The sequence below is a fragment of the Rattus norvegicus genome, chromosome 4 (assembly GCF_036323735.1).
Source record: "Rattus norvegicus strain BN/NHsdMcwi chromosome 4, GRCr8, whole genome shotgun sequence".
In the NCBI taxonomy this organism is placed as follows: Eukaryota; Metazoa; Chordata; class Mammalia; order Rodentia; family Muridae; genus Rattus; species Rattus norvegicus.
In genome coordinates this window covers 95,628,048-95,772,226 of record NC_086022.1, presented here as the reverse complement: position 1 = coordinate 95,772,226, position 144,179 = coordinate 95,628,048, and the positions used below count along the sequence as shown (strand labels likewise).

At 39.4% G+C, this 144,179-nt stretch overlaps 2 protein-coding genes and 1 pseudogene across 10 annotated transcripts; 1 reads left to right on the top strand and 2 right to left on the bottom strand.

Annotated features, from left to right (window-relative positions):
- The first annotated feature begins 44,493 nt into the window (after nt 1-44,493).
- Nucleotides 44,494-73,962, top strand: Hpgds (hematopoietic prostaglandin D synthase). Of its 5 annotated transcripts, none has more exons than XM_039108297.2 (6): nt 44,505-44,857; nt 51,344-51,485; nt 54,453-54,545; nt 57,867-57,976; nt 65,439-65,537; nt 66,555-67,415. In XM_039108297.2, exons 2-6 carry the CDS (start codon nt 51,353-51,355, stop codon nt 66,597-66,599), a joined length of 480 nt encoding a protein of 159 aa, XP_038964225.1. In that variant the 5' UTR covers nt 44,505-44,857; nt 51,344-51,352; the 3' UTR covers nt 66,600-67,415. The 5 variants fall into 5 exon arrangements, with proteins under 5 accessions (XP_006236665.1, XP_038964225.1, XP_006236664.1 ...); XM_006236602.5 differs by lacking the exon at nt 66,555-67,415 and adding an exon at nt 68,667-73,962 and having other exon boundaries at nt 44,506-44,857; NM_031644.2 differs by lacking the exon at nt 66,555-67,415 and adding an exon at nt 68,670-69,048 and having other exon boundaries at nt 44,506-44,857.
- LOC134486776 (oxidized purine nucleoside triphosphate hydrolase-like) lies at nt 54,000-60,720 on the bottom strand (annotated as a pseudogene).
- Nucleotides 63,172-132,505, bottom strand: Smarcad1 (SWI/SNF-related, matrix-associated actin-dependent regulator of chromatin, subfamily a, containing DEAD/H box 1`). Of its 5 annotated transcripts, none has more exons than XM_039107564.2 (24): nt 130,559-132,505; nt 130,088-130,327; nt 122,396-122,573; nt 120,105-120,270; nt 118,695-118,761; nt 110,839-110,939; nt 106,093-106,194; nt 104,978-105,059; nt 102,284-102,672; nt 93,130-93,329; nt 87,317-87,407; nt 84,917-85,016; nt 83,888-83,947; nt 83,716-83,791; nt 81,653-81,788; nt 81,023-81,160; nt 79,257-79,352; nt 79,027-79,144; nt 78,708-78,829; nt 77,350-77,538; nt 76,558-76,676; nt 74,986-75,168; nt 73,968-74,077; nt 63,172-63,452 (listed from the first exon to the last, which is right to left on the bottom strand). In XM_039107564.2, the coding sequence occupies exons 2-24, from the start codon at nt 130,275-130,277 to the stop codon at nt 63,364-63,366; spliced, it is 3,102 nt and encodes a 1,033-aa protein (XP_038963492.1). In that variant the 5' UTR covers nt 130,278-130,327; nt 130,559-132,505; the 3' UTR covers nt 63,172-63,363. The 5 variants fall into 5 exon arrangements, with proteins under 5 accessions (XP_038963492.1, XP_038963493.1, NP_001101334.2 ...); XM_039107565.2 differs by having other exon boundaries at nt 130,785-131,607; XM_006236600.5 differs by lacking the exon at nt 63,172-63,452 and adding an exon at nt 70,275-71,554.
- Nucleotides 132,506-144,179: the final 11,674 nt, after the last annotated feature.

Here is a 144,179-nt window from a genome sequence, read left to right as displayed (position 1 = left end):
TATGGAAATTGAGATGCAGCCCTTACTCGCCATCCACCAAGCTCAAGAATAGCTTCTGAGTAGCCATTGGAAGTGACTCTCTGGGGACTCTAATTGGCTTGAGTTCGTTCTTGGCTGTCCTGATAAGCATTTCTAATTTAACTGATCAACATTGTTCCCACCTTCTTTAAAAGGGGAACAAGAATACCCTTGGGAGGGAATAGGGAGGCAAAGTTTAGAACAGAGGCTGAAGGAACGCCCATTCAGAGCCTGCCCCACATGTGGCCCATACTTATACAGCCTCCAAACTAGATAAGATGGATGAAGCAAAGAAGTGCAGGCCGACAGGAACCGGATGTAGATCTCTCCTGAGAGACACAGCCAGAATATGGCAAATACATAGGCGAATGCTAGCAGCAAACCACTGAACTGAGAACGGGACCCCCGTTGAAGGAATCAGAGAAAGGACTGAAAGAACTTGAAAGGGCTTGAGACCCCATATGAACAACAATGCCAAGCAACCAGAGCTTCCAGGGACTAAGCCACTACCCAAAGACTATACATGGACTGACCTTGGGCTCCAACTGCATAGGTAGCAATTAATAGCCTAGTAAGAGCACCAGTGGAAGGGGATGCCCTTGGTCCTGCCAAGACTGAACCCCCAGTAAACGTGCTTGTTGTGGGGAGGGCAGTAATGGGGGGAGGATGGGGAGTGAAACACCCATATAGAAGCAGAGGGGTAGGGGTTAGGGGGATGTTGACCTGGAAACCGGGAAATGGAATAACAATTGAAATTTAAATAAGAAACACCCAATTTAATAAAGATGGAGAGAAAAAAATACACTGTTTCCAGAAGGCAGTCACATCCATACATATATATACACACAGAGAGAGTAGAAGAAATTGCCTTAGTATAGATATTTTTGCCTTCATACATACTTTGATGATAATCATTCATTTAAATTTTTAATAAAATATTTATTAGCTGCTATTACTTTTTCCTCTGAGATGCTTAAGCTAATTAAGAACACAGACTAAAAAATAAATAAATTTAATAGTATAGTATCTTAAATAGACCACAGGAGCAAAGCCTCAAAGCTTAATTTCCTTATGGAAAACATGCATTCATGGGAAGTTATACATCATGGAGGCTGTAAAACAATATTGTTTCCTATCACTGAATGCAGAAACAAGAACATGGTCCCATGTGAAAATGTCCCTGGTGGGACCTAAACCCTAGTTCTAGCTTAGCCTTATCATTGCAATCCATTCCACAAAGCCCTGCTTATTGAAGCCATTAAGAACTAAGCAATACCACAACTCCAACAGAATTCCATTGTTCTGGTGCAGGGCACACCAGTCAAAAGAACAAGTGAGTGACTGTGCCCCACCCACCAGCTGAACTGCTTCACTCCATAGATTTGGTTCCCAAAGACCCATTCTACCACCCTCCTTCATCATACTATTCTGTTGGGCCCCTGCCTCAACTCCAGAAGATTTAAAGTGATCAGGTGCTAGCCACAGCATTCAGAACAACAGGTGCAGGCCACAGCATTCAGAAGAAGAGAGAACCCCTTGCTGTACCAAAAGCCAAGCTGACAACTGAAAGTCCATCCCACAACCTATAAAGACTCTCTACTAGATCAGAGGTCATGCCAGCTGACCGAAATCCAGGCCACAAAGCTAGAAGACCAAAGAGGAAATAGATACAAAGGAACAAAACTCCCACATAACAAAGACAAATTCATAAACTGGTACCTAGACCTATAATCATTCCAAACCTATATGCCTAAACATCAGTATAAGAACACAATCAACAGCAGCCAGCACAATATGGCAGCACCAGAACCCAGCTATCCTATAACAGCAAAATCTGAATATTCCAATGCAGCTAAAGCACAAGAAAATGATCTTAAAACCAAATTTCTCCAAGATGGAGGTCCTTAAAGAGGAAATAAAAAACTCTTAAAGAAACTGAGAAAAATACAAACAAAAAATTGGAAAAAAAAAAAAACAATAAATCACTTGAAGAATGCCAAGAAAGCCAAGAAGAAACAAATAGGTGAAAGAAACTATTCTAGACCTGAAAATGGAAATAGATGCAATAATTGAGGGAATTCTGAAAACGGAAAAACTAGATAAGCAAACAGGAAATGTAGACAAAATCATCACAATCAGAATGCAAGCGTTAGAAGAGAGAATCTCAGGCTTTGAAGGCATGATAGAAAAATGGATACATTGGTCAAAGAAAATATTAAACTTAAAAATTTCCTAACACATCCAGGAAATCTGGGACACTGTGAAAAGATCAAATCTAAAAATAATAGTAAGAGAAAAAGAAGAAGAATCCCAGCCTAAAAATCTAGGAAACAGGTTAACAAAATAACAGAAGAAACGTCTCCTAAGCTGAAGAAGGATATGCATATGAAGACAGAAGCTTACAGAACAACAAATAGACTGGACCAGAAAAGAAAGTTCCTGTGCTACATAATAATGAAAACACTAAAAATACACACACACACACACACACACACACACACACACACACACACACACACAGAATATTAAAGGCTAAAATAGAATATGGCCAAGCAAATGGTTGGAACTGGAAAATATCATCCTGAGTGAGCTAACCCACTCACAGAAAGACATACATGGTATGCACTCATTGATAAGTGGCTATTAGCCCAAATGCTTGAATTACCCTAGATCCCTAGAACAAAGGAAACTCAAGACAGATGATCAAAATGTGAATGCTTCACTCCTTCTTTAAATGAGGAAAAAGAATACCCTTGGCAGGGAAGGGAGAGGCAAAGATTAAAACAGAGACTGAAGGAACACCCATTCAGAGCTTGCCCCACAGGTGGCCCATACATATACAGCCACCCAATTAGACAAGATGGATGAAGCAAAGAAGTGCAGACCGACAGGAGCCGGATGTAGATCGCTCCTGAGAGACACAGCCAGAATACAGCAAATACAGAGGCGAATGCCAGCAGCAAACCACTGAACTGAGAATAGGTCCCCCGTTGAAGGAATCAGAGAAAGAACTGGAAGAGCTTGAAGGTGCTCGAGACCCCAAAAGTACAACAATGTCAAGCAACCAGAGCTTCCAGGGACTAAGCCACTACCAAAAGACTATACATGGACTGACCCTGGACTCTGTCCCCATAGGTAGCAATGAATATCCTAGTAAGAGCACCAGTGGAAGGGGAAGCCCTGGGTCCTGCTAAGACTGAACCCCCAGTGAACTAGACTATGCGGGGAGGGTGGCAATGGGGGGAGGTTTGGGAGGGGAACACCCACAAGGAAGGGGAGGGGGGAGGGTGATGTCTGTCCGGAAACCGGGAAAGGGAATAACACTTGAAATGTATATAAGAAATACTCAAGATAAAAAAAAAAAAAAAAAAAAGAATATGGCCAAGCAACATATAAAGACAGAACTACTAGAGTCACACCCAACTTCTCAACAGAGATTTTCAAAGCCAAAAGGGGCTAGACAGATGTCTTATAGACTCTAAGAGACCATGGATGTCAGTCCAGACTACTATACCCAGCAAGACTTTCTATCACTATAGATGGAGAATACAACATATTTCATGGCAAAAACAAATTTAACTAATATCTACCCAGAAATCTAGTCCTACAGAAAGTACTAGAAGAAAAACTCCAAACTCCAACCCAGGGAGGTTAACTACACTCATAAAAAGAAAGACAATAAATAAACATACTCCAGCAAAACCCAAAGAAGGAAAACATACACACACACACACACACACACACACACACACACACACACAAAGGACCACCCTTAACAACAACAATGACATAGCAGGAATTAACTGTCATTGGGCATTAATATCTCTTAATATCAATAAACTTAATTAACCAATAAAAAATCACAGGCTAACCGAATGAATATGAAAATAGGATCCATCTTTCTACTGCACACAAAAAACACACCTCCAGAGAACCAAGTACCTTCCAGTTTCCACCTGTGCCTGGAGCAGAGCCTGTGTTCTGGATCCCCACCCACTCAGCCCACACCTCAGTTGCAGCTCAATGCCCCAGGGGTTCTGATACATCCAGGATCACAGGATTGCAAGATTATAGGCTCACGGGATGGACAGGCTCCAGCCAGAGACAGGGAGTTCAGATAACACCAGAGATAACCAGATGGTGAGAGGCAAGCAAAAGAACTTAAGCAAGAGAAACCAATTTAACTTGGCAACATCGGAATTCAGTTCTTCCAATACAGCAAATCCTAAATACTCCAACACACCTATAAAGCAAGATTCAGATCTAAATTCTCATTTCATAAAGATGATAGAGGACTTTAAGGAGGACATAAATGACTCACTTGAGGAAACACAGGAGAACACAAGTAAATAAGAAGAAGGCCTTAAAGAGGAAACAAATAAATCCCTTAAAGAAGTACAGGAAAACAAAATTAAACAGGTGAAGGAATTGAACAAAACCATCCAGTATCTACAAATGGAAATAGAAACATTTCAAAAAACAAAACAAAACAAACAAATAAAAAACACACAAAGAGAGACAACCCTGCAGATCAAAAACCTAGGAAAACAAACAGGAGTCACAGAGACAAGCATCACCAACAGAATACAAGATCGAAGAGAAAATCTCAATGGCAGAAGATACCATTGAAGAAATAAACACAACAGTCAAGGAAAATACAAAATGCAAAAAGCTCCTATCTAAAGTCATTCAAGATATCCAAGACACAATGAAAAGACCAAAACTAAGAAAAATAAGTATGGAAGAGAATGAAGATTACAATTCAAAGGGGCAGCAAACATCTTCAACAAAATTATAGAAGAAAACTTCCCTAAGTTAATTAAAGAGATACCCATAAACATACAAAAAGCCTAAAGAACACCAAGCAGATGGGACCAGAAAAAATTTCTCCTGACACACGACAATGAAAATATCAAATGCACAGAAAAAAGAAAGAATATTAAAAACAGTAATGGACAAAGGTCAAGTAACATATAAAGGCAGACCTATCAGAATAACTCAAGACTTGCAATGGAGACTCCAAAAGCCAGAAGATCCCAGGCAGATGTCATATAGACCCTAAGAGAACATAAATGCCAGCTCAGGCTACTATATCCAGCAAAACTCTCAATTACCATAGATGGAGAAACCAAGGTATTCAAGACAAAACCAAATTTAAACAATATCTTTCCACTCATCCAGCACTATAGAGGATAATAGAAGGAAAAGTCAAACACAAGGAGGGAAACTACATCCAGGAAAAAGCAAAAAATTAATCTTTTCACATCAAAACCAGAAGAAGAGAAACAGACAAACATCATTCCACCTTTATCAACAAAAATAACCAGAAGCAACACCCACTGGTCCATAATGCCTCTCGATATCAATGGACTCAATTCTCCAATAAAAAGACATAGACTAACAGACTGGATATGTAAACAAGATCTAATGTTTTGCTGCATAGAAGAAACACACCTCAGTGACAAAGACAGAGACCGCCTCAAACTAAAAGGCTAGGGGGAAAGCTTCCAAGCAAATACTCCAAAGACACAAGCTGGAGTAGTTATTCTAACATCCAGTAAAATAGACTTTCAAGCAAAAATTATCAAAAAAGGTGGAGAAGGACACTACATACTCATCAAAGGGAAAATCCACGAAGATGAACTCTCAATTCTGAACATTTATGCCCCAAATGCAAGAGCACCCACATTTGTAAAAGAAACATTACTGAAGCTCAAAGCACTTCACACAATAATAGTAGATTTCAAAACCCCACTCTCACCAATGGACAAATCATGAAAACAGAAACTAAACAGGGACACAGTAAATCTAAAAAAAGTTATGAATCAAATGGATTTAACAGATGTCTACAGAACATTTCACCCTAAAACAAGAAAATATACCTTCTTCTCTGCACCTCATGGTACATTCTCATACTTTAACAAAAAACAAACCTCAACAGATACAAAAACATTGTATTAATCTCATGTATTCTATTGGACCACCACAAACTAAGGCTGTTCTTCAATAGCAACAAAACAAGAGAAGTCCACATACATGTGGAAACTAAACAACTATCTACTCAATATCTTGGTCAGGAAACAAATAAATAAAGAAATTAAAAGACATTTTCGAATTCAGTGAAAATGAAGGCATGACGTATCCAAACTTGTAGGAAACAATAAAAGCTGTGCTAACAGGAAAATTTATAGCTATGAGTGCCGTCATAAAGAAATTGGAGAGACTATACACTGGCATCTTAACAGCTCATCTGAAAGCTCCAGAATAAAAAGAAGTAAATACACCCAAGAGGAGTAAGCAACAGGAAATAATCAAACTCAGGGCTGAAATCAACCAAGTAGAACTAAACAGAATTATACCAAGTATCAACAGAACCAGGATATGGTTTTTTTGAGAAAATAAACAAGAAAGATAACCAAACTAACCAGAGGGTACCAAGACAATATCCAAATTAACAAAATCAGAAATGAAAAGGAAGACAGATCAATAGAAACTGAGGAAATTTAAAAAACAATCAAATGCTACTCCAAAAGTCTATACTCAACAAAAATGGAAAATCTAGATGAAATGTATGATTTTCCAGACAGATACCAAGTACCAAAGTTAAATCAGGATCAGATAAATGATCTAAATAGTCTCAATATTTTCCCGAGGAAATAGAAGCAGTCATTAGAAGAGTCTTACATCCAAAAAAAAGCCCAGGGCCAGATGGTTTTAGTGCAGAATTCTATCAGACCTTCAAAGAAGATCTAATACCAATACTTCTCAAACTATTCCATAAAATAGAAAAAGAAGGAACACTACCCAAGTTTTTCTATGAAGCCACAGTTACACAGATACCTAACAAAAAGAAGACCAAACAAAGAGAACTACGCATCACAAACCAAATCCAACAACACAAATGGGACCTCATAAAATTGCAAAGCTTCTGTAAAGCAAAAGCCACTGTAAATAGACTACAATGACAGCCCACAAAATTTGAGAAGATATTTACCAACCCTACATCCAATAAAGGGCTAATATCCAAAATATATCTCAAGAAGTTATACTCCAGAGAACCAAATAACCCTATTAACAAGTAGAGTGCAGAGCTAAATAGAAGATTCTCAACTGAGGAATCGCAAATGGCTGAGAAGCTCTTAAAGTAATGTTCAACATCCTTAGTCATCAGGGAAATGCAAATCAAAACAACTCTGAGATTCCACCTCACACCAATCAGAATGGTTAAGAACAAAAATGCAGGAAACAGCAGATGTTGGAGAGGATGTAGAGAAAGAGGAACACTCCTTCATTTTTGGTAGGACTGCAAGCTGGTACAACCACTCTGGAAAGCAGTCTGGCAGCTCCTGAGAAATTTGGAAATAGTTCTACCTACAGACCCAACTACACCATTCCTGGGGATATATACCCAAAAAATGTTCCACCATATAACAAGGACACATACTCCACTATGTTCACAGCAGCCTTATGTATAATAGGCAGAAGCTGGAAAGAACCCAGATGTCCCTCAACAGAGGAATAGAGACAGAAACTGTGGTATATTTACACAATGGAGTACTTCTCAGCTATTAAAAACAATGATTTCATGAAATTCTCAGGCAAACATGAAAATATCATCCTGACTGAAGCAACCCAGTCACAAAAAACACACATGGTATATATTCACTGATAAGTGGATATTAGCCCCAAATCTCACAATGCCCATGATACAACACACTGACCATATAGAGCTTAGAAGAAGGAAGCCCCGACTCCTGCTCTGGGTTCCCATAGAGGAGGGCCCAGGAGCACCAGGACCGCTGCTTCTGAGACACCGCCAGAACTTGAAGGGACCTACCAGATAAACAGTTCTCTGCACCCAAATCCCGTGGGAGGGAGAGCTAAACCTTCAGAGAGGCAGACACGCCTGGGAAACCAGAAGAGACTGCACTCTGAACACATCTCTGACGCCAGAGGAAAACACCAAACGCCACCTGGAACCCTGGTGCACTGAAGCTCCCAGAAAGGGTGGCGCAGATCTTCCTGGTTGCTGCCGCCGCGGAGAGTTCGTAGGCAGCACCTCACGAGCAAACTTGAGCCTCGGGACCACAGGTAAGACCAATTTTTCGGCTGCAAGTGACCTGCCTGGTAAACTCAAGACACAGGCCCACAGGAACAGCTGAAGACCTGTAGATAGGAAAAACTACACGCCCGAAAGCAGAACACTCTGTCCCCATAACTGGCTGAAAGAAAACAGGAAAACAGGTCTACAGCACTCCTGACACACAGGCTTATACGACAGTCTAGCCACTGTCAGAAATAGCAGAACAAAGTAACACTAGAGATAATCTGATGGCGAGAGGCAAGCGCAGGAACCCAAGCAAGAGAAACCAAGACTACATGGCATCATCGGAGCCCAATTCTCCCACCAAAGCAAACATGGAATATCCAAACACACCAGAAAAGCAAGATCTAGTTTCAAAATCATATTTGATCATGATGCTGGAGGACTTCAAGAAAGACGTGAAGAGCCCCACAGGTGGCCCACACATATACAGCCACCCAATTGGACAAGATGGATGAAGCAAAGAAGTGCAGACCGACAGGAGCCGGATGTAGATCGCTCCTGAGAGACACAGCCAGAATACAGCAAATACAGAGGCGAATGCCAGCAGCAAACCACTGAACTGAGAATAGGTCCCCCGTTGAAGGAATCAGAGAAAGAACTGGAAGAGCTTGAAGGGGCTCGAGACCCCAAAAGTACAACAATGTCAAGAAACCAGAGCTTCCAGGGACTAAGCCACTACCTAAATACTATACATGGACTGAACCTGGACTCTGACCCCATAGGTAGCAATGAATATCCTAGTAAGAGCACCAGTGGAAGGGGAAGCCCTGGGTCCTGCTAAGACTGAACCCCCAGTGAACTAGACTATGGGGGGAGGGCGGCAATGGGGGGAGGGCTGGGAGGGGGACACCCATAAGGAAGGGGAGGGGGGAGGGGGATGTTTGCCCGGAAACCGGGAAAGGGAATAACACTTGAAATGTATATAAGAAATATTCAGTTAATAAAAAAAAATAATAATAAAAAAATTTAAAAAAAAAAGAAAGACGTGAAGAACTCCCTTAGAGAAACACAGGAAAATATTAATACACAAGTAGAAGCCTACAGACAGGAAACACAAAAATCCCTGAAAGAATTCCAGGAAAACATGAATAAACAAGTAGAAGCCCATAGAGAGGAGTGAAAAAATCCCTGAAAGAATTCCAGGAAAACACAATCAAACAGTTGAAGGAATTAAAAATGGAAATAGAAGCAATCAAGAAAGAACACATGGAAACAACCCTGGATATAGAAAACCAAAAGAAGAGACAAGGAGCTGTAGATATGAGCTTCACCAACAGAATACAAGAGATAGAAGAGAGAATCTCAGGACCAGAAGATTCCATAGAAATCATTGACTCAACTGTCAAAGATAATGTAAAGCAGAAAAAGCTACTGGTCCAAAACATACAGGAAATCCAGGACTCAATGAGAAGATCAAACCTAAGGATAATAGGTATAGAAGAGAGTGAAGACTCCCAGCTCAAAGGACCAGTAAATATCTTCAACAAAATCATAGAAGAAAACTTCCCTAACCTAAAAAAAGAGATACCCATAGGCATACAAGAAGCCTACAGACCTCCAAATAGATTGGACCAGAAAAGAAACACCTCCCGTCACATAAGAGTCAAAACACCAAACACACAAAATAAAGAAAGAATATTAAAAGCAGTAAGGGAAAAAGGTCAAGTAACATATAAAGGCAGACCTATCAGAATCACACCAGACTTTTCGCCAGAAACTATGAAGGCCAGAAGATCCTGGACAGATGTCATACAGACCCTAAGAGAACACAAATGCCAGCCCAGGTTACTGTATCCAGCAAAACTCTCAATTAACATTGATGGAGAAACCAAGATATTCCATGACAAAACCAAATTTACACAATATCTTTCTACAAATCCAGCACTACAAAGGATAATAAATGGTAAAGCCCAACATAAGGAGGCAAGCTATACCCTAGAAGAAGCAAGAAACTAACCGTCTTGGGAACAAAACAAAGAGAAGAAAAGCACACAAACATAACCTCACATCCAAATATGAATATGACAGGAAGCAATAATCACTATTCCTTAATATCTCTCAACATCAATGGCCTCAACTCCCCAATAAAGAGACATAGATTAACAAACTGGATACGCAACGAGGACCCTGCATTCTGCTGCCTACAGGAAACACACCTCAGAGACAAAGACAGACACTACCTCAGAGTGAAAGGCTGGAAAACAACTTTCCAAGCAAATGGTCGGAAGAAGCAAGCTGGAGTAGCCATTCTAATATCAGATAAAATCAATTTTCAACTAAAAGTCATCAAAAAAGATAAGGAAGGACACTTTATATTCATCAAAGGAAAAATCCACCAAGATGAACTCTCAATCCTAAATATCTATGCCCCAAATACAAGGGCACCTACATACGTAAAAGAAACCTTACTAAAGCTCAAAACACACATTGCACCTCATACAATAATAGTGGGAGATTTCAAGAACCCACTCTCATCAATGGACAGATCATGGAAACAGAAATTAAACAGAGACATAGACAGACTAAAAGAAGTCATGAGCCAAATGGACTTAACGGATATTTATAGAACATTCTATCCTAAAGCAAAAGGATATACCTTCTTCTCAGCTCCTCATGGTACTTTCTCCAAAATTGACCATATAATTGGTCAAAAAACGGGCCTCAACAGGTACAGAAAGATAGAAATAATCCCATGAGTGTTATCGGACACTCTGAAAACTGGGCTTCAATAACAATAAGGGAAGAATGCCCACATATACGTGGAAATTGAACAATGCTCTACTCAATGATAACCTGGTCAAGGAAGAAATAAAGAAAGAAATTAAAGACTTTTTAGAATTTAATGAAAATGAAGGTACAACATACCCAAACTTATGGGACACAATGAAAGGTGTGCTAAGAGGAAAATTCATAGTGCTGTCTGCCTGCAGAAAGAAACAGGAAAGAGCATATGTCAGCATCTTGACAGCACACCTAAAACCTCTAGAACAAAAAGAAGAAGATACACCCAGGAGGAGTAGAAGGCAGGAAATAATCAAACTCAGAGCTGAAATCAACCAAGTAGAAACAAAAAGGACCATAGAAAGAATCAACAGAACCAAAAGTTGGTTCTTTGAGAAAATCAACAAGATAGATAAACCCTTAGCCAGACTAACAAGAGGACACAGAGAGTGCGTCCAAATTAATAAAATCAGAAATGAAAAGGGAGACATAACTACAGATTCAGAGGAAATTCAAAAAATCATCAGATCCTACTATAAAAGCCTATATTCAACAAAACTTGAAAATCTTCAGGAAATGGACAATTTCCTAGACAGATACCAGGTACCGAAGTTGAATCAGGAACAGATAAACCAGTTAAACAACCCCATAACTCCTAAGGAAATAGAAGCAGTCATTAAAGGTCTCCCAACCAAAAAGAGCCCAGGTCCAGACGGGTTTAGTGCAGAATTCTATCACACCTTCATAAAAGACCTCATACCAATATTATCCAAACTATTCCACAAAATTGAAACAGATGGAGCACTACCGAATTCCTTCTATGAAGCCACAATTACTCTTATACCTAAACCACACAAAGACCCAACAAAGAAAGAGAACTTCAGACCAATTTCCCTTATGAATATCGACGCAAAAATACTCAATAAAATTCTGGCAAACCGAATTCAAGAGCACATCAAAACAATCATGCACCATGATCAAGTAGGCTTCATCCCAGGCATGCAGGGATGGTTTAATATATGGAAAACCATAAATGCGATCCATTATATACACAAACAGAAAGAACAAAACCACATGATCATTTCATTAGATGCTGAGAAAACATTTGACTAAATTCAACACCCCTTCATGATAAAAGTCCTGGAAAGAATAGGAATTCAAGGCCCATACCTAAACATAGTAAAAGCCATATACAGCAAACCAGTTGCTAACATTAAACTAAATGGAGAGAAACTTGAAGCAATCCCACTAAAATCAGGGACAAGACAAGGCTGCCCACTCTCTCCCTACTTATTCAATATAGTTCTTGAAGTTCTAGCCAGAGCAATCAGACAACAAAAGGAGGTCAAGGGGAAACAGATCGGAAAAGAGGAAGTCAAAATATCACTATTTGCAGATGATATGATAGTATATTTAAGTGATCCCAAAAGTTCCACCAGAGAACTACTAAAGCTGATAAACAACTTCAGCAAAGTGGCTGGGTATAAAATTAACTCAAATAAATCAGTAGCCTTCCTCTACACAAAAGAGAAACAAGCCGAGAAAGAAATTAGGGAAACGACACCCTTCATAATAGACGCAAATAATATAAAGTACCTCGGTGTGACTTTAACCAAGCAAGTAAAAGATTTGTACAATAAGAACTTCAAGACTCTGAAGAAAGAAATTGAAGAAGACCTCAGAAGATGGAAAGATCTCCCATGCTCATGGATTGGCAGGATCAATATAGTAAAAATGGCCATTTTACCAAAAGCGATCTACAGATTCAATGCAATCCCCATCAAAATTCCAATCCAATTCTTCAAAGAGTTAGGCAGAACAATTTGCAAATTCATCTGGAATAACAAAAAACCCAGGATAGCTAAAACTATCCTCAACAATAAAAGGACTTCAGGGGGAATCACTATCCCTGAACTCAAGCAGTATTACAGAGCAATAGTGATAAAAACTGCATGGTATTGGGACAGAGACAGACAGATAGACCAATGGAATAGAATTGAAGACCCAGAAATGAACCCACACACCTATGGTCACTTGATTTTTGACAAAGGAGGCAAAACCATCAAATGGAAAAAAGATAGCATTTTCAGCAAATGGTGCTGGTTCAACTGGAGGTCAATATGTAGAAGAATGCAGATCAATCCATGCTTATCACCCTGTACAAAGCTTAAGTCCAAGTGGATCAAGGACCTCCACATCAAACCAGACACACTCAAACTAATAGAAGAAAAACTAGGGAAGCATCTGGAACACATGGGCACTGGAAAAAATTCCCTGAACAAAACACCAATGGCTTATGCTCTAAGATCAAGAATCGACAAATGGGATCTCATAAAACTGCAAAGCTTCTGTAAGGCAAAGGACACTGTGGTTAGGACAAAACGGCAACCAACAGATTGGGAAAAGATCTTTACCAATCCTACAACAGACAGAGGCCTTATATCCAAAATATACAAAGAACTCAAGAAGTTAGACCGCAGGGAAACAAATAACCCTATTAAAAAATGGGGCTCAGAGCTAAACAAAGAATTCACAGCTGAGGAATGCCGAATGGCTGAGAAACACCTAAAGAAATGTTCAACATCTTTAGTCATAAGGGAAATGCAAATCAAAACAACCCTGAGATTTCACCTCACACCAGTGAGAATGGCTAAGATCAAAAACTCAGGTGACAGCAGATGCTGGCAAGGATGTGGAGAAAGAGGAACACTCCTCCATTGTTGGTGGGATTGCAGACGGGTAAAACCATTCTGGAAATCAGTCTGGAGGTTCCTCAGAAAATTGGACATTGAACTGCCTGAGGATCCAGCTATACCTCTCTTGGGCATATACCCAAAAGATGCCCCAACTTATAAAAAAGACACGTGCTCCACTATGTTCATCGCAGCCTTATTTATAATAGCCAGAAGCTGGAAAGAACCCAGATGCCCTTCAACAGAGGAATGGATACAGAAAATGTGGTACATCTACACAATGGAATATTACTCAGCTATCAAAAAAAACGGCTTTATGAAATTCGTAGGCAAATGGTTGGAACTGGAAAATATCATTCTGAGTGAGCTATCCCAATCATAGAAAGACATACATGGTATGCATTCATTGATAAGTGGCTATTAGCCCAAATGCTTGAATTACCCTAGATGCCTAGAACAAATGAAACTCAAGACAGATGATCAAAATGTGAATGCTTCACTCCTTCTTTAAAAGGGGAACAAGAATACCTTTGGCAGGGAAGGGAGAGGCAAAGATTAAAACAGAGACTGAAGGAACACCCATTCAGAGTCTGCCCCACATGTGGCCCATACATATACAGCCACCCAATTAGACAAGATGGATGAAGCAAAGAAGTGCAGACCGACAGGAGCCGGATGTAGATTGCTCCTGAGAGACACAGCCAGAATACAGCAAATACAGAGGCGAATGCCAGCAGCAAACCACTGAACTGAGAATAGAACCCCCGTTGAAGGAATCAGAGAAAGAACTGGAAGAGCTTGAAGGGGCTCGAGACCCCATATGTACAACAATGCCAAGCAACCAGAGCTTCCAGGGACTAAGCCACTACCTAAATACTATACATGGACTGACCCTGGACTCTGACCCCATAGGTAGCAATGAATATCCTAGAAAGAGCACCAGTGGAAGGGGAAGCCCTGGGTCCTGCTAAGACTGAACTCCCAGTGAACTAGACTGTTGGGGGGAGGGTGGCAATGGGGGGAGGGTTGGGAGGGGAATACCCATAAGGAAGGGGAGGGGGAAGGGGGGAGGGGGATTTTTGCCCGGAAATCGGGAAATGGAATAACACTCGAAATGTATATAAGAAATACTCAAGTTAATAAAAAAAAAATCACTATTTGCAGATGATATGATAGTATATTTAAGTGATCCGAAAAGTTCCACCAGAGAACTACTAAAGCTGGTAAACAACTTCAGCAAAGTGGCTGAGTATAAAATTAACTCAAATAAATCAGTAGCCTTCCTCTACACAAAAGTGGCTGGGTATAAAATTAACTCAAATAAATCAGTAGCCTTCCTCTACACAAAAGAGAAACAAGCCGAGAAAGAAATTAGGGAAACGACACCCTTCATAATAGACGCAAATAATATAAAGTACCTCGGTGTGACTTTAACCAAGCAAGTAAAAGATTTGTACAATAAGAACTTCAAGACTCTGAAGAAAGAAATTGAAGAAGACCTCAGAAGATGGAAAGATCTCCCATGCTCATGGATTGGCAGGATCAATATAGTAAAAATGGCCATTTTACCAAAAGCGATCTACAGATTCAATGCAATCCCCATCAAAATTCCAATCCAATTCTTCAAAGAGTTAGACAGAACAATTTGCAAATTCATCTGGAATAACAAAAAACCCAGGATAGCTAAAACTATCCTCAACAATAAAAGGACATCAGGGGGAATCACTATCCCTGAACTCAAGCAGCATTACAGAGCAATAGTGATAAAAACTGCATGGTATTGGTACAGAGACAGACAGATAGACCAATGGAATAGAATTGAAGACCCAGAAATGAACCCACACACCTATGGTCACTTGATTTTTGACAAAGGAGCCAAAACCATCCAATGGAAAAAAGATAGCATTTTCAGCAAATGGTGCTGGTTCAACTGGAGGTCAATATGTAGAAGAATGCAGATCAATCCATGCTTATCACCCTGTACAAAGCTTAAGTCCAAGTGGATCAAGGACCTCTACATCAAACCAGACACACTCAAACTAATAGAAGAAAAACTAGGGAAGCATCTGGAACACATGGGCACTGGAAAAAATTCCCTGAACAAAACACCAATGGCTTATGCTCTAAGATCAAGAATCGACAAATGGGATCTCATAAAACTGCAAAGCTTCTGTAAGGCAAAGGACACTGTGGTTAGGACAAAACGGCAACCAACAGATTGGGAAAAGATCTTTACCAATCCTACAACAGATAGAGGCCTTATATCCAAAATATACAAAGAACTCAAGAAGTTAGACCGCAGGGATACAAATAACCCTATTTAAAAATGGGGTTCAGAGCTAAACAAAGAATTCACAGCTGAGGAATGCCGAATGGCTGAGAAACACCTAAAGAAATGTTCAACATCTTTAGTCATAAGGGAAATGCAAATCAAAACAACCCTGAGATTTCACCTCACACCAGTGAGAATGGCTAAGATCAAAAACTCAGGTGACAGCAGATGCTGGCGAAGATGTGGAGAAAGAGGAACATTCCGTCATTGTTGCTGGGATTGCAGACTGGTAAAACCATTCTGGAAATCAGTCTGGAGGTTCCTCAGAAAATTGGACATTGAACTGCCTGAGGATCCAGCTATACCTCTCTTGGGCATATACCCAAAAGATGCCCCAACATATAAAAAAGACACGTGCTCCACTATATTCATCGCAGCCTTATTTATAATAGCCAGAAGCTGGAAAGAACCCAGATGCCCTTCAACAGAGGAATGGATACAGAAAATGTGGTACATCTACACAATGGAATATTACTCAGCTATCAAAAACAATGACTTTATGAAATTCGTAGGCAAATGGTTGGAACTGGAAAATATCATCCTGAGTGAGGTAACCCAATCACAGAAAAACACACATGGTATGTACTCATTGATAAGTGGCTATTAGCCCAAATGCTTGAATTACCCTAGATGCCTAGAACAAATGAAACTCAAGACGGATGATCAAAATGTGAATGCTTCACTCCTTCTTTCAAAGGGGAACAAGAATACCCTTGGCAGGGAAGAGAGAGGCAAAGATTAAAACAGAGACTGAAGGAACACCCATTCAGAGTCTGCCCCACATGTGGCCCATACATATATATACAGCCACCCAATTAGACAAGATGGATGAAGCAAAGAAGTGCAGACCGACAGGAGCCGGATGTAGATCTCTCCTGAGAGACACAGCCAGAATATAGCAAATACAGAGGAGAATGCCAGCAGCCAACCACTGAACTGAGAATAGGACCCCCGTTGAAGGAATCAGAGAAAGAACTGGAAGAGCTTGAAGGGGCTCGAGACCCCATATGTATAACAATGCCAAGCAACCAGAGCTTCCAGGGACTAAGCCACTACCTAAAGACTATACATGGACTGACCCTGGACTCTGACCTCATAGGTAGCAATGAATATCCTAGTAAGATCACCAGTGGAAGGGGAAGCCCTGGGTCCTGCTAAGACTGAACCCCCAGTGAACGTGATTGTTGGGGGGAGGGCGGCAATGGGGGGAGGGTGGGGAGGGGAACACCGATAAGAAAGGGGAGGGGGGAGGGGGATGTTTGCCCGGAAACCGGGAAAGGGAATAACACTCGAAATGTATATAAGAAATACTCAAGTTAATAAAAAAAAAAATATAGCTGAGGGAATTTAGTGAGTAGGATAGAGAGATTTTGAGAGCTCTGGGCCAGAGAGTCTGCAGAGTCTGGCTGGGAATCTGAGCAGAATCCTCAACAAGAGAGCCACAAGATTGGCGGTCTCTACGTGGGCTAGTCATGGAGGCAATGAGACTGCCGGGGCCTGAAATTAGCTGGCCCTAGCATGGACTGGTGCCACCTTTTTAATGTTTCCTGCTACACCTAGTAATAAACCCTAATTAAGACAAATTAGTACCAGCATAGTGGGGTCTTGCAGCAACAGATATGGGCATGTTTTGGAGAGGATTGTGGAAGAAGTTTAATACTTTGAGCTAAAAGAACCTTTGAGTTTGGAAACCTCAGTGGTATGTTCTGTAAGAGTTTAGAAGATATAAATGTTACCTAGGAACCACAAGGCCCTGGGTTCGGTCCCCAGCTCCGAAAAAAAAAGAACCAAAAAAAAAAAAAAAAAAAAAAAAGAAGATATAAATGTTATACTACTGGGACCATTGATGCCGATTAGCTGGAGCAAAAGAATTAGTGGTAGTTGAGACAAGAACAGCGTCACTTAGGTGAAATTTTCTGGGAAATGTTTTCTGAGAACACAGAGAAGCTGTTTCCAGAGGCAGTCAACGTTGTATTTCATGTTGGTAGCCAGGCTTGTCAATATTTAAGAGTCACCCAGGTGGCACTGGTTTTGAAGGCATGAAGGGGTCATAGAGAACAGCTGAGGTTAGGCACTGTGAAAGTCCAAAAGAGGCCATTGGTGAAGGTACAGCCTCAGTGGCAGTTTAAGGCCCAGGACTAAAGGGGTCATGCAAAGAAGTTAACACGGCACCAAGAAAAGAGCCTGTGAGACGTTATTGGTGAAAGTGCAGCCCAGGTGCAGCAAGAGAACCAAGCAGGTTTAGAGATGCCAGTACCATAGGATGACCACCAAGAGCAGCAGCAATAGTGGACTAGAGCAAGCCAGTAAACAGCATTCCTCCATAGCCTCTACATCAACTTCTGCCTCCAAGTTCCACATCCATGTTCCTGCCCTGCTTGAGTTCTTGTCCTGACTTTGTCCATTGATGGACATTATGATCAGGAAGCATAAGCTGAATAATTCCTTTCCTCCCCAACTTGCCTTTTGGTCATGGTGTTTCATCACAGCAATAATACCCTAAGATAGCACCCAAAATAAAACCTTTGCCAAACAACTAATTTACTAAGTGTCTGGAGAGATCGCTCGGTGGCTAAGAGCACAGGGTGCTCTTGCAGAGGACTTGGGTTCATTTCCCAGCACTTACATGGTGGTTCAAAATGGTCAATAACTCCAGTTCCAAGAGATCTAGAATGGTCTCTGTGAGCACCAGATACACACACGGTACACAGATACATATGCAGGCAAAATACTTACATATACAAAAGTAAATAAAAATTTAGAAATACAAATAAATGGGCCAATGAAATAAACAGGTAGTTTTCAAAAGAAGAAGCATGAATAAGTTAACACATGAGCTGAGGCTGGAGGAAGATTGTTCTGCTTGCTATTCCCTTTGGTCATTCTATCAATGCCAAGCTCATTTATCCAGTCATTACAGCCACTGACAAGTTACTTTACTGATGCATTGTTAAACCTGAGAATCAAAAGAGAAAGACCGGTACCATAATTTTTGAGCCAAATTTACAACAAGCTTTATTTAAATAATGGCCAGGATGATGGACTCTGGCCAGGACCATTTCTGGGATCCCAGAAAATGGTTAGTCACATTTTGCAGAGACTTAAAAAGGCAAAACCTTGGGCTGGAGAGATGGCTCAGTGGTTAAGAGCACTGTCTCCTTCCAGAGGTCCTGAGTTCAATTCCCAGCAACCACATGGTGGCTCACACCCAGCTATAATCGAGGTCAATCGAGCAAGCATATATCCTGACATACTTCCTGCCTGCGTACCTCCTGCATACCTCCTGCCTACATCCAATCAAGCACATCTCGTGCAGTTGGGTCAAGCAAACTTGCTTAGGGGAGTGAAAACATGTGTCTTATTATCTTCTGCCCTTGGGCAAGCATAGCTTACAGATTAACTGTAGCCCTTACAATTTTAACTAACATTTCCAAGCTTTGATCACGGACTGAGAACCAGTTGCTCTCCAGAAAGCCTTCAAGTTTTCAGCATCAATTGAGACTACTGAGGCACGCAAGCCTCATGGACTGAGCAACTCTAGCATTGCCCGCCCCTCCAGTGGGAGACAAGCACTGTGGGACAACTCTGCCTGCTGCGCACCCAGCCTCGACGAGAGAGTCGGCCTCTTGGTGTGATTCGGCTGTGGTTACTACTGAAATGGTAGCTATTTAGTAAATTGTACGAGTCTATATTCATCCTGTCAGTTCTGTTCCTCTAGATAAGCTCGAATAACATGATGACCTATCAAACTCCGAAGGACAGTGTCATTTAAAATACACATAACTCGGTGATTCTCCACAATGAATGACTCTACTAGTTGTACTGATGTAGACACAGTGGTGCATTCTGCAGGGAACAATGGCCAAACAAATGGATGATAATTTTGTCATCTTGCTCTTGCCTGTAGACCAGGCAGAGTTCAACTGTCTAGGAAGAACGGTCTGAGATAATCATAATAGTCTGGGACATTTAGGTGAAGCCTAGGCCTACAGACAGCAAAAACCACCCAGGTTATTAAATAAACTTGTTCCCAGGTTCCCAGGCAGAAAGATTCAAACCCCTTCTATTGAAGAAAAAAGCCTGAGTGTTTAACATTCTGGTTTCCCTGGACTATCTATGAACACAGAGACCTTATACCCTGTACAACCAAGGACCGTGTGCCTCTCTACTGCTTAGCATCTCACAAGGCATGTTAGTGTTCGATTTTGTTGTTGTTGTTAAGGTAATTAAGATGTGAGATACTGCAAGAGACTGAACCCATGCCAAGCAAGCGCTCTAGTTCTCCAGATGCCTTCATGCATTCTTTATATGCTTCTATTGTATTTAACCTTCTGGAGAATACAGGTATGGCTGTAAGCCAGAACACTTGCTGTAAGGCTTTTCTCTCCAGATGCCCCACACATTTATCCCTCTGCCTTTCCACTCCATCCCCCTACCTCAATACTACTATCCTGAAGGAGCCTGGGTTGCATGTAGTGAAAATAGGAATTTATATACTGCGTCATACATATACAAATCACCATTTGGTAAGAATAAGAAAAATGTCCAACTAAAATGTAAGAACTAGAAATTGCATTGAGTTGTCTTGACCTAACAGCCAAGGTAAAACTTTTATCAAGCCAATAATAGGTGCTGGAGAGATGGCTCAGAGGTTAAGAGTCTGTGATTCCCAGCACCCACAAGGCAGCTCACAACTGTCTTTAACTCCAATAGCAGAGACTTGGACACCCTCTTCTGGACTCCATGGGTATCAGGCATGCAAATGGTACAGAGACGTCCATTCAGACATACACTGTACACATAAAATAATAAAATGAAAATTGAAAAATAAATGAACAAATCCAGAATCCTTTAGGCACTGAAAAAGATAGAAGAAAGGATTCATGGGTATGGAAGATAATATTTGATAAGATTGGCTCTCATTGTTCATTCTCATTTGTTCTTCTGAAGGATTTGATTTATGGTTTTAATATAAAAAGGACTATTTGAAGGTATCACAGACTTTCTATTTGAAGTTCAACTCTCCAGTTTAAAGATGAAACAGTTACTAGTTCTAACCTTGGGAATGTTTCAGGAGTCCTGGTTCTTCAGCTTGGAATCTCTCTAGGACAGAGCTGTTGACCAAACTTCATGATGTGTGTAGTGAGAGACACTTATTGAACATGCCTTGAATGTGATGAACAGTGCCACTGGCTATGGTTCTGAAATGCTACTTAATCACTTCGCTCATCTCTAAAGGTGGTCGTAGGTTGTCTTCAGTATGGTTTTATAATGTGCCTTAAACAGCTTTATAACTGTGAGTACTAATAAATAAGTATACGAAATGTCTGGGTTCACTGCAATATTCTCAAATAAATTATTCAATTGTTATAATAACATTTTCCTTAATATATAGAATTTCCATCTATCTTATCATTATGAAAATGATTACAAATCCTATTAAAGTTTTGATCATAAGGAATATGTAAGTCTTTTGTTGCAAATGGTTTGGGTGAAGTATTTTACTGAGAAAATAGTGAACTGACCATTTAGTGTACACCTGTAATTTCAGCAAGTGGGGGCAGGAGGACTGACAGTTCAAGATCAACTTCAGATATGTAGTAGGTTTGAGGCCAGCCTGAGTGATGAAAGGTCTTAACAAGCCCACAAAAAAGTAAAAGGAAAACAAAGGGGAAAAAAGGAAGTGAATTCAGTAGAAGGAAATCTCTATAAAGTTTAGGTGCAGCTGGAATGTTAAACAGCCTGCGGATCTTTTGTGCTTCCTTATATTCTGTTTCACCTGGACCTGAAACTAAATGCATTAAATCGAGAGCTCTGAGTCGAAACTGGTGTAATGTTTCCTGTAGATATGCAGCTTGCAATCAAATCCAGCAACACACTGAACAGGTTGTGAACCACAATCAACCTTATTTTATCTCAGGAATACAAAGATTGTTCGGTATATGTAAATCAATAATTGTAACCAAGTATATAAATTAGAATAAAGACTTATATCACTTCAGTAAATGAAGAAAAAGTATAACGACATTTGGTTTTTTTTTCATGAAAAACAAAACTGAATATATTAGGAACATAAGTATCACACCACAATATAAAAAGATCGATGTGTAACACCCACAGCCAACATTACACTGAATGGGGAAAATTTGAAAGCTTTTCCTCTGAGACCAGGAACAGAAGTGTGTCGACTCTCACCACTCTTATTCAATCTAGTACTTGAAATATTATCCAGAATATTTAGGTAAGAGAAAGACATGGGGGAAATTCCAATTGTCACTATTTTCTACAAATAAAAGACCTGGAAGATCACAGGAGATTTCTAGATTTGATGGACAATTTCCCTGAAATAAAAGCAGACAAACTCAGAAGTTGCCCTGTATACCAATAGCAAGCACTCTGAGGAAGAAATAGGGAAGAGGTCACGTGGACAATACCCTCCAAATGATAAATACCTGCAAACCAAACCAATCAACCCGACAACACTGCTACAATGAAAACTGTACAGAAGACCTGGAAGCTCCTTTGCTCATAGACAGAAAAAATAGTATTTTTAAATGAATATTACTAAAAAACCAACCTGTATATTCAATACAATCCCTATCAAGCTTCTAATGATAGTCTTCTTTGAACTGGAAAACACAATCTTAAAATTCATTTGAAAACACTAAGATCCCAAATAGCCAGTGTAATTCTGAGCAAAAAGAGCAACTCTGGAGGTATCCTTTGCACCTGACCTTTAAGTACACACACACACACACACACACACACACACACACACACACTACAGTTTCTTTAAGTAGCATGGTAACTTTAACAATATTGATTCTTCCCATTCATGAACATAAGGATAGTTCAAAAAGTTCAAGAGACAGAGTCGAGAACCCATTTCTGGTTCTTTAGGATGTTAAAATAACCACTGATCGAAACAACCCTTGGAATGCTTCACTCCTTCTTTAAAAGGGGGAACAAGAATACCCTTGGCAGGGAATAGAGAAGCAAAGATTAAAACAGAGACTGAAGGAACACCCATTCAGAGCCTGCCCCACATGTGGCCCATACATATACAGCCACCCAATTAGACAAGATGGATGAAGCAAAGAAGTGCAGGCCGACAGGAGCTGGATGTAGATCTCTCCTGAGAGACACAGCCAGAATACAGCAAATACAGAGGCGAATGCCAGCAGCAAACCACTGAACTGAGAACGGGACCCCCGTTGAAGGAATCAGAGAAAGAACTGGAAGAGCTTGAAGGGGCTCGAGACCCCATATGTACAACAATGCCAAGCAACCAGAGCTTCCAGGGACTAAGCCACTACCTAAAGACTATACATGGACTGACCCTGGACTCTGACCTCATAGGTAGCAATGAATATCCTAGTAAGAGCACCAGTGGAAGGGGAAGCCCTTGGTCCTGCTAAGACTGAACCCCCAGTGAACGTGATTGTTGGGGGGAGGGCGGCAATGGGGGGAGGGTGGGGAGGAGAACACACATAAAGAAGGGGAGGGGGAGGGATTAGGGGGATGTTTGCCCGGAAACCGGGAACGGGAATAACATTCGAAATGTAAATAAGAAATACTCAAGTTAATAAAAAAAAAAACTCAAAAAAAAATACTAGGAGAGTATAGAATTTCCAATGTAGAAGAATGATTAATGGCTGAAGAAAGGGAATGTTTATTACCAAATTTGATCATTATACATCGTCCACATAGAGTCAAATAAAGATGCATGAACTTAAATTAAGGAATAAAAATATCTACATAATACAATTTATAGTTTTAGCTCCAGAGTCTATTGCTTGTGCGAATATTAATTGAATGATGGTTTTCTTTCTTTATTGAATAGCAGCTACTCACTGAGGCAGAGGGCACAGAACAGTGGGAGGAAGCAAACAGATTGGGCCAAGGGTGGACAAACTCTCCTGGCAGGCAATTAAAGTGAGAGGCACTGCAATCTCAGCACTATGAAGTGGAGTTTGTCTCTGAAATGGTAATACCTGTGCTCTGGTAGGAATCACTCAGTGTTCAAACTCTCACAGATGTCTGGCAGGTGGTGTGTGCAAAGAACACCCTTCAGCCATTTGTACAATGTCCACAACTCCCTGCCCTCCTGGCAGCTCTGAGTCTGCTCTCCAAAGTGGAGAACTGAAATTGACACCAACTGCTTACTGTGAACTATTTAAAATGTGCCCTCCGGCCAAATGTGAAAACTTCCCAAAAGCAGGCTATTTGTGCGTTTCATAAACTGAGTCTCCATGTTTTAGAAACAGCTAAACTTTTCTTTTTGTGTGGCTCGGGACTATGAAGAACCAAAGAACTCAAAGTAAAATTGTGTCTTTGGGGCCAGGTATTTCTAGGATGGCTTTGTTCATTGTTTATTGAATATTTTTGTTTCTTGCAAAAGTGTGTGTGTGTGTGTGTGTGTGTGTGTGTGTGTGTGTGTGTGTAGTCAAGCCCTGACTTCTGCAGGACATGGTATGGGGGCATCCAGCCACAGAGTTACAGACCTGCCTCTTCATTTCTATTACATAGGCTGTATGCTTCCATACTCTTATCTAACTTTGTTCTAGGGGTTGAAATGTCAACTTCTGCCTTAGAATTCTTTCACCGAGAACTTCTGTTCCCACTAGACTCAGTGCAGTGGATCCTGCTGTGTGGGCAGAAACTAGTATATCCTTATTTCTCCTTTTGTAACAAGCTTCCTCTTTGCTTCTGACCATTCTGAAAGTAGTCTTCAAAATCTCAGGTGTCTGATCTGGCAGTAAAATGAAGGGCAGGAAAGCCTGCTTCAGGGGGAAAAAATCTGGAATTTACCCAATGTGCTGGGTAATCCTGAGAAACGCTTCAGGAAATGAGCAAGGCCTGGTCCTATTCCCTTCCACTCTTGACGACCATTTCCCAAGCACACTAAGGTAGTCATGATAGCAAGGGCCTGGAGGCTGCCTAGCTGCTGCCAGTACTTCAGCTGCTGCTTGATGCCCATCAGATCTTGGCAAACTGAAATAGAGAGTGAACGCCAAACATACAAAAAAAAAAAAAAAAAAGTACAGCACCAGTCGGTCCTGTAAACCTCACACAAATTCTTATGCTCCAAAATTGACCTTTTCTTCTGTATTTCATGAGGAAAAACAAATCTCTTCCGATTCCTTTATTTTCAGAATCTGTGAAAATACATAAACATCCAGGCATTTTCATACAGTTTCCCTTTGGCCTTTCATTCTCCCTTTCTTTCATGTTCTTTGTGGTACCAGGTAGACAGGCAGACCCAGGGCCTCATGCATGCTATGCAAACACTCTACCTCTGAGCAACAGAGCCAATCTTAATTGCTTATTAATAATGCCTGCTTATTAATAAATTATGAGAAGCATATTCCTCATGTTCTTTGCTTTCAGGTTCAAGGTAGCAGGTCTCATTTTGAGCTCCATGTTTTGGTTGGAGTTAGGTTTTCTGCAGGGTAAGAGGTAAGGACCTAGTTTACTTCTTCTACATATAGCTATTCAGTTTAGTCAACACCATTTCTTGATGATGCTATGTTTTCTCCAATGTGTATTATTGAAGTCCTGGCAGTAGGAGTTGGGCGACATGTGTACCTTCTATTTCACTACTCAGTGTGCTTTTTTCTTTTTATGCAAGTACCATAAAGCTTTCGTTTTGATAGTTCTGTAGTAAACTTGACTTCTGGGATGGTGATGCCTCCAGCAGTTGTTTTTGGTTGGTTGATTGATTTTGAATTTTTATTTTATACTGTTTTGTGTTATATTGTTTGGGAATTCTTTGTCTATCCTGGAACTGACTGGCACAGGAAAAGACTTTCTGACCAGGACCCTAGCAGAGCAAGCAATACGACCAACAATTTACAAATGATAAAGAAAATCCCCCACCCCAAAACGACAGCTAAAAACCCTGCTACACATCAGGTCACAGAAAGCAGCCAACGACCAGTGCAAGCACCGGGATTGCAAAAACATGCAACCTTGACTAATTTCCTACTGCAATTTTGAAAAACAGTTTCTGTGCCTGGTAAAGCCATGCCCTCCCCTCACCCCCTCCCAACATACACACATGTATACACACACACACTCAACTATACAACCTTATTCTCAGACCTTCCTTTGTGCCTTCTCCTATACCCTGAGATTCCCAGCCCCAGGGTTTGGGGATGCCAATCTTTTAGACAAGTGAGTCTGCTCTTGCCATTTTGAGATTGAAGTCTATTATTTTATTTTCCTTAGCTGACTTATTTTTTTGCCTTTGTTGCTAAAACCCAGAAAGGACTTCCTGGCAGCCCAAGCCCCATGGGGCCCCTTCCCTCCCCAGGAGTCTTTTTCTGTCTCCCATTTCTCAAATTTCCTTCATCTCCTAAAAGGCACTTAATGCTCCAAGCTCACTACTGGTTCAGTACTGACTCAGAGACCTCATTGTTTCTAGGGTCACGGATTCTAGCAGACTTACTGCCCTGTGAGGGGCTTCTTGTAGCCTTAGTGCCCTATGAAGGGAGCATGAGCTTTGTTTCAACTTTACTGGTAGAGTGACAAACTCTCCCTTATTCTTTAAGCCATCGTCTCTCACTCAGCAGAGCCTTCTCCTGAGCAGAAAAAAGTGCTGTGAGCGGTGTCAGGGGACTTCAATCCTCTTCAGACCTCAGGGGTCTTCTATTCTTCTTACTAGTTCCCTGGGGAACTCCTGAGAACCTCAGGCCTTCTGGCCTGGCCACATTCCTAAACTGAACAGAAATTCAAGAAGTAAACTAGCCCTAGCTGACTTAGACATACATTGTGGGATAATAGCCCACCTATTCTTAAAGACAGCCCTTTGACTTATTTGAGGTGGGCTGGGGTGGACTGGGATAGACTAGGATGCTGAAGTTGGATTTGATCTGGCCCTTACGCCCTCAACAACTGTTGCCTAAATTCGCCACATTTGAGCCTGACAACCTTTGGAAAAAATATTTCCAATGAAACATCAAAATGGCCAAACGTTTCCCACCTCAAGTCTCCTTCTATCCCACTGATGGTCTTTCCTGTAGGTTGTGCATCAATTTTTTCTAGCTCAGACTTCTGCCCTAATTCTTCTTCTTTTTTTTTTTCAAGATGAACATAGCTTTATTTAATTTCTTTTTAATTTTCTTCTTGGGTACTTTTTCTATTTGATTTAAGTATTCCTTTCTTTGTTTGTTTACATTCCAAACGCTGCCCCCCTCCCTGTCTCTCTGTCTCTCTGTCACAGAGTCCCCTGACATGTCCTGAATCCCCCTCCCTGGCACTTTAAGTCTCTGCCAGATTAGGTGCATCCTCTCCACTGAGGCCAGACAGGGCAGGCCTGTTGGAGAACAGATACCACAGTCAGGCTACAGTTTTAAGGAGAGTCTCCATTCCAGTTGTTGGGGGACCAACGTGGAGACTGAGCTGCATATCTGCCTGCTACACATGTGCCGGGGACCTTGTTACAGCTCATGTATGTTCTTTGTTTGGTGGTTCAGTCTCTGAGAGTTCTCAAGGGATCCAGATTAGTTGACTCTGTTGGTCTTCCTGTGGGGTTCCCATTCCCTTCAGGGCCTTCAATCCTTCCCCCAGCTCTTGCATAAGAGTCCCCAACCTCCATCGAATGTTTGGCTGTGGGTATTTGTATATGTTTCAGTCAGCTGCTGGGTAGAGCTTCTCTCGGTATGTACTCACTGATAAGTGGATATTAGTATAAAGTACAGAATACCCATGATACACCCCGCAGACCCAAAGATGTTAAACAAGAAGGAAGGCCCAAATGAGGATGCTTGAATCACATTTAGAATGGGAAATACTCACAGGAGGCAGAGGGAAGGAAGGAACTGGGTGGGAGAAGGGATGAGGAAGGGAATGGGGGGCAAGACTAGGGGTGAGGAGAGACAAGAGAAAAGCCCAGAGGACCAGGAGAACGAATGGAAATCTGCAGCTGCTGGGGGTGGTAGTGGGATCTCTAGGAAGTCCTAGAGATCTGGGATGGGGCAGACTCCCAGGAGTCAGTTTGGGTGACCTAGCAAAGATGCCTAATGGTCAGAACATGGAACCTGAGGAGGCCACCTCCTATAGCCAGACAGGCCCATCAGTGAGGGATAAGGACACTAACCCACCCACAAAACGTTTGATGCAAAATTTGTCCTGTTTAAAGGAAATGCAGAGACAAAGTTGGAGCAGAGACTGAAGACATGGCTAACCAATAACTGGTCCAACCTGAAACCCATCCCATGGGCAAACATCAATCCCTGACATTATTAATGATATTCTGCTTTGCATGCAGACAGGAGAACCTGGCATATTCCATGAGTCAGATGAGCCCCCTTCCTATTAAACTTCCCCACAGTTCCTCGGACTCTGCCTCTCCACAGCTTTCCTTTCCCCCTTACTCCTACTCTCCAATCTACCCACCACTGCCCCTTTCTCTTCCTCAGGCTGGAAGCTTGTCCCCTCTATGCTTTTTGCCCAAACTACTGGCCTGTTCATCTCTTTTTCTTTTACACTGAAGGTCCAGTAGAGATCTGTGGCCTCTTCCCTCCTGGCAGATTCCAAAATCCTGTCAAGAACAAGAAAAATAGTTCTGATGTGCATGTTTGCTGGTAATTCTATCTTGTGTATGCCTCAATATAATTGTGTCTATGCTATGGCTCCAAACAAGAGCCACTAAAACAGAAGTGGCAGGGGTAGGAGCAGAGGATCTGATGCACAAGGGTTGTGTTGACAAATTGTCCTCTATTCTTTAAGCTCACTGAGGAGCTGGCTCTGGAGATGGGACTTGACTCCCCCACTGCAGACTAAAGCATGTATGTCTCTCAAAATGCCTTGCAAAACTCCTGTCCTGGTCACACTGGCCCTTGACTTTGTGACAAAGAAAAAGAGAACAACAAAACATTCCAAGAGCCATGACATCATGCCATTAAGAACAGCTAATAAGCAAGTTCTTTCCAGCATCTCATTCGCCATGTCTAATGGGATTGAGATGTCCGTGTTATAATCAACTAGTGAGATGTCCATCTATGGAGAGGACAGAAAGCCCAACAGGGACTCAGGGGATAAATTACCAGATGCCAGAGAGGAGCTGCTGTGCCAGGCTCTGCTGGCTCTCAGTGTTTGCTCTAACTGCCTAATACCTCCAGGTTGACTTTCCTCTGACAGAGATACAGTGCCACTGTCCCACCCCTCCTTCCTTTGCTCCACACTCTTTGTTTCTGTCCCCACAGCACCTGGGTCACCTTCCTTGAGCTTCCACCTCTCAGTGACAGCAACAGAAAAAAGGTAAGAATATATCACATCCTGAGTTATTTTAGGTGTCTGGTTTTTATTGGGGTTTTGTGTCTGTGTGTAGTATTTTCTAGATTACAGGAACTTAAATCCAATTACATGTGGTAAATTACAAAGAGGTTCTCTCAATCCATCCAGCCATCGTTTTAAAAGTCACATTGAAAGCTTTTAAACTCCCTTCCTGTATAATTTGTTTAAAGTGAGAGGTCTGAGTTAGACAGAGCCATGACAGGCTGCAAACTGCAAGTTTGGGAGACTAAGCCTATGGGAGACTAGGCCTAAGTTCCTATTTCCCAGAAATGAGAAACCAGACCCCTAGAGATGGAACTACCCATCTTTTATGGAACAATCCTCATACAAGGGTACATACGTCTCCCTGGAACTGCTCTAGCTGACAATAAGAGCTGGCCTGCAAGTCCACTAGGAGTCTCCATTCCTGAATGAGGAGACCCCAACATGCAGGAAATTCTACTGAATAAGTGTTCAGTTGCTTTCGCATACTACTTGAGTCTGGGGATAGCATTCTTTGACAGTTCTTGGACCCTAACAGAAGTAATTTGGACTTACATGAGATGGATTCCGAGAGAAGCCTTCCATTTCTATTTCACCTGGAACAATAAGTTCCTCCTCTACCTCTAGGCTTTCCGAGCTATGTCAGCCCAAGGCCTGATACTTCCTCATTAGTGATCTGCTGTTTCAGCTATGATTTAGGAAGCGGAATGTGCTTGGGCCCTACCCGCCCCCTTCCTAAAACAGAGGTTACTTTAGTTTATGCCATGAAACATTATGCAGGTTTGAGAAAAGAAAATAGTTTCATGCCCTCAGCAACAAGTGTCCCTCATCTTGACCATCCCTGAAGATGATGTTAGAAGGGAGCTAGCGTCATCTCTTCAGATGCAGGGCCTCTGTCTTATCGTTTGAGTGAGACATGGACATCTTTAAACCTTAGCTGTGCCCTTTGAAATATCACAGTGTTAATATACCTTCACAGAAACAGGACACAGGCCAGGTGTGGTGTCTCATACCTTTAATCTCAGCACGTGCGATGATGCTGGACCATCCTATTTTAAAAATTATAAAGAAAGAAAGAAAAAGGAAAAAGAAAAAAGAGGCCCCCTGCCCAGTGCCACCCAACATGGGTGAGGCATAGCACTCCTGAGATGACCCAGATACCCAGAGGCCCCAGGTGCCACTAAGATGGGCGAGTGCTGGGGAGATGGAAGAGAAAGAGAAGCGGAAGGGTGTGTGCACAATGAAGAGAGGACGGACTGGAGACTCCAATGAAGAACACACAGCCTGATATGATTAGCCAGCAATGTCACCTAAGACCATAGTGAGGTCCTGGCCCATGTTGTTGCCAAGGGCCATGTCTGGGGCTGTGGTCCTGAAGCAGAAGGCAAATGTTGCACCCAAAGGCTAGGCAGATGTCCCTGGTCTGGACTGCTACCTGGGGCCAATGTGCAAAGCTGCCCCCAGCCCTCACTCAGGCATTATGGGAGAGGCTGGCCTCGAAGGCATGAGAGCAAGAGAACAGACCTCATGCCTTGACCGCTTCATGGGAGAGTGTGCCCTGCACCTCTCCCAGGAAGCACAGTAGAGTTGGCCCCGGTTTTATAAGTTGTGGGTGAGCCATCCTGGAAAGCATGAGCACAGAGGATCTGGCACTGCCACTCGTGTGATGTGGGGTGGCATAGGAGAGGGAAAGATGCCTTTCTACCACCCACATTTCCAGCCACATGAAGCATATGGGAGAGCTGGCCCAGAGGTCATGAGACTGGACATCACCACCTATGGTACTCTTGAAAGCAGGCCGCAGCACAATAGAGATGACCTCTGCTGACATGGGTTCAGGTAAGCTGGTCCAGAAGTCAAGAAAGTGGGGGAGCTGGCCCAGCACCTTGCTGGAATTGGCATTGGAGGAGCTAGTCGGTCCTACAGATCCAAAGCTACAGGATCTCCATAAAACTGGGAAATAGAATATCTGAGAGAAGTCCATGTAAGGTTCCAGTATTGATAGTGTAGCAGAAGCCAAATGCCTCAAACCAGAGCAGTGACTCTTTGCAATGAACATTTGCAAGTAAAGAAGTATGGACAATAGGAAACACTGTGTGTTCACTGTGGCTACACTATTGTGGGATACACTGTGAGATACATTGTGGGATACACTGTGAGATACATTGTGGGATACACTGTGAAATACACTGTGAGATACACTGTAAGATACACTGTGAGATATACTGTGAGACACAGTGTGGGATACACTAAGGGATACACTGTAGGATACACTGTGAGATACATTGTGGGATACATTGTGAGATACACTGTGAGATACACTGTGAGATACACTGTGAGATACACTGTGAGATACACTGTGGGATACACTGGATACACTATGGGACACACTGTGGGATACACTGTGAGATACACTGTAGGATACACTGTGAGATACACTGTGGGATACACTCTGGGATACACTCTGGGTTACACTGTAATACACTACAGCTTCCACAATGAGATTGTTTTTCTTTTTTCTTCCTTTTGAGGGTGTGGTTGCAAAGTTGGAGGGCTGGTATAAACAGACAAGAAGATGAGTGAGATTGGGGTACTTGGGGTACATGATGTGAAGTTCACTAAGAATCAGCAAAAAATTAAATTGAAAAAAGAAGAAGAAAGGAAAGGAAGGAAGACCCCATGGGCTTCTGCATCTTTTAAAATGTGTATAGATGGTCACTTTAACTGGCCTCCCTTCCAAAGCTTCCAGGCACTCATTCCTTCTGCAGGAGTCCCATGCAACAAACACCAGCAATCAGCTGATTACTCAGTTACCTTATCCTTCTATGGGGTTCTGCCACACACACACACACACACATACACACACACACACACACACACACACACACAAGTCATCAATCTTGCTAATGGCAATGGGTAGGGTCCATTAGGCGATATTCTTGTCTGTTCTTTTCCTCTAATAAGAGCAAAACTGCTCCAACTATCTCTTATGTCTCTAGGGATTCCAGTAGCACTAACAATCTCATGTTTTTTCCCCTGCAGATACTATCTCTGCCACACAGCACTCTCTAAGGATGTACTTTCTCACTATACAGGTGTCCTATGTTATAGATCTTTGCTGTCTGTCAAGTGGTATTGTAGCCCCTCAGATGAACTCTCCTCTCAGGCACTCGAACTGCTGCCCTTCAGCAGTTAGTAAATCTCACAGCATTTCACCTCAGAAGGGGTACAAGTAGCCTAAATCCCAAACCCCAAGAACATTTAGGGTTCCCTCCAAGATGGGAAAGAAAGAGTTAGCCGGATTCCCTGACAGGAAGACAGATGCAGGGGGAGCCAAACAGGTAACAAAGATGGCAAACTTCCAAGACATCAGGCTTCTTCCTCATCTAAGACAAAAGCCTGGTGGTCTAAAAGAAGGGCCTGGCAGTTTTCTTAGGAAGCAATAGCTGTCAGCCAATCAGTCATTCTGCCCTTGTTCAAACTGACCAATCTTAAAATGGAGCTCAGAAAAGACCCCTCTAAACAAACAAACAAAACAACAAACAAACAAGCAGCAGCTCTTCAGGAGAGACTGGATTTTTCAGGCTCCCGGGAGCCTCTCTACTTTATGTGGTGTAGTGGAATCATAGTAGAATCATTATATGATATATATATATATATATATATATATATATATATATATATATATCATTAGAATGAACATTAGAATGAAGTTGCTATTTTTCACTGTATCTAGTATAGACATCAGAATGAATCATTTTCTAGAAGTGCTTGACCTTGAAGAAAGCATTGTAGAAAACTGATTGTTTTCTGTTATCTTTAGAGTTGTTTTTCTGAAGAAGCCTTACAGCCTTTGCATGACTTTGGCCACAAGCTGGCCTTGGCACACCTGAAATGTCATGCATTATTGAATACTGCAAACAGTACTCAGTAAGGACTGATGCTGCAAGGGTGTGTAGTATGATGTCATACAGGTGAAAGCAGGTACAAGATAGAACAAGATCTGTCAATGGATGAGAAGGAAGGATGGGTGAGAGAAAAGTTTGAGGGAAGAGGAGGAGACTGGAACAGAAGGAGACGGAAGAGAGGAAGCTGCTGAGAGAACATGGAGGCTGATGTTAAAATTCCACTCTGTACTTTTACAAGTTGTTATGAATGTTCTTAAGGGATGGATGTGTACAGGGCTTTGTATGTTAAGGTGGACAATTATATCTTACCAATTGGGTCAGAGGTTATTGTGTTGTGTGTTCTTTCATGTAGTGATTTAAGTTTAAGAGAGTATGTGATAGCCAAAGACGCTAGGCTGCCACATAGTTGGGATGTGTGTTTCTGGCATGGTGGCAACCTGCCTTGAGAACTAGATGTGTAGAGAGATTGCTACCAGGTTCAAAAAGAAGTCTTTGGCAGTGTGATATGGGATGAGCAGAGGGGGTGAGATGCTTTGCTGACTGAGATGAAGATATCTACCAGATATCTTGGGGCACTACAGTGCTGGATCTAGTGTGGAATAAAAGAAAGCCTTTTTTAATATAATTTTACAGCAACAGGGGTGTGATGTTCTCTTCGTGAAACATATAGATTAGATTAGGGGCTTCAGTGTGAGGAATTTGTTTTACCCAGAAAACAACTTTTATGTAACAGTCAATAAATATGTTTCTGCACAGCTGCTTGAGATTTAGTTCATCAAGGCTGCTCTCTGCTGCCTCAGAGCCTGATTATATTCTGGAGCGACCATCTTTCTTCAATAGAACTGAGTAACTCAATCATGACATTGTGGGGTCTGTTTCTCTGTCCCCCTTATGGCTGTATCTTTGCTTGTATCAAATTGAGAAGTAATCATTCCTTGCTCTGCTCCAAGTCTGTCTGATATTAACCCCAGCATACATGCCAGCTCTTACTCCACAAGAAATGATACTGCGAGACATGCCAAAGGTTGAGAAGGACTTTCCTAAACAGGCTATACTTCCCAGCTTTCAGCAAAATCTAATAAAACATCTTCTTCCCCGCATCTTCTCAGCAGACCATACCAGTCCAGAAGAGACCTACTTCACAAGCCCCACTCATATGTTGGTAAAACCCACTTCCCTGTGCCTGTCTCTGTCCATTTCCTCCAACCTTACCAATAAAACCTCAGCATCACCTCCTGTGAGCCCTCTTCTCCTTCTCAATATAGCTGGAACCAGAACTTGCCTGCTCTAGGCAAATTACCACCTTTTCTTACTTAAACCTAACTCTGCTGACCCTGTGTGCTCCTAAAATTTTCCTCATCTTACCACTGTTCCTTGACTCTAATACCTTTTGTCTAGCTAACAAGCCACCCAACTCCTTCTTTTTGATGCTCTGGGAAATCTTTCATCACTCAGAGCAGAAACAACAGGACTGATGGGTTTTTTGCATCAAGAAATGGCTCTGGAGTTCTCTGCACCCAAATCCCGTGGGAGGGAGAGCTAAACCTTCAGAGAGGCAGACACGCCTGGGAAACCAGAAGAGACTGCACTCTGTGCACATCCAGACGCCAGAGGAAAACACCAAACGTCATCTGGAACCCTGGTGCACGGAGGCTCCTGGAAAGAGCGGCGCAGATCTTCCCGGTTGCTGCCGCCGCGGAGAGGACTTAGGCAGTACCCCACAAGCAAACTTGAGCCTTGGAACCACAGATAGGACCAACTTTTCCCCTGCAAGAAACCTGCCTGGTGAACTCAAGACACAGGCCCACAGGAACAGCTGAAGACCTGTAGATAGGAAAAACTACACGCCCGAAAGCAGAACACTCTGTCCCCATAACTGGCTGAAAGAAAACAGGAAAACAGGTCTACAGCACTCCTGACACACAGGCTTATAGGACAGTCTAGCCACGGTCAGAAATAGCAGAACAAAGTAACACTAGAGATAATCTGATGGCGAGAGGCAAGCGCAGGAACCCAAGCAACAGAAACCAAGACTACATGGCATCATTGGAGCCCAATTCTCCCACCAAAGCAAACACGGAATATCCAAACACACCAGAAAAGCAAGATCTAGTTTCAAAATCATATTTGATCATGATGCTGGAGGACTTCAAGAAAGACATAAAGAACTCCCTTAGAGAACAAGTAGAAGCCTACAGAGAGGAATCGCAAAAATCCCTGAAAGAATTCCAGGAAAACACAATCAAACAGTTGAAGGAATTAAAAATGGAAATAGAAGCAATCAAGAAAGAACACATGGAAACAACCCTGGACATAGAAAATCAAAAGAAAAGACAAGGAGCTGTAGATACAAGCTTCACCAACAGAATACAAGAGATGGAAGAGAGAATCTCGGGAGCAGAAGATTCCATAGAAATCATTGACTCAACTGTCAAAGATAATGTAAAGTGGAAAAAGCTACTGGTCCAAAACATACAGGAAATCCAGGACTCAATGAGAAGATCAAACCTAAGGATAATAGGTATAGAAGAGAGTGAAGACTCCCAGCTCAAAGGACCAGTAAATATCTTCAACAAAATCATAGAAGAAAACTTCCCTAACCTAAAAAAAGAGATACCCATAGGCATACAAGAAGCCTACAGAACTCCAAATAGATTGGACCAGAAAAGAAACACCTCCCGTCACATAATTGTCAAAACACCAAAGGCACAAAATAAAGAAAGAATATTAAAAGCAGTAAGGGAAAAAGGTCAAGTAACATATAAAGGCAGACCTATCAGAATCACACCAGACTTCTCGCCAGAAACTATGAAGGCCAGAAGATCCTGGACAGATGTCATACAGACCCTAAGAGAACACAAATGCCAGCCCAGGTTACTGTATCCTGCAAAACTCTCAATTAACATAGATGGAGAAACCAAGATATTCCATGACAAAACCAAATTTACACAATATCTTTCTACAAATCCAGCACTACAAAGGATAATAAAGGGTAAAGCCCAACATAAGGAGGCAAGCTATACCCTAGAAGAAGCAAGAAACTAATCGTCTTGGCAACAAAACAAAGAGAATGAAAGCACACAAACATAACCTCACATCCAAATATGAATATAACAGGAAGCAATAATCACTATTCCTTAATATCTCTCAACATCAATGGCCTCAACTCCCCAATAAAAAGACATAGATTAACAAACTGGATACGCAATGAGGACCCTGCATTCTGCTGCCTACAGGAAACACACCTCAGAGACAAAGACAGACACTACCTCAGAGTGAAAGGCTGGAAAACAACTTTCCAAGCAAATGGTCAGAAGAAGCAAGCTGGAGTAGCCATTCTAATATCAGATAAAATCAATTTTCAATTAAAAGTCATCAAAAAAGATAAGGAAGTACACTTCATATTCATCAAAGGAAAAATCCACCAAGATGAACTCTCAATCCTCATCTTCGGTTGGTTTATATACAAGTGTGCAATTTCTAGGCTTGAAAGTAAAATGATGCTATCTGGTGCTGGATAGAGGAGCCTTATTTTTTATTATGGCAGCTTGCTATTTTTGTAACATGGTGATTTGGTTGAACACAATAAAGTACAGTAGTAACTGATCTCCCCCTCTTCCTGGATTAGTGAGGAGATGATTAAATGTTGATGTCAGCATCCATGAGCATATTCAGATGAGCTTCTGCTTCTGTTGAAAAGGATGCTGTGTTTGATTGTGGTCCGAAGCTTTGAAGCACTACTTGGCATCTCCTTCCTTGGAGGTCTCACTGTTTAAACATAACAGATTTGATAGCTTGTTGGTAAGGTGAGGTCCAGCTTGTCTCCACTAGGTCATCTTCATGTGAATCCGGTGGTTATACGGTTTTGTTTTAGGGATATTTCATTTTTTTAATAACGGTTTTAGCTGACATTCATGGAGAGAATGAATCCTTAGAAGTGTGCCACTAGTGAAAGGAAATCCTGTCTAGAGTATGTTTCTTTACAAAGCTGTGTCACACCATCCTTTGGGCCCTCTGCTGGAAAAGTAGAACCAAGTCTCAAATAATGCCTTTTAAATTGTATCCTCTAGTATTATAGATGTAGGACAGTACTGTATCATACCTCTGTGGATGTAAAATAGCTTGTACCTGCTTTATGATACGTAGTAGTGACCGTGCTTTATCAGAGCTGTTTTTAATGATGTTGCTCAGAATGTTTTCTTTCCAGATGATGATTGAGAAGCTAATTTAAAAAAAAATGGTGCCAGGTACCACAAGAGTAACAGAACTGTGCTGTTTTCTCGGGTTTTGTTTTTTTACTTTTTTTTTTTAATGGAATGTGCTGGATGTCTCTACAGTTTTGTTCAGATGACTGCAGAACCTGGAAAAGCTGTTGCTGCTGTTGATGCATAACACACTGCTATTATTGGTCTTTTTATATAAATATAAATATATATATACAGATATATAATTTGAATTTTTTGAAACTTTAGCTGTGCTGTCAACTTTCGAAAAAAGTATCCCCGTTTACTGTGTTGAGTTGGCACTGTACAGAAATTAACAGCCATATTGGTCTAGAAATGTTGAACTTAAGTTTTTTCCATTTGTACAGGGGTAACACACTGTATTAAATATGTAAGGTCTTATATACGTGGGTTTGATTACAAAAACTAATAAAGTATTCTCTAAATTAAAAAAAATAGCATATATGAAGTTGTTGGAGAAAATAATTTGTTCAGTTACATTTTTCACTGTACCTGGAAATTAACTTTGCTTGAACTAACCTGCATGGCCAGAGACCCTAACTACAGCATGAAACACAGTCCTCATACTGAATTTTGAGGAAGACACAAATGTGGAGGAATATGTACCAGGAAATAAAGCTGAAGCTCAGTTTCTAGAAAAAAACAAAAAAAAAGATTTTACACTGTTTCTAGCAATAAAACTTTATAACTTTTATGCACCAGAAACAACTATACATTTACTATATTGAAGATACAAGTATATTATCTCTATATCCTCCTTTATAAAGTCTAAATCCTTTTAAATGTCCATCAATTATATTTACCTTTTAGGTTTGCTTCTAAATGTAATATTGAAGTTATATCAATTTACATAAGTACATGTAGATATTATAGTATTAGATGTACATAGATATGAGAACATATAACTTTATTCTTTCTGTGTTTGAGTGACATGGCTTAATATTAATCATTATCAATCAATCAATCAATCAATGTTTCTGAATATTTTGTGATTGCATTTTTCAATGTAGTAGAATTATAGTCCATGTTATATAAAAGGAATTTCATATTTGAATTTTCAGAATATGGATATATAAAAGAGCACAATTTCATTGCTACAATAAACAGATCAGCAATGAAAAAAAAAAAGTGCTTTAAAAAAAATCCAAGAATCAAATCACGTTCTAAACAATACCAATTCAAAGCCACATTCAGACGGAAATTTTGAATCCTAGAGTAAAAATGAAATAGAATCCTTCTGTATTCAGGCAAGAAAACAAAACATGTCAACCCACAAATCAAATAAAAGTGTCACCATTGGCGGGGAAAAAAAAAAAAAAGAAAGAAATGGCTCTGATTTGCCAACTCTCTGAAACCCTAAAGACATTCTTTGACTGCTGTGGTTCTCTGAAATCAAAAAATACTATATCTTCTGGCAGTTGCAATGGAAAGTATGGTGCCCTCTTCTATTCCAGAAAGTCTAAACTGATTCAAGACTTAGGGAAGGGGCTCAGGAAATACAGAACAAGCCTCTTTTCCAGAATGGACTCTTGTTTTCCTCCCACCTGGGATCCTCCTTCTTACCCTCAGGCTTAAGTGTTTACTCTGCAATTCAAGTTTTTTAGTCCTCTTGGGTCAAATCTCTTACCATCACTTGTTCCACCAGCAAAAGATAAAGTCACTACAGACCCCAAAACTTCCAAACAACAGCCCCTCTTCCAGTAGGAAGTAACCAGAAAGAAAACAACGCCTCCATATATATTGGGTTTGGGAGCACCAAGCCCTGAGACAGATAAAAGTGCCCTCTTGACATCTGAAATCAAACTAAGCCTACATTTTCATTGTCCTCGAATTTATGTCTTACACATGGTATCTCGTGAAATTTAAAAGCTTCCATGTAACAAAGGACACCATTATTCAAATGGAGCAGCAGCTTATAGGATGCAAAAATTTGTTTTACCATCTACATACCTGAAAGAGAGCTAATATCTAGAATGTAAAACAAACTCAAAACTTAGACACCAAGGAAATAAAACTCAATTAAAAACAGGGCATGAAACTAAACATAGAATGCTCAAAAGGTGAAACAGAGACAGCTAAGAAGCATTTTTTTAAGTGTTGAATATCTTTAGCCATTGGGGAAATGCAAATTAAAACTACATTGAGATTTCATCTTACCTCTGTCAGAAGGCTGAGAAAAAAGGGAAGACGACAAATGCCAGATTGATGTAAAGAAAGAGGAACATTTATTCTCTGCCAGTGGGTGCAAGCTGGTGCCAAGATTGTGAAAATCAGTGTGGAGTTTCCTCAGAAAGCTAAAGCCACATCTAAAGCATGAGCCAGTTATATTGCTCTTGGGCACATACCCAAAAAATATTTTACTACAGGAATGTGTTTTCATCCAGATTCATTGCTGTTCTATCCACAATAGCCAGAAAATGGAAACCGCCTAGATGTTCAGCAATGGATGAATGAATAATAAAAATGTGATACATTTACACAGCAGAATATTATTCAGCTGTCAAGAAAATAAAATGAACTGCTAAAGTTTACAGGTAAATAGATCAAGCTAGAAACAGCCATTCTGAGTGAAGTAACCCAGACCCCAAATATAAACATCACATGTTTTGTTTCCTATGTGGAGGAGGATGTTAGATTAGAATCTTGAGATAGTTTACTTGCAATCTCCACAGAGGTCAGGAAGTGTAAAGCCCTTCTGAAAAAGTCATAGGAGATACTACTAGTGCAGGTCTCCTAAAACATAAACAGATACAAAACACATTTAAATAGAGTTACTCTGTAACTGGACAAGGCCCTACTAGACACCATAGGCTAACAAATAAGAGTCCCAGTACCAGGAATGGGTTGCTTCTATTTCTGTTGTTGTTGTTCTTTGGTTGGTTGGGTTTGGGTTTGGTTTTTCAAGACAGGGTTTTTCTTTGTAGACTTGGCTATCATGGGACTCTTATCGACCAGGCTAGCCTCAGAGAGTTGCCCACCTTTGCTGCCGAAGTGCTAGGATTAAAGGTGTGCACAACCATTGCCCAGCTGGGTTGCTTTTATCTTTAAGTAATAACCAGTGATGTTCCACAGACCCCAAAATATTAAAGAATATTGGTTTTTTTCTCTTGGTTACCTCCAGAATTTGAAGATAAGACTCTCTTGCTGAAGACATTACATACTTGAGTCACAGGACATGGAGAAATCAAACTAGAACTGGCCTCGAATCTTAAATCTTTACTGGCTATCTTCACAGTGCTGGAAGGTGCTATACGTACTTCCAGAAGAGAAAGTAATCATTAATTTCATCCAGCTGTAGACCTTCTGAGATGTAATAACTGGCAACATCTACCTACTGCTGCAATAGCAGCATGAGTGTCATGGGAGTAACCAATCATTTGTAACTAGGTTTAAGGCCCACTACACAAGATGGAACCTATTACTGGCATCATTAACAAGGAACATTTATCTAGATGGGCCATCAGTGCTACCAAAAACTACTTCTATTATTCTGCTAAAAGGACTGTGGTGGTTTGAACATACTTGGCCAATGGAAAGTGACACTATTAGGAGATTGGGCCTTATTGGAGGAGGTGTAATCTTGTTAGAAGAAGTGTGTCATTGTGGAGGTGGGCTTTGGAGGTCTCCTCCTATACTCAGGCTCAGTACCCAGGTCAGAAGAAGTCTCCTCTTGGATGCCTTTGGACTAAGAACTTTGAGCTCCTCCAGCAATATGTCTGCCTGCACTTGCTGCCCTGCTTCCAACCGTGATAATAATGGAATAAACCTCTAAAACTGTAGGCCATCCCAATTAAATGTTGTCCTTTATAAAAGTTGCCTTGGTCATGGTGTCTCTTCACAGCAATGAAACTGTTATCTAAGACAGAAGTTGGTAACAGGGACTGGGGGTATTGCTGTGGTAGGTTTGACCATGTTTTTGTTTGAAGTTATGTGGATTTGGGGACTTTGGACTTGGAAAGCCATAGAATGTTTTAAGTGGGGCTTAATTGGCCATCCTAATAGGAATGAATATGAAAGAGAGTGGTGCTGAAGGTGATTTGATCTGTGAGAGCCTGGCTCTAGATGTCTCAAGAATTTTAGTATATGGCCTAGAGAATCTTCTTATGATTATTTTGTTGAAAAATGTGGCTGCTGTTTTACTTTGACTGAAGAGTCTGCCTGAGTTTCAGATTAATTGCATTGACAAAGGAAATCTCAAATCAACCAAGTTTTTACTTTGTCCTATGGTTCACTTTAAGGAGGAGCATTTTGATCATGCATAGGAAGCCTAGGAGAAAAAATACAAAATGTATGGTTCAAGTATTAAAGAGGCACCAGGAAGATCAATAGAGCTAAATCGTGTGTTCAAGGATATTAAATAGAATTAAGAGAGTGGTGACCTCAGGGCAAGATCCCACCCAGTTAAGCTTATTGTTTCTGTGTTTGCAGATGAACAAGAAATAATTCTATCATGTTAGGCATTATTATTACCTGGTATTTGAACTTTTAATCTGAAATGAACTGTAGTCCAGAAATGGAGGGTACCTGTGATCCAGATCTTGAGCATAGAAACCCACACTGGTCATGGTGCACTGAATAAGAAACTGTGGAGTTCTCAACCCTAAACAGGATATCTGTATCACACCACCTCTCCCATGACTCAAGGAAGAAAGGGAAGACAGATTTTGAGAGTCAGAGGTGGTAGATAACTTCAACAGTGTTTTCTGGACATAAAAGTGCAGTTGTACATATGAACTCACAGTGGTTGTAACACACGATCTTCATAAGCTCAGACAAGAAAAACAATCCTAGCATGAAAGGGAAAGGCAGTCACAAAGTCCTGTCCCTGGTTGAGAAGCCATTTGGTAAATGATACTGCTAGGAAGAAGAGTCCGTTTTCCTTAAGAGAGGGCCTCCTGGTAGATAAAACATGTTTCAGTGAATGGCCACACAGCCAAGGGAATATGGGCAGCTTTAGTTGCTTTGAATAGGTTTAAAAACAAGACACGAAGTTCAGTGAGTATAGAATGTGGAGTGGATCTGGGTGGAGCTGGTGTATGGGTCCAAAATCCAGTGTATGAAATTGTCAAAGAACTAATAAAAATAAATTTCACAAATAAATTTTGGGAAGATACTTGAAGCTTTCCAAAAATCCTTTTTAAATGTCTATCTGAATAACCACTCTGCCCATAAATAATAAATGGATACTGGGCTAGGGATTGGGAAGGTGAATATTCATCCTTTGATTTGAGTATCTTGCCTTGGGGGTCTGTCTTCTCAGTCCACAGATCCTGTGAGCTTTGCCTCAGTTTTCATTCATTGTCTTGCAGGAGAAGAGTGTTTTCGGGAAACTGAGTACTGAGGGTAGTGACCAAGCCTTCACTTTTCAGAATTAAGTCTTTAGAGGGTTCCAGAACAGGGTTAAGCCAGAAATTGTGCTTATTGCTGAGTCTTTCCTCCCACAGATCATGATGAAGGACATAGAAGTGACATAAATTGATTCTGGAACAATCTTGAAAAATAACGTAACTTATTCTATTTCAGTATTTATATTTCCCTATCCATAGAAGAATATTCATGAATCTTGTAAGTTAGAATGAGGTATCTGGATAATTGTGCATCTATAAGTGCTACCTTAACAAACTCTGGTCAGTTGTGCACCACAGTCAAGGCTGTGCATGACGCTTTATGGAGATGAGGAGCTAGCACAGGCCAGGACTAAGCTCAGTCCTACAGGTCGCATCAACGTTTCAGCGAATTTATATGACTTTTACTTGCTGACATTTAAGAATTCTCGTTTAGCCAAAAGGCTGGGGAAGAAAACAGCTACACAGTCTTAATTGTGTCATTCTTCTCAGTCTCTGAGGAGGTCGGCAAGAAAACAGTATCGTCACTTTTTGAAATCTGGAAAAATAGACAATAATTCAGGTTCCATGCATTTAGCCACTCAGAAAGTTTAGAAATAGGAACAAATACCGTTGGCTTTGCTGACTCCTCCTTCCCAAGTTTGTATACTTCATCAGGCAGAGTTTTAGTTTCCTAAGTAACTGATTACAATAGGAATCTAAATAAAAGATACCCAAGCTGGGGAAGGAAGCTTTGTGGACTTCCCCTGGAGACCTTTCGTCCCCAGCAACTCAGTGACCACAAATGGAGGAGAAGGTTGGTTTAAATACTTCCTCTTTATCGAAATAAAGGAGAAATGTGTGGACCGATTTAAAATAAGATCCAGTGAAAGAGAAACCCCCATGAAACATTAGTGTAAGATAAGCTGGTCCCTATGTTGATCTTGTCCAGCTACAGCCCTACCATCGTTCACTTTGCAGCTGATTTTACACGGTCTTCAGTGAGAGCCTTTATCACTGTGTCCATAGCCTCAGTGTCAATTCAGCTTCTTTTAATGGGCAGAAAAGAGGCTATGCTTTTGTCTTCTTAAACTTTTTATAAATTAATACATTTATTATTTACATTTATATACATTTTATATTTATATTATGTATATTTGTATTTCTCATTTATTTATCATTAGAGGGATTTTTTTCTTTTTCAAAGTAAAAGAAGTTCTTTTGAAATGGATCTTACTCCATGGTTGATAAGTTGCCCCTGGGTATGATTTTTCTAGGAAAGTGAAAAGTATCCTGTCATTATCCTGTTTCGACGGAGAACCTATAGATTCCATAATCACAGACATATTTTATTGGACATTTTCAGTAAGCTGTGCTAATATTATCACTGAAATTAAATTTGTGTTACATTTTCAAGCTGATAGACCTATGTTACTAGTAGAAACAGGTACTCTAGTGGAGGATTTGAATCTTGAATACTAGGATTCCTTCAAACAATGGACCTCTTCAAGAAATGAGTGTAAACAGAACTCAAGCAACCATGCAAATGTAGTCCTTGTGAAAGTCTGATGTGCGCAGAAATGCTAAGAGCATTCAGTCATCAGATAGAGATCAGTGTCTATGTGACATGTCCAACAGTCCTGTAAAAATGAGAGACCTCAGAAGAGGGACCACTGAAGCACTCGATGTTACAGACACTATTTGTATGGGGAGCAGGGGTCAAACAAATAAATCATGCGTTGTGAGACGTCACGATGAACAGTGTATAATGAGCAAACAGGGTGTGTGTTGGAGGTGGACATGGGTGAGAAGGCACAGAGCAAAACCTTCTCCAGGGAGACTGCGAAAGGAAGAAGTAAGACACTCTAGTCACTGTAGGAAAACGTGACAGGACTTGTTCTTATTCCCCAGAGGCCTGTGGTGTAAGACTAAGAAGAAAGAACATGTAGCAATCCGTACACACAAGCACCTGTGACTGCGACTTTACTCTTTATGCAAATTTGGTGGGTATATACAGAGAGCTTGGGAAATGGTGGCAAAAGCTACCAGAGCTCCTTCCAGGCTGAACTTTGGACGTGTGTATCTCGTGTGAGCAATGCAGGAAGGCTTTTAGGTGGAGGAAGTGGGCTCTGGCTGTCTTGTGACTATCACTCGCTCATCACAGAAGCCACAGTACAGATAGGAACGGAGACACAGAGACACAGCACAGCGAAGGGACTCTCGGCATAGGTAAGTGGTGGGATCTCTTCGTTCTTTCTCTTTTATTCTCCCCCATCTTCCCCGGCTGGAGACTGTTCTGTGGTCTATATGCTCCAACGTAATGGCATCGGCTTATCCCATATGTGATCGTGTGAAAATTGAAGGACAATCTGTAAGAGATGTGGATCCAAAAACTTTTAGAAATACCCCCAAACATCACCATCCTTGGAGAGAAAAAAAAATCCCATCTTGATTAGCCTTGATAACATCTTCAGAACTCTCCCGGTGATTTTCTTTGAATGTAAAGCAGTATAAATTTTCATTTATGCCCCCCCAAAGCTGTGTGTGTGTGTGTGTGTGTGTGTGTGTGTGTGTGTGTTTTATTGGCATCACATTCTATCTCGTTAAGGCATATTTTGTTGAAATGTGTCCATGCTTGTCCAAGAATTGCTCCTTTCACCATTTGACAGTAAAGATAGTTTAAGAGATCGACTTCAGTTCAGACAGCTGAATGCAAAGCTCCGAAATAGCAGTGTAGTTACTCCCCAGGCTCAGGTACTAACACAAGGCAAGCCTCTAAAGTGGTATTTCGCTAGCCTTGGTAGGAAATAGAGAGATCTCAGCCAAAAATTAAACATCCAGTGTTTGGAATTAGCAACGTAGTTAACAAAGTGTCATCCATTTCCCTCTTGATCTAAACTTTTCACTGAGAACTGGTAAATTTTCCAGATCTGTACTAAAATCCTGCCCGCCCCCTCACTGTGAAATCGTGGAAGTTGGTGAATTCTCCATTTTCTAATTGTCAGGGAGCAATGGCTGCTGTCACTGAATGCCAACATGTGCAAGATGTTCTGTGGACAGTAGCTCCTTAGCTGATTTCTGCATTCAGCTTCTGCATTTTAAAATACCAGACTCCACACGAATGAGGTGCAAACACTGTGCCATGTCCACTACAACGTGATGGTGGTGGGGTTGCGACTGTTGGCAAGACCATAGATGCTTCCACTGTGTCCTCCAGACTCAAACTATTGCAGAATTACTGGACATGTGAAAAGAAGTTGTAGGAAACCCCAAGTATCTCTTGAGTTCTTTTATTGAAGTGTGAGAGTTCAGGCCACTGGTGTTAAATAAATTAGAAAATTGCTGGTGGCTGTTTCTGCCTGAGAATTGGCTTTGGATTTCTATCATCTTTTAGGCATACAGACTAAAACTGTTAGACTATTTTGAGCTGTTTTATTTTAATCAAAGTAATACACCTGCCTAATCAGACTTAAGTGATTTTACCATAATTCACATTCTATTAAGAATCACATTAAAAGTGCCCATGTTGACTGCTCCCATATATTTCTTACAATCAGCTCAAATATCAGTATAATGTAAAGTAAAGGTAGTTAGAAACCTAACAGAATAGAAGTACAAAAGACAGAACGCTTCTAAAAACAAGCACTATTAACCTATGTGAAATATTGTTTCCCGCCAAGTTTAGCAAATACTAAGAGTGTAATCTTACCGTGGATAGAGTCCATTTAAGCTCATAAATGTTTTACCCAGGGCTGTCATTGCTTAGTCATGTGCTGAGGAAATGCACACGATATTTTCCAAATATCTACTCAATCAGGAACTTTGCATGACTTCCCTTGGAGTGTTAAGAAAGTAGATAAACTTTCTGTTCTCTTCAGGAGTAAATGTGACATTCTTAGACAGCACGGGAGTGGAAAGTTCAAAAATGAAGCCATCAGGAAAAGAGAGCCGAGTATGATGCCAGACTTCTCGGATCTATTCAAATCAGGTTCAGTCAAATCGGAGCCAAATAGCAGGAGTGGAGTTTTTGTCTGTTTTGGTTTGTTAGGACAAGGTCTCTCCATATAGCTGTGTCTGTTTTAGAGCTTAGGTAGACCATGCTGGCCTAGAACTCACAAAGACTCCTGTGCCTCTGCCTACTGACTGTTGGGGTTAAACGCATGTGCCAGTATGCCCAACTTGGCCACATTTCTTGTGTGAGGCAAAATAGAGTCTAATTATTTGCATTTTTTAAAATCCTGCCCATTTATGTCTCTACTAAATGTTCATATATGAGCGGTTTTGTTTTGAGGCTTTCTATCTCTCGAAACACCACATAATTATTTTTTTTTTTTGCCAAGGCAACTTTTTTTTATTAGATATATTTCTTTACTTACATTTCTTTTTTTTTTAATTTATTTAATACTTAATAATAATTCTTTGGTTTCCGGGCAAACATCCCCCTCCCCCCTCCCCTTCCTTATGGGTGTTCCCCTCCCAACCCTCCCCCCATTGCCGCCCTCCCCCCATAGTCTAGTTCACTGGGGGTTCAGTCTTAGCAGGACCCAGGGCTTCCCCTTCCACTGGTGCTCTTACTAGGATATTCATTGCTTCCTATGAGGTCAGAGTCCAGGGTCAGTCCATGTCACATTAAATTATTTACAAGACATTTCCCACAAGCCTCGAAGCCGTTAGGTGAACCTCTGCCACAGTTCCTTTACTTCCAGCTATTTTGGTCGTTGACCTGCCATTTGAAATTTACAGTCAGGCTTCCTGACAGATCTGCCTTGGCTTTTGAAGGTAGATAATGGTAACCTGTCCCTTGATACTCCTCACTTTATCTGTTGTCACGTTATCTCTTTTATCCCATGGCATTCCTCACATTACCGTCTTCCTTTACTAAATTAACCGCTCTGCTCGGGTTGGGGATGTAATACATATGGCTATGCTGACATTAAAGAAACTGAGTTTAATTGTTTTTCTGTTGCTTTTGGTTTTGTTGTTCTTCCCGTTTTGAGGGGGATGGGGGTGGGGGACGGGGTAGGTGGTCACAAGGGTAGGGTGGACCTGGAATGGCAGCAAAGTATGTGTGACAAGGTGCATTATATGAGTTTCCCAAATAATCAATAAAAAATATTATGTTTGAAAATAGAAGAGCATTCTAGAATAAAACAGAAAAAAAGAAAGAAACTGAATCTATTGGTTCATATTTATGTGAAATTTGCTTGAAACTTTTAGCTGAGACTCTTTGTGGAGTCCAGGAACTTTTTTCCAATTCCTGGTTATCTAAGGAGGCTTGTTGTTGTTGCTGTTGTTTTGTTTTGTTTTGTTTTGTTTTTCCTTAAGAATTCTGACCACAACTGAATGGTAATGTTTAATATCTTTTTAAAGGGTTTATTTTTATTATTTGTAGTTACATGTATGTGTATCAGCATGTGTGCATGAATACAGATATCCTCAAAAGCCAACAAAGAATCAGATCCCCTGGATCTAAAGTTATGAGTCACCCAGTGTAGATGTGGGTAATTGAATCTGGGTCTTCAGCAAGAGGGTCGTAAGCCTAGAGCCATTCTGTCAGCCCCTAAATGCCTTTGAAAGACATTACTTGGCATTTGTTCAGATTACAGTGTGGCTTGCTTTTGCCTGTCAGCAATCTGTCAAATAGAGGAACATCTTCTAAGTCACTGTGACCCTGCCATCAATCCTTCTGTCACGGCATGTCTGTCTATTCATATACTATTAATTTTTAGTAACCGATACGTATGATATTTAAATGTATGCTAACAAAATTAGAATTTCCTTTTACATTTCTGCCTTTTTCCTAATGTTCTCTTCTCTGAAGCTACTTATGAAAGATAAGAACCACCTTTCCCTTCGGGAATGAGTGAACTTTGCCTGTAAAACCACAGCAGTAGCTAGCTGCCAAGTCAGTGTTGGTTTCTACTTTCTTTTTTCTTTGGTTGGTTACACCTCACAGTTACGTGATTTTCCCCTTTAAAAGTTAGACTGTAGTGTTAGTGAGAGGCTTTTCAACTGCTTGACTGCTGTTACCACCCTTTTGCTGGCAATGCTTTTTGCTGTGGTTTGTCGTGTCATTTTGAGCTTAACCACATATGTTTTAACTTTTATTTTCATATCTCAGCTTTTCAGAATGAGTTTTCAGATAACAAGATCCAATGGAATCATGTAAATCTGGCTCATACCCTTCATGGACGGAAAGAACTCTGGAGTTTCTCTCCCTCTCCTTTGTATCTGCTGCGCTCACTATAAATCACTCCCTGTATGGAAACTTTCATGTATTCTTCTGCAGTTTCGTTCATTCCTGTGTATAATAACCTTTGGCCTCATACGTCCCACTTCCTTTATCTCCCCCTACCAAGCCCTTTCCTGGGAACAAGTCTCTTCCACTTTCTTGTGTCTTTGTTTCTCCTGTTTTTATTCAGTGACTCACTGAATTTAATCTGGGTGCCCCCTTGGACATGGCTATGGGGCTACCCACTAGAGCATGGTGACCATAACACTGAAGACAATGGCTGCCCCTCCAGCAGCCTAGGACTGGAGCAGGGGCTGGGTTTCTTGAGTTCCAGTGCTCTTTAGGTAATATTTTCGATGTAGTTCTATAGGCGACAAAGCTAAAGCTCAGAAAAGAGCCATTCCCAAGGTCACTAACTGCCCGCCACTGTCTCCTGCTTTCTCTCTCTCTCTCTCTCTCTCTCTCTCTCTCTCTCTCTCTCTCTCTCATTCTCTGCTGGCCTTGTCCTTCAGTGCACTTGGTAGGGGACACCTTCGTCCTTTGAAGCAGGCATGGTTCAGTAGAGTAGGATTATGGCCACAGAGATGAACTGCTAAGTGAAGTGAGGCAAAAAAAAAAAAAAAAACCAGAGCGCTTAATGTCTATTGTGAAATTTCTTTGAATATATAATAACTTCATAGCTTACATTTTTATAAAAGTTTCTAGTACATAGCTTACATAAATTACTCATTGACACATTTACTTGGAATTCCTTATTTTTGTGCAAAGCCTTATTAAACATATTATTTTAGAATCAGTAATTATTTCCATCTTCATTTATCTTTATCTGTTTTTTAATGTTTCCAAAGTACACATATATAACCCCAAAAATACAAGCCTACAGTCTGGGTGCTCCTGTAGAAGAAGAAGCTTTTCCTTTAAATGGAATGTAGTTATACAAGAACTGAGGGATGTGGTATGCTGGCACAGCTTCTTTAATGTCACAACTATTGAAAGAATGTTCTAGAGAAAAGATAAGCATTTGCTGGATGTGCTTATATCTCCAAATCTCATACTAAATAGTATGTTCTCAGAGAAACATAGATAGCTAAAAAATGTAATAGTCTTCTTTGAGCAAGTCACAATATAACTACATATTAACATAATAGCATAATCACATATTAACAATAAAAGAACTCCTTTATGCAGAATTCACAATGTGGTCACTGCTATTTGTGAATATTTGAAAAAAGTTGCATATTTAATTTTTAGTGTAATGGACATATGTATCTGCACATGTATACTATATATGTAAGGAGAAATACATTTATGTATGATAATCAATTCCTATAAAAGGCTTTTCAATTCAAATTACAACCAAGAATAACTGTCTCACACTCTGTGAGCTATTTTGTTCTTTGAAATATAAAATAAATACATCAAGAAGTTATAACAAATACATTTCCTTTTTCTAGTAAGAATTATAATTCCATAATGTATATTTTAAAGGATCTTTATCACTTTACATTTTTTAAAATATTTTTTACAAATTTATTTATTCTTTTATGTTACGAGTAGACTGTTGCTGTCTTGAGACACACCAGAAGAGGACAACTATTTCATTACAGATGGCTGTGAACCGCCGTGTGGTTGCTGGGAATTGAACTCAGGACCTTTGAAAGAGCAATCAGTGCTCTTAAATGCTAAGCCACCTCTCCAGCCCCATCACTTTACATTTTTAATTAATTAGTGCATTGATGTGTGTCTGTGAGTGTGTGTGTGTGTGTGTGTGTGTGTGTGTGTGTGTGTGTGTGTGTACAGAATGCAGGTGCACATAGCATGTAAGTGGAGGTTAAAGGATATCTTTATAGAATCAGTTCTCTCTTTTCACTTTCTTGAATGTTTTGGAGATAGAACCAGCTGAGCCATTTCACCAGCCCCCAAAACAAACCATTTTAATTTGCCATTTTAAATGAACAGTTTTCACTATTGCATCAATGTATGGTAGTCAATAATTTTTCTGGTCTACAACATGAGAACTTAGGTATTATACTAAGAACTTTACAGAAGTCTTAGTTTCCAAATCTATATTAATATCCACATTTTTAAAGTTGACTTTAAAATTCAGAGAACCTCTATAAGCTGGTCCAAAAGCATAGAGCAATTTGGTAGAATTCAGTCTCCTATGAAAATGTCAGTCAGTTGCCTGGCCGTTATAAAACTGCATTATAAAAATGCTATGCATCCCATCGCTATATCTACTAAATGGAAATCATTTACTTCTATGAGTTTTCTTTGGTTTCCCTTTCAGTGTTCTTGAGCAATCAGTGAATTCAAGCTTTGTTTTAAAGTACAGTTTTGGGGGTGGTGGGGGGGAGTGGAGGAAGGAGAATCCTTGGCCAGGATGACTACAATTCATTGTATTTGCATACATTTACTCAACCCTCGAAGGATTTTTAAAAACTGAAAAAAACAAAAGCTGCCTCCCTTTTTTCTCTTTCCAGAACTGTACCATGCCCAACTACAAACTGCTTTATTTTAATATGAGGGGAAGAGCAGAAATTATTCGTTATATATTTGCTTATTTGGACATCAAGTACGAAGATCACAGAATAGAACAAGCTGACTGGCCTAAAATCAAACCAAGTAAGTGTCATAAACTGTTCGGCTTTATGCAGGGAGCGTGTGTTTCCGGGCTTTCGGTTGAAGTGCAAGCCCTACCCCACAGAGCTTAACACTGCGAAGCAGGTGTTCAGGTTACCAAAACAGATGCGTACCATTCTCTGGCCTTGTTCCAGTTTTATCTTCTTTCTCAATAGATGGCTCATAGATCTATAAGAAGCAGCTGGGCAATTGACCTCAGTTGAATAGCACCTCCACCAAGACGGTGACCTGCTAATTTACATAAACTTCCCCAAACATCAGTTCCTTGTTTATGCAACGAGTCCATAGTTAACAGCCTTCTCTCGGGGTAGAATGCTTGAAGACCAGTGGGCATGTTAAATTTCCAGTACCACTTTCAAGTCTCCCTTTCAAGCTCCACATGCCACCTCCCTTTTGTCTACACCTGTGCTGCAAATGGAGCCCTTGAGGTCACATCCGTTTCATTTGGATCTCTGTTTTGCTCACGGCAGCTCAGAGCCTTGAACTGCGTGTGGTGTACTCGCTAGCTCAGTACTCGAAGCCGTGCTTCTTCGAAAAGTAAAGGAGCTTGACCTTGGACTCACCGGATGTGTGTATAGAATCCCGGTCCCAGTCCTTGTTTGAGGTGCATGACTTATGAGCCATGTCTGATTGTTTTTACTTCTTTCCAAATTATGTTCAAACCTAATTAACTCAAGAGAACTACCTCAAACCTGATACTGTCAACGAAGTTGTAGTCAGTACATGTGGCGACGCACATCATAGTCATTGAAATGATGGTGGCGGGTTGATTCAGGAAAATTTCAAAGTTACCGTCAAGTGAAAAGAAGAACTTTGTAGCTTTATATAGTATCATATAAGTCACGGTTTATTTTTAACACTTATGTTAGTTTCTCAGGGTTGTGACAGAAATGAGGGAAGAAGCTAAAGAAAGAACGGTATACTCATAGGTTTCAGTGCAGTCAGCTCACTGCTTAGGCCCTGAGAAAGAAAAACTTCGTGGTGGAAAGGGTGTAGTGCTCATCAGGTGAGAGCTGGGAACAAGGAGAAAGTAAAGAGGACGATACAACCAAGATGGAAAGGAAAAGCCCCGCAGTCCACTTCCTCCAGCGAGGCCCCGCAGTCCACTTCCTCCAGCGAGGCCCCGCAGTCCACTTCCTCCAGCGAGGCCCCGCAGTCCACTTCCACCAGCGAGGCCCCGCAGTCCACTTCCTCCAGCGAGGCCCCGCAGTCCACTTCCTCCAGCGAGGCCCCGCAGTCCACTTCCTCCAGCGAGGCCCCGCAGTCCACTTCCTCCAGCGAGGCCCCGCAGTCCACTTCCACCAGCGAGGCCCCGCAGTCCACTTCCTCCAGCGAGACCCCGCAGTCCACTTCCTCCAGCGAGGCCCCGCAGTCCACTTCCTCCAGCGAGGCCCTACTTCCTACATGTCCACCACCTCATAGCAGCACATCCGATGCTAGAATCGCTCAGTAGAATAAACTAAATCACTAAATCAGAGACACGTGTTCTCATCATCTATGGAAAGACCCTCACAGAGAGATGTGAATACGAATGTAGACCTCTCTCAATCTAATCACGTTGACAAGGTTAACTAACACAATATGGAAAATTAATCAGAATACTACGGTCACTAAAGCTATCTAGTAGAAATATTTCGTTTTAAATTTTATTAATTTTCTGTAAGAAAGCTTTCTCACAAAAGTAAAAAGTTCAAGTTTAAAAAATTTGAAATTTACTGATAAAGTACTGTTATCTGCTATAACTTAAATCTGTATAAAATGCTTCCATCTTTACTATGTACTTCAAATTGCCCTTCATCAAAATAAGACTATGATTAGAACTTCCTTAGCTCCTGTGTAAGTCAACCTCTATAATTGTTGGAATATTTTTTTAAAGTAACCCATGCAATCTGTTTTGAGACTGTGGTATTAATGAAGCTTTTAAATATAGGGGTTTCTTTAAATAAAAGTTAAATATGTGGCTGGAGAGATGTCTCGGTAGTTAAAAGAAATTGCTGCTCTTACAGAGGGCTGGGGTTCAGTTTCCAGTACCCACATAGTGGCTCACAACCATTTGTAATCAGCTCCAGGGGGATCTCATTCCCTCTTCTGGCCTCCAAAAGCATAGTGCACTTACATACATGCAGGCACAACACTCATAACACAAAAACAAATAAAAACAAGTAAGTCTTTTAAAAAGTAGTAAATTTATAATTCATAATGCAATACTACAGCCCGTGGTATTCCTGTAAACATTTGTGTTATTGTTTGTTAGTTTGTTTCCATTGAGAGCAGCTCTCACATTGTCCAAACAGTAACAAGTTTAAAATCATCTTGAACTCATGATCCACTTGACTTCACCTCACAAGTGCTAAGGTTACAGGCATTAACCAGCACACTCTATTTATGCTGTGCTGGGAATCAAACTCAGAGACTTGCGGGGCCTTGTGCATATTAGTCAGGCACTCTACCAACTGAGCTACGGGCCCCACTCGTAAACATGATTTTTACAGTCAATTCTTTTTTTTTTTTTTGTTTCTTTTTTTTTTGTTTGTTTCTTTTTTTTTTTTTTTTTTTTTTTTTTTCCGGAGCTGGGGACCGAACCCAGGGCCTTGCGCTTCCTAGGCAAGCGCTCTGCCACTGAGCCAAATCCCCAACCCCTACAGTCAATTCTTTAACTGACTTTATATCCAGTTTTCAAAGCTAGCAAAGTGTAAAGACTGTGCCAGAGAATGCGAAATTGTCCTTTTTAAGAAGAAATGTTTTGAGAGACTTGGATATAGATCAAACAGTACAGTATTTTTTAAAGTAATATTTTAAAGTTTATATACATTATATAAAAACATATATATACACATATATTCTTATTTAAGAATTTTCGTGACTTTAATGCTTTGTTCCTATTGTTTTGAGTTCTCTTGTCGTTCCTTGTTCTGCTCTCAAGCTGAACCATCACTTGGTCTGTTTTAGCTCTTCCATTTGGCAAAATCCCTGTTTTGGAGGTGGAAGGACTTACACTTCACCAGAGCCTCGCAATAGCAAGATATTTGACCAAAAACACAGGTAATATACCTGTTGTTAGTTAAGGCCTTAAATAACTGGGGTGGGGGTAGTGCTTTCTTTAGTATTTCTTCAGTAAATGTTATTATTCAACTGTGGTGCAATTAAGAATGGCTATGAAGATTAGAATAATATAAATGTATCATCTATGTTAGCAGAACTTTCTGTGGATGCTCTAGACAGCTCTTTTATTTTACTACTTTATATTTTTATGTACAGGTCTTACTTTGCTGTATTGACTTGCCTGGTACTTGCTACGTAGCCCACACTGGCCTTAATGCTTTATCCTTCTGTAACAGCCTACCTGGTGCTTGGATGACAGGCATGTGCTACCACACCAGTAACCTCTCTGTATACTGTACCTGCCTCCTCCCACATTATGCCACATTGCCATCATGTCCTTTCTAGAATATAGCTGGAAAAAATGGATTGGTAAATCATACTAACATCAAGTATTATGATCCAGACAAAAACAGCCAAAAATGCATACAGCACATGAAGGCTGGAACTTGTTGACCTGTTGGAGTCATAATCCCGTGTCTTTCATTCTGATGGTGTTGAAAAACATAGGGTAGTGGCATTCTTGCCTCTACTGAGTGTCACCTGAGGCTTCCCTAATCTACTGAGTGTCACCTGAGGCTTCCCTAACACAGCTCACCATGGCAGTGAGCGCAGGTAGCAGAGGTGGTACCTGCCTTCCTTTCATCATTCTTCACTTCCTGCTCCCCTTCTCCTGCTCGTCTCACTTTAAAAAGCAACTTTGGGCTTCTTTTAAAGATCTTTTTCTTTTTAAATAATCTACTAGAATTAGCACTGTCCACCCCCACCCCACTGCCACCACCACATTATCCAAACACGCTGAGCACCCAAGTGACCCTAATGATTAGACTCCCATTTGGGGGACAAAGTCGTTTGTTTCAAACATATACATGGAGCTGGAGACTCGGCTCGACCTTAAGACTACTTGTTGTTCTGGCAGAGGCCTGGGTTTGGATCCCAGCATCCAAACGGTGGTTCACAACCATCAGTAACTCCAGATCTGGTTGGTCTGATCAAGGCTTTTTGTCCTCTATGGGCACCAGGCTCACATATGGTGAACATGAGGGCAAAATAGCAATATACATAAAATAAAATTAATTTTTAAAAGTTTAAGCACATGAAAAGGTGTACTAGCAGATATTTCAACAAGTGAAGGCTTGAGAAGGGTCAGAGGAGATTGAATATGTCTATGGACGTTGGACTTAGAAAAGTTTGGGTGGAGCCTCAGAGGATGTCTAGGGTTCCAAGGCCTCCAGCCTTCATGTGCATCAAGGTTCCCTGGAGGCTGTATAGAACCCATCCACTCTTCCTTGCTTCTACATTGGGTTCCCGAAGGACCCTGAAAAGTTTGCATTATCAAGGACTTCCTGATAGTACTGAGGAGGCAGGCAAATGGACCTCACTTAGACTCACCAGACTTTCAGTCCTTGGAGTAAACAGAAAAAAACCACAAGAAAAAAATAAACAACAACAACAAAACCTTCATGTTTGTAGGGTAGAGAAGGAGGGTTCCTTAGCAAAATGCACCGAACCTGGTTAGAAAATCCAAGGCATGGACTTCCCTGAGTAGAGTTAACTCAGAAAGGGGAGTGTGGAGAATCTGAGAAAGTATGCAAAACCCTTGTAGGGCTAGGCAGCAGAGAAGGAAGGGCTAAAAGGTACAGTAGACAGGCTTTGTCATTCTCAGAAGAGCACTGTGGACGGGGAGGGGAGGATGTCACAAACACCCACCAACAATAGCACTGGCACTCTGGTCTTCTCAGTTTTTTGTAAACACAGTCCTCAATCCCAGTACCCCTTACCGGATCAGGTTTTCCAGCGACAGGAGGCCAACAGGTAAGGAGTCTCTCTCTTTCAAAACACGCTGGAACTTCTTAGCTTCTGTAGGGCCGACTCACAGTAGTAGCCATGCCCTCGCGGAATGAATAGGGAACTGCAGGTTTCAGGTGTGGCCGGTGGGTAATTTGATGCCGGAAGTTCAGGAAGGAAGAAAGCCCCGAATATTTTCAAAGGGGACTGGGAGATTACTGCAGTTTAGAAGTAGAAATGTCTACTGAGGCATCACCTGATGCAAAGTAACCGCCAAACCCTGGATCCTAGATGTCCAACCATGGCTGTGGGGAAGTGAGGGGACGGTGAGTGGCTTTTTCAGGCTAGTAAGAGGAATCAATTCTCAGAAATCACAGGTAAGAGTTACAAGTAAGTGCAACAGTCATGTTCTTTCACCCTGGAACAGCTTCACTTTGGTGTTGTTTATCTGAGCTATTCATCAGCAGCTTGGATTTCCTTGAGCTTAGTAATTTGATACAAAAGCAGTCAATTTTACAAGACTTTAACGCTGAATCATTACCAATTGGCACCAGTGAGAAAAAGATTAGAAAGATCAATGACTTGTTAGAAAAAAATTAAAGAAATCGCAGTCAGTGTTTACTCTTTTTTATATTGAAGGCTTTGAAGATCTTGTAAATTGGGCCTGGAGAAATGGCTCAGCAATTAATAGCACTTGGCTGCTCTACCAGAGTACCAGAGCTATGTTCCCAGCACCCATATGGCATCTCACAACTGTCTGTAACCGCAGTTGGTGATTCGACAGGCTCTTCCGAACTGCTGGCATGTGGAGTACTTGCGTATCTATATGCACATAAAAATTTAAATTTTAAAAAAATGTCTTATTCTTGCAAGTTTTGGTAATTTTTTTTAATCCCAATTTTCTCTTTTGTTTACCTCCAGAGGCTAGAGCCTCTGCTTTCCTTCTGAACAAAATGTTTCAGTTTGAAGGGAATGTGACAGCTGAGAGGAACATGACATTCAACAAACAGAAACAAACAAACAAAAAAATCCAGTGCATTGTAGCCACAGACACAGCTTAACCACTGTCTGTATATTTGACCATCAGGAGCCACAGCTCCCAGGATTCAGCAGTAGTTGGCATGGTTATCTCCTATCTAGGTTCATGGTGAGATACTTAGGGTTCCGTGACTGAGCTCCTGTCTGGCTGTCAGTCAAGGCGCTTTGTTGTCCCAGGGTTAAGACATTCTATTATTCTTAAAGTTGAAATTTTATGATGAAAGCTGGGACAAGATTTTTAACTGGAGTTTTTTTGGGCTGTACAAAGAAGAATGGACTACAGAATTTTACCATCAGTCCCTAGTTCCACCGCCAACCTCTGTCTTCTGACTCACAACTGTTTCACACTGAATTTTCTATGTCCCCTATGAGATACATTAGTAGTAGTGTATACTGAGCATGTTGCTAGATACAAAATGGCCTTTTTCTGTCCCATAGATTTGGCTGGGAAGACAGAGCTGGAGCAGTGTCAAGTGGATGCAGTGGTGGATACCCTGGACGATTTCATGTCACTCTTTCCATGGGCAGAGGAAAATCAAGATCTAAAAGTAATGTGATGGGCTTACTATCATTCCTATGGTCAACCTTCAATGGCCTCCAGAAAGTGCATGATGGGGCTTTAAAAGTCATTTTTAATCTCTGTAATATAAATACGCACTTTTTAAAAATGAAGTTATAGCAGACTCTAAAGCAAGGTCAATGATTTCCCGACAGAGCCTTTGTTAACCCCACCTCAAATAGCTTTTAAAGACGTGTGCAAGCCTCTGTGAATGTATGTGTGCCCTGTACATGCGGGATCCTGCAGAGACTGGAAGAGGGTTTTAAATTCCCTGGAACTGGAGTTCCAGATGGTTGTGAGCTGGTATGTGGGTGCTGAGGACCAAACCTAGGCTCTCTGCAGGAGCAGTTAGTGATTTTTAGCCATAGAACTGTCCCTTCAGACCCACAGATCCAGCTTTTAATGCTTTTTCCTATTTTCTGAGGACAGACACACCTTCCTTTCTTTCATGCTTTTCTTTTTAAACATTTGTTTTGTGGGCACGTGGTTATTGTTGTACAAGCCCATGCAAGCCGTAGCATGTATGTGATGAGAGGACAACAACTCGCAGGAATCAGTTCTCTCCACCGTGTAGGTCTCTGGGATTGAACTCAGATCATGCTTGGGGGAAAGTGCCTTTACCTATTTAAGCATCTCACCAATGAGCTAATACACATATTCTCTCTCTCTCTCTCTCTCTCTCTCTCTCTCTCTCTCTCTCTCTCTCTCTCTCTGTGTGTGTGTGTGTGTGTGTGTGTGTGTGTGTGTGTATGTGTGTGAGAGTCAGGGTCTGTGTCTGTCTGTATGTCTTGTCTTTCTCCCTTTGAAATAGTGTCACATTGTGTAGACTACACAATGTGTGCCACCATTTTCCTGTAGCATATACAAATAGGATGTATCGATTTTAGACAGTTCTTATAAACTCTTAGAGAAGCCATAAGAATCTGTCTTTCTTCATTTTTTCTATTATTTTTTAGCCAAGGCTAGCCTCTATCTCACTACATAGGTGAGAATGACCTGCAACCCCTGCTTTTTATTCCCGTATTCCAGGTGCTACGATTGCAGCTGTGCAGTCCACATCTAACTTGGAATTTCTTCCTTCGTTGTCTTCTCTCCTTCCTTTTCCCTATGCTCTCACCATGCTGATGCAAAAATCTTTGTGCTGGATGAATATTCTATAATTATGTAGGTTTTGGATTTATGTCCAGACTATATACTGGAGTAATGCTTTCTCATATTTTCTCCTCCAAGCCTAATTCTTTTTTACATTTTTTCCCTGGAAACTTTCCACACTGTCTGATAAGGTTTCCCTCAAATTCAGTGACCTCAGATTGCCTGTCCTCGCCACTGTCTTCTGAGCACAATTGCCTCTCTGGCTCTTTAATGGAATCTCTGGCCTGGAGACCTCCAGTGCCCTGCAGCTCTGTGGGTTTCTACAGAGCTCTTGTCTCTGGCCTTCCTTATCCCAGCCACGCCTTTCTTCTGAGAGTGAGTCTTGTTTCCCAGGTGATGCCCACTTTCGTATCTATTCCATCATTTGATCATGTCCTCTAGCGTTTCAAAGGCTACATCACTAAGAGAAGATGGGATGGCACAGGACGTGTGGACTTCTGCAATTGTGTCACGGCTTCAGTTGCTTTTGCCCTACACACGTGATGCACACATCATTAACATCCCAAATGTCTCTTTTGGCCCTTCCCTGTTGCCAGCCTCCTGTTCTGTGCTCTTGTGTCCGTGAGCAATGCACCGATAACTTTACTGACCATAGGAGATCAAAAGTTTGCCGCTTTAGTAGTTTGCTGCTTTTTCGGTTTCTCGCCTGGTTCCATAGCTTGGTTGGTTGATGTCTTGGTTGGTTTTGGGTTTGGGTTTTGTCAACTTGACACAAGTCAGAGTCACCCAAGAAGAGGGGAACCACAGGTAAGATTGGCTTCTAGGGAATGTTGTGGGGCACTTTCTCTCTTTTCTTTCTTTTTTGGGGGGAGAAGGGGGTTGAGCAAGGGTTTGCTTGCTCGTAGTTGGAGGCAGATAAGGCCCAGTGGCAGGAGTGTGAGGCGGCTGGTCATGCATCAGTCAGGAAGCAGAGCAGACAGAAGTGGGGCTCACCTATAAAACCTTAAGGCCCGCCCTCCATCTCCCTGGCAACCCCCAGTTACTCAGTTCCCCTGTTGGTGTTCTGTCTCTTAAAGGTGTCATATCCTTTGGAAACAGGACCAGTAGGTGGACATGAAGTGTTCAAACATATTAGGGGATCAGTGACACTTCACATTTCAACCCCAACATTTGCAAAGAGAAAGTGCCAGCCCCTCCTTGTGGTGCCTTGAACACCTTGTGACTGTGTAACAGCCTGAGTGGCCAAAACCAGACAGACTTCTCTGTATTATAATTCATCTACTTCACTCAGCAAGTAGTCGAGGATGGTGTCCTGATTCTGGAACCTCAGTGCCCTTGGAACAACTTCTTCTGACGCACGAGTAGGAACCAGTAGCTGTCATTAGGTCACATGTTGGCAAAGGGAATCTGGTCAAGCGGGACCTCAAATGAGATGTGGTCCACCTTGTGCAGTGCAGCCACAGTCAGATCACTTTATTCCTGAAGCTCCCACTTAGCCCAGTCCTCAGTGGTTTCTCCCTTCTTGAACCTTGCTCCCGAAGCCATTCCAGCAGTCAACACCAAAGCCGTTCTTCTTCATACTCAGGAGAACTCGAATCAGCACCAGGGTGTACAGAATGAAGGTGGCCATAGTTTCCTTCACTCCCCAGCCACACAGTTTTCTGGTGGTGGAGCTGTGGAGTATTTTCTTAATTATCGATTGATATTGTGGGTGGGGCTATCCCTGGGTAGGTGGTGCTGCGTTCTATAGGAAAGCAGGCTAGAAAAACAAAGGACCTAATAAGCAGCTCTCCTCCAGGACTTCAGCTTCTGCTTCAGTTCCTGCTACCAGACTCCTGCCCTCAGTGATAGTGTAACCTGAGAGCTATAAACAGAAATTAACCCTTTTCTCTGTAAGTTTCTTTTGGTCATAGTGTTTATCACAGCACTAAAACTAAGATTGTTGGGTAAGGACTTCTATAACGCAAACAGTGTTCCACCAGCATTTGAAGACACGACAGGCTCTTGGCTGTTGACAAGTTTGGCTAATCTAATTATTTTCCTTAAAGTTCTAAATGTTTAGAATGGTGATTTTTGTTGCTTATATAGACACACACCTTTAACCCCAGCACTGTGGAGGCAGAAGCAAGCAGATCTCTTCCTATGTAGAGTTCCAGGTCTACATACGAAGCTCTGGGCCAACCAAGGCTATATAGTGAGAGTCTATCTCACAAAACAGGCAAACAAGTTATATGTGTGTATATATGTATGTACACACATACACATATGAAAGAAATAGTGAGGTTTTGGCACCACCTTTCTTTCTTGTGTGCCTGGATGCACATATGTATATGCATGCATGTGTAGGCCACAGATTTTTGTTCAGTTGCTTCCTCAATCCTTCCCCAGCTTAGTGATTGAGGCAGTCACTCACTGAACCTCGAGGTCACCAATTCAACTAGATGACAGACAACAAAGCCCACTGCCCTTCCATTCCTGCTGCTCAGTGCTGGGGTTACAGCTGCCTGTTAGAGAGCCTGATTTCTCCATGGGCCTTAGAGATCCCAGCTCAGGTCCCCCTGCTTGAACAGCAAGCATCTTCTCAATTGAGCCATCTTGGCACCATCTTGTTTGGACTGATTCAGCCTGACACTTTGAATATTTCAAATATTCTTAAAATCGTTTAGAGTTGCTCCACCATTGCCTGTATTCCCTTTGTCATGCAGAACCCCGGGTGCTGAGAGCTGAGATCTTTACCACCATTTTTTGGTTTTTCATTTTGGTTTGGTTTTTTGTTTTGTTTTATTGTGCTTTCAGGGGACATCCTCAACTTGACTCATGGATGCATGAGTTCTAAAATTTTCACCTTTTAAAATTTTATCATGTTTTTAAATAGACTATTTCTTGACAGGTTTTATTATCTAACTGACTATCTCAGAGAGAAAGACAGAGACAGAGACATAGACAGACAGAGACAGGGAGATAGAGATATTCAGGACAAAGTCTTGAAAAGCTCAGCCTTGATGACAGAAGAGTTAAAAGACTCTTTGGCATAATGTATTTGGGCTCTGGCATCATAATAATGGGCTTGAATCCTATTGCCTTCTTTTTTCTTTTTTTTTTTTTTTTTGGTTCTTTTTTTCGGAGCTGGGGACCGAATCCAGGGCCTTGCACTTCCTAGGCAAGCGCTCTACCACTGAGCTAAATCCCTAACCCCCTATTGCCTTCTTTGCAGTGGCAATTCCCTTTTCACAGTTCAGTGTCTTTGAGTGGGAAGTATAGACAAAAGGGGCTTACCTGTGAAGCATGTTGGGAGCATCTAGTGGTAGTGGATATACATATGACAAGGTAGAAAGAGTTCACTAAACCTCAGCTAGTACAATTAGATATTATAGAGTTAACTGTTAATTTGCCCTTATATTTGTCACATGTGACATCTTTTTTCTCCAATATAGAAAGAAAGTGTATAAAGATTTGTGTCCAGGGTGGGTGCCAAAGACCCCACTGCAAGGCAGTCTGCCCCCTTCTTGGCTGCTCTCTCCTTTGCTACTTTTCTATGGCTGAGGACCGCTGACATCCCAGAGGAGACTATCTAATAAAGCTCATAAACCTTATACTCCAGCTTTGTGCATAACACGGTGGGCGATGCTCTTAAATGTCTAAAACCCCGTTTAAAAGACATAGAAACTCAGGTTCAGGAACAAGTTATGCAAAAGAACATATTTCAGAGGGATTGCTAATAGCTCTGAATACATCATCAATGAAGTCTGTTTTGCTCTGTCTCAGAGCAGGGTCAGTTGCTGCCACCTTGTGGTCAGATGGCATTTTCGAAATCAAAATACTGACTATCCACACTTGGTCTTTTAGTGAGCAGGATTTCGCTATTCTGCCCAGCCTAGACTTGCAGTTCCCCTGACCCTGCCTTTGAAGTGCAGGGGGTTACAGATGTGGGGCATCACACAAGTCTGACTGAAAAAAACTGTCATTATATGTCCTCAAAAAGGACATATAAGACATGAGATAGAGTAAATGCTGTTATTTCTGTATTTGTTGCTAAAATTCTGTTTCCAATTGTAAGGATTAAGTGAAAGAGTAAGTGTGTGAACGCTGGTCACCAGGACTGCCTTTGACTTTATTATGAGTACTCATTATTTAGCTACCCAGTGTGTCTACATTTGTTTTCTCACGTGAAGAGCAGCATGCAGGTGGGAAACGAGCAGGAGAGCAGTAATTCTGAAGGTCCAGTTTCAACATTGACTCAGAGTGGTGGTGAGGAATTGGAAACAGTGAGAAACACACAAGCTTCTATAGCCTTCTCAGTGGCAAAACCCAGCTCACAACATCACTGAAGAGGAGACCAGAAATGTCAGAGTCCAGCAAGTCAGAGTGGCCACCTAGATTTAACAGGAAACATATATAGGGCTGGAGATACAGAGTTCAGTGACAGAGTATTCCTGGCATGCTTAAGGCTTCTCCAGGACTTCACACGCGTGCGCACACACACACACACACACACACACTCACACACGCAGACACATACACACACACCCCTACCTAAAAACAAAAGATATAACAATTGTATTTCTTCATCTTATTTAATAATGAACCTTAAGAAATTATTATTTTCTATATAGTAATTTAAATTTTATTAGTTGGAAATAATTTGACGAATTATAAAGAAACTTTGAGGTAAAGGAGCGATCAATGATGTGGGTATTATAAGTTTTTATTTGGACTTGACAATGTGGGCGTGACCATTAGAAAGTACACATGGCCTTTGCAAAACTTTCCAGCATCTATGTCCTGCACCCCACTGTGTGTAGCTGTCCAGCAGATATAGGCTAGCATTGACTAATATTCAAGGCTAACCCAGGGATTTGAGATCACAGGGATTTGAGATCACATGCACCAACATGTCCGGCAAGCACACAGTTCTCAGTAAGGAAGAGGCTACAAGTAAATTACTTGATTTTCAGAGACAAAAATAAAACATAACTATGTAATAAAGGCATCGATCTGTTTTATGGGTGTCTTGAATTTATCTTTCTTTCTCGGGATATTGCTTGTTTATATCACCTTACATAACTTATGAGAAGGGAGTGGTTGGTGTGTCATGTGTTTAATATGCAAGGCAGACAAAACTCATACTAAGGCACAGTGGCTGTCAGGGAGGAAACATCCCTAAGGTCCCATGGGAGCTGTCTTAGTTAGGGCTTTATTGCTTTGAAGAGTCCAACACAACTCTTACAAAGAGAAACATTTCATTGGGGTTGGCTTACATTTTCAGAGGTTTAGTCCATTATTATCATGGTAGAAAACATGGCAGTGTGCCAACAGGTCAGGTTCTGGAGGAGGAGCTGAGAGGTCTACATCTTGATCCAATGGTAGCAGAAGGAGACTGTGTCACTGGGCATAGCTTGAGCATATAAGACCTCAAAGTCTGCCCCCACAGTGACACACCTCCTGGCACAAGGTCACACCTCCTAATAGTGCCAAGCCCTATGGGCCAAGCATTCAAACACACGAATCTATGGGGCCATACCTATTCAAACCGCCATGGGTGTCATGATTCATTATGGCCTTTTATACCCGTCAGGTACAGTAATGAGGGAGAAACCCAAACTGGAGCATCCCGATTCATAGAATGCCACACATCTATTTCTGTCAGTTGAGTTACATAAGTATAAGGGCCTTAGGTTAAAGGGGGATTTCAGAAGTCTAAGAACATGTTAATTTTTCATTACAAGAGAGGAAAAAGTCATAGACGTTTCTCATAAACTAAATTCAGATATACCACAACTTGCCTAATGCCTCTCGATATTTACATCAGCACATCACAGAGACACTTATACATTGATGTTTATCATGGCACTGTCCACAGTAGACAAGTGGTAGAACTTACCTGTCTAAAATAAAGTAATGGATGCAGAAAATATGGTGTGTATGTGTGTATAAATAATATATATGCATATAAAATGTTTGTTTGAAATGTCCTGTGTGATGTAATACCACCACGAAAATACACAATGAAACTGGTGGCAAAAATACTTTAAAATGAGTAATAGGGTTGGTGAGACAGTTCCGCTGGGCAAAGGTGCTTGCTGCTAGCCTGAGTAGCAAGGGTTTGATCCCTTTCATGGTGCAAGGAGAGAACTGACTCCTGAAAGTTGCCTTACGGTTTCCACCAGGCTCAGTGGAACATGTGTACCCACCAAACACACAAAATAAACGTAATTTTAAAACATAATCAATGACTGAGTCAGGTCTCAATAAGGTCATAACTATGACGAAAGTGCATAGCCACTTTCACTCCTTCTAACTCACAATTCAAATTGCTCTCACCTTTCTCACTATTCACCAGGATGTCTGCTCTCTCCTAGGAGCGGACGTTCAATGACTTGCTCACACGTCAAGCACCTCATCTTCTGAAAGATTTGGACACATACTTAGGAGACAAAGAGTGGTTTATTGGCAATTATGTGAGTATGTTTTGTGTTTTTAAAAGGCCAGCAATAATATTTAGGCAAGTCAATGAACTAAAATCTTACTGAGCAAAAATGTTATCCCAGCCAGGTATGATAGTACACACCTGTCATCCCAGCACATGAGAAGCTGCATAGCAAGTTTGATGCCAGCCTGGGCTACATGAGCCCCTGTCTCAAAACGGAAAGAGCACAGAATGGGGATGGGGCAGGGCAGCAGGATAATGACTCAGAAAATATAGTAGAAAAAATAGAACACTAAACTTCTTTAAACTAACTCTTTACATGAATCTGACTGGGAGTCATGAAGTACTTTATAGAATTATATACATTAATCTTCAGAAGCTATCCTAAGAATCAAAAGAAAATGAATCTGTGTCACATACATAAGAGTACAGTCTACTTACTGCATTATTTTGTGCATGTGTGTGTACATATGAACATGTGTATGTGTGGAGTCCAGAGGCCTTCCTGTTCATCACTGTTCACATTGTTTTCTGAGACATGGTATCTTATAGCCAGCAGCCCACCAGTCTAGGCCGGCCTACCAGTGAGCCTCAGGATCATTCCTGTCTTTGCCTCCCCAGTGCTGGGATCACAAGGCTGTGCCACCATACCCAGCTTTTGTAGAGGGGTTTTAGGGTTCAAACTTGGCTCCTCGTGATGCTTGCACAGAAAGCACCTTACCAACCCAGCCATCTCCCAAGCCCATGTTGTACTCTTAATAACAAAACACTACATCTGAGCAAAGCACTGTCATCTGAGCTGTAGTAGGAATATCAGAAGAAGAAAAAAACCCACCATTTTCAGTAGCATTATTAGCAGTTTCTAGGCACTATTGGTATTGTTTTAACAATAGTATTTGTGATACATACATTGTGAGTGGAAAAATTAGAAGTTACACTGATGTTACTAAAAGTCAGGATCTTTGGTGTGGGAAAAAAGGAGGCAAAGATAAGTCTAGTTACCACAGGTATCTCCTGATACCCAGATTCTGTGCTCTCTTAAATACAGAAAGGAACTGCGGCTTTGGAGACAAATGACTTAATCTCAATTTGAGACAAGAAATACAGTGAGTGCTTTTTGTACTAGAAGCAAATGAGTTTACCAAAGCAACCAGAGATAGTATCAAAAGGACTTTTGAGTCATCTCAGGACTGGCTAGAAATGAAGGGCTCTAGACTCCAATGAGTATGTTAACAGTGGCAAATTGGAACAAGTCAGAACAAACAAGAACTTATGACAACTTATACTACATCAAACATCCAACACCCACATCCCAGCTCCTTGCAAGCTGTAGGATGGAGCTCAGTTTGAAAGAATGGAGTCGAGAGGCTTGGTTGGAAGCACTTGTCCCACCTTGTCTATGCAAGCAGTTTCTCTTCGGAAGAGGTGTTCTAGTCATAAGTAAGAGTGCAAACACCATCACTTGCCAACCCTGAAGAAGTCATGAGCCTAACCAGTGGCTACCAGAAACCACCTGTGTCACAGAGGGATGCTGGCCAGATGCTATAGGTGTGCTTCGAGCAGGAACACGATTCCACCCAAATCAAATCTAACTGATCTCAGTGCTGTTATGGATGGAATTTTCCCATACAGAAGACAGGAAAACTGTGGTCAGTGGCTTAGATGACTAATCAGTCAACCTTGTCCCTGGATCTCTTCAGTTTTCCAACACACTGCACAGTCCCTTCCCTTCCTCCCACTTGCTTCTTATAAACTCTCCTTGTGGGCCCCTATTTTCTGCATGTATTTCTAGGAACCCTCGACTTAACAAACAGCACCTCTCGGAGGCTCCCTCTGCCCTTGCTAGCCACTGCACTTTGCCTTCGTTGGCACTTCACTGTGTATTTGCTAAATCTCTTCTAAATCAAAACCCTAGACGGGGATGAGGTTCGGTGGTGTTTGAAAGCTGAGTTTTGGTCCACAGTACTGCAAACAAACAACAAACAATCTACATCAGGGGAGGGCATTGCATCTCAGCTTGCTCTCTGCCATCCCTAACACCTAGACGTGGGTATGACACACAGTAGGCACTTGATACATATCTTAATTGAACTGTAAATTCTCTACACAGCAATCTTAGATGACAGCAAAAGTGTGAAACACCAGCAACCAGCTCTAATTACAGACACACAAGCAAGCTTAGTACACATTTAAATTCCACTCTAGAGCTGGGTTTGGGGAAACATGCTGCGATCCCAGGCAGCCTGGTCTCCAGAGTGAGCTTAGGTAAAACATGTTATAGTGTCAGACTGTCTCCCAATAATGAAAATTAAAAAGTGAACAAATAACAAAACAAATGTAACTCTGCTGATGTGGTTATGGGACCAATGTCACACTCCCCTGATGAACCTCAAGTAACGATGAACACTCAGCTGGCCCAGGCTTAGGATAGGCTGTGCTCAACACTTTAGCCAAGTTTAGCATTGTATTAAGGACCAGATACCTATATAGTTATTTGTCTTGATGTGATTCAATTATGCAAATTCTTTTATTTGGAACTACAGACCCCAAAGGGATAACCAACCCACTATTTATTCCTTTATACTTTAAAACGCAAAGATACAAGGTTCACAACATAATAAAATAATAACAGGACCCCCCCACCCTGACACACACACACACACACACACACACACACACAGGGTATTTGCAGGACTAGTGTGGAGTCATCAATGGTGACACAAAAAAGAGCATGCTATTCTCAATCACAAGACTTAAAGTGTGTACACTGGGCATGTACACACCTGGGATGAGCCTACTGTTTGCTACAGAGGGCTTTTGGAACAGATGAAAATCTCTGTGTTAGGTCAGACTCGGGGAGATTGGACAGGACTTCAAAGGAGTGTAGCACTCGACTACCTGCTGCAATCTGCCCTTCTCAGGCATCCACACTAAGTCACAGACAGTAGTCATTTAAATGTCCCTCGAACATTGTGATGCTTGTCAATTTCCAATTTTACCATCCACATGTTCAGCTTTTGTACCAACAAGGAATTGTTTTTGAAATGGAAAGGAAATGTTACTTGGGAGTAAGAAGTTCAGTTTGGGATCTTTTTTTTTTTTTTGGGGGGGGGGGGGCGTTGTAATATATTCAAAAGCCAAGTCTTTGTTTTCCTTTAAGCAGGTAACTTGGGCAGATTTCTATTGGGATATCTGCAGCACCACACTTTTGGTCTTAAAGCCCGACCTGTTGGGCATCTACCCCAGACTGGTGTCACTACGGAACAAAGTCCAAGCTATTCCTGCTATTTCTGCCTGGATCCTAAAGAGGCCACAGACAAAACTCTAAATGATTCTGGACCCATCATCAGATGAGAAGTCCATCAGCCGGCTACAGCATTTGCAAACTTCTCGCCACCACTAGGCCTTCCTCTCACTTTGTAGTATTGTGCTTGCTGTGTAGGATTCCTTTGTTGTGACTTTGTCTTTTTCTGTAGGCATTTAGTTTCCAATATTTTTTCAAAACTTCACACGTTTTATAATTACAGGGAAATAGTTCACAATTTATGTTGTTGTGCATTGATATCAGCTTGCATGGATGCCTCAGTTACACACTAGTTTCCTGGACAGTGTTATTAGTCAGCACAGTATCTTAATTACGACTAATCATGTGAAATACAGATTTTAGAGCTAGCTATTCAATCAACAAATTGCTACCAGAAACTAATGGTCAATATAATGCCCACTAGTCACTACATGTTCCTCAGGTATACACCAAAGTTACTTTACAAAAATGCACATCTGTCTGACATGTCACAAATTTGGTAATAAGAAGGAACTCAAAGAGATTAAAGGGCAGCCAAGAAAAGTGATATTGAAGCTTAAATGAAATTCCACAGAAAGGAGTAACAAAAAGTTGACTGAATTCAGCACTGTTGCAATTCAGGAGGCTGTAGAGAAAGGACCTCCATCAGCTCACTGACAAGGAAAGGAGCTGTGATGTAGAAAGTTAGGAGCCCCAGAGACAAGTGAGTGGGTTACAATAATCCTTCACATTAAAACAAAAACAAAAACCAAGCAAAACAGGCTGGAGATAGTTCAGCAGTTAAGAGCACTCAAGTACATAAATATTAAAATAATAATAATAATGGGCTGTGATGTCTAATGGCACTGGCCCAATGAGGGACAACTGAGGATTCATTCTATGTAACAAATCCCTATTTACTGCCAAGCAATAGTTTAAATATAAGATGGTCCCATTTCTGTTCAATATTATATACTTCATTGGGGAAGGAGAAAGAGGGCTAAAAACCATTACAAAGGGTGTAAAATACAACTTAATGATCACAAATATTTTTATTAAACCCGAGACATAATAATGGAATATTACAGGGAGAATCCAACTACATTTCATTAGAAGAAATTTAGATGTAACATCACCACAACCAATGAGCCTACTGCGGGAGATACATTTCATACAAAAAAAGTTAAGAGAAATTCACTGTGAGTTTAAAAGGTACAATTTCCAACAACTTGACTAAGCAACCTGGGTCCTGTGATCACAAAGAGGTAGCATTAACACCTGCAGATTCCGGGTAGCCCTGTAGTGGGGAGATATAGCTGATATATTCATATATCTTCAATATTATATCTACTGAGTCAGGAGTCAGAGTCTCAGATACCTGAAAAAAAAGCACTGTAGGATCATGTCAACCACCTAAGAGTTTACCTAGCACCTTAGCAACCAGGACGTCTTGAAAAGTATGAGCTCCAATAATTAACCAATCTCTCGTTTATAAATAAGTTTATTTATAATGATATTTACATAATAAAACAAAACACTTAAAACTCACAAGTTATACAAAGAATCTGGGGTATAATAAAAACAGCAATATAGACTGACAGGCAAAATTTAAATGAAAAGTTAATAAAGACTGAAATATCAAATAGGCAATTTTACTTCTAAATTTCACTTTGTCACCCACACTGAACTGGAATTGAACAATGGCTTCTCTTCTGGTGGTCCTGTATTGGAAATTCTGGGAACTGGTAAATTATATTTTGTTAAGAATTTAATGGCCTATTTCCATGCAGTACCTAATGCTACCTTAGTATGAAGTCACATCCAGTTTCCTTTGAAGTGAAGTAGTTTAAGTTAATCTGTTCTGCTGGACTAGAAAAATGTCACCAGCATCTGCTGATCTTGGTGATACAGCAGTAGGAAATGTGTGAGAGAAAACTGGAGCAGAAGTGACTGGGCAATGGTTAAGAGAAGCAAAGGCGGGAGAGAAAGCTGATGGTAACACACACAAGAGTAGGCAGAGTTAATGAGCCAGAGGTGCAGTAAGAAAATTAAATAAGTAACTGAGCCCCAGAGCAGGAGAAAGGCCAGTTCCTACTCACTGGGAAACAACTTAGTGCCTAGCCAAACAAATGTGTTCTAACGGGAGAAGGAGAGGACCTGGGGATGTTAGTAGATGGAATGCCACCTTTGATTCAGGCTGAGTTCTTACTGACATTGGTGAACATCTGCTTCAAATAGCAATATAAAATGAAGACTAACGACCTATACAGCTGCATTCTTTAACATAATCAAACCTTCAAACCAGACAGGCAAAATAAGACATAAACATTGTCAAATAAGGCACATGTAAATCTACACACATTATCCAGTGAAAGACAATATATATATATGTATATATATTTGGAGGTAGAAATAATTACAAAAATACTGACATTTCTAAAGCATTAGCATATTTGTTACAAACAATCACCAACTAATCCCCATTCAGAAAATTGCTTTGAAAAATGATTATTCAACATCTTCAGGATGTGAGTATCTGGAGAATCCAGTTAGTGGCAAAAAGTTGTCCATACTATGTGAAATGCAACATGAAATTATAAAACGTTACAAATGCTCATAAACCCCACGGTCACTGTGATGTGAATGTCCTTGAATGCACCAAGTTGATATTTGCTCATCGATCAGGAATTCTGAGTTGTCCTTTCACAGGCCCATTGACGTTTTCAGTAGCGTGGCTATATCCGCTGGCATACTTCCCTCATCAGCTGCAGGGCAGACAATGATGTGAAGTCATGCACAAACAAACATCTGGGCTTCTAAGATATAGTTTCCTCTCGACCTCTTCTTTGATGAACTTCCCTATAACTAATTCCTAGTTTGTTCCAGTGCTCTCTCACTACAGCTATTATTTTCCCACTTACTGTCAATAGCATAGCTGTAAAGTGACAACTATTTCTGATATGTGCAGCAATCAACTACAAATGGCTGAAATGCATCACAATGAATCAAGTCTCTCACAAAATCCAAGACACAATAATCAAAACTACAGGACCACTTTAATTTGCTCTGCTCTCTGGTAAAAGAAACTTATGTACAAGATGCTGAACACTGGGCAAACTCTTAAGGAGTTTATAGATACCCTTCCCTTCAAACCTGTTCAACAGACTAAAGGCAGCCCATGGCACCAAGTTACCACTTGTCTTTAACTGGCATCGCACTAGAGAAATGTGAAGAGAGAAAAGACTATAAAGAGAGTCTTTTAGTGTAAAGATACTATAGACAAAACAAAATAAAATCTAAAGTGTGATCTTTGCTTCAAGAGAAAGTGTAAAATTATTAAAAGGGTACTGGATTAAAACTGGCTTAGCAGCTAAGAGCCCTGGTTGTTCTTCCAAAGGACCTAGGTTCAATTCCAAGCACCCACATGACGGCTTATAACCATCTGCAATTCCAGTTTCAGGGAATTTAATGCCTATTTGGACTTATGCATGAATGGCACAAATCTAGTATACAACATACACAAAGGCAAAAGACCTATACACATGAAATAAAATAAATAAACCTCATTAAAATATAGTAAAAGGACAACTAGGAAAAAATTGAGTAGGAAATGTGATTATATCTAAAATGTTGCTGATTGCAACAACTTAGAAAATATGTATCTAAAATCCTGAATGTGAACTGTCATACTGTTAACTAACTTCATACTGTTGCTGGAAGACAGAGGTAAACACACACTGCGCCCTTCACGCTGCCAGTTCAGTGAGTTTCCATCACACCATGGTTTCAAGATTTTTATATAAAAATTTTTGTAATATAAGTTCAAAAGTGTAATAAACCAGTTACTTTAAGAATCCCACAACTGTTATCATAAAGGAATGGTTGCAGTTAATATACAGCAACGTTAACAAGAAAGCCTGTTAAATCAGACTCCTAAGTATCACTGCCAGAGTTTCTGAGTCTAATAGAAAATTTCGAAGTCTGCATTCCCATCTGCCAAGTGCCAGGGGGCACAGCTGAAGATCCTGACACCAAGGCCAGCCCTAGAGAAACAGACTCTGAGAAGCAGACTGTGGTCCTTTGCCGAGACACACACTAATCTGCAAATACAACCATCATTCACGGGACAAAGGAACTCAGTATGAGGAGGAAAGATAAACACATTCTATAGGCCCGGTGTTGCTTCTTTTTAAAAATGAAACTGGACACAGCTAAAGATAAAATCACTACAATTGAACCTAAATAAATGACAATATTGTATCCTTAGTTTTATTGGGCAAAAAAAAATAAAGCCCTTAGGGGAAAAACAAAAACCAAAATAGGTAAACACCTGTCCCAGAACAAAGGGAAGACATATGGAGGAAGGCTGGGAGCTGCCCAGAGTGCTTGGAAAGGAACTCGTGAGCTTGAAGAAGCTTCTTAACAACTAAGTCCCCTTTCTAGCACCATTTGCACATTTCTAACTCCTGAGTTTTAAACTATGTTAATATACTACTTGTTAAAAATTACACACATAAATAATACACGTAAATTTATAGAACTCAAAATTATCAGAACATTAAAATTACAGCAGCTAGAAATGCACCATTTATTTGAGGTTTCTTTCTAAGACCCAAGTAATTCAACCTGAAACTGACGTTACAATTTTTAAGTGAGGGGTTGGGGATTTAGCTCAGTGGTAGAGCGCTTGCCTAGCAAGCTCAAGGCCCTGGGTTCGGTCTTCAGCTCCGGAAAAAAAAAAACAAAAACAAAACAATTTTTAAGTGAATTTTACAGCTCTATTTCTGATAAATATTTACTAGTCAAATAAAATTATGTAAGTATTAGGGCCCTTAAAGTTATTACATTATAAAATATGTTTTCAACCTTTGAGTTGGTGGTGGTATTCATTTAGTGAACAAATCATAACTTGTGAGTGAAGCTATAGATGCAAACTTGACTTTATTTTGAGAATATTATGGTGTCCATTATATAAGACAGAAGAGACAGATGTTTTAAAAAATCAACTTTTTTTTTAACTCAATTCTGGCAAAACAAATCTTTGTTACTGTTATACATGACGTAAACATGCATGTTCTCTTCTAGTTTGTCCTCCAAACATACCATCTCATAGTAGTTATGAATGTTGGTAATCTATATTTCAATAAAAAACAGTATTTCTGCTAACAAACAACTTACCTTCATCTACTGTAGTCATGTCTTGCTCTAGCTTCAACTTTTGTTGGTTAATTTTTAGCATGGACTCTTCAATCGTTCCTTGGCTTATTAATTTAATAACTAATACTTCTCTAAAAATAAACACATGACAAGTCCATAGGTCATTGACGTTACTTAGATACTAACAGTTCAACAAGAATAATAAGAAAAGTAAGTTAGTGACTCTGGTGGTTTGACTACGATGGTTTCCAAACAAGTTCTGGCTGTCCTAGAATCCATCGTGTAGATCAGGCTGGATTCAACTCAAGAGAACCAACCACCGGCCTCTGTACCAAGTACTGGAACTAAAGGTGTGTGCCACCACTCAGCTAAATGCTTTTTTTTTTTTTTTTAAATAAGAGTTGCCTTGGTCATGGTATCACTTCACAGCAATAATAGAACAGTGACTAAGACAGATCCATAATTAACTTTTATTCAAAATATTTGAGATTGGTATTTAGAAATATTAAAACATTTAGACATCCATCCTTTTCTCTTGATCCAAGTAAAAATATATATATGCTTTGAAAATTACTGATAAAAACTTTATTACAATGGGACTGCAGATAGGGGTTGATGATAGAGCATTTGTTAAACAAGCATGATTGCTTTATTATACTACTTTTCCTGTTTGTTTGTAGCTCAAGTGTCTATGGAGCTTAGGCTAACCTAGAACTTGTTCTATAGGGTCAGTGGGTTGGCCTGAATCTTGGGGAAATCTAATTTCACCTCTCAAGTGATAGGATTACAAGCATGGACTATCACTACTGATAATATACATCTCATAAACTATAAAACTACTTGGTATAGAGATGGGAGGTTAATTATCAGAAAATGAATGAGTACATAGTAATTTACATATAGACAGCATCGAGGTTGCTGATAAAAATAGCAGCTAGACTTGGCTGAAAAAAACCTACAGATACCCAACATGCGCCATCTTTTAATATTTTAACCAGCTGTAGTTGATGACAACTAAGTTTCAAGTGACAACACTTACTTAGTCTGACCAACTCTATGGCACCTGTCTTCCGCTTGTTTGTCGTTGTATGGGTTGCAGTCAATGTCATGAAGTATAACAACATTTGCTGAGGTCAGGTTTATTCCTAATCCACCCGCCTTAGTTGACAAGAGAAACACAAAGATATCCATATCTGTATTAAACTCATCAATTAGATGGATCCTGCAAGACAAATAGATTAGGTTCAATTTCACTAAAGGATTAACAGGTAGAACTGAAAACAGTTACTTCACATGGAAAGTCCCTCTGCTATCAGTGAAGGACCCCTTAAGTCAACCCAGCCATTCCAACTCGATTCACATGTGAACCATTATTTGAATTTTTGAGTACTTTAGATTTAGCTAAATAATACTTATCCAGTCTAACTTTCTCAGCAATCTGACGGCTACTGCACAAAAGAGTTGGCAGTATATAAGAGAAACCAAGGATTTTATTTTCATTTTCTAAAAACCTGTAAGAACTGGTCTTTAGCATTTTGTTGTTGCTGCTGTTGTTGTTTTTGGAGTGGGGAGGCTTGGGGGATGTCTCACTAAGTAGCTTAGGTTGGCCTCAAATATAAAATCCTCCTGCTGAATGAGAACTTTTTTCTAAAAGTTTTATTAACCTTCAAAATATGAAAAATCTGACCTTAAACCAATCTTGATTAAACAATAAGATACCTTAAAACTTGAATGGCTTTTTTATTTTTTTATATCCTGATCAGAGTTTCTCCTCCCTTCCGTTCCTTTCTCCCCCTTCACTCTTCCTCAATTTCTCTTTAGAAAAGAGAAATGGCAGTCCCCCATGAATTATCAGGCAAGCATGGCATATCGAGCAGTGACATAGGCACTTCCCCTTGTATTAAGGCTGGTTGAGACACTCCAATATGAGGAAAGGGGCCCTAAAGGTAGACAAAAGAGTCAGAGTCTGACTTCCCACTGTTAGGAGCTCCATAACATCACCAAGCTACTCAACTGTAACACATATACACACGACTTAGGTCATTCCCACAATAGGCTCCCAGGTTGTGGGTTCAATCTCCATGGGTCCCTATGGGCTCAGGTTAGTTGATTCTCAGGTTTTTCTTGTACTGTCCTTTACCCCTCGGGGTCCTATAATCCACCCTCCACCCCTCTTCTGCAGGATTCTCTGAGCTCGGCCTAAAGTTTGGCTGTGCATCTCTGATGTGTTTCAAGCAGTTGTTAGATAAAGCCTCCCTTGAGTATTTTTTTAAAGGGGAAAAACCCAGGACTGGGGATGTGGTTTAGTTCTAGAGTGCTTGCCTAGCATATACATGGCTCTGGGTTTGCAAAAATAAAAATAATATAAAATACAGGAGAAAATTATGAAAAGCAAACAATTTTCATAATTTTTCAGAATATACTTATATATAATTTTGGGGGAAAAATTAAAGGACAACAACCTCAAACAGTAATAGTTGAATAATTTGAATATTAAATATTTGAAGTAGCAGAGCCTAACACTTTAAACAAGAATTCTCTGCACAATTCTCCTTCTATTTAAAATGCTAGCAAACGCATATGCAAATGATACTTGGCAGCTAATACCAACCTTTCAGAAATCTGAGTCTTTCCATCTAATCGGAGGTACCTATGTTGATGGTGCTTTAAGAGAACCTCTAATATATCCAGCATCATGGTAAACTGGCTGAATAATACCACTCTATCACCCTGTGGAAATATATATATGAATTAAAAACAGGAGAGTGAAACCATTACATTTACCCAAAGCCTTGAAGCCTACAAAATAAGAAGTGCTTTAAAGAGATTTTTGCCAACTTTGCATAAACTTCCTCATAAAATTAAATTGCTTTAAGATTTTTTTAAAGTAAAAAAATCAAGTAACAATACCAAGGATAAATTTATTTTTTTCTTAGACATGATTAGATTACCTTAACTTCTGAACTTCAGTAGCAGTTTAATTCTCAGGTTTTAAGTTAAAGAAGCTGATTATTACTTCCTTTTCATATTAAAAAAGATCATTCATTGAGACCAACTACATAATCACTATTTGTACCTAAATACTGAAAATTTAAGCTATTTCATACAAATTGCGGTACCCTTTGAAGATATCAGTCATGTTTGAAATAATTAAAACTTTAAAAATTAACAAGATGTGATCTAATCTAACTTTTATTATTTTCTTACTAAGTTCTATAAAAAGAACAGAAAAGCTATGTGAAATAAATGTTTAAAACACTAGGTTCTAGAAGAAAATAGAACATAAACTTTACTTTAGGAAGTAGAACTACTGGGACAACAAAGCCAGAGTCATCCTAATACTTTCTGTTTCAGAAGTTCAACCAACAAGGCAGACACAAAGAGACAGTCATTTTTTTAATACCTTCTGTTTCAACTCAGACAAGATGCATCCTAAGGTTCGGAATTTCCCAGAATCTAAAATTAAATCCATGTCTAACTGGTAACTATTAATGTGTTGATACTGTTTACAAAGGACATGTAGTTCAAAATCTGTCATAACTTCCATGTCTTCAAAGATCAGGTCGGGGTTTGCCTCACAATGCGTAGGTTCCTTTTTAAAATGAAACATAACAAAATATAATATACAATTTATAATTTGATCAGATAACTTTAATAAAAACATTCCACATTTGAAAAAAATGCCCAAATCAGACATTTTAGTACAACAGATTAAGGTTAAGAAATCAGTGTTAATTTTGGGTATCATAAAGAAAGGAAGATTCTTAACTCTTCTAGAGATAGTATGTTTAAGCAGTCAACAGATAAGAAACTTTTCTTCTCATTCTGCCCAAACATTTCTTATTAAAATAGCCATTGCTAATGTATAGAAACACCTTTACCCTTAGCATGTAAATAACTATTCTACAATTTGGAATTTAGTTCAAAATGATCAAGGCAAAGAATCTAGGAGTTTACAGGAAACAAGAATAGTGTAGTTATGAATGATAACTAGAAATGAGTCAAAGTAACATATACAGAGGGTTCACTATAAAAAATGCTCTCCATTTTCACATGTTTAAAATTTTCCTTAAGTTTGACAAAAAAAAAATTAACACATTCAACATTGCATTCAACACAGATATACAGACATATCTACATAAAAAAAAGAAGTCAAGAAAAAATGGGATAAAAATAAAGATTAACTGATAAACAGAAAAATACAACAAAGGAAAAGCAAAATAGAGAAAATGAATGGGAAAACTGTTCCATTAAGCAGGACACAAATATAAGGGATCTTTTAGTTTGGTTTAGCTTTCCTTTTTAAAACTTTAAAAAATATGTGTTATAAAAGTCTAAGGAATTAGCAAACTCTTCTCATAAAGGGTGACAGTCCAACTGGCAAATAATAAGTATTTTTGGCTTGGTAGATGGGGTGTATACACTGCACTTACTCAGCACTGCCCCCACAGTGAGAATCCCTAAGGAAACAACACAGATAAATGGTATGATTATGTTCTAACAACAACAAAAAGTTATGTCCAGTTTGCTGACTCTAGGCCTGGTTACCTATCTATTCTCCTGTCATCAAGTTATCTTGGCCTAGAAAATGTATCTCAGGAAAGGGCTACCGCACAGATGGTGAAGAGGTTTGTTAGCGTGTGCAAGGCCCTCAGTGGTTCAAAGATGAGTATGCCCAATATTTTATCATCCTAACTTCCGGCCTAAGACCATCCTAGTTTTATTAGCAAAACTCAGTGGGAGTCTAACGTAAGTCCTTACCTTCAGCATTAGCTGAGACATCTCCTTCAGCTTCTCAGCCGTGTAATACTGGCGGTGTAGTAAAGGATGATTGGCCATTTTTCTTAATTGCATCATGACATTGCACATCTCTGTGTTTTTTTCTATGATCCAAAAAGTACACATTAACCAAAGTGATAGCGCTATTTACTAAAGTCTATCTCAAGACTAAGTGCTATTTACTAAAATCTTAAAAATATTTCTTCAAATCCCAACTAACTTAAAAAGAACAGCCCCTAAAATTATCATATGCACCAATCAAAGATCATTCTTTGCATATATTGTGGAAGTCAGATGTTACCCAGGTTGTTGATAGACTTTTTCAATCTGTTAAAAAGGCCCGAGTAGAGTTGCTCCTGCTTCTCTGACATTGCGCATAGCTCAATCTGATCCTTCTTGGGAGGCAGAAGCTTAAGAACCTTGGAAAGGAAAATCACTGCATGTGACTTTTCTAAGAAAACAGAATTATTATGAAGAAAACAAACAAACAAACCAAAAAATGCAACCCAAAACATCCAGATAAAGAATTACCTCCTCTTTCACTCTTCTGAGAATAAAGGGCTTTATGATTTGTTTTGCATGTGCTATTCTCTCCTTTTCGTATATACTCTGTTCATCTGCTGGTTTCTAAGCAAAATAAAAACACAACATTTAGAAATTACATCTTTAAGTCATCACAATAATCCCACATTACAACATGCATAATCTATATACTACCACTTCATATAACAAAATATACATTTGACTGCTTGGGCTTTTCTCCTACATAGTAGAAAGGATTAAACTCATGACCTTGACAGGAGCTTTATTCTGAGTTACTGTCTGGGCCCAGAAAGTCATTTCCGAATTCTGAGCTGTAATCTAATTGAAGCCCCATATATATACTGAGGTTTCATATATTTTAATGAAGTGCTAAGTCTGAACCAGACAAGTTGATATTTACATACAAACATCCAATTCAGCCATTGACTGAATAAATCACATGGAATAAAAATGTGTGGAAAGGGGATGGGGTTCCAACTATTTATTTTAAAAAAAAAGTCCTCCCCCAAAGTCAATATAATTTGATGCAAACCACAGAGAACAGTATCCAGTCAAAACTGATGTTTTTGGAGAACTACATAGTAAAGATGTATTTTTAAGATGCAGGTAACAAAGAGTTAAGAAGGGTTGGGGGATGAATATGATCAGAATGCATTTTAAACATGTATGAAATTATCAAAGAATAAGTTAATAATAGTAAAACAGTAAGGTTGAGAATAGAAGATACCTCAAGTCAACCTTAGGCCTGAGTGCATATATACACAGTGCACATGTGCGCAAATACAAAAGTAAAAGATGAAGGGCATCTTAAGAACCTCAAGTTTTAAGCAAGAAACTCAAAGAATGAAGTTGCTTAGATAGGTCACTTGGCCCAAAGCAAAGAACTGCAAGCCCCTGAGTTCAGTCAACTGTCTTTACTCTGAAGAAGGTGGAGAACAAAAAGAGTCATGGAGTGGAGCAGTAAAATGGAGTTTCCTACACAAAGCACCAGGCATCTTCATGGGCATCTTGACATGCTTGTACTGTCTATTAAAAGCTAACCATTTATAATCATAGTTTCCTTAGTCAAATACCACAGGAAATTCTTATGATATGGATCTAAGTTTGAGAGCATATTATTTTCTCCCTCATCAGACTATACATGGTAGAACCATAGATCTAAACGGATGTCAGGAAGTCACTGGGTTCTATCAGGCTTCTGAGTAAAACCTGTAAGCTTTACCCCTTAAAGCCTCCAACTTCCCCCAAACAATGATTATGTAAAAAGATACCTGTGGATATCTGGGAATCCTACACTAGTGTTCTAGTTCTAGTTTAGAAAAGCCAATCACCTTTTCCAAGAGGGAGGACCTTCCTAGATTAGGAATTTGTCTTTAGTTGATAGTATCATACCAGTTTTGTTTTGATAATGGCACCATGATTGTATGAGAAAGCACAATAAAGGATACACAAGAAAAAAGGGGATGATTAAGAAACATGCATGTAACTCAAGATACCATACATATCTGAGCTCTCCACCATTCAAAATTATTACTCAGCTCATTTGAATACTGAACCTCAAAACTCCTGACTACTGGTCATAGAACTGATCATTAATTTTCTCCATACTACGGCTGATATGTTCACATATAGGTGTACCAAAAACTTAAGCTCTTTTGATCGATCATGTGACATGAAAACAACCTTGACAGACAAAAGAACAAAGAGTCTAGAAAACACCTTCACATCTGGGGAAAACTTATATGTGTGCTTACCGTTTTAGAAGAAAACATCCTTCGGATTTCGCTGGTGCTACTGCTAAACATGTGTGGCATAACAAAATTCAACAATGACATGAGTTCTAGCAGATTATTCTGCACAGGTGTTCCCGTGAGTAGTAACCGGTTTCGTGCCTAAGAGTGAAGACAAAATTTAGATGCTTTCTTTTTTAAGTACCTCTCCCTCCCTAATTGCCTATATTGCCTAGTAAGAGACAAGGAGAGAATTATAATTATCATTTACAACTTTACTTTCTGTGATAGAAAAATATTGAGATATTTGATGTCACTTATTATTATCTACTATACTTCAGACAGAACGTGAAACTGATCATATTTTGAAAGCACTATTGTGTATCCTCAAATAACTTCTACGGGGTGATAAAAAGTATACCATATTTATTCAAATTGGAGGTCATGTGCAATAGGGTACTAAGAGCATATATTTTTTTAACATTTTTAAAGAATTACTGAAGAAAGTATGACAGTGGCCACAGGGTCCACAAAGCAAAAAGGCCCTTAAAGGAAAAGCTTGCTCACTCCTGATATAAAATTATGTGTATATGTATTAAATTATGAAAATATATTTTATCATAACTATTTACAAACCACAAAGCACACTCTTACATTAATTGTCATTAGGTGCTGGTAGCGGATAGAGCCCATATTCTTCAGCATATGGCCCTCATCAAAAATTGCATAATTCAGTTTCAGGCGTCGAAAGAGACTGCGGTCATCAGAGCTGCTGATTGCACAATTATACCTGTTGCCAAAGAAAACTAATTATTTCTGATTATACCTTTTGGGAGCTTAGAGTTTATTAGGAGACAATGTAGCTTTTCAAGTTATTTTTCTTAAAAAAAAAAAACAAAAACTTTATTTAATTAGATTTACTTATTGCATGCTATTTAAGTACATGTGTGACACCAAAGGCACAGGTATAGAGGTCGTGTTCTTTCCTTCCTCAGGCCATCAGGTATACTGACAATTGCCTTATCCACTAAGCCATCTCTCTGGCCTCTAAGCTATTTTCCTTTTAACCTTGCAAATAGCTCTTAAAAGAAAGCAATGAACACAGTCAGCTCTCAAAGACTGGCATATTTTTATTCAATATTTATGTACATGTAGCCAAATTATACATTACTAACCTAAAGAAAATTCATATGAAACAGTTCTAGCCAGCTTTAATATACTGGGGAAGCAGTCAACTTGAGAATAGCTTAGAAATAATCTAGCACTTTATACTCTGCCTCGTAATTGTTTCTAAGAAGCAGAAAAGAACACAAAGATAAAACAAGGGATTAAGTCAAGGAATTATCAGGTAAGAGCCAAGAGTTCAAGGCTACATATGAGTCTGTTTACTTAAAAAAAAAAAAAAACAAAAAAAAAAAAAACAAAAACAAAAACCTTTTGAAAGGGGTGGGCTACACTGGTAGCTCATAGTTACATTTAACTCCAGTTCCAGGGAATATGCTGTCCTCTCCTGGCCTCTGCTCACAACTATATGCATGTGGTACATATAGACACACAGGCACACATACTCAAAAACAAAAATCATAAATCCTTAAAAAAGGAAAAAAATTGAATTTTAGATAAATACTTTCAAAACAGACCCTGACAGAAGATAGCAATAATAAAAATTCTAATGAACTATAAAAAATCAAGTTTTCTACCACATACTATACTCAATTCCAACCACATGATGACTATTCAAAAATATATTGAACCTGGGTGTGGTGATAACTGAAATCCCAGCACTTAGGGGAAGGAGGCCAAAGGATCGAGACTTCAAGGATGTGCTCAGCTAAATGATTTGGAGAGTAGACCAACTAAATGAGATCCTCCCCCCAACACACTAAAGCAAAAGAATCTAACAAAATTAGTTTGTCATTCTAATTCTGCTCTAATCATATTTCTTATTGGGAACAGGAGATTTCATTATATTTATTGACAACACTTATTTGCAAATTAGAAATATAAATCTTTGGCATGGTATCTCAAATTTTATCTTAAGCTTAACTGAAAGAGTTTTGCTGTTTTCAATTAAATGAGCAAAATGTCTACTTCCATTTTTAGTGAGCTAGCAAAACAAAATAAATTCAAACAAAAGGTATTATATAATAAATTTTAAATTTTTTTTGTAAAAAGTATTCATTGTCAGGATAAATCACTCAATCCCTTATTTCACAATCCCAGCATAAACTATTAAACTACACATTACCACTACAAGATATTTTTCGGGGCTGGAGAGATGGTTCAGGGATTAAGAGCACTGACTGCTCTTCCAGAGGTCCTGAGTTCAATTCCCAGCAACCACATGGTGGCTCACAACCATCTGTAATGAAATCTGATGCCCTCTTCTGGTGTGTCTGAAGACAGCTGCAAAGTGAGTGGGGGGAGGGGGAGACGGAAGAGAGACAGAGAGCGTGTGTGTGCGCATAATAAATCATTTTTTTAAAAAAATCATTTTCTGGTTACACATAGTGGCACACGCCTTTAATCTCAGTACTTGGGAGGCAGAGGCAGACAAGTTTGGTCAGTTTGGTCCAAAGTGAGCTCCAGGCCAGCCAGTACTGTATTAAAAAATTCTGCCTTTAAAAAACAGAGGGGTGGGGATAGAGGTTGGGGATAGGGGATAAGAGAACTATACAAATTCTCCCCACCTCTTCCCAAATTTTCATAATACTCACGTCGTAACAATTACATTGTAATCTTCATATTTATTATGGATGTTGAATCTAATTTGTTTACGCTCTTCTTGAGAACCTAGAATTTAAAAGTGAAGCATACTTTGATTGTATTGTGTTTAATTATATATTTTAATTTTTAAAACATTTCTAAATGAAAAGCCAAATGACTTACCATAGTAACAGAGCACATTTAAAGTAGGGCACCATAAGTTAACTTCTCTTAACCAGTTATCTACAAAACACAAGAGATTATATGAATCTGCTAGTATAGGATTAAGTAATTTTGCTTTGAAAACTAAAAAAAAAAAAAAAAAACACTATGAAAACTACCCATCATGATTAAATGAGAGGCCCTGAAAGGGCATCAAGGTACAGGCACGGGGCAGATGACAACCCCATTTAAGTGATAACTAATTTAGGGAAAGATAGTCTTTATTTTATACTTATATGCACAAAGCTCTCATAACAACTTTATTAATTCATAAAGAATGGATAAATGAATAAGCAAAAATTAAATTACATACTTTTACATCCAAATAAGGTTTTAAAGTTGGGCAGGGTAGGGCTTGGAGAGATGGCTCAAAAGTTAAGAGCACTGGCTGCTCCTTTAGAGGTCCTGAGTTCAATTCCTAGCAACCACATAGTGGCGCATGACCTTCTATAATAAGATCTGGTGACCTCTTCTGGCAAAACACTGCACATAGAAAAAGTTGGGTGGGGTAGCAGTACCAGCTATCAGTATCTGAGGCAAGAGGATCACCTAAGTCCAAAAGTTTATGAAAGCATGGATAGGCGCCACACAGTAAGACCTCTCAACTGCTATCCCACCAAATTACACCATGCTGTTTTCTGTTTCTTTTTTGGCATTTGGCTATCTTCTTTTTCCCACACACAGACCTCATGTAGCCCAGGATGACACCAAACTCAGCACACATATGAAGATGACTTTGAACCCCTGAACCACCTGACTCTACTTCCCAAGTAGTTAATATTACAGGTGTATGCTATCACACCCTAACTCTAAAAAGTAATTTATGCATACTATGAAACCAAAATAAATGACCATGTATACAACTAAAACAAACACATGTACATTTTCAAAAAGGAGAAAATAGGCCAAAAATTAAATATTCACCAGCACACATGCACATCAATATAAAGCATTCCAAAACACAGAAACAGATGTCCCCTTGTTACAAACCTATGGTGGAGGCCGGAACAACAATCAAATGAGGCCCTTTATTACCCTCTTGAAAGAGGTATGCCAGGAAGGCAATGGCTTGAATGGTTTTTCCTAGGCCCTACAATTAAAAGTTCAAAAGACAATATATGAAATTTTAAAATGAATGAAAATAAACAAAAACTTGAAAATGCAAAAGGAAAGGGAGCATGGGAGCATTTCTTGGCAGGATTGATTTTTCCATCTCACATAATTCACTTTGGAGAATTTCTATAAAGCTCTTAACCCTCAAATGAGTTGAGTAGAATACAAGTGATTCTATAACTTATTTTAGTGACCAGCATGGATGATGGATCGTAACAGTTGATTTATGTATGACACACCATTAATAGGGAAGAATTTTGCATTGTGTAGAAAGAGCCTAATTCTCATTATTACTTATATAGGTCCAGGAATGTGGCCTAGATGAACTGACAAGTATTTCATAAATATAGACAAACACCGCCCAACTCTATTACTCTGAAATGTCTTAAGGACAGATAAGAAGACCATGTCACATGGCAATCAAAAGAACCAAACTCTGATACAATTGTTAACAGCTGAATCCCACTAGCATCATGCTGTACTGAATGAGCCAGACAGAACAGTATGAAAACATTATTCACACTGTAGCCTGAAGTCATCATCCTCTAGTGATAGGTGTCAGAACTGAGATACAGAGCTGGACTTGGTGATTCCTATCTATAATCCCAGGCAACTGGTAGGCTGACCAAAGAATAATCTATACCAGTTTGGAAACAGCTTGGCTACAGTACAGAAAGTTCTAGGCTGGCTTGGGGAATAGTACGAAACCCTACTTCGAAACAAAAACAAGTCAAAACACAAAGGCCATTGAATTAAGACAGCTAAGTACTACCAACATTATGAACCGAACCTGTTCTTGTTCTTCCCTCAAAATTCACTTGCTAGAGTGCTAACACTCAAAGATACAGTATTTAGAGGGCTGGTCATAAGGAAGGATTCAGGGTAATGTAGTCATGAAAGTGGTGCCCTAATCCAGTCAAGCTTCTGACCTTTTAAGGAGAGAGAGACCAGGGATACAAAGAGCCAATGACATCTGAGGACAGAAACAATATACCTTGCTTGCAAGGTAAGTAGAGAGGCCTCCAGGGTGGGGGGAATAGCCTGAAGGGGCATACCCACTCACAGGAAAAGGGGGGGGGGGGCAGTGAGCCAGATGTAAAGTGAATAAATACATTCTTAAAAGGGAAGGAGGAGGAAGAGAAGAAAGAAGAGGAGGAAGAAGAGGAGGGGAGAGGCCTCCAAAGTCTACTAGCACCTCCATCTTGGACTAACAGGGAAGCAAACTTGTGCTATAGCCATGGTATATTTGTTCTGGCAAACTTACAAATTTATGCTTTACAAATAACAAAAATGAGCACATCATATATTCTTTTGGATACCAAATATAATCTGAAAGCATGGAAATTATATATTTTCATTCATATTAGTTCATCACTAGATTATATCATCTAGCAAGAATCTGATAGCTTGTGAAAAGCAAGGCCAACAACCAAAGCCTAGGTCTGAGTTCCAAGTTCTGTCATACACTGTCACACTCTACATCATTTGTAAGCATTCTGGCACGCCACAGGCATTAGTTTTATATTGAATAAATAGCATCTTTCTTTTAACAAGTATAAAATGAGTGGGAATATGCAGAAACAGCATTATTATGATTGTTCATATGTGTTACTCACTGAATACAACCTTTTCTTTTGTTTGCTTGACTTTTTGTGGAAGGGTTTGCATGTAGCCAGACTGGCCTCAAACTTGAATCTTCTGGCCTTTATCTCCCAAGTGCTACAGGCAATACAGCCAGCATGTAACTCATGCTCAATAAATGCTTTTGTTAAGTACAGCTGAACGGTGAGGTTACACCAGACTAACAGTTAAGTTCATATATGACAAACCTAGACTAATGGATACAACAAGTTTCATTCTCTCAGCCTAAAACAAATGTAATTGGGGGTGGGGGGAATTAGCTCAAACATTGAAATGGTTTTCCTGATGCCTTTTTGTAATATTTACTTTGATATATAATCATAACCAGAAAGACAAACTTTTTTCAGTTGTGGAGGACTAGGGCTAAAACTAAAGCACGAAAAATAAAGAAAGGTAAAACAACATGTAAGCTACTGTAATGGGTTCAGTGAAAACTACAATGTCCAATGATGTTCCTCAGTGGTAGGATGCTTGCCTACCTTGCACTGGGTTTGGTAACTCCACAAAACAACCAGCCAACCAAACAACAAAAAACACAAGAAAGCAAAATAACAACAAGGAAAAATGCCATAATGACTTAAATGGCAATATATCTGACATGTTGAATTATAAGTCCTATTAATGATGTACACTTACCATTTCATCTGCCAAAATGCCATTAAGTCCATGTTTATGCACCAATGCCAGCCAATTCAAACCAACCTTCTGATAGGGCTTGAGTGACAAACTGATGAAGAAAACAAATATTACAGATTTATACTTTTTTTAAATTAATTTTCTATTCTATTTTTCTGACATTTGGATTATAACAAACATACACACAAAAAAATCCAAAACTATCCAGATGAGCCTTACCTTTTAACCTGACTCTTTCAAGCTATGTATATTTTTAAAAAGTAAGTACAAAACACAATCCATAGTAATTTTTAAAATCTCATAAAAATGTAGTCAATGTTTGCCGTTTACTTCTTTTGGCAGTACAAATTACATAAAACACTTTTATATTGGGTTAAATCATAATTTTAACAAATTACTGAATTCTATTAATGATCAGAATATTAACTATAATGTATTATTAAAGTGACATTTAGTCTAGAAAAATAGATTATATTGACTAGACTTTTAGCACATTAAAGAAATTACAACTAAACCCACAAACATAATTTGTTCTTCTGCCAGGTTGCTTAATAATAGCTTTGTTTAGTTCTAGAGTAACATATGTGTGCATATGCATATATTTACATATATAAATTTGCTAATGCAAGTGTTTTCTAACTTTTTAACTTGGAAATACATAAACAAATTAATCCCCAGGAACAACTTTGCTTATATTAGAGAGTGATAATGGATGAAAACAACATTTTCCTAAATGTTTAGATAGCTAAAATTAAGAACAACAGATTTTATTGACAATCTACTATATAAAGAATGCATGTCATTTTTGAGATATCTTTACTAACTTTATTAACCTTTCTTTTAAGAATGCTATAAAATAGTTACTGTCATAGTTTTTCAGATAAAATATGAGACCCAGGAATCTGGGGCTATACAAGTACAAAACGTCAAGTCTCAGATTTTAACTTGGGAGGTCATTCTAAGTCCAAAGCCTATTCTCATTCTCAGAAATACAGCACTCACCACACATCAGTGTGAAAGCCTAAAACACTCTCTAGCTTTCCCTCTGCCACCTTAGCTTCCTCTACACACATTAGTCTACACACAGAAAAGAGGTCTGGACATAAGCTGTGGCATATAAGCAACTAGACTATGGGCTTAAATTCTGAAACCAAAGCATCTCCAGTGAGGTGGGGTCAAAAAGTACTCCACCTCAAACCAAAGTCTATGTTTCAGCCTTACACAAAAACGTTTCTCACTAAAAGTAACAATAATACAGGGAAGAAAAACATTATCTGCATTTCTAACGTCAAAGTATGTGCCCTCCTTACAAAAAGAATACTATTTACCAATGTAATTTCTATGCTCCTACAGAGGCAGTGACCTACAGATGCAGAACCATTACCTCCAGAAATGTAAAAACTTTCCTAAGGCCCTCGTATTCAATCAGACCTACTCTAAAGGCCCCCTTTTAAAAATAATTTTTTATATGTACAGGTGCTTGTTTGTATGTATGTCACTGGACCACATGCATTCTTGGTATCTATACTGACCAGAATTCAAGCTGTAGGTAGTGATGAGCTGCTCAATATGCTGGAAACTAAACAGCTTTTCTGCAAAAGTAGCATGTGCTCGTAAGGGCTGAGCTACTTCTCTAGCCCCACAGCCAACCCTTTACCCACAAAATAGCAAATCCCATGGTCAAGTCAACACCTATTTCTCTATTACTTTTGAGTCCTTACCAATGCTTTCTTTACTCTCTCTCTCTCTCTCTCTCTCTCTCTCTATATATATATATATATATATATATATATACACATATGTATGTATATATATACATACATATGTATATATATATATATCATAAAAATAAAATTTTGATAAGGGACTATTACAACATTTTATAAATGTATCTGAGGGCCACCATAACACGCCATCATTAAAAAAAAAAACAAACAAGGAATATTCTTCAACTAAATTTACAAAAAATTTTCACCACTAATATAAAGTTTAAAGGCTCTGGCAAAATACTCACGCAAAGAGCATCTACTATACAGAAATAATTTATTCAAGGAATACTGACTTATTTATAATCACAAGGAAGCCTAGGTAAGACACTTTAATTAGATATCTGACTAAATAGTTTTATTAAATTGGAATATTTGATTAAAAAACACACATTCATATATAAGTGTATATGTATAGTCATACATATATGTTCCTTAGCTAGTTCTGTCTATATCGTGATAGTGTTGCTTAGTATGAGGAAAACTGCTGCCTGATATAGATTGTTTCTCCAGAACACAATAGGCCAACCTAAAAGGATCAATGAAGATGCAGACAGGTTTAACAAAGCCAATTTGCACTCCATTTGCTGGATAGGGATATGGCTTAATTGTTAAGAGTGCTTGCCTTGCATGCATAAGGCCCTGTGTAAAATCACCAGCACCAGTTAAACAAACAAAAGACAAATGAAAAAAACTATTTAATATGACAAATCATTAATTTGACAAATGACAAATTGCGATAGGTTATATTTTTTCTCTTGCAGGTCCTACCTATCATTTAGATGTTACGTATTCAAACTTCCCTTCTACTTATTTTGACAATTTCCTAATTTTAACAATTACATGTGAAGACCAACGATCCATTTACTTATAAGAATGTAGGAAGTGTTCAGAACTCGAAATCTGCAATCTAACAAACATCTCTAGGCTGGAGGTTCTCCTACTTTCCACTCAGTGAAATGTTCTGGGACCATAAATGAAAAAATAATGGATTATTTGGAGGTTGCTTTTCTGCTGGGGGAAAAAAAGAACTCTCCCAGTCATTACTTCTTCGGTGTAAAATGAAGCACGTGTTGTAAGAAAAGCTAGTTCATCATGACTGAAAGGAAAGAAAGAAGAAGAGTTCCGAGGACTGTGCATAATTAGTGTGAAATGCAAAACTGTGAGCTGGAGAAGCTTGTTTGAAATGTTCCACACACAGACTCGATCTGCCATCCACCAAGGGTCACGTCTTCTAACAGCACCATGGCTCCTCAAACACTACTCTATTAGTTACTTAAAGAGCACTATTCAGGTTAAACTATTTTCATTGACACCAGTCCATTTGTCAATAATTTCTGTTTAAAACAGGACAGAAAGCCCATCCTATCAAACAAGCATTCCCTGGGTTTAGCTTGGAAAAGACAGATGACCTACTTTTTGCTGAGTAAGTTAGAAACCTTTTCAATGAGAAGAGTTAAAATTAGTCAATTCCCTATCAACTACTAAAGTCTTAGAGATAGTTATGCCTATAGTAAGAAAAAAACATAAAAACTAGGACGGGATATACTATCTACATACTTATTCTAAAATTTGAACTAATTAAGCTCTAATTTAATGCCACTGTTCCTTACATCATTACATGTTAACTTTAAACAAGTTTAACATTTTGAAATGAGTATGAATATGTAATGGTTTTGAAGTACACATGACAAATTTTCTTTTTTAAAGATGTGTTTTTATTGCTTATGTATATGAGAGTATTAGAGTATGCTAGTACCACAGAGGCAAATGGAGGGCATTAAACCTTGGGAGCTGAATGGATTTATAGGCATTTGTGTGCTGCCTGATGTGAGTGCTGGGAACTGAGCTCAAGCTCTGTGAAGCAGCAGGACTCATAACAGTTCAGCCTTCTCTCCAGTTCTGGTATGTGATTTCTTACAAGGAGTTCTGGAATGTCTGTACCTCCAAAGGAAAATTTTCTCCTATTAAAATTAACAATTGGCCATGGTAAACTAAACACCTAGCATTAACTGATTCCATGTATCTGGAGACACAAAGGCTCTGCTCTGTTGAGAGAAAGTCCCAAGGGCTGGAAATATATATAACACAGCACCTGTGCCCAATGAGAGATACCTGGGTTCTTTCGTCAGCACTATCAAAGCTAATAAAGGTTATTGTCTGGACACTGTTTACTTCTGTAAAGCAATAATCAACTACAGATTTTTCTACACTGCAGCTGCAAAGTCTGGCCAGTCTGCCAAGGGGATACAATTTGGACTTTGCTCTAAGGAGAACTTAAAACTTCATTTCTCATCAAGTATTTCATTAAAAATAAAAAATGTCATTAAGAAATACATTAATATTTATAATTAAAATATGCCTTACACTAAGGGAAAGGAGATTATTACCTGACCACACTATTTAGAAGAGAAATTTATGAATGTGGGTTGAGAGTTTTTAAGTGATGCAGTGAAGTACTCATTTTTAAACTCCAAGTTATGATAAAGTGGACTCAACTGGGAAAGTCTGGCAGAGTGAAGAACTCCCCACGTCCACGCTGAAGAACAAGCAGCAGCAGCAGCTCCAACTACACTTAGGAGAACTTGCTGACATAGTTCTGTCTACGCAACACACAAAGGGCTTCTTTTGTGGGAGCTGCATCACGTTTCCCTACACCACCACATAGCACCCTAGAAGGGCACAGAAAAGATTCGAACTTACTATTAAAGGCCAATAATCATATCTTCTTTGTTTGCTTCATACTATGATTTTGAACTATTAATCCAGTGATCATCAGCAAATATGCTTTGATCATTAACTAAGAAAAATACCAGACATAAACTAAGGTAATCCTTTTGCCAAAACCCTAGTGCTAAAAAACAAAAACAAAACAAAAAACTGTAAGAAAAATTTTCAACAACAGAAAAGTACAAATATTCTAAACAAATCTCCCTCTCTGTAAGACAAGTTTTTGTTTTGTTTTGTTTTGTTTTGTTTTTCTTAAATTCCCCTGTGGCTCAAGCTAGTCTTGAACTCACAATGTAGCCCAGGCTGGCCTCAAATTGGTGATGATCCTCCTGTCTTGTCCACCCTTCTGGGATTCCAGAGATGAGACAACATGCCTGGCTCTAATTAACATTTAAAGTTGCATATACCCTGCATGGTATAGATCTTCTAGAATCTATTCCAACTAGTCCTTGATTTTAGAGATGTGGACTATTTTAAGCCAAGTGTGGTGGTTCCATGGAGTAAAACTACAATGTTAGCACTTAGTAGGTGAGTCAGGAGAATTATCATTAGTTTGAGACCAGATTAGACTTCATAGTGAGCACTAAGCCAGGTAAGGCTATATATAGGAAAGCCCGTCTCAAAAACAAAAAGAACAGAAACAAATGAAATACAAGCAAACGTCAAAATGAGCAATTGAATGTACTTCCCGAAAAGGAAGTATTCTGAACAGGTTTACATTTCCAAACTACTTAAAACTAAGCAAATTATTTTTAAAAAAGTTCAAAATGTACTTTCTCCTACTACAATCCTCCAATACCTTATGCAGAAACAAAATGCCACTTGAGTATTTACTGATGTTAGATGGTTCTACATGTTTAGTTTTTGCCAGGCTTCTGGCAAGGTACTTTAATGAGTAGCATCTAGAAGACTGGGTGCAGTTACGATCTGCTGTATCCTCTTGGTTTGTTTCTACCCTCAAGGAGACTTTTCAAAGTGCTTAAGAAACACGAAGAGCAAAATCATCAGTTTACACAAGTATGGCTAAAACATTCTTATTAGTTTCAGTGAATACACATAAAGCTATCTGTTGCCAGATAAGGAAGATAAAGGTTATATAAGATTACATAACAAACAACACAATAGAGTAAAATCTCCTGCTGGGGGAGGGATCAAAGAAAACATACTGGCATACTGTGTGTGCCACTGAGAACCTTAGAGAAATGTCTTCTAACCTTAGTTGCTGAATCACATTTGGTTTCCCTAGGCACAATGCAAATAAAAGTTCAGATACTTTATTCAAGTAAGATCAAAATAACTGTAATCAATGAATGATACCTTTGGTTTAGAAGGGAAGGCTGTTCTATGTTCCATCCACCTCCATTTCCAGTAAGCATGGTAACTTGTTTGGTTAATTTATTTGAAATATCTTCACATTTGTTCATAAGTCTTATAACTACATCCCTTTCTTGAATTACCGTTTTGCAATTCCATATCAAATCTTCAGATAGGCCATTGATTTTGGACATCTTTGTAAACTATGACATAAAAAGAAAAATAGTTCAATAGCTCAAATCTATCAGGCAGAAAGAATTAAAGTTCTTTTCTAGTTACTTAGTTAACTTAAGGTTTTGTGCTGTGGCTCAGACTCCCCTCAAAATTGTAACCTTCTCACCTCTGCTCCCCAAACACTGGGTTGCAGGAGTGCACAACCATACTGGGCAGCCAAATCCAAATTCTCTCTTTCAGGGGAGAAAAGATTGTAAAGACATCAAGAAGTGCTGCGTGAACTGGCTTTTCATGTCTACACTTGAATTCTTATGTGCTTCACTGAAATACTGCCACTTCAAACACATTGTGCTGAAATAAAATGTCTCTTTTCACACATACTCAACATAACACACAATACATAAACTCAAATTTATTATCAAATTTATTGGTACTGGCAGCAAATGTTTCCTTATATTAAAAATATTAAATTTTCATATTTCATTGTAGGGGAATGGTTCTGATGCTTTGATTTAATTGTAAATCTGCTGAAGATCCTTGTCCCCAATTTGTTTTTGATTGATCAATAAAGATGCCAGCGGCCAATGGCTGGGATAAGGGAGATGGCTTGAGACCCTTAGAGTTGCACAGTCTAAGACATATAGCGAGAGAGGAGATCACCTTGACCAGGGGAGGAGAGAAGGAACAGAATTAGAGCTATAAAAGGAGTTATCAGCCAAAATGCAGGTGTAAAAAGAGAAAGCGGTCCCAGGAAGGGCAACCCAGAAACATTTTGGGCAGCAGAGACCAATGGGCCTCACAGAAGGTTACAAGGCAGCAAAGCTAAGGGTATTTAGAAAGTATCCAGTTAGGGAAAAAGGAAAAGCATGCTAGCCACAGGAGGCTCAGAAGTACCCAGCCATTGAGCTAAAAACCTATTAGAAATAAGATAATGTATATGTGTCTTTCATCTATGGATCCAAAGAGAGTAGGATTGGGGGGGGGGGGTGGAACAGTGCAGCACACCCAAGGGCACAAAGTTAAAATTCACCATGACATTTCTCATCCACTAATTTTACCCCCAAAAGTTCAGCTTCACCCCTTAGTAAAGATAATAGCAAAACAGACTGTGGGGCTAAACTCACTTTCATTTCTGTCACTTTCTATGACTACTGAATATTAAGATTAACCTGGGGGTTGGGGATTTAGCTCAGCGGTAGAGCGCTTGCCTAGCAAGCTCAAGGCCCTGGGTTCGGTCCCCAGCTCCGAAAAAAAAAAAGAAAAAAGAAAAAAAGATTAACCTGAAGACATATCAAAGTACAACTCTACAAATTACAACACAAATAGTTATCATTTAACACGTTAAACTTACATTTGTTTGTTTGTTTACAAGGCAGGGTATCATTTTATTGCCTTTGCTGAACTGAAACTCATCTAGAGATCTGCCTGCTTCTGCCTCCTTAGCGGTAGCATTAAAGGCATGAACACTACACAGGCTGATACCTTGTTTTTAAGTGGAGATTATTAGAAAAGCATCACAGATCAAAATATAATTTCATAAATTTAAGTGATAGAACATTTGCCAGCATGTGAAAGACCCTGGGTTTGATAACATGCAGTATACATACAGGTTAATTATGACCAATCTAATAGTTACAAAAAAAAAAAAAAAACTCTTTAAAACAACTACAATATAGTACCTGTGTAAATAATTGTAAAACTTTAAAAGAATGTTTTCAAAAGGAGACCCTGAATAATACAAATAACTGAAAACCTACGCCCTAAAGAACAAAGCTCAAACATTATTATGCAAAGGATGAAAAAGCTCAGCCACCACTTGGCAGCCCACTGAGGAAAAAAAAAGTCCCTCAATCCAGAACTGTAGGGAGGAACCTAACAGACAGCCATCTGCTAGAATAAAAACAAATGATTTTGATTCATATCACCATATAATATTTACCATACACTTCTAAATTAAAATAAAAATCATTCTTGTGATTACAGTGTTTCAAAATGTAGTGAGAAACCTACACAATAGAAATTCACCATTTCTGAAATATGTTTCTTGTAAAACAAAATCCAATTTGTAACAAAATAATTTTTATGTTTATACTAAGAGTTGGTTGTTAGGAAACAATTTTTCTGATCTATTCTATAGGATTTTTATTGCTTTTAGACAGGTCACTCACAATGTATAGCGGGCTGGTCTAGAACTATATAGACCTTGTGACCTTTAACACAGAGATCAGTCTATCTCTTGATCCCCTGTAGAGGCATTAAAAGCATATGCCACCAAGCCCAGCATATAACAGAACTATAAAACACTGATACACTTGTCTTTCACTTTATGTGTGTTTTGCTTTCATGTATGTACACTGCATACATATAGTGCCCACAGAGGCCAAAAGATGGTGTCAGGTACTCCATCCAGGACTACTTACAGATATTTTTTTAGCTGTCATAAGAATGCTGGAAATCAAATCTGGATCCTCTAGAAGAGCTTAATCACTGAGATGTCTCTCCAGTGCCCAAAATACTGTTATTTGTGTGTTATGTTTCTACAGGGACAATATTCACAATCATTAGGTAACCCCTTGCCCTCATAGTTAAGTTCAGGGGGAAATTACCCATATTCATTAGGTATAGGGAGGTTTTATTAAATTTCATTAAAATATCACATTTTAAATGAAATAAAAAATTATGGAACAAAAATCCTCATCTCATTTCTACTGTGCAGTTTGTTGGAAGTTTGCATATGAGAAAAACACCAAAATTAACCAGAAATCAAGAAAGAACATAAGTAACATAGTGTGCAAAAATTACAAGGTACATCTTACTCAACAACTCATTAAATCCAACAATTCTTAATCCAAAAAATTTACGTTATAAAATTGGAGAAAATCCAAAGTTTGTGCTTTGTTTTCAATGTTAACAGATCTTCTCTCAAATAACTTAAAATCTGAAACCAAGAGCAGGAGAGACAAATCAGAGCGAAGAGTACTTCCTGCTTTTGCAGAAGTCCCAAATTTGGTTCTTAACCCACATCAGGTTAACTTATAATCAGCTATAACCCCAGCTCCAAAGTATCCAGTACCCTCTTCTGCCCTCTGCAGGCACCCATGCACGTTTACATAGAAACACAGACATTAATGCATGCACAAAGAAAAACATTTGTTAAAGCTCAAAACAAGTAATATTTTCAGAGAAGTGATACCACTTCTGTAAATTGATTTTTTTTTCTGTAGCCAACTACTTTTTATTATATAAATTAAGGAGTTTGGTTGTTTTGTTCTCTAATGAATATGACTCTGACTGGTAAAAGTATCTGCTACATAGAAACAGTCTCTCCCTTACATGGTTTACTATTAATTAGGAAAGACAATCTAAGTGTTAAAAAGAAAGGATGGAACTTCACAGGCCTGTATTATAAGAAGAATGCTAAAACCTAAAAACTCTCTTCAGATGTAACAAAGAACTGCTGTAATCATACGATCAACATATCAGAGCTTAGAAGAACACAAGATTATTTCAACCAGAAAGTGGGAAAGGACTGAAGGACCATTCTGATGAGTTCAATTATGAACACTGTAAAGCAATTAAAAGGTTTTAAGTCAAAAAAGGATAAGATTTTCTGTTTTAAAGGGACACCATGAATGCTTGACCACAAAATGGCTGATAAGTTCTATGTTTTACCAAAAAATACTAAATGAAAGATCCTGTGGCACATGCATGTAAACCTTGGGTGAAGAGGCAGAGAGATCAAAGAGTTTAAGGCCATTTTCTACTCTACAATGAGCGAAGGCCAGAATGGGCTACATAAACCTATACATACTTTCAATCTCAGCTGTCAGGAGGCCAAAACCAAAGAATGAATGAGCTTGACATCAAGTAGGCAAACGTATTTAGAATGAAAACTAAGATAGAAGGGATTCATGAGATGACTAAGCAGTTCTGAGCACTCAGTGGCTGTTCTTCCACCCAAAGGACCAAGGCTTAATTCCCAGCACCAGCAAAATGGGTCAGAGTTGTAACTCCAGCTTGGGGAGATACAACACCCTCACCTTCCAGCCTTCGTGGCACCTGGCAAATATATGGTACGCAAAAATATATGGAGGCAAAATGCTCATATACAGAAAAAAATTAATTAAGCAAAAACTGTTTAATTCAAAAGTATATATTTTTTAAAGGAATATTGCTAAGCACAAAAACTCTGTTGTTAAATTGTATATACTATAAAGGTGGCTGTAATTCTTGGGAGTGAGGTGCTTAACTCTAGTCCTGAGTATGAAAATATGAAAAACAAGGTAACATTTTAATTATAACAGAGAAAAGTTGCAAAAAAGAGCAAACAAAAAGTCAAAACAATTATCGATGATTTTAAACATAGGCGTAAGCAGGACAAGGTCACCCTATAAACCTCAGGTCACAGAGAAGCATAAAAAGTAGGATCTTGTTTACATGGCATTAAATGTATCAATGAATAGATGGCACGAAACTCTCTTAGGTGGTGGGTATCTTTGGTGGAATTTTGGATAAACCACATTTTTCATTCCTACGGTGTTTCAATTTTACACATACAAAAATCAACTTAAAAAACAGTATTAAGGGGGTTGGGGATTTAGCAGCGCGCTTGCCTAGCAAGCACAAGGCCCTGGGTTCGGTCCCCAGCTTCTAAAAAAAAAGAAAAGAAAAGAAAAAAAAAAAAAACAGTATTAAGGGAGAGTAAAGAAAACATAAAACTCCTACTTACTAGACAGCTATATGCAAAGACTATCAACACGATTAGCGTCTCTAAAAATCTCAAGTAGTATCCCAAGAATGTTCTTCTCTGAAAGGCTGAGTTCAAGGGCCTGTACTGAAAAGAGAAGGGACCAGTAGACCCTGGAACTGCAGTTCCTCTCTCTTGCCACAATGTGTCACTCTTGCAAAAGAAAATGCCTTTGAATTTTTATAAGAGGAGGAAATTGTTTAAAGGTAAATTTCTAAAATTATTTAATTCTTAGTCAAAAAACAGTTCAGGGGCTGGGGATTTAGCTCAGTGGTAGAGCGCTTACCTAGGAAGCGCAAGGCCCTGGGTTCGGTCCCCAGCTCCGAAAAAAAAGAACCAAAAAAAAAAAAACAGTTCAAGGACGGTCTTACTCATTATTACACATAGCTGGCAGCAGCTATAAGTATATGGCAAACTACTCATAATCCATTTGTAATTTTTAGGAAGTTCATCAAACTTGTACAAATTAAAATAAAGCCCCAATACAGTAATCTTAAAAAGCAATGAAACCACTCTACTCAAAGAAATAATAATCATAGCCAGTTGTGCTGACGCACACCTTTAATCCCAGGGTTTGGGGGGCAGAGACTGATTGATCTCTGTGAGTTCAAAGTTAACCCGGTCAACAAAATGAGTTCCAAGAGCTAACAGAGAAACCCTATCTCAGAAAAAAAGACAAAAACATAAAACAGAAATAAACTAATAAAAGAAAAAGAAAACAGAAAGAACCATTTCAGTATTTAAGATGAAATGAAGACAAGTATTTTATAGGGTTAAACAAAGTGAAGTCAGGCACCAGTTCTTCAAATCACGAGAAGACAGAGCAGCACTGGCAGAACAAAGCACTAGACAGAAGCTGTACCTGCTGGGGCAGTGCTAATACACATTTACCCTGAACACTGAAAGAGACAGGAATCTAAAGATGGTAGGTAATATTCATGAAGGAAGCTATTCGTAAATACTATACCAAGCAGTATAAATAGACATGCTTTTTAACAAAGTATGTTTTATTTTATTTAAGGCAGGATCTCCTGTAGCCTAATATGGCCTAAAATGTGTTCTGTGGTCAAAGAGAACCATGAAATTCTGATTCTTCTGTTTCTAGCTCCCAAGTGCAATGATTACAGGTGTGTGCCACTGTGCCTGATTTATTTGGTGCTGTGGATTGAACCCTGGGCATCATGAGAGCTGGGGAAGCCCTATAACAATCAAACTATATCTTCCATAAATAATATTCTAACAAGCATATAACACTGCAATTAAAAATGCAACATGGACACAATCGTATCCCTATCCTGTCTGATACTAGGCTAGAAAGACCAAACTTCTGCAAGTAGTTGGTGAACTGATACCATCAATTATGAACTTTGCCAATAAAAACTTTCATTTTCCCTACTTTAACAATCATGAATTTTCAACTAATGCCATTTTTGGCTTGCTATATTGCAAAGCCTGCTATATGTAACATTGTAGTTTATTTACAATTAGCATGTAAAGTGTTACTATTTAAAAAAAACTCTGGATAAAAGAAAAGAACATAAAGAAAATCTAACATTATTGAAATCACAGTACAAGGACAAAGAAAGAAATGAATAAAGCTACAAACATAAATACTTTGAATTCACATCTTTTAAAAAACCAATTTTTTTCTCAAATAAAATAAAGGTGATTAAATCGAAAACATTTTAACTTAAGGAAAAAAAGGAGGAAAAACATCCTCTAGAAAGAAAATTAGAGCAATACAGAAAACTGCAACCTCAGAATTTAGAATTATTGTGATATACTATTAAATGGCTACTATTATGCAAATATATTATATATTATATGAATCAGATTTATATTACATTATATATTTAAAGGTTTAGTGAAAACTAATAATCTACAACTTTTTCAAAGTATGGGTTAAAGGTGTTTCTAAGATTTTTACATTCAAGTTGCATTTTTGATTAAATATTTATGAATTTACATTTATTTATTCACTGTTAGGAATTCAACAATCGCTTTAGGAATTGAAAGGTTTAAGATCGCTGTCCTAAATCTGTAATATCTTATAATTTCATTTAGTTCTGTGTAAAACCTTGAATGACAAAACTTCAAATGTCATAGTAATTTTTGAGTACAGCATAGGGGTATTTTTGCTATTGTTTGCTTTAACCCTGAATATATTATCACATTATTAATAAAAAAGGACAGTAAGTTATATAGCTTTTATAGAAATGTATATAATATTAAATTTTTAATCATTTTATTAATATATTAAATTACTTTATAATCTAGTCACATTCAAAATGCTGGCTCCTAGAAAGTAAAAGCAAAAATTTCTAAGGAAGTTAAAATTTTAGGCTTAGAGATTTACTTGTCTATTTATCAATTTGCAATAGCCTATTTATACACCTTGCTCAGGATAACAAAACATTGTACCCAATGAAGTAATTCGTCTACTTTTAAGATACTTTCTCACTACTTCATAAAATGTTCAACATTGAGATGGGTTGGCTAGGATGAACAATATGGTCTTTATGTCCAATTTCGTGAAGGAAAAAGAAGTCAGGAGACTTAGTAAATAATGCATAATCTCCAAATTCATGTCAAGACTGATATAAACTCTGCCAATTAATTAAGGAAATATGTCTTGTCCATGTTAAGTTGCTGAATATTTTTTAAAACATCTGGCACATATACCTTGGTAAAACTATATAATCTGCTTTTATTATAAGCTATCTGGGCAAGTAGTTACAGTGACTACACAAACTAGTACAGATAACTGCATCCCTTATTAAATAAATTAAAATCCTAACAAGCCTGAGCAACCCAAGCCCATAATAACACAAGAGACCATTAAAGATTAAAAGAAAAATAAAACGGGAGAAAAGAAGAAGCAGAAAGCCCTTCAGCAAATACCTCAACAAGTAATCACTCAGGCAAAGCCAAACAAGTTTCGAAAGGATCTGCTTTGACAGATGTTCTCTAGAAAAGCATGCGCTTGGGGCAAAACGAAACATTTTAAGTCTGATTATGTGTCTTTTTTTTTCCCCCTTCAAGTTCTGCTGGACTAGTATTTTTCTATATGCTAAAATACTTTATTTTTTTTTTAAAAAAATGCTTTTCGGAAATTGTTGTGCAGAGACCATCCCCATCAACATTTCAGGACACTTATTGAGGTCATCCATGCTCGTTTAGGTTCGTTATAGGTCTAGTATTAGTCACAAATGCATGCATCTACATTCCACAGCACAAGGACTAAAACACCGAAGCCTCCACAAACCAGCAAGAGCCGCCTCATCTCTCAAAGCTGTACACAACCATCCATATTGCGGGGCTTGGAGGGCCTATACACAACCCAAGAATAAAGCCCACATTTCCATAAAAGTTGAAGTAAAATCTAAAACACAAGAGTATTCATAGGAATAATATTTGATAATCGCTGAAGTTTAGAAAACTCAAAAAGCAGGTATTTTAGATAAAACTCATTCACAGGAAGTCAAACACCAGAAAATGATCGTGCAAAGTGTACTCACCAGACAGAGCTCATGCCTTTCTTTCGCCTACACTTGAATTCTATGCTTCCACAACTTTGCTATTTTTTCCAATAAAAAAATGCTGCAGCCTGCTACACTCCATCAAATGGCCACGTTGTTTAATCAGGAGAAACATGTTAGAAACTGAGCTGTCACATTTAGAAGAAAAAGAAAATAAACATCTGCTTCTTTGTGGGGAAGCATAAAGCACTCAGGCTGGCATGTGGGCCATGGAACGCCTCTGGCCGCTGCTACTGCTCTTCGGGCAGTTGTAGTCAAGTATCTGCCACATTCTTGCCTTCTGCATGGTGCCTCAGCACTAACAGATCACAACTGGCTAGCAAACAACTCCTTCTGAAAAGTAAGCTCTAATTTCTTCTTCTGCAGTGAAATGAACCAAGTTTCTATGCAAAAGATGAGTGACAGCATTCCCAGCCAATCAGCTTGGGTTTTTTCAGGAAAATCACCCCTTAATTCATTCAAAATTAGGTCATATGACACTATTTGAAATACTATTGGCTACAATGAAAGTAATGTTTGACTCTATACAGTATAAGGCCACCCATTTATGCTTTCCTGGGCTGAAGACAATCTGACTACAAACGGAACTATAAATTAAAACACACACACAGATACAGACAGACAGACAGACAGACAGATGAACACACACACACACACACACACACACACACACACACACACACACACACACCCTTACCAGAGTTTCCCAATTATTAAAGGGCCGGAGTTCTATTATCTTCTGAGCCTTTTTCTGAGAACACTTAGGAATCAAAGTCAGTTCACCAATCGAAGCATCTTGAAGGAAGTGGAGAATTTTGCCTTTATAGCCGTCCTCCATCACTTCTTCACAACTGCTGTAGTCCTCATCCAGTGAGCTCCCAGCATCAGAACCCGAATCATACTCAGAGTCCTCTACGGCTTTCTTAGGATTAAATACATTTTTCTTACGTTTCTTGTTAAAGCCATTTTGTGGTTTCATGGAAATTTTCTGTTTCATCTTTATTTTAGCTGCATTTTTAGAATAATTTTGATTCCTTGCAACTTCTTTTCCATTTGTAACCTCACTTTGTGAAGCACACTGCACATCTGTGTACAAAAAAATACACAAGTTGTAACTAACTTAGAAATATAAAAATTGAATAAAATATGAAACATAAGATGTCAAATAGAGTAAGAAGTATGTAAACACTGCATTTTCCTTGTGAATATTGAAGAATTCAACCACAACTTCCTGTCAAATCTTAATACACATTAAGAGTAATATAAAACAGAATTTAAAGCTATCAAAATCTACAATGACATTTCAAAGGTAGTTGGTAACTCACTTTTAAACATAGATCTGCTTTTAAAGCAGGCATTCTGAGACAGCAGCTGCATGTACACACACTGCCAAAAGGAACAAAGGAGCCAGGCCTGGTTGCAGCCTGCCAGAAGCAGCAACGCAGTGTAAAGCATTTTCCTATCACTGCGACTACTAATTTATCACCATTTAACATCAAATATATTGCCTCAAAGTGCCACTGCTCTGTGTTTCACTGATTTTTAAGCTTCCTGTGAATGAAGGTACAATTTTTTCTAAATTATTTTCCTAAGAAAATAGTACTAATAATGGATAAATTACCATTGACCGTAGCCTGTGTCTGTGGGTTCCAAATTGATGGATCCAACAAGCCATATGAAAATACATTAGAACATCTACACAATGGAATACTACTCAGCTATCAAAAACAATGACTTTATGAAATTCATAGGCAAATGATGGAACTGGAAAATATCATCCTGAGTGAGGTAACCCAATCACAGAAAAACACACACATGGTGTGCACTTATTGATAAGTGGCTATTAGTCCAAATGCTTGAATTACCCTAGATGCACAGAACACATGAAACTCAAGAAGGATGACCAAAATGCAAATGCTTCACTCCTTCTTTAAAAAGGGGAACAAGAATACCTTTGGGAGGGAATAGGGAGGCCAAGTTTAGAACAGAGGCAGAAGGAACACCCATTCAGTGCCTGCCCCACATGTGACCCATACATATACAGTCACCAAACTAGATAAGATGGATGAAGCAAAGAAGTGAAGGCTGACAGGAACCGGATGTAGATCTCTCCTGAGAGACACTGCAAGAGCAAATACATGGGCGAATGCCAGCAGTAAACCACTGAACTGAGAACGGGACCCCCGTTGAAGGAATCAGAGAAAGAACTAGAAGAGCTTGAAGGGGCTGGAGACCCCATATGAACAACAATGACAACCAACCAGAGCTTCCATGGACTAAGCCACTACCTAAAGACTATACATGGACTGACCCTGGGCTCCAACCCCATAGGTAGCAATGAATATCCTAGTAAGATCACCAGTGGAAGGGGAAGCTTTTGGTCCTGCCAAGGCTGGACCCCCAGTGAATGGGATTATTGGGGGGAGGGCAGTAATGGGGGGAGGAAGGGGAGGGGAACACCCATAAAGAAGGGGAGGGGGAGGGGCTAGGGGAATGTTGGCCTGGAAACCAGGAAAGAGAATAACATTTGAAATGTAAATAAGAAATACACAATTTAATAAAAATGGAAAAAATACATTAGAAAAAGAACTGGATATATCCTGAACATAAATTTTTTCAACATTATTCCCTACATAAGAGAAAAGCAGCTTGCACAGCATTTATGTCATGTCAGGTGTTGTAAGTAATGGTAAGATGACTTGAAGAAGACAAGGGGAAATGGCATATAGGTCACATGCAAATATCATGCCACTTCACAAAAGGAAATTGGGTGCTAGTTAATTTCTAGTATCGGTCCTGAACAAACCTACAGATAAGTGTGTGCTTAATTTAAAATTTTTATTTTCTATTTATTCAAAAAACTTCCAGAGTTATAAGTTATTCTATGTTCACGCTTTGCTCATGTAAAAACTTGAATACATAAGTAAAGTAAGAACTGAAGTCGCTGTGCTGGACTTTAAAAGCCGTCGTTTTGTTGTAGAATGCTGCAGTCTATTTGACTGTTGGTTAGAAGCATCTCTGGACACACACAACCTAAGTCTGTCTGCAGCTCTCTCCTCCACCACTCTCTGCAGCTCACAGCACCACTTTGGATTCCCGCAAGTGAGGCTAATATGCAAACAACTGTAAGATCCATCCTAGAGTGGCAGATGTCAAAATATAACTGAAGAAGACAATTTAAATGTTGTCTTCGGAATCAGAAAAGATTATACAAGAAAAACAAAGTTATGCACTACCTTGACTATTACAATGGTCAAGAACAAGTCAAAATACTTGGGAATTCATCCTTTAGAACATTTTACAGTATTACTCCTGAATCACTTTGAGTCAGCAGCTGACAGGCTCTGTTCTACAGTAGGACATGGGACTGAGGGAGCCCATTACTGATTACCTTGATCTTCCGCAAACACTTTCAGAGACTCCAAGGCTTCTGTGTACATCCACTCATGCTCCTTAAGCACTTCCCTTAACTCCTGAAAGTACATTATTTTTTTCTGTTAAAAGCGTGAAATTAACAATACAGAAAAATAGTTATGCTCTTTTAAAATGTAATCACTGGAAAATAAAGAATTCATATTACTACCTTTGTTTTTGTTTTGAGACAGCATTGGCTGTCCTGGAACTCTCTCTATAGACCAGGATGGCCTTGAAAATTCACCAGCCTCTGCCTTCCAAGTGCTATAGTTAAATGTGTACACCACCTCTCTCAGTATTGCCATTGTTTTAGTGCTATTTTATATATCCTTCCTGTTTAATTTCACCTCACAAATACAGTGTTCAACAGGGATAGAAATGTGACTTTTTTTCCTCTTGCCCACCTTCCCTAGGCCTTGGATAACAGGCATGCTTCAGTATATGCAACTTAACACATCTCTGGCTCCTATGTATATATGTGACAAGCATGCTCTACCAGCCGTGCTATATATATCCCCAGCTGATAAACAAGCAGAATAATGCATGTAAAGGACACTGTAACAAGACTATGCATTGTTCACCAGAATTCAGACAGATTACCTGAGCACAAAAAGAACACATCCACGAAAATTTCCCATAAGTTGAACAAGTATATGCGTCAATAAATACACAGCAAAGAGAGAGGACAGAGGTTCATGTATTGGCATGCCTAAACAGTTTCATGTTAACTGGAAAGGAGGATGACCTTTATGGAGCATTAAGATACTGAAATGTAATACTTTAAAATTCTTACAACAAAGTTCAAGAGTGAGAACCTGATGGAAGGGGTTAGATCAGCTTTTTACATTTAACGATTCACAATTTTACTATGATTATATTTACTATGATTCCATTTATAATACTGACACCACAATTAGTAAGCACAGTAAATAATTAAGGTAATAAGCAAGTAGCTGAAAATATTTATAATACTAGTTGGTGTATATAATTCAAAAAAATACAAAGTTCACCTTAAGTTTGCACATGGTTTAACTCAAACACCATTTTATAATACAAACATGTAAGTACACGCACATTTGAACACTTTTTTACCTGTTTATCAAAATTTGGGAATTCCTTCTGCAATTTCAACACAATACTTTCTTGCTTTTCCCAGTTGCTGCTAGCTTCTGCAGACTCATTTGATTCTTCTCTCTATGAGCAGGAAGGAGGGGAAAAGGGAAAGAGGGAAACATAAGCTCAAGTCTTCTCCACTCTCCTTTATCTATATTACTTCCTAATAGAGCTGCTATAGTTCTCTTTTAATAGCCAAAGAAGAATTGTGATTGTTATTCTCTGGCACAGAAGGACAACATGACACTGTACAGGACACATGCAAATCAAGTGCTATGGAAGCACTAGGGTATAGAACACATGGGAATGACTGTACCTCATCTGCACAGGGCTCTGGGTTGTCACCAACACTATATAGAAAAACATGCTATGTGCATTGGCAACAAAAGGAAGAGGATTGCATGGCAAAAAGTGACTTAGTGGGCTGGAATACAGTGCGTTTCACAACTACAAGTCTATTCGGAAGAATCAGAGGAAGTAAGACTTTTGAGCAAAAGAAAAAATATAGTATTTGAAAAAATATTTCAAAACTCTCAGAAACTACACTCATACCAACAGTTTCACTTAGCAGTAGTGATCTAGAACCTATTCATATTATCTAAGAAATAGAACAAAGTTCATGGAACATTGCATTCCATGAGGATATTGAAGCACTTTAAAGATTACAGAAGAAGCCGGGCATGGTGGCGCACACCTTTAGTCCCAGCATTCTGGAGTGACTTCAGGCCAGCCTGGTCTACATAGTGAGTTCCAGAACAACCACGGCTACAGAGAAACTGTCTCAAAACAAAACAAAAGATTACAGATGAGTGATAAACAACAGCCAAATGGCCAAGCAAGTGTTTTTTTTGCATATTCTGAAACCTCAGTCATACTGGAAGGGCTGTGTTTACATAGGTACCTGTGTGTATAGGTGCATGTTAATGTGTACATGGAGGTCTCAGTTTGACAGCAGTGGTCTCCTCAGGCTCCCTGGACCTTTGTTCACACAAGTACTCCTCACTGAGCTCCTTACATAGCTCAGCAACTGGCGTGACTGCTTGGATACCAAGTTCCAAGATTAGCCTGTCTGATTCCTGGTATGGAGGCACACCATTGCACACAGCTTTTTATGTGGGTGCCAGGTAGGGATCAAAATTCAGGTTCTCATGCTTCTGCGGCAAAGCATCAGTGCTGTGCCAACTGAGCCATCTTGCCAGACCTAACTGGTTCACGTGTTCAAAGATTTGTATCAGGTTACGGTAGTGGCATACACCTTTAATCCTAGCACCTGGAAGGCAGAAGCAGTTGGACCTGTGTGTTCAAGGCCAGCCTAATCTACAGCAGTACAGTCTGGGCTATAGAGAAAGCCTACTCTAAAAAACAAAAACAAAAACAAGCCAAAGTATTATTTGTATTTATGTGTAAGTATGTTGCCCACATGTGTATGGTTGCCTGTGGAAGTCAGAAAAGGGTATCAGATTCTTCAAAACTGCAATTAAAGGTTGCTGTGAGCCACCCAACATGGGTGCTAGGAACCAAACGTGGGTATCTAAAAAGAAGTATGTGCTATGAGCCAATGAACAATCTCTTAAGAGGTTTCTCAAGTAGCCCAAGGCTAACCATGGACTTGCAGTCAGGATGACCCTGAACCCCTGATTATTCCGGCTCTGCCTACCAAGTGCTATAGGAGTAGAGGCTCTAGCTACCACAGTTCAGTCTATTCCTCCTTTGTTTTAAAAATATTTCAAATGTCTATCAATGAAGAGGGGGGAAAAAAACTTATGGCAGGGCAAAGGGGGCAATGTGACTAGCCATTAAATAGAAAATTTAATTCCATCACTTAGGAGGCTGAGGTAGATGGAATACCATAAATTCAAGGTAAGCCTAGGCTTACTACAGTATAAGGCTTTCAAGAAACAAATAAAAAATGTATGCTATTGCTTGGATAAGCCTGCAAAGATGACACAAAAATGGTTATATAATTACATTTATAAAAGAAATACCTAGAGTATGTAATCCGGAGATGGAGAAGGCAGACTGCCAATTGCCATGGACTATGGAAATGAAGAAACAAGACCCTACTTTTGAGTGCATCCTGCCATCGTGAACCAATGAAAACATTTGTAACTAGGTAGGCAAGGTCAGAATGCACTACACTGGGAATGTCCTAATTGCATTAAACTGTCTACACTAAAAAGTTAAATTTCAGGCTATGTGAATTTCTCAATAGAGTAAGATATGGAGTTGGGTGGGGTGAGAGCTTAACATTTACAAAGCTTTGTTTGGATCACATCTCCAGAAATAAACATTTGTTGGGGGATATTTTTTGTGCACCCTGTATTCAAATGATGACTTCTATACCCACAGATCTGGTGGCAGTCCCAGTTTTGGTATTGTCACTATTATGAAGTATCTCCTGATTCAGTATTTTGTAAAACATTGTTCTCCATCACCTGATTGGTCAAATAAAGAGCTAAATAGCCTATAGCTGGGAGAGAGAGGAAGAGGTAGGACTTCTGTGTCCTGAGAGTTAGAGAGGGTCTCAGATGGAAACTAAGGCAGCTGCCATCTGGACAGGAACGAAAGAGGAAGTCAGTGAGACTAAGATGGCAGAAAGGCAGGCGCCTGGCTGGGAAGCAGGCCAGGCCAGCACTGTCAGGTTGGGATAGCTCAGAGTCTGCGGGCTATGCTACCTAAAGCTTTCAGCAAATACTCAGAACAAAGGCAGGCAGAGAAAATTCCCTACTTTTACACTGAACTGAAAAGCAATGAAAGGCTTCTAAAAGCAGACATCTGGACAAGTTTTTGGAATGAAATATATGGGAGCACAAAGGAAGCAGTCAACACGCAATGGCTGCTATGCCTGTTTGTATTTCCTCTAGGACCCCAGACCTCTATCAGCTGTAGCAGTCACTGCTGAAAATATCCAATGGTTTTAGTGAGTTTGAACACAAATCTCTCTCAGTGGGCCCAGAAGTTATGATTTAATCTTAGGGTTGTTTTTCTAGCACCAGAACATATAGCTAGAATACATACTTATTAATGATAGAAAGCACACATTAGGCCCATAAATCACTATGTAGGAAATACCAAATTATAAGTTCCAAAAATTGTTCTTCTAACTCAAAAAATAAATCACAATCATGTTTCTGAGGTAACTATAGAGAATAAAATTATCATCCCAACCCAATATAATACACATCCTTGGATCACAGCAAAATTGGATGGGTTTTTGGACAATTTGTTCAGAGTAACATGAATACACCAAGGTAATGATTCAAATTGTAGTGGCTATTCCAAGTCTGGGGTTTTAACTGAAACCTGCCTCAGCCTAAATGCTGGGATTACAAACACCTTCCATACACAAATTTTTTAAACTACACAGTGGTCCCAAACTTCATGAATCACAGGACTAATATATGCTTTCTACTGCTGTTAAGTACGTGTTCTAGCTGTGATTTTGGTGGTACTAGGGCTAGAACTCAGGGTCAAGGGCATAGTAGTAAACATTCTACCACTGAGCTGTAAGTCTCAACTCCATTTATTATGCCCTGTCCTTATTGACAAATTTTTCTCTTGCAATGCCTTTTATCTTTAGACAGATTCTTACACAATTCAAGTTAATACTGAACTGAATATATGGCCAAGGATGACCCTGAACTTCTGGTCATCCTGTCTTTACCTTCTGATTACTGGAATTACAGGCCTACACCTCCACACTTAGTTTTATGTAATAATGAAGATTAAACTTTCATGTTAATACAAAAGCATTCTACCAACTGAGCTGCACAACCTCAGCGTGCAACATTCTTCAGGTGGGCTATTTTATAGCACTTGATTATCATCAGATAGTTCTAAGAAATATGCAAATACTTTGTAAGTCATGTTTTTAGGTTTCTACTGTCTTCATTTGGTCAGTAGGCTGAGTTTAGGTTCTTAGGGCTGTCCAAGTCCTAACCCTAACAATTCACGTAACAGTTCTTTAATCAATGTTTATAGCTCCCCCCAATAACTGAAGCAGGGGAATATCCCTAAAGCTGTTGCCTGTCTCTGGAATACAATTCCCTAACTGTGCTACCTTGTCTGGCCTCATGGGAACAGATGCACCTAGCCAAGCAGAGATTTGATGTCCCAGGGTAGAGGGATAGCCTGGGCAGGGGGATGTCTAACACCTCATAGGAGAAGGGGAGAACCAGCAAGGAGGCATTGATCAGAATATAAAGTGAATAAAAAATTTTGACAGCTATGGGAAGTTATTTATGACCACATAAAGGAAACAAATAACTTTAAACATGGTTTACAGAATATCTGCTTGATTACTAGAATCATATTGTAGCATGGCATAAGGAACTACTATAGTGCAGAACCTCTAAGGAGCTGGAAAAAGATGACCAACAGTTGGGTGGACTTTCAGGTCTGACATCTAAACATTCAGCATAGCCCTTGTTTTTTGAGAATGTATTTATGTTTATGTATATGGTGAGTTTTTCACCTTCATCTATGCATCACATGCATACAGTTGCAGTGCCTACTGAAGCCAGCAGAGTCCCTGGGAGTGGAGTTTCTGAGATTTGTGAATATCCATGGTTGGAACTGAATCTACGTCCTCTGAAGAGAAGCTAGTGCTTCTGAAACCCACACTCAACGTACTAGTTAGGGTTACAATGAGCCACACTCACCAGCCTAGCCCCCCACTCAACATGCTCTAATTCCGATACAGCAAGCAATTCAAATGTTACTTACACGATCCCCTCGCGGCTTTTTTAAAGACTGATCATCATTAGCTTCATCCTCTTCATATGCCTCAGAAGAAGAAGATAATTTTCTTTTCCTGGGTCCACCACCTTTTAAAGGAGATTTTTCCACAGAAAAAAACAAGAATCAATTCAAACCAAAAGTAAATAAAGGTGCACTATGTGGATACAGCTGCCCAGACAAAGGGTTATTACTACAGCTATGTAAGTGGACTAAAGGAAAGCCTCTCCAGTCTTCTAAGGGAAGTCGGTCTTACACTGCATTTAAAAAATAGTATATTGCTAGTGCTAAAATATTTTCTTCTGTCTGACAAGTAATTCTACAGAACAATACTGAGACTATGCGTTCTCACCAATGACTGTTCAAAAGATACTCATCAAGTGTAAGCTATCAGAACAGCATCACTGATTCAAGTAAATGCAAGGCCTTTTTCACTTACTTTCCATAACAAACCTACAAAGCGTAATTTTTTACAAATTAGAAGGAATGAAGATACAATGTGAACTACTTGACTTTTTTTTAACCTACAAATAAAGTACACTTACTCAAAGTGACTACATACATGGCAGCTGTGGAGTTCTTTGAAACTTCACAATGTGATAGCTCCAAGAGAAAACGGAATCTTGATTTTCTATAGACTAACGTGATAGTATGACTCCTGATTTTCTACAGACTAACAATCATGTCAGTATGAATAATTAATATATGCTCCTGGTTTATTTCACAATACACCACTACTGTATACACAACAAATTTTCAGTACTACTGGGGAGGGGGGTTGGGGGAGGGGTGTAAAAAGAATCCTGTCCTGAAACTCTCTTTGAAGAGCAGGCTAGTCTTGAACTCAGAGATCTGCCTGTCCTCTGTCTTCTGAGTGCTAGGATTAAAGGCATGTACTGCCAAGCCCAGCAACAGAATCTACTTTTAAAGGAAAAATTAAAATGACCTTACGCACACAATTGGTACATTTAAGTAAACATTGATGGCAACTTTTTACTCACAAAAAAATTTCAAGCAAGACAGTTTCTGTTATGTAACATGCACATCTAATTTTTACCTAAAAAGAAGACATAACTGGAATGTTCTCTCTGACAATATCAATAAATTCTTATTTTTTGTTTCATCAGGTAAAACATGGAGTTATATAAATAATCTTTTAAACTCAATATGTGGGGACTAGAGAAATGGTTCAGTGGTTAAGATCTCTGAAACCCACATTGATAACATGATGGCTCATAGAATTTGAAACGCCAATTCTAGGGAATCCAATACCCTCTCTGACCCATGGGCACCAGTTACACAAGTGGTACGACATACATGCAGGAAAAATATCCATAAAAATCTAAAACACAAAACAAAAAAAAAAACCCATAGAATACAAAACTGAAAAATTTTCAGTTTAAAAGCAGCACCTTTGCGTATTATCCGAGGGTGATACCATACAGACTGTAATTTTTGCTAAAACCAATGTTCAAAGTCATGATTGGTTTACCTATTTAAGATTACTCAAAGGTATTTGAAAATCCTTGTTACAAAAAGATTTCAAAATACCCCAAATAATGTTCTTTCTTAACCACAGGTGGTATACTGAAGAGCAGCTTACCATTCTATACAATATCTCAAAGTTCATTGTACTTAAAACGAAAATGCTTGATACCATTGCCTTGTTCATCCCAAAATTTAGAAGAAAAAAGTACTTAAAGAACAAGAAAAGTCCCAAGTTCTTGTTTCCTTATAATTTGCCACTTAGCATTTAAGTGACAATATGAGAACCAGGCAAATATAAAAGGAACTAACACAGCTGGTTAGGGTTCAATGTGACTATAAACAAGTGGGTGTCAGTATGCTTGATAAATCTTCAGTACCTAAAATAACAGGTGTTACCCACTAGTGGAAGAGTAATACTAATAGAAATAATGCTTGTTAAATTAAGACATTAAATGAGAAGTTATTTAAGACTACAAAGAAAAGATTACTGTTTATAACTCACTGGTTATTATACAACCTGTTTTAAATGGAAAGATTAAAGAACAATATGAAAGCAAAAAAGAAAAGGTCATCATGCCACTCTTGTATTAATGGAACTACTCATTTCAGGAATGGCGAAAACAATGAAACAGACAGTCAACCTGCTCCTATAGCATTTCTCTACCCACATGATGCTAAGAGCTTCATGCACCCTTCCTCACAGTGAAGCAGCACCAGCTTTATGGAGTCTTCACAACCAATGAGTCTGACACTGTCATTTACAACACTCACTGCAAAGGAGACAAAGACCCAAAAGAGTTGGGTAGGACTGTTCCAGGCCACTAGTAAATACAAAAATATCCTCAGTATTCTGTGCACTCGGCACCCACACAATAGTGCTGCCTTCTTAAACTTGAGGAGATTAATGGTATGCAGGTATTTAATGAGAAAGAAGCGGTATCATACTTAGAATACATTCCAGCAATTCAGTAAAAAGATAGAAAAGGAAGTAGACAACCTGTTGAAAGTGATGCCAATGATCTCCACTGGTCAACACTCTGCCCACCTTCATCAAGCCTGCTACATCAGGAACAACCTAATTAGATTCCCTACCCATTTTGCTGCCCAACAAGTCCTCTGGGGCATGACCAGTTGCCCTGAACTGCATGCTGTCCCAGTCCCCCAAGCCCCATTGTCCAGCCACCAATCCTCTAGCCTCCACCAAGCCTGTTGCACCAGGAACATCCAGGTTAGCTCATGTCCCCATTCCATTCTCCTGCCTGCTGAGTCCTCCAGGGCACCCCCAGCTGCCCTGAGACATGCACTGCCCCCTTTAGTTCCACTGTCCAGCCCAAGGCTGTACACTGGAGGTCTGCTGCAGCAGGAATACCCTGGAAGAACCAGATGGCTAAAGAACACCATAACACAATCAACAAGAGCCAAGGCAGTATGGCACCTTCAGAGCACAGCTGTCCTGCTACAGCAAGCCCTGGATATCCTCACCCAACAGAAACACAAGAAAATGACCTTAAATCTAATCTTATAAAGATGACAGTGGCCTTTATAAAGATGAAAGAGGAAATGAATAAATCGCTTAAAGAAATACATAAAAATAGTTATATGCCTAATAAAGAATAAAACTAATAAATACAGGGAAATAAAATTAAACAGGAGAAGGAAATAAAACTGTTCAAGATCTGAAAATGAAAATAGAAGCAATAAGGAAAACACAAACTGAGGAAATCCTAGAGATGGAAAACCTAAAGCAGAGAACAGGAACAAAAGACATAAGCATCACCAACAAAATATAAGAGATGGAAGACAGAACCTCAGATGTAAAAGATACAATTTAAAAATTTGAAACATGGGACCAAGAAGATGTTGAATCTAAAAACTTCCTGATAAAAAAACATTCAGGAAATCTGATATACTATGAAAAAAACTAAACTAAGGATAATAGAAATAGAAGGTAAGAGTTCCAGCTCCAAGGACCAGAAAATATCTTCAACCAAATCACAAGTTCACCAACCTAAAGAAAGATGTCTATAAACATTCAAGAAGTTTACAGAACATTAATTAGATTGAGCCAGAAAAGAAAATCCTTCCACCACTTAATAATCAAAACACTAAATCAATGAAACAAAAAAAGAATGCTAAAGCTGCAAAGAAAAACAGCCAAGTCACATACAAAAGCAGACACATCAGATTTATACTTGACTTCTCAACAGAGACTCTTAAGGCTAAAAGGATCTGGACAGATATGTGAACCCTCTAAGAAACCACAGATGCCAACTAAGACTACTATATTCAGCAAAACTCTGACAGAGAAAACGGGATATTCTATGACAGATCTGAATTTAAACAGTATCTATTCACAAATCCAGCCCTATAGAAAACGGTAGAAGAAAAATTCCAACCCATGGAGGTAAACTAACCCAAGAAAACACAGGAAATAAATAATTCCACAGCAGCAAAAACAAAGTAAGGGAAGGATACACACACACACACACACACACACACACACACACATCAAAATAACAGGAAGTAGCAAATGTTTATCATTAATATCAGTTAACACCAATAGACTCAATGCCCCAACAAAAAGACACAGGCTAAAAAACATACAATGGAAAAAAAGAAAGCATCTTCAACAAATGGTGCTGGTCTAACTGGATGTCTACACGTAGAAGAATGCTAATAAATACATATTTATCACCCTGCACAAAAATCAAGTCCATGTTGATGACGGACCTCAATATAAAACCAGATGCACTAAAAAAAAGTAGGAAATACCCTTGAATGCATTTGTACAGCAGACAATTTGCTGAACAGAACATTAATGGCTCAGGCTCTAAGATCAACAACTGATAAATGTGACCTCTAGAAACATAAAAGCTTCTGTATGCAAAGGACACTGTCAATAGGACAAAATGGCAGCCTACAGATTGGGAAAGGATCTTCACTGACCTACATCTGACAGAGGGCTATATCCAAAATTTGCAAAGAACTCAAGAAGTCAACAACCCAAATGACCCAATTAAAAAATGGAGTACACCCCAGCTCCAAAAAAAAGAACCAAAAAAAAAAAAAAAAAAAAAAAATGGAGTACAGATCTAAACAGAGAATTTTCAACAGAGGAGTCCTGAGTGGGCAAGAAGCACTTAAAGAAATTTTTGAAGTTCTTAGTCTTCCAGGAAACTCAAATCACAACAACTCTGGTGTCCATCTTACACCCCTCAGAATGGCTAAGACCAAACACTTGAGAGACAGCACATGCTGGCGAGGATGTGCTGGTGAGTGAACACTTGGAAAACCACTTTGGAAATCAATTTGGCAGTTTCTCAAAAAGCTGGGAATAGTTCTACCTCAAAACCCACCCATACCACTCCTGGGAATATACCCAAAAGATACTCCAAAATCCCATAAGACACTTGCTCAACTATGTTTATAGCAGCTTCATTTGTAATAGCCAGAAACTGGGAACAACCAAAGAATGGATAAAGAAAATGTGGTACTTCAACACGATGGAATACATTCAGCTATTAAAAACAAAGACATCAGGAATTTTGCAGACAAACAAATGGAACTTGAGAATATCATCCTTAGTGAGGTAACCAAATACCAAAAAGGTATGGACCCACTGATAAATGGATATAAGCCAAAAATACAGCCAGCAGATCAATAGAGGGAAGCAGGTGGGAGAAGGGATGGGGAAAGGAATGGAAGGTTCAGGATCAGGTATGGAGGAGATGGCCAGATGGCCATGAAAATAAGTAGAAATCTGCAACTAATGGGGGTAAGACGGGGGTGGGGAGCATTTTCAGAACAAGACAAGACCTGAGATAAAGAAAGCACCCAAAACCAATGGGGGTGACCTTAGCCGTGACTCACAACATTGGGGATATGGAACATGTAGAGACCACCTCCTGTAGCCAGGCAGAAACACCACTGGAGCAATAGACACCAACCCACCCACAAAACTTTAAACCCAAAATTTATCCTGTTTATAAGAAATGCAGGCATCGGGGATGGAACAGAGACTGAGGGAATGGCCAACCAATAACTTGCCCAACTTGAGCCATTCCCTGACACTACTAATGATACTCTGTTATACATGCAGACAAGAGTATGTTGTCCTCTGAGAGGCTCCATCCAGCAGCTGACTCAGACAGATACAGACATCCACAACCAAACAGTGGATGGAGCTTGAGGACTCTTACGGAAGAATAGGAAGAAGAATTGCAGGCCCCGTTCCTGGGATAGGAACTCCACAGGAAGACCAACAGAGCTAACTAACCCAGACCCTTGGGGCTCTCAGAGTCTGAACCACCAATCAAAGAACATACACAGGCTGGATCTAGACCTCCTCACATGTATAGCAGATGTGCAGCTTGGTCTTCATATGGGTCCCAAGCAACTGTAATGGTGGCTATCCCAAAGCCATTTGTTGCCTATACATGGAATATGTTCTTCTAGCTGGGCTCCCCTGTCTCGCCTCAGTGAGAGAGAAATGCCTAGCCTTGCAGAGACTTTCAGTGTCGGGGTAGAGGGACACCTAGCGGGGACACCCCCAACCTGCTCAAAGGAGGAGGAGAAAGGAGGATGGAGGAAGGATTATGGGAGGGAGTGACCAGTAAGGGACATGTAGGGTGAATAAGTAAAAATTAAAAGAAAAAAAGACACAGGCTAACAATGGATGTGAAATCCAGACCTGCATACAATTCCTTTGCCTATAAGAAAAACACCCCAGCAACAAAGACAGATATTACTTCAGCGTAACGGCTGGAAAAAGGCTTACCAAGCAAAAGGACCCAAGAAGCAAGTTGGAGTATCCATTCTAATATCTAATAAAACAGACTTTCAACCAAAAGTTGTCAAAAGAGATGGGGAATGATACTTCATACTCAAAGGAAAAATCCACCAAAATGACATTTGAATTTTCAACATCTATACCCCAAATGCAGGGGCTGTCTTTGACTCTGTTGTCTGCCATTGGCTTTCCTTCCCCTAACTGGACTGCCTGGCTGGGCCTCATAAGGAGAAAATGTGCTTAGCCCCAGTAGGACTTAATGTCCCAGGACAGGCTGCTACCCAAGGGGGGTTCCACAGGGAAAAGGTATGGGGGGGAGGGGATTTGTAAAGGTGGGACTAGGAGGACAGAAGGGGAAAGGGATCAGTGTAAAGTGAATGAAAAAATAAATTAATGGAAGAAAAAACATATGCTAAGAAAGGGAATAAAAAGATAGATAAAGTCAGTTCATTTGAAAAAAATATAGTTGTAACAGGTCCGTAGGAACACATTATTTATTTTGTATGCATTTTACATTTAAAAGATTTAGTCAATAGAAAAATCTACTCAGGGAATGGACATTCACTGATGAAATGACAAACTTGTACAACTTTTAGTGAATGTAACATAGAAGTACATATAACAATTTAAAATGTGCATACTTTTTGATTAGACAACTTAGTGTGAAATGTAACCTTGAGGAATAACCTAAGACTTATGTAAGATATTTATTAGTATACTAAGTAAGACAAAAGGCCAACAGGAAAGAATTAACTAGTCATAAGAGGAATCACAAAGTAGTGCCAGAGTCCCGTTAAAAACTAGATAAATCCAGGTGAAGTAAGAATCTATCTGATAAAGTAAATCATGTTATAGAAAAGTACACTAAATGTTTTACATATATTTTGTACTCTAACGTGTTCTGTGTGGTAGGGAACATATATCTATAATTTTAGCACTCTGGGAGCTGAGGCAGATTTGACAGTTCAAGGCCAACCTAAGCTAAGGCATATCTTGATATACAATCAATCACAAAAATAAAGTTTGAAAGCGGTTAATAGAGCATAAGTTTACTTTTATCAATTTATATGTTTTAGTATTATAGGTACCTTTTACACATATATTTTCATATACAAAAAAAAGGAATATCAAAAGTGCTAAATAATTAAAGATGTTTTCTACTCTACGTTCCTTCAAATCCGTTTGGTTTTCCATCAGAAGCCTAAACAGCTTCTGTTCTTACACAGTGAAAGAATGCTGATTTCCCGCTAGGGCTTTCCACAAGACCTTAATAATGTTCCTACTGATTGGGTTTGTAGACTTGTAAACAAAACATGCAATGAGAAAGGAGAGCTGAGTAAGCATGACTTCCATAAGTGTGAGTTACAGAATCTGATCTGCAGAAAGAAAAAGCCGTCACCAAACAGCTGAGTGCACTCAGTGTTACTGCCTAACCTTCCTAAGCTGGTTTCTCTACCCAGAAACTAAAGCTACTGACACTTCCCAAAGTTGGGAGGTAAATGGTAGGCAAACATTAATAGATGGTACCTGTGACAGGGTCACAGAACTTAAGGCTAAAAAAGCATACCTGCATCACCGAACTTCAGCAAGGCAGCAGCAATGGCTCCATCCATAGTGCTTGTTGAGTCAATCAACTAACAAGGAAAAATGACAGATGTATGAGCACCTGAAGAAATAGTTCACAAAGATCTCACTGTCTAACACAGTAACATATAATATGTAACATTTCTAACAAACAAAAGAAGCATCATGTAGGTGAGGGTGTAGGTGAGGGAATATGTGATCAATGTTTAAGCCTATGGTAAATTTGATTTTGGGGCCTTAGAATTGTTACTGAAAATTTAAATATAAAGTATCTTTTAAAAAAAAAAAAAAAAAAAACAAGAGCACATATCTACTTTGTTTTCCCTCTCTGCCAAGACAGGGTTTCTCTGTTTAACAGTTGGCTGTCCTGGAACTCATTCTGTAGATCAGGCTTGCCTCAAACTCAGAGATCCACCTGCCTCTGCCTCCCAAGTGCTAGGATTAAAGGGGTGCACCACCACCTTATTTGTTTGTTTGTTTGTTTGTTTGTTTGTTTAATCCATGAAGGGTACAGGATCACATGAGTTCTGTACCCAACAACCTTTGCCTAGTAAAGTCACTTTGGATTTAGCATGAACTGGGTCACTGTTTCCAGAGGCCCGAGTTATGTGTCCCCAGATTACTCTGGTTTTGTTCAGTTTCCCTCCAGGAGTCACTATGCTGTTTTATACACATAAGCACATCTCTTGCCTGAGTGGAAATCAGTTTCACTTCCAGTATAACCATCTTCAGTTTTAAGAGCCATGAGCCTGTTCTCTTTGATTCTTAGGAACTCACTTACAACCAAAACTGGCCTTACAACACTGCCGTCCAGACATATTTGCCTTACAGAGATCCTGTTCTCAGCAGGCCTCCACAGAAGCCAAGATATCTTTTTTAAAAATGTCTATGTATTATAACTACAACACGGAATTCAAGAAATTTTTTTTCTCATTAACAACTGCAAATAATCATAAATAAATAAATAGAACAATGGGCAGAAAATTTGCTACACAAGCTGCATCACCTGAGTTGGCTCCCAGAATCCCACACTGAAAAGAGAGAACTGACAACTTGTGCCCTGACCTGCACTCAGAGTGCAGTAGTGTATGTGTACATGTGTGTGCATCTGTGCACGTGAGCGCAGTGTCTCACCATACACAGCTGGAAAGGTCAATGAGCAGCTGAGAGCAGCTGCTGCTTTTGCAGGACACGGGTTTAATTCCCAGCATTTACCTGACTGTCCAAGAACCCAGTTCAAGGGCATCTGCCCGCCTCTTCTAGACTCAACCAGCACCAGACATGCAAGCAGTGTATATACACACATGCAAGCAAAGCATGCATTCACATAAATTGGGGGGAAAAGTCTTTTAAAAGTAAGTAAAATAAAGGACAATTTTTAAACAGTTATAACCTTTAGAAGATCACTGTCACTTCTTTGTGGAAACAGTTCCTTCAATGTCTGAAGCTTAGCATCTTTAAGATCTTCCAATTCTGAAAGGTCTTCCAGTTCTGAGATGTCATTTCTTCGTGTAGCAGAAGGAAGGTCATGGGATTCTTCATCTTCAGATGGCTCTGAACTACAAATATCACATGGGAAAACACAATTTTAATGTATTCCGCAAAGGCTTTCTGTCATTTACAGGAATTAACTATAATCAATATATGTCAAAGGAAAAGAATTTTTACCATCTTAACACTGTTAGGTATTCAAATATAAAATTGGAAAAGTTCTGATTATTTCAACCGTGAAGGAAAAAAGAAGTGTCTGTTTCTCACTGATGTAACTACACACAGTCACCAAACTTCTCACCTCCTTCCTAAACTTTTGTCAGGATTCAGCATGCTAGATGATGCTGAGGCAGTATGAAATGTACACTGATACAAAGATACAAAATATTTCTTTGAATAGCTAAATTATCTGGATCTCAGAGATAGAATTATCAGAAAGGTCCTACTGGCTATCAAGGAAAATAACATCTCAGCAAACAAGGGATATATTACACAAGAGGGTTTATACTATAATAACCCATTTTAGTCTTGTTCCCCTCTGCTATGCTTAACATTTACAGCAAACTTTACTCACTTATCCCCCAAGCAAATCTGTCAACATTTAGTTTTCTAAGAGTAGAATACACACACTCAGAACACATGCTCTAAGACTAGAACGCCCTCTCTGTGTCTCTCACCTTTACGTTTTAATTTTCCTTTCTTTTTCTTTTAAGACAGAGTAAGATGGTATTAATCACCAACTTAACACATGTCTAGAATCAGCTGAGAGGAAGGCTTCTGGAGGACCTGTGAAGAATTATCTTCATCATCTTACCTGATGTGGAAAGATCCACATTAATTATAGGCAGGATCATTTCCTGCCCAAGGATCCTAGACCATGTCAGATGAGGAAGCAAGCTGAGCACAAGGAAGCACAAATTCTATCACAGCAACAAGCCTAGATGGCCTCTAAGGATGGCCTTGAATTCCTGCTTCTTATGCCTCCACCTCCCAAGTCCTTAGGTTATAGGCTTGTACCACCACCTCATCTTGCCTCTTCTCTTTCTTTTTCTTCCCCAGGCTAGGAACCTACGCCATTTGGTTTGAAAGATAACATAACACTCTACCTCACATAACAGCAAAGAACACAAGTCAACAAATTTTAAAATACCACTCACTCCCTTTCCTACTCAAATAAATCTGAGCTATAGTTCATTCTAATTGGAGGCCTAAGGTTGAGAAACATCCAAGTTGAAATTTTTTAATGCCAAAAGGGAATGAGACACAAAATATGTAATTCCCTTACCAGATACAGAAGCCTACTTGACAGGGGTCATTATCTAACTAGACAGAACAATTAGCTCATCAAAATGTGTAAAATCATAAGCCAATAAATAAATAAGCATCTATATTCTATAGTGACATTTGTTATACTCTATATGGAAATAAATGAGTAAATGAGGAGAAAAGGGTAAAATTTCTGAATAGTAGAAAACTAGTAATAGTATAAGTTCTAAAATGACAGTCAAAATACCCAACTTTATAATTAGCATTACCAACAGAGGCAAGGATAACAGGATAAAAATGGACATAGGCACTACCCAATCCCGAAAAATCTCTCTACACTGTTTAATCATCACAAAGGGGGAAAAATGGTAGCTCATCGGGGGGGGGGGGAAATAAGCAAAGACAGACAAAAGGATACCATGTACTTCCTAAGTCATGACATGATGAGGACACAAGATCATTTCTGTAGATCCTTCCACTAAACTTACATTTAATCATAAAAAAAAAAAAAGCAGAAAAATTCAAATTGAAAGATATCCTAAGAAAAGCTGACTGGCACCTTTAAAGAGAGTTATAGTGAAACACATGCTGAGATATAATTCATAATAAATGAAATTAAAGAGACATGACAAACACAAATATGATCATAATGCAGAACTGCTAGGTACTTGCTCCTAGACTCCATAACAAATCACAAAGAAATTACAGAGGATTAACAGTACTAGTTAAATCATTTCCTTATCTTTAGAAGTTAATATCACAATTTTCCCACTAAACCTTTATAAATAATCATTTTGTAGAAAACATAAGACAGGAAAAATAGTAAAAACAAAGATGAATAAAAGCAAAATAATCACACAAATAATTCAAATTAGTTATTTCTGAAAACTAACATGCATAAGCATAACTGACTGTGAAATGGCTTACACTATAATTACTGTGTCTTTGCTGAATTTTTTCTCTTGAACTGTACTGGAACAATTTGGAGAAACATCTTCACTATCAGATGATAAATCAATATATTCCTGTATTGTTCTTTGATTTTGGAAACATGATAAACTTGCTTTGCTTTCATTGTCTGGAGGTTCTGGAACACTAGAATCTTCTGCAAAACAAAAAGAGATATTCTGAGCAAGACCAAAGTAAATTTTTATTAACTTCATTCATGTGCTATTATTTAAAAAAAGAAAAAAAAAATCACCAATTCCTTGCATTGTTTCTGTCTTAAAACCAAAATGTCTTTCCATTGACACAGAACAGGAGAGGAAAAACTATGGGGACATGAAAAGGCCCTAATGCCTCGCTGAAGCTTCTCCACAACTGAGAACCAAGAATTACAACAGACTCAACCTTTGCTTAAGGCTTTCTCTCTTCCCAACTGTAAACTTCAAGTTTTTTAGAAATCTCACCAGAGATTTAGAGTAAAGTTCTAACTCCCTTGTACAAATTTAGTGTCTTAGTTTTATCCTATCTGACTAATTGCACTGATAAAGCCATCTATCTCAGTTATTAAGAGAGGAATAGAAAGAAAGAGATGGAATGTGCCTCTAAACCTACAGAACAAGAAAATTCCCAAAGCTTCCAAAATCTACAGTTACCCCCCAATCAACTATCATGTCCTAAGTTCTGAATTGGTTTCTACCCAAGCAACCTCTTAGCTCATGCTTAACAGTGTCTTGTAATAAACCTCAATCTGCTGCACCCAGGCTTATCCAGCCAGGAATTATTCTCTGCAAGAACACAAAATTAATTAAGGTATCAAAAACATTAAAGGAATTCCTCAAGCTACTAAGAGTGACAGACTGGAGCAGATGCCCCTACCATTGCTTATACAACGTTTCTTTTTTTCTTTTCTTTGAGAAAACATCTCCCTATCCTCAAGTCATAACATCCCTGAATCCACATGCTTTAGCATCTAAGTGCTGGGATTACAAGGCATAAACCAATATACCCGGCTCTCCTACAACTCTAAGTCTCAAACAAATCAAACCCAAAAGATAAAAATAATTGGTACTCCACACACACACACACAGATTCAGGAAGACAGGTAACCACTAGATGATACTAGGCCCCAATGGAGAGCTCCAATCCAATAGTCAAACAGGTAGTCCTGGCTAAACTAAATAGTTCACAGAATAAAACCAACAGTCATGAATCTGGAAAAAAGTTAGTAGGCATGGGTGGAGAGAGGTTGCTAAGGCTGAGAAATAGATGGGAGGTTGTTGACCACAGTCAGAATAATTACACACATGTATAAACTATCAAAAAATCAACTTTTTAAAGTTAAATAAAAATAAAAGTAACTGATCAATAATTTTTTAAGTGATTATTAAGCACTCAGCCCTAATAACCCTGTAGGATACACAGCTTATCACTTTCTTGTAGATAAAACTAAAGAATAAAAAGGCACGTCCTACACATCTAAGAAAGGAGTAGTTCTGACACCCCTGCCCCATTCTGGAAGCCAAATTAGCATTCTCTAAAATTTTAGAACCATGGTAACGATCATTATAATCATTCCTTTATTTTTCTTTTTTTTTCTTTTTTCTTTTTTTTCTTTTTTTTTCGGAGCTGGGGACCGAACCCAGGGCCTTGCGCTTCCTAGGTAACATTCCTTTATTTTTCAAGCAGTTCTAGGGAATGCACATAGTGCCTCACACAGGAAAACTACCTCCAAGCCCTATCTTCACCCCAGCAATCCTAAGGAATGTAGTGTATGTGTAAGCCAAGTTCATCAACTACTTCATTTATTTGTGAAAAGTCACGCTTCAGCTGTACAGGAAGAGACAGTAATATCTGTACAGCCTTCTTTGAGTTCTGTGAGCAGTTCTTAAAACAGTTCCTTTCTGGAATTCACAATGGCATACATGTGGAGGAGAGGGAACTTTGGGGAGTTGTTTCTCTGTTCTCATCATGCTGGTCCTGTTGTCTGAACCCAGGTCATCACCAGTCTTGGGAGTAAAAGTAAGAGAAGTAGACCATGCCTCAAAAGGCCAAATAATACTAATTGTGTCCTATAAAAGTGAGCAGTTAACTAAACAATGTCCCAATGTTATACTCAGAGACAGCTACTGTACTATGGCAAGACTTAATTAAATGCAAAATACCAGGTTCTTTAAAGACACCTTAAGTGAATTGTCCGTCTACAAAATTCTAAGACAATGAACACTAGAACAGTTCAGACCCTCGCACTGACTCACAGCCAAATGCCTTCTGTGTTCAAGGCACCACATCAGTAGATAGATACAAAAGGCTCCAGAAAGAAGGTAAGTTATTGTTCATCTTGCCCTAAAGAAACAAATAGGACACAAGAATTATCTATACAGATTACAATGAGATCTAGTGAAAGATGACTAAACAAAATGCTAAATTTCCCCATTTAAAAACAATTCAAGTGGCTTTTTTAAAGTAGACTATTTTTCATCATTACCAACATAGGAGCCTATTAAAGTTTCTCACAAGCAGTATGCACAAGCAAGCACAACTTTTTAAACTCCCTTATACCTGTAATCTCATATTTGAGTAACAAACTTTAAGAGTTCTGAGAGTCGAGGTTAAATGGGATATGGTGAGGGTAGAAATATTTGAAAGAAACGAGGATAAGGAGTTCAAGGTCATCATTAGCTATGCAGTGACTTTGAAATCAGCCAGAGAAACAGGGATGGTGTCTCAAAGAGTTTGGGCCTACATTAGGTCTGTCTTTTCTTATGCTGAAGAGTCTGAAGAGCATAAACTCTCTGAGGACTGGAGGTTCTTTCGCTTTAGCCTCCCAAGGGCTGAGATTTCAGGTGTCTACCACCAAGCCTGACTCTGATTCTGTAACTCTGACTTTGTCTTTTTAAGTGGCCCAACACCAAAGCACAAATAAAAGCAAATAAATTACTACTAGAAGATTAAATATTCAGAGATAATTTAAATTACCCTGGTAATTAAAAGGCTTCTCATGGCCTTTCTCAACATAGACTGGAAAAGAACCTTAACATCCATTGAGGTAGATTTACGGAAGCTGGCCAATTCTCAATAGTACTGTTCTAGCATGACAACTTATTTATAAGACAATTCCCTCAATTATCAATTAGCCCACATATTTGTCCTTCTGTCCAATGGGACTGGTGAGATGGTCCATCATATGGGCAGTATTTGCTGCCCCCACCTGGTGAGCTGAAGTAGAACACACATAAAAGTATAAACAAGTCTACAAAATTGTCCTCTAAACACAGGAATACAAAGGCACGGGCATAACCTTTTCCCACCAAACTTAAATACATACACAAATAAAATAATACATATTGGGGAAAGGGGGGAGACAAACAGAAGTTAGGCATGCACCAGTATGGTAATACATGCCTATAATTCCAGAACTTGGGAGGTAGATACAGCAGGATCAGGAATTTAAGGCCAGTCTTGTTTACTTGTGTTTGAAACTAGTTTGGGTTATAAAAGCATTCATCAAAAAGACAAAAGACACACAAAAGATCCAGACAGAGAGGTTAGCAGTTAAAAGCAGTTGCTGTTACAGAGGAATCAGGTTTAATTCTGAGCACCCACATCAGGCAGCTAAGAACCAACTGCAGCTCCAGACTATCCAATCCCCTCTTCTGGCCCCTGCATGCACACTAATGGTACACGTGAATACACACAAATGTGCATGCATACACTCAACTGCATGTGCATCTAGACATACACACACACATTCGCACATGGCATGCACATACACAATTTTCTAAAAACCTTTTTAAAGGAATAAAATTCAACACGAAGCGGTAATAACCCCAGCACTCACAGTTAGAGGCTGAGGCAGGAGGATACTAAGTTTGAGGCCAGACTGGTCTATACAATAAAGCCCTGTTTCAAAATGTCAAAATAAACAAAACAACTAGAATGAAAAACAATGCACTATAAAACTGGATCATTTTGAGATATAATAGGAAAATCATTTTACTATGTCACAATACTTTCCAGTAGATGATTCACATGCTCATGCTCTCCCCTCTCTCTCTCCCTCAAGCTCTAGAAAAAAATGAATACACTAAATACAAGATCGAAGAGCTATTTCTAATACCATATTTCAAGGTGAAATGTGAACATAGAATCACTTCAGGTTTAAGCCAAGAGGAAGAAAGCTAGGGCAGAGGGCTGGTATACAGCCAGATTGAAAATGAAAGCAGTAAGTCTATGGGAGGAACTTGATCACAGAATTTCACAGATAATAAACATGTAGCTGGAAAATCTTGGTTGATACTAATAACAAAATGTGCCAATACTGCAGGATGTATATGGCAATCAAAAGCACACCTTAAGTTTCAGTAAACAAAGAACCCAAAAATAAATTTGCAAATGTTTGTGACTGAACCCACTGTAAGACATCCTAACACATCGATTGCTAGTTCTTTATACTGAAAATAAAGTTTCAGAAGCTCTTGCTATAATTGATATATTTTGACAAATATTTGTTGACTATTCTACCCTCCAAAAATTGCAAGCATAGCCAAAAATAGTAGCCTATATAGTCCCAGCACTAGAGGTAGGTGGGAAAGCTGAAGGAAGCCTATGTAAGTACAAGACCTTGCTGGGCTACGTACAAACACTGTCTCAAACAAAAAGCTTACGTATGTTTAGTCAAAACCCAACAAGTTAATTCTATGACAAAAATATTTGTGAGCTATAGTTTGAAGAACACTTATGAATTAAAAACAAGGAACAGAGCTCCTTGCTGGCTAAAAAGCTATATCAGGGGACAAAAAGGTGCATGCTTTGGATTGCTGTACCTGGAGAGCTTCTTTGTGTGGCTGGTTCAACATAACTTGAACCCTCAGATCCTCCTGCCTCTAACCTGACCCATATAACCTCAGTTTGTTTGTTTGTTTTTAATGGAGAAATCTGAATCTGTTCCATGGTTTCTCTCATTTTTCACATTAAGCATTGGCTTCTGAAGCTAAACACAGTGCAGGTTTTTAATCCTATCACTCAATATAGTGGCAGGGGGATCTCAGTTTGAGGCCCACCTGGTTCAGGTCAGCCAGAGCTACACAGTAAGATCCTATCTCCAAAGAAAAAATAAAAATGAAATGAAATAAAATTAAAAAAAAATGGTTTGTGGGGAATTAAGAGAGCTCAGCAGTTAAAAGCACTGGCTGCTCTTAGCAGAGGGCCCAGGGTCAATTCTCAGCACATACAAAGCACCTCCCTACTCCAACTTCAGCTGCAGGGTACCCGATGCCCCCTTCTGGCCTCCACAGGCAAAGGCACACATGTGGTGCACAGGCATACATACGGCAAAACACCCGTACACATAAAATATTCTTTAATATAAAAAGAAAACAGTTTATGGTTTGTGTGTGTGTGTGCTGTGGATAAAGAAAATGAAAGCATTGAAGACATAGCTCAGAGGCAGCATGTGTGCTCAGTAGTTGCAAAGGGTCCTGAACTTTCTTCTTTTTGATTTTTTTCTAGTGTGGATGAGCTTAACTGCATGGACATATGTACAGCGTGTATTTGTTTAAAATACATATTTAAACATCCTTCCTACTACTCCTCAAGGATGATTCACTCATTTCTACTCTAACATATAACTAAAATATAGCAAGCTCTTTCTCATTTATCTGCTGTTATTTTAATCCCTCCAAACATACTTGTGCTCACAAAAGCCAAATTTTTTAAAAAAGTGTGTGAGTATTAATAACTTGGAGACTTGTCAGTGGTGGAACACTTGCCTAGCATTTATAAAGATGTGGCCTTGTTGTGCATAAAGGACAGAAAGACTGACAGAATTGTACACTTTCAAATACAAATGCTAAGGACTACTTATATATAAAGCTCAGTGTTAAGTGTTTACATAGCAGGTATAAGGAAGGAAAGGACAGAAGAGGGGGTAAGGGGAAGAAAGGAAGGAAAGGGGAGGGACAGAGAAGAGAGAGGGAGACGTGATAGCATGCACACTAATATGTAAATAAATGCATAATGGTTTAGAAAAAAGGATAAGGAATGATATAAGGCCTTTAATCTCAACATTTGGGAAGTTTAGGCAGGATGATTGAGAAATTCAATGTCACTCTTATTTTCACCACTGAAGCAGAGGCAGGTGGATCTCTGTGAATTCAAGGCCAAGCCTGATCTACAGTTCAGTGGCAGCCAGGACTATGTGGAGACCTTATCGCAAACAAAAACAAAATACAAAATCAATCATTAAGATTGGGGCTACAGATAGCTGACTGGTTAAGAGCACATATTGCTTTTACTGCAGAAGATCCAAGTTCAATCCTCACACTTCCACATCACTGTTCATCACTGAAGAAAGTCAAGACCGAATCTCAAAGCGGGCAGACCTGAAGACAAGAGCTGCTGCCGCTACAGCTGCCATAAAACTAGTGGGCACACTGGGTGAAAATGTGTATTGTCCATCGTTCTGGCCATACTAATTTAAAAGCTTTTGAAATACTTTTTGCCATTAGAGGTATATTACTGGAAAAGACACAAAAACTTCTAACATTACCATCGCATTCATCAGAAACTGTCAAATATGATTCCTGGCTTACTCTCAGGAAATCAGAATGCTAAATTTTTAATAGGTTCTATTAAGTCTCTTAAAACTTAACCTCCCTGGGTCTGTTTTCTAAAATGTGACTAATTACCCTGTAAGATTATTAGATGACACATGAAAAGCACTTCCCACTACAGCTAAAAATAAATGGTCAAGCTACTTTGTGGCCAGTCAGATGGGCCAGGAAATAAAAGCCTTTGCCCCACAAACCTGGCAACCTGAGTTCCATCTTGGGAACCTTGACAGAGAGAACCAACCTCTCAAGCTGTTCTCCGACATACACAAGCTATGATGAGGTACATCCTCGTTCAAAATCTCCTCAGTTCTGCTTATCCATAACAGTCTGCTACAGTTGGTTTAAATTTTTTTTATTCACTAAGAGTAACGAATTATTCAAGTCAATTCTAGAGATTCCCAAGAAGTTGGGTCGAAGGAGTATTTAACCTTCATTTGGACATAGATGCTATCTTTAAGCACCTGACAGACTAGCTCACAGAAGTGATCAATGCTGAGTGAAGCATGAAACCACATATGCAATCCCATCACTGCAGACGGTAGGGCAGGTGAGGATACTGCTTTCAAATAGCCAGGAGAGGATGTCAGATGTGGTAACATGTGGCAGTAATCCCAGCAACTGGGAGGCAGAGGCAGAAGGATCACAAGTTCAAAGCCATCCAGTCCTCATGCTTCATTCCGGGTCAAGGCTACAAAGTCTGTCTCAAAAGGAACAAAAGAGAACAAGGGTAAAATATTAAAAGATTAGAATGAATGAATTAATAACCTCAAGGTCTACTAGAACTGCCTACATTCCCCTCTGAGTAGCCATTCTGACCCAAGAATTCTATAAACTCGGCTTTCAGCGTCCGTCCACCATTGTGCTGTATTCCAAGAACTCCTACAAGTGAAACAATGGAGGTAGGTTCGGTTCCAGGTAGTTGGTGCCTATGGCAGTACCAATACTGTATTTCGATGCACAAAATTCGAGGCACTGTATCAATCTGTGTAACCTTACAAAAACGTGGAATCCCTACTGCCTGTCACCTTTGGATGCTGTATTAGTTTGCAACATTGTAACTCACCTGTTTTTTCAGTTACATCTGAGTCTGGGGTGTTTGCCCTGCTAACTTCCCCTTCAGCATTCTCCTCTTCAGCACTAAGAGAAATTGGTGACGAAGGACCGGGCTGGGAGGGCTGAGGGGCTGCTTCAGGAGCTTCCTCAATCTTACTCCTTTTCTCAAAGCGAAAACGGTCCAAGTTGAAAAGATTCATATTGATAGGAAGCACCTCCCTGAGGAGGCTGACAGCTTTCAATGAACTAGCTGCAGGGAGGGAACAAAAAAGGGGGGGTGATGAGGCGGTGAAAACGAGGAGCCACACAAAGCCACCACACTTGGCTACAGAGAAAGGGGGTCCGCACATAAAGTGGAGCCCGGTTCCGGCTGCGCTTTGTTAGGCCACTCGGAGGCAGCGGACTGGCGCCCCGGCCAAATGCCCGTCGCGCCCTCGCCCCGGCCCGCGCGAACCCACGAGCCGACCCTCGCGGTCCTCACCCGGGCCGCAGAGGCGCGCGCCTGCTTTCCCGCCACGCAGCCCGCACCGAGCGCCCGCCGCCTCCACAGAACCCGCGAGGCCGGCGCCTCCGCCGCGGAGACACAAAGGGCCGAACCCGGAGCGGCGCGCCGCCCGGAAGTAGACGCGGCGAGGCCCCGGCTAGGAGGAAGCTGACGGGCGGGCGCACCGCCGAAGGGAGCCCGCCGCCCTCCTGCCCGCACTTACAGCCTGGCAGGCTCCTCGTAGTAACAAAGGTGGAAAAGAACAAAATAATTCTTAGAGGGAGGCGACAGGAGCCTGGCCGGGACCTTCCAAGGCAGCGCTGGGAAAGCCACAGAGCGCGTAGTGATGACGCAACACGCAGCCCAGGCCTTCTTCTTCCAAGCGTCGCGTGGTCAGAAAATGTCTGAGCGCGCTGTTGTCATGGTAACTTGTATCTACCTCTGCTAGATTCTAAGGCTGGGATTGTTCTTTGGTTCCTTTTCTCCGCGCTAGCTACAGAGCTAGTAAAACAATAAAACAATAAAACAAAATGATATCAAATGATGTCGCAAAATAGAATTAATTCGTAGTCTGTATGCTATGTTCCACAATGTCAATATGCAATATAAGTTTTCACTAAAATTGTGTTTGTCATTTTGGACCTGTCAGTGTTTTAATTGTATACGCTCAATCATTACAAGACAGTTTTACGAAATAAAATAAAAAAGCTGAGGTCTTGCTAGTGAGATAGCTAAACGGGTAAAGGCGTTTGTGAAAGTCCTTTGCTTGAATCGATGTTTGATCACCTAGAACCATTCAGTAAAAGGAGAATTCAGACAGGAAATGTTTGATTGCTCTTACATTCTGCTGACATATGATTGTGGTTCCCTGTTATAAATAATATCCTTGACCACAGGCCTTTAATTCCAGTACTCTGGAGGCAGATGCAGGCAGATCTCTGAGTTCAAGGGCAGTCTGGTCTGTATAGTGAGTTCCAGAACAGACAGAGTTGTGACAGAGAAACCTTGTCTCAAAAAAAAAAAACAAAAAACAAAAACAAAAAAACAAAAATAACCCATCAAAAAACATCCTTGTGGCTGGGTCTGGTGATAAATTTCCTTAATTCTTATTTCCCAGTTCTCAGCAAGCAAAAGCAGGAAGATCTCTGTGAGTTTGAGGCCAGCCTGGTCTACACAGATGACTATAGACCAGTCAGACTACATAATGAGGCCCTGTATACCACTACAGAGAGAGAGAGAGAGAGAGAGAGAGAGAGAGAGAGAGAGAGAGAGGGAGGAAGAGAGAGAGAGAGAGAGAGAGAGAGAGGGAGGGAGGAAGAGAGAGAGAGAGAGAGAGAGAGAGAGAGAGAGAGAGAGAGAGAGAATGAATCCTAGTATTTTCCATCTGCCAGGCTTCTCTGAGGAATCCTCTTACCTTCTCTACTCCCTCTGCTCCAAGCAATAAAGAGAACAGGGTGAGGAATGCAATTTCAAATCTGTAGCCAGGAAAAACAATGGCAACAGCAACAGGACTGTTTTCTAAAGATGAAGAGGACTTTAATGTTTGAAACATTAACGAGTTTTGACCCAAAGAAGACACTCATTTGTGCCGAGGTCATAATTGTTGTTACTTTTGTTTTTCTTTTATTGAAAATGGATGTGTTTCCCATATAATATATTCTGATGATGATTTTCCCTCCTTCTACACCTCTCAATTCCAACCCCACTCCCCCATCTATCTGAAACAATCACCTTTCTGTCTCTATTAGAAAACAAACTTCTAAGGGCTAATAATTAAATATAATAAGATCAAACAAAACCAAACAGGTCTGTACAGGACAAATCAAACAAACAGGAGGAAAAGAATCCAAGAGAAGGCACAAGAACATTGATGTAGAGACTCACTCATTCCCACATTCAGGAATCCCATAAAAAAAAAAAACAAAACAAAACAAAACAAAAAAACAGAAAACCAGAAGCCATAATATATGCCCAAAGTAGCTGTGTGGTTGAAAAGAGAGAAAAATAAACAAATAAAAACAAATAGGCATTTTAAATGATAAAATATAAATAAACAAACAAATAAATAAATAAGCAAGCCACCCTGGCATGACATCATAAAAAGAAATTTCCAAATATGCCACTGGTTATGTTTTCTGTTATTCATCCACCGCTGAGCATGAAGCCTGCCTTTAAAAGTAGTTTGTTTACTATAATTGCTATTCCTAGTTGTCAACTTGACTATATCTGGAATGAACTACAATCCAGAATTGGAGGGCTCGCTTGTGATCCAGATCTTGAGGCTGGAAGACACAAGTTTCTCATCTGGATCTTGGCATGGAGATCTTGAGGCATAGTGGCTATGAAAAGCTTAGGCCCATTGAAGGGTAGGAAAGCCTTTAATCCCAGAAGACTAAGACAAGGAGATCTTTGAGTTCAAGGTCAACCTGGGACAAAACGAGTCCCAGATCCAGGCCTGGTGGTACACACCTTCATTATGGGCAACACCTTCTGTTGGAAGCCTACATAATGACTTTGGAAGAAGGAAGATTCGCTCTTCTTTAACATTTGCACTGACTTGCCAGCACTTCTTTTGGAATCTACAGAGAGCAGCTGAAACAACTAGCCTTGTGACACTGAGCAGCTACTAGGCTTTCAAAAGAGGATGTGGCAAAGTTGTAAGAGCCAGTGGTGGCAGGTGACTCCTATGAACTGTGTGTTCCATATACATATGACAACATGTGGAAGACTTGCACCAGTTTAAGCTAGACAAATGCCAGCATCGGAAAGTGGGCACAAGTCACACCACTAACCAAAAGACTATTTGCAATTAATTCTTGCTGAGAAAGGGAAAATCTGTTTTTTTTCTGGAAGCTCACTAGGCATACCAATCACACTCCAGGGCAGATCTCATGCCCAGGAACAGTAGACCACACAAAATGAACTCCATGGTTGTTGTTGTTGTTTGATTTATTTATTTATTTATTTATTTATTTATTTGCCTTTTAGAATTTTGTTTTATTGGTCTGCTTTTGAGTTAAGAAAGAACAAAGTTGGGTGGGAAGAGAAGTGAGAAGGTTCTGACGGTACTTTTGGAAGAAGAAAGAATATGATCAAAACATTGTATAAAAAAATTAAAAATATAAAAAGGTAATAAAAATTTAAAAATAAATTATTACTCATTTTGGTGTGTCCCAAGCACACCTGACTCCATGATGGAAATGCCATGTAGACCATAAAACTCTGCACGGATTCAGTACCATCTGCCAAAACTAAAACAAAGGCCTAATCCATCAAAGTCCATAGATTTCTGGAAAAGACTCAAAATGTACTAACCCTGCTTTTTGGCTTCTGTAGTTCTGTTTCTCATTAGCTGTTCTTGCTAACTCAAGTATATCAACCCAGGACTTAATTTTTTTTTTTTTTTGTCTTAAAACCTCACCCTGAGAAAGGCTCAGGGCTATACTGGGATTCCCAACACCCAGTGTAGTTGCTGACTATTAAAGACTTTCTATTGGCTTACACCCACATCCTAGCAGTTTTCTCTGCTGAGCCCCTCAGGACAGGGCCTCCTGGAGAAAGTCGAGTCAGTGAGATGCCCCCTTGAAGCAGGAGGTGAGCAATTTGCTGTATGTGCCTCTGTTTCCCATCAGGAGGAACAGCCTCTGCCCTCTCTCAACAGTAATGGGGCCAGGGACTGTGGACCGAAACGTCTGGAAGCATGAGCCGACCTTCACTCCTCAGAAACTACATCATTTTGCCATAGCCACAGAAAGCTTACATAATAGCCCTGTGTAGAATGCAGCAGCTTACCTACCAGATGAATTTGTAGAAGAAATTAGTAAAATGAATTATCTACTATTGAAATTTTATGTTCACTAAGCATTGCCCATTTTTTGGGTTTTTTTGGGGGGATGGGGGTGCTTTTTTAAAAAAGTAAGCATTTAGCAGGTATAGTAATGCCTGTTTTGCTGGCAATGGGCAGGAGGATGGTGAGTTTGAGCCCAGCCTAAAGTAATAGCAAGTTAGAAGCCAGCCTCGAACTTCATATACAAAAAAAATGTCTACAAAAACAAAACAAACCAGAATGAAATAAGATTAAGCAAAACAAAAACACCATTAGCAAGACAAACAAAACTACTAGTAAACCACATGTGATTCATACCTGTAATTCCAGGAATTGGCAAATGGAGTTAGGAGGACTGGGAGTTCAAGGCTGGCCTCAGTTATGTAGTGAGTTTGAGGCCAGTGCAACAAGATACAATTTCAAAAAGCTAATTCAAAACTTCATTAAAGAAAAAAATGCTTACAAAAGAAAAACTCATTGATTAAACAAACTGCATTTAGTAGCAATCCCCATGCCCACCAATAGATGGCTAATGGAAAATGAACTCAGTGGTGTTTTTAGAGCTGTTTTTTGTTTTTGTTTTTGTTTTTAATTTTTGTTTTATTTTGTTTTTTAGTTTTGATTTTTTCATTTGTTTGTTTCATCTCATTTTTTGGGGGGGGTTCTTTTCTTAACCTTTAAAAAAAATCTTATACTGTCCAGTTTTGTGTCTCTATGTGTTTCCTGTGTATGAAAATGTGTGTATTTCTGCCTCTAATATGTCTTTCTTGTCCTTTTACTTTGGCTCTTGTATGTTTTAATTCATTTGTTTGTTTTGTCCTATTCAGGTTTTTGGTTTGTTTGTTTGCATTTTACCTTATTTTATTATTATTATTCTTTTTTAAGATTTATTTATTATATATAAATATATAGAGACATATATATAGATATATATCTATATCTATATATATGTATGTATATGCTGTAGCTGTCTTCAGACACAGCAGAAGAGGGCATCTGATCTTATTATAGATGGTTTTGAGTCACCATGTGGTTGGTGGTATTTGAACTCAGGACCACTGGAAGAGCAGTTAGTGCTCTTTAATCACTGAGTCATCTCTTCAGCCCTCTTTCTTTCTTTTTTTAAATTTGTATTTGTTTCCTAAAGTGAGAGAGCGAGAAAGGATGTACTTTGAAGTCAAGTGTGGGCAGATCTGGGAGGAGTTGGGGGAAGAAACACAAGAATCAGAATTTATTGAATGAAAAAAAATTGTTTAGAATATATTTTTTAAAAAAATCAGTAAAACTGTGGTGTTTGAAAAAGAATACCCCCCATAGGCTAATTTATTTGAATGTTTAGTCATCAGTGAGTAGCACTATTTGAAAGAATTAGAAGGATTAAGAGTTGTGGTCTTGTTAAAGGAAGGGAGACACTGGACCTGGGCTTTGAGCTTTCCAAGGATCATGCCAATTCCAGAGTCTCTCTCTTTCTCTCCCTTCAAATTAGAATGTAGCTCTGAGCTACTTCTCCAACACCAGCCTACCTGTCACCATGCTCCTTATTATCCATAAGAATGAACTAAACCATAGAAACTTTAAGCAAGCCTTGAACTAAATGCTTTCTATCATAGGTTGCCATGGCCCTGGTGTCTATTCACAGCAATGGAGCAATGACTAAGACACTTAATGTGCTGGCAGTTGCCTGTAATTCCAACACTTAGTGGAAGAAGATAGAAGGGTCAGGGGTTCAGGACCAGGCTAAACTATATTGAAAGTTCAAGGTCAGCCTAGGCTTATAAAACAAACCAACAGGGCTGGAGAGATGTCTCAGTGGTTAAGAGCTCTGACTGATCTTCCAGAGGTCCTGAGTTCAAATCCCAGCAACCACATGGTGACTCACAACCATCTGTAATGAGATCTGATGTCCCCTTCTGGTGTGTCTGAAGACAGCTACAGTGTACTTATATATAATAAATAAATAAACCTTTAAAACAAACAAACAAAGCAAGCAAAAGCTACAAGTAATCCCATTAGGAGGCAGAGACAGGAGGCTTGCTACAAGTTTAAGATTGGCCTGGTTAGCATGGTGAGTTCCAGGCTAGTCAGGGGTACCTAGTGGATGTCTGTCTTAGCAATGAAGACAACAATCATTCTCAAGCTCCTAGTGAAAAAGAAGCTTTAGGTAGATTTTTCATTGTGTCTTTTATCCATTCAAGTTCATTCCTTTATTCCTATTTAGTCTTTAATAATGCATTGCTCAAGACATAAATTATGGACAGTAAACTTTGTCCCTTTTTGGTGTGCAGTTTGGAAAATTTTGAAAACATATATAGCATGTAACAGCTACGATATAGCATTTTCATACCCTGAAGTTTCACCTTAGGGCTTTTACTAAGTTTCTACTTGTCTCATGTAACCTAACCTAGCCCTTTACTGACTATGTAGTCAAAGATGATATGCAACTCCTGATCCTCCCCCTACCTCCCATAATGTGGAATTTCAGATGTGTGCCACACAGTCCAGCTTCTGACTCAGTTGCCTGCATCTTATAGGGTAGTCAAATGGTTGGTGCTAAAGGTACATTAATACAGAGACATTAAGATGTAGTCCCTGTGCATAATGTTGTTAAATAGTAAAGACAGTCTTGAAAACAGTCACTACAAGATAGATATTATTTAAACAAAACAAAACAAAAACAGCAGCCAGGCATAGAGTTGCATACCTGTAATCCCAATCCTTTGGAGGCTTAATCTGGAGGACAGCCATGAACTGTAGGTCTGCATGAGCAACACAGCCAGTTCTGGGCCACATAGAACTGTATAGTGAGATACTGTCTCAAAAAAAGTAGAGGAAAACAATCTCCCAAACAAACAAGGAATGATGAATTCAGACAAAATCTCTTTCTAAATTGCCAGTAAAGGAAGCTCCTCACTCTGTCCTCCTGCATTTGTTCTCCAAACTTGAGCTTCTAAGGACTGGTTTGCTGGAAACTTGAGCTAAATAAAGAGTCATTCACACTTCAAACTTACATTGCCAGTTATTTTTCCCTGGGACCTTTATACTTTAAGTTTGATTTTAAATCATTATCAAAGATTTCAGTTTAAATTAACAAGCCAGTGAAGAATTTAGTTGAATTTGAACTATCCACAAATAGCTCAGGGCACAGTTTTCTTACTGGAGAAAATGCCTTGGTTTCTTTCCATTTCAAGTTCTATAAGGACCCATTCTCCAACCATACTGATCTGTTTTGTTTTGTTTTGTCTCTGTTTCCTCTCCTTTTCTAGCCCTTATACATGCCCCTCTCCATGACTCCTCACCACTCTGAATACTGTTCCTTGCCTTCTGATGGGTGACCCCAACCTACTAGTGAAGAATTTAGTGACTTATTTTAATCTTCTTAGAGCATGTAGTATTTCCAGGTGAAGTGTTGGTATCCCAAAATGGTATTTCTATAATGATGACCTTAAGGAAGGCTCGGGAAGGAGGCCAACTTGGGATTCATAGATTGTCTCAAGTAAACTGAAGGCTGCAGTAGATTTTAAGTGGTAGAGCAGTTGCTTAGCATGTGCAAGGCCCTGGGTTTAATCTCCAGCACTGTGAAGGAAAACAAAACTAATGAATAAAGCCACTCTCATCATGTATGATAACTGCTTATAATTATTCTGCTATTCCTCATAGATCCTAAGCTATATAACAAGTTTAGACTGAAGCTCACCAATCTTAACTGGATAAATAAGGAAAAAATTAGGAAAGATATTAAGGGATCTGGTTTATAAACACCTTTGAATCTGAAGTTGCAGTTTGGAATTATTATACAGGGGTAAACTAGTTCTGGGAAAGGCACATCAATGGCATAAGCCAACATCTACATCTTTAGTATTTGGCCACTTAAATGTATTTATCCATTTGATAGAGGATTTCACCCAGGAGGGAGAAAATCATTATTCCTGTGATGATCTGCTATTACAGGCCTGAACTGCCACAGGCAAAGAGCCACCCAAAATCCTATGCTGGGTGAGTCACAAACAGCTCTACACTGTGCCTGAATTCTAGTTCCCAATCACACAGCTAATCACGAGCTCTAAGCTGACAGATGCTCTGGCTGTTGGAGGGACATTTCTGTATTCCTGTGAGGGAGCCAGGAAACTCAGGTTCTGAAATGCAAGCTTTCACACTAGTTTTTCTTTCTTTCCTTCTTCCTTCCTTCTCATCCCTTCCTTCCTCCCCTTTCTTTCTTTCTTTCTTCCTTCCTTCCTTCTTTTCTTTCTTTCTTTCTTTTTTTCTTTCTTTCTTTCTTTCTTTCTTTCTTTCATGATTTGACTTGTATTTTTAAAAACAGGCTCTTCCTATGTAACTCTGGATGTACATCACGCTGCCTTTGAACTCCTACAATCATTCTGCCTCTGGTGTGGAACCATTACAAATGCGTTGAACTCTTAAATGATTTTCAAAGCATTTTCCTCTTCCTGAAAGAAAAGAAGGAACTTGGTTTGTGGATGGATTGAATGATGCTACTCAATTGCCATGAAGGTTATTTGTTAACCCAAAGAAGGAGATCCATATTCTAATTCCAGCTCCAGCCATTTGGGAGTGCAAAAATCACTTAAGCTAACAGAACAATAGTGGATATGTAAATCAGGAAGCATTTTAGAAGGTGATGGCTGCTATTAGAAAGAAAATAACCTAATGAAATTTGGTCAAGCTAAAGGCAGGCAGATCTCTTAGTTAAAGGTCAGCCTGGTCTACAGAGCAAGTTCCAGGACATTGAGAACTAAACTGAGAAACCCTATTTCAAAAAACAGGAATAGAGCCATGTGTTTAATTGATGTTCCACAGACACGCACCTTAGTAAAGTATCACCATTATTATTCTTTCAATATCTCATCTGTGAATGAAAATATTTGCGAAGTGATACCTATCAGAGCCAGGTATGGCAACATATGCCTATAATCCCAGTACTTTGGAAGGTGAGGCAGGGAGATATGAGACCAGCCTGGGCTGTACAGTGAGATTCAGTGTCGAAAACCCACAACCAACAAAAAGATATATTTTGTTTAAAATGATGCAAACTCAATAGAAATAATGTGGTGTGATTAAGAAAATGGAGATAATGGCTCAGAGGTTAAGAGCACTGGCTGTTCTTCTAGAGATCTTGAGTTCAATTCCCAGTGATCACATGGTAGCTCTTGACCATCTGTAATGGGGTCTGGTGTCCTCTTCTAGCCTGCAGTCATATTTGCAGGCAGAACACTGTACAATAAACAGACAAACAAACAAACAAAAAAGAGAAAGTGGTGGGGTTTGCCTTCAGTTCCAGCACTTGGTAGCAGGCAGATCTCTGTGAGTGTCAAGTCCACCCTGGCCTATAAAGCAAGTCCAGGACAGCCAGGGTTCTGTTACACAGAGAAACTCTGTCTCAAAAACCCAAAAATATAGGAAGGAAAAATAATTAATAAAAGAAAGAAAGAAAGATAGATAGAAGTAGAAAATTGTGCAACAGAATAAGAATCATCAGAACTGTTTGCCACACATCTAATCTTTTTAGTTATAGATCAATAATTGTTGTAAGTTGTCAACACATTGGCACATAACTCATGCTACAACACTTTTTGAAATTGATGATTATCATTGTTATCTTAGAATTAGACTTTTATAGCCTGCCTGTTAGGACCTGTTGCCAAGGGTTTCTAAACATCGCTGAAAATAGGTGTTCTGTATTGCTCTAAATTATTAAGTAGAAAAACAGCTTCAAGAGAGTTTCTATGTGACTACTCTTTTTTTAAGTAGATAGAGAAGAAGAGGAGGGAGAAATCCTTAACCATTTAAATCACTGCACTGTCTTCCATTAACAGAAGATAAAGGAGAGATATTTAGAATACAAACATCTGGGATCTAGCAAAGTAAATTGCACAACGTGTCACTTTGTTCTGAGACAGGAGCTTACTCTACAGAGTAAGCTGTAGTAAGCTACAGCTTTGGCTGGCATGGAACTCCCTAGGCAGACGAAGCTGGATTCAAACTCATAGAGATACTCTTGCCTCTGCATTCCAAATGCTAGGATTAAAGTCGCACACAAACAGCCACAACTGGTTTTGAGTTTCGATACTTTGCCATGAAGTATAATGTAGTTCAGGTCAGCTTTAAAGTGTTCCATTCCTGAGTGCTAGGATTGGGATTATAGATGGGCACGACTACACGTGGCTCCCAATGCACTAGAAGTATGATAATCTTCCACTCTACATCATTTATTGTAGCATCTTATCAGTTCCCTTTCATGAGTTCCAGAAATTTTGCTAGCAACACTTCAATATTCTAGCATGTGTATTAGCTGTCTATGACAGTTTATCCCATGATTCTCAAAGATTAACAGTTCAACATAAATAATTTAAAAGTGTTGAAACAATGAACACTTGTTATTTCACATCATTTGTGAGGAAAAGAAATCTGGAGCACTTAGTCTGGAGATTCTGGGCCAGAAGTCCTTATGAAGATGCACCCATCTTTAATCCCAGCACTCAGGAGGTGGAGGCAGGGGCATCTCTGAGTGTGAGGTCAGCTTGGTCTACAGAGTGAGTTCCAGGACAACCAGAGCCACACAAAGAAACTGTCTCAGAACAGAGAGAGAGAGAGAGAGAGAGAGAGAGAGAGAGAGAGAGAGAGAGGAAGAAAAAGAAGGAGGAGGAAGAGGAGGAGGAGAGGAGGGGGAGAGGGAGAGGGAGGGAGAGGGAGAAGAGAGAGGGGGGAGGGGAGGGCAGAGAGAGAGAGAGAGAGAGAGAGAGAGAGAGAGAGAGAGAGAGAGAGAGAGAGAGAGAGATCAAGGTTAGTCAGCAATGTGTATAAATAGAGTTGGGCCAGCCAATGTTAGAGGCTAGCACTGGGGAGACTGAGGCTGGGATTGGAAAGCTGTAGGGTAGCTTGGGTTGTATGGCCCTAAAAGAGGCATAGAAGGAAAAAAAATAACCTATCTTAGGAGCTCATGCTAAGAACCAGTGGCCATATGTCCCACTAAAAGGATCATCTGAGGCCTGACTCAATGGTTCTCCACCGCCACTGTGGTTCTATGTGAATTTGTTCACAATTCTCTTTTCTACATTTTGTTCACGAGTCTCCCTGAATTCATAGTTGTGGTCAAAATTTATGTCATCTGTGCTGGCTGCTTTCTGTCAATTTCTCAAACTTTGGGAAGAAAGAGTCTTGATTCTCTCTCTCTCTCTCTCTCTCTCTCTCTCTCTCTCTCTCTCTCGCACACACACACACACACACACACACACACACACACACACACACACACACACATCTCTATCTCATGTAGGCAATTCAGTAGGTCGTTTTCATGATGGTGGTCAGTGCCGCCCCTGTGCACATGGTCCTGGGATGTATAAAAAAGCAAGTTGAGCAGGACTTGGGAACACGCCTGTAAGCAGCGATCTTTCGTGGCTTCAGAGCTTACACTCAGGTGCCTGCCCTGACTTCCTTCAGTGATGGATTGTTACCTGAAAGTGTAAGCTGAAAGAAACCCCTTTCCTCACAATTGCTTTTGGTCATGGTATTTAGGAAAGCAATAAAAAATGTAAATAATACATCGCCACACTGAGCCGATGCATAATCTCATTTTATGACTTGGAAGGTAGAGGTAGGAGGATCAGAAGTTCTGATCATTCTCATCTCCACAGGGAAAAGACCCCATTTCACATGCTTCCCTCAAAAAAGAGAAACATACATAAAAATACATGTACATTCATTTTATAGCCTTTTATACTATCACACATATATCCGTGATAGTATAGAACGGTTTTATAAAAATTGAATTATAGAGAATTTTAAATTACGAAGTTTAGCTTAAATTTTTTATTTTTTTTTTTAGCATTTTTTTTTTTCGGAGCTGGGGACCGAACCTAGGGCCTTGTGCTTGCTAGGCAAGCGCTCTACCACTGAGTTAAATCCCCAACCCCAGCTTAAATTTTTTAAATTAGACTTTGTTCTGTTTTATTTTATGTTTATTTTGTGAGTGTTTTGCCTGTACCATGTGTGCATCACGTGCATGCTTCTGAGGAGGCCAAAAGAGGACCTCAGAGTCCCTGACATCTGGATGATTGCGAGCCACTATATGGGTGCTGAGATTTTATTTGTTTATTTGTGGTTTTTTGTTTTGTTTTGTTTCTTTTTTTCCAAAACAAAGTTTCTCTGTGTAGCCCAGTCTGTCCTTAAACTTGCTATAGACCAGGCTGACCTCAAACTCATAAATCCACCTGCCTTTGCCTCCCAAATGCTGGGATTAAAGTGCTACCAACACCTAGCTGGGTGCTATGAATTTAAACCTGTCTTTTGCAAGAGGAATAAGTGCTCTTAACCACTGAGCCATCTCTCTAACCCCACACATTGGTGCCCTTTCTGTGAGAAACACATCCAGGAAGCTGGCATCAGGACCACATATTTGCAATTTTATCATTCGGGAGCTAGAGCAGGAGGGTCAGGAGTTCCAGGATAGCCTTAGAGATACCATGTGCTTGAGACTAATCCAAGTTACCCAAAACTCTGTCCCTAGGGGCTAGAGAGATGGCTCAGCAGTTAAGAGCACTGACTGCTCTTCCAGAGGTCCTGAGTTCAATTCCCAGCAACCATATGATGGCTCACAACCGTCTGTAATGGGATCCGGTACCCTCTTCTGGTATGTCTGAAGACAGCTGTAGTGTATTCATATAAATATAATAATAAATAAATCTTTAAAAAGGACTCTGTCTCTAAAATAAATAGGAACAAAAGAAGGAAGGAAGGAAGGAAGGAAGGAAGGAAAGAAGGGAGGGAGGGAGGGAGGGAGGAAGGAAGGAAGGAAGGAAAGAAGGAAGGAAGGAAGGAAGGAAGGAAGGAAGGAAGGAAGGAAGGAAGGAAGGAAGGAAGAAACCCTGAAGACATTTCAGCATCCATCATTGTTGGTTTCAGTTTTTCCATTGTTTGTTTTGTTTTGTTTTTTCAAGACAGGATTTCTCTGTGTAGCCTGACTGGCCTGGAACTGGCCTCTCAGAACTCATAGAGACCCATCTGTCTCTGTCTCTGCCTCTGCCTCTGTCTCCAGAATAGGGATTAACGGCTTTCCCCACCACTACCAGTTGTGGTTTGCCCTGGAGTTATCTATATTTTGATGCTAATTCCACTGCCCCAAGGACACTGCCTAGTCAGTACTAAGGAATCAGGTGACTTCACCAGAAACTTCTCCCCATTGAATTTGTAAAATACAGGTGAGGGGCAGGTACAGGATAGGAGGAGGCCTGTCATTGGAGGAGAAGGAAGGATGGGTGGGAGAGAAGTTTGAAGGAAGAGGAGGAGACTGGAATGGAAGGAGGAGAGGAGAGGGAGAGAGAGAAGCCGTGGCAAGACAATATGGCAGGTGATGTTAAGATTCCACACTGTACCTTTACAGGTTGTTACAAATGTTCTTAAGGGATGGATGGTACTGGGCTTTGTATGTTTAAGTGGGCAATTATATTTTACCAATTGGGTCAAAGATTATTGTGTTATGTGTTCTTTTATGTGACAATTTGAGTGTAGCAGGAGACACTGGGCCGCTGAGGAGTTGGGATGTGTTTCCGCCAAGATATCTAGCAGTATCTTGGGGAACTGAGGTGTCAGACCTAGCGGGATAAAAGACACCAATACTTTTTTATTTTTGTAATTTTACAAGAACAACTACCTACCTTTCATTGTTTATCCTTGAACAGTTCAATATTGCTCCACGGCAGAAGCATAACAGTATCCCTTTAGAGGGGTCCCTTAAGCTGCAAATGTTGAAATAGGAGTCCTTATTCTCCTTGGCCT

What these genes read in the sequence shown, in the direction of transcription:
- Hpgds (XM_006236602.5), top strand. Translation starts at nt 51,353, where the DNA reads ATGCCCAACTACAAACTGCTTTATTTTAATATGAGGGGAAGAGCAGAA. An exon ending in CTGGCCTAAAATCAAACCAA is followed by an intron (nt 51,486 to 54,452) that starts GTAAGTGTCATA and finishes GGTCTGTTTTAG; the next exon opens with CTCTTCCATTTGGCAAAATC. An exon ending in ATATTTGACCAAAAACACAG is followed by an intron (nt 54,546 to 57,866) that starts GTAATATACCTG and finishes TCTGTCCCATAG; the next exon opens with ATTTGGCTGGGAAGACAGAG.
- Smarcad1 (XM_039107564.2), bottom strand. Translation starts at nt 130,277, where the DNA reads ATGAATCTTTTCAACTTGGACCGTTTTCGCTTTGAGAAAAGGAGTAAG. An exon ending in AGATGTAACTGAAAAAACAG is followed by an intron (nt 122,574 to 130,087) that starts GTGAGTTACAAT and finishes TTTGTTTTGCAG; the next exon opens with AAGATTCTAGTGTTCCAGAA. An exon ending in TCAGAAGAGTGAAAGAGGAG is followed by an intron (nt 79,145 to 79,256) that starts GTAATTCTTTAT and finishes TTCCTTTCCAAG; the next exon opens with GTTCTTAAGCTTCTGCCTCC.